Raw genomic sequence first — 134540 nt, forward strand, 5'->3', positions numbered from 1 at the left:
AGAGACTTCCTCAACACAACGGCATCGTGGTTTGTAAACCACAGAATCTGGTGATTGATGCCCAAAATAAAATCAGACTATCTCTTCCCCAATCTCCCCATAAAGCTGTTTTTTCAGTCATTTCCCACCAAGGAAAACAACCCAGTAATTTACTCGATTTATTTTCCAGTCCTTCCTATGAACCAGAGAAGAGGCCGTAGGAAGGGCTCATAGGGAGAGCACTGGCTTTGACACATCTGCTCTGCACCCAGAAGACAGGTGTGTCACCTTACCTGTGCACACACAGCCCAGTGCTGCTCTGCTGTGTTGTGCCAAGCCCCTGTGGCTACTGATAAACTCAGATAAGGAAAGTGGCTTTTCCTGCTGCTACAGCCATGCCATGCCCTGGCACCCACACCACTGTGGGCTCTAAAAAGGAGAGCACCTAACTGCAGCCCAGACCAGAAACCTGAGATCACAGCAGGCAGCATCAATGAAGTGTTGAGCACACTTATACCCTTGCCTGTCTGAGAAAGGAGTTAAAGCACCTCTTTCATGGGCACAAGCTAAAACCCACATAACATCGGATTTAAGCTGACTTTTTTCGAGCAGAACCATGTCTACAAATATCTGAATTTAAAAATGGCATACAAGTAGCCTTTTCAATGTCTTTGCTGCCTTCTCACTCATGCCTGCATTTTTGAAATCCAGGGAAAAAGCTTAATCATGTAGCTCAGGCAGTATAGGTACAAACTGGAACTCTGTATTTTAAAAACTGCCATAAATACATTATGCAGGTGTGTGAATAAGCACTCTTACAGAGCCATGATTGCTTATTAAGTTTTCCAAGGAGTTTATTTCTGCAGAAAGAGGGCAATACCTTCACCTCAGTCTCTGTTGGTCTTTAATTTCAGTAATCATTATAATCAGATTTATTTTTGATCTTTTTCTGATTTAGGTGACTAAGCAGCAGGTACATAGCGTGTATTGCTATTAACTAGAGTTCTGGAACCCTTTTTAAGACTATAACTTTTACACATAAAGTTAGAGCATACATTCTTTGTGGACAAGACCATCAAATGGGAAAATCTCCCTGTCATTTCCCTGGACCAGTGGCACCAGAAACCACTGCATTTTCTAAGCTGTTGTGAGTGAGGATTTTAATAATAGCTCTATTTAACTGAATTTCTGTTTTGTAGGAAATTCTGACATTTGGAAACTTGTTCTCATTCCAAACCAGAATGATTTTCAATGTCTTTGGAAATCATGAAAAGGTCTGGGCCATTTTAAAAAGCATCATTCCCCATTTCTAGGAAATCTTGTATTGCATAGTTAAAGTAATTTCAACGTCAAAGTGTCATTAACTTTTTGGTAATGCTTTTTCTATGCAAATTGCTGCTGAAAAGGGTAAACATCGTAGAGTCATGCTGAATGTCTTCTCTCTAACTTTCTTTTCTTATGGTCCCAGAGGGGAGCTGTGGTGTGTAGGGGAAAAGTGAGCATGGTAGAAGCTGCCGGTTTTCCTCCCACAAAATGTTTTAGCACAGAGCTGGAGAAGTGCTGGCTTTTCCCATGATAATAAGACACTTTTTTATTCTCTGCTACTAGCAAAGTGATGCTGTGCCACTGAAGCAGGTGTCACATGGGTTCAAAGCTCTTGAGGAGCAGGGGACGACGCTGGTGGAGGGAGGGAAATCACAGTCTGCAGTAACAGATCCCAGATACAGAAGTTGACAGTGAGAAATGAAGAGCACATAGGTATGACATCTCAAAGGAAGAAAGAAGCTCCTGTCACCAAAAAAAAAAAAAAAGAAAAGAAAAACCAAGCAACAACAACAAAAACAAACAAACAAACAAACAAGCAAAAAACAGAAAAAAAAAGGTAAAAAAGGAAAAAAAGGGTTTTAGTTAATGTTAGTTTGGGGACATTTCTTGGAAGTAGTAGATCGTTTCCTTCCTTTCAGGGAACCTGAGTATTTCCATTACTCTCTTACTGCAGGGGAAGAAGATGAATTGTCCAGAATTATTGTCACACCCCAAAGTGATGACTATTGAACTTGATCTTGTAGTCTCCTACAGAAACAGCCTCTCTCAGATATCTGTCCTCTTGTCAAGAACATGTTAAAAGCAGTGGCTGATTTCATCCTGATTCGGTGTTTCAAACGGAACAGAATTCCAGCAATTTTTGTAGAAGTGGGCAACCAGAGAGGAGGAGCGAACTGGGGTAACAGAAATTCTCAAGTTTACTCCTATAAATTCTGATCATTATTCTCATGCAACTCCTCATTCTCTTGTCTTGTTCTTCTTCAGCAGGGTGACTTTGCAAAGCACATTTGCTTCCAAATGAGGCAAAGCCATGAAAAGCAAAGAGTCTTTCAGTGAAGACTTCAAGAAAAGACTGTCAATCCCATCCTCTGTCCCCCTACACTGCCCCAGCGGCTGGACTGAAACTAGAAGGTGTTGTAAAGCAATTTATGATGGATGTTGAAAACACAGAAATTAGACTTTGGCATATCCTTTGTGGTGTCTCTGTATCTGATGTGGGCTGAGTGTGGAAAGAGGATCATGGCAGGTGAATGGAAGAAACTGCACAACAGCTCAGCTTCTATGTGTCATGCAAAGCAGAGTGGCTGCACAACCCCTCAGGGTATGGAGAGGACAGCAGGCATGTCTGACTGTTCTCCTCCATTACATCCCCCTCTGCCCACAGTGAGAGCTTCCCTTCTACTGACTTGCTGCCTCCAATGATATAAAACCCTGCTTCCTGTGCTCAAAACTGCTGAAGTGCTTTTTACTAGCCCTGATTTAACTATCTCTGTTTGCAGGTATATTTTTTTCCACAGCCAGCCCCCCTGTCCACATCTGCTTCTAACTGCAGAGTGGGGTGGCTTCTTGTGCTGAATTTGAAAACAGGTTAGCCTGTCACCTGCTTTTTTCATCTGAGACTTGGGTTTTAGACTCTTCTGATGTCAGGAATTAGCACCTTCCAGTACAGCATCCTCCATGGACACTTGCTTTCTTGTTTTCTCTATTCATCTTTAAATAAGCATGGCTGATAATTAATGCTAAAAGTGCATTTTTGCCTTGTTTTCAGTTCACCTGTACACAAAAAATTCAGTAATTTTTTCCAAAAAATTTTAATCTAATATCAAAAAATTACTCTTTAACATATTAGAATAAACCCAAGCATATCTCACACTGTAATCCACTTATGTTGGCATTTTTTTCTCTGTATTTTTTTTTCAGGTTTACCTGAAAAATTTTAAGTTCTTTTTTCTTGCACTTGTGCAACTAAGCCATGTCAGGCTCATGCCTTGAAAACTGGTACTGAAAGTATTGCTTTTTAAAGAGAACCCTCATTCATTTATCATGATGACATCTCATATTAACTAGTTAATGTATAAAGGCCTTTGGGCACTTATGAACCTGTCACTTCAGGAGATCTAAAATGCAGCAATAGCTTTTCAGGCAACCAAAGAAAAATTCACCAAGGGCAAAATTTAACATTATGCAACTGTTCCAAAAATATTCATTCTATACACGGAACAATACACTTTTTAGAAGTAAAAATCAAAACACACCGGAGAATTTACATAAGAAAGCCTGGCTGCTTTCTAGGCAGAATGTCAGTTCTGTATTGAATCCTTATCATTCTGAAGGTATCTTTCTTGCAATCAAAGAGCCCTGTAAAAAAAGTAGGAAAATATGCTTGTTAAATTTCTCAGGTGCTTTTTTAAGGTAATGTATATGTATGTTCAATTTATAGCAGAGCAATATATCATATGAATGGCTCTAACACTTTTATGATAATCTGAGTGATACCTTACTGAACAAGTAGTCCCACAGATTTTTAAGGGGTTTTGTGATACTTGAGTAAATTTTTTTATCTGAATGATTATTACTAGCCTGTAAACATAATAAATCAATTTTTGAATCTCATGTGAAGTTTGTCACTATCATTAGAAAAAATTCCTTCTGATACATTCAATATACAAATACAACAAAAGGTGTGAAAATATCCTTTGTCACCAAAGAAGGCACTTATATGGGGAAAAGGATGTATTGGAAAATTGTGATAAATTGTTTGAAAATATTCAAGTGAGATAGAAGCACAGAATGTCCAAAGGAAGATGAAAATCAGTGAAGGAAAAAAAATAAGCTAGAAGAGTGACCTGAGATGTGACCTGGCATCATCTCATGCCACGACCACCAAGTCCTGTTGTTAAATTATTTTTCTGACATGTACAAAGCATTTTGTCACTACTTTTTTTTTTTTTTAAAGAAAAATACTTATTTTGAACAAGTTTTCAGGTAACTGTGCAATAGCAGTGCATAGGAAATGAGCCTGTGACCTCCAAACCAGGTGACCCACAGGCAGGTTTGCAGCAGTTGCTCTGTGCTTCTGCTGTAATTTCTGTGCAGTCTCTGATACTTGTCCAGGTGCATGATAAAGAGTTCAGTATGGTATTACAAGTCAAATCAATTATTTAGTCTGTGTGAGTCTTGAATTCATTACCTTGTATCTCCACGGAGCACAGGGGTATGGCTACATAAATAAATTAGTGAGATAAGATAGGCTGTGCACTTAAAAACTGTCAGCTTGGTCCATGGAACTTGTCCACTTGCACACCTTTACTCTTGAAGAATACGAAGAGATTTGGCGTAACTTGCTTCTCAAAGTTAATGGTTGGACCTGGTGGTCTTAAGAATCTTTTCTAACCTAAATGAGTTTATGATTCTATGATTCAAAATGTGGGAACTACTTTGCAGGAGAGGTCCCAGGAGTGGTTACCGTGAGGCAGCTGACATGCTCTATATCCACAGTGGTCTTGATGTTTTTATAACCCCACAAGGACTCCCAAAATGTGGGAATGAGAACTGTACACTATTCTTACCCCAGTGAATGATGTTTTACTTGATTCACAGCTGTCCATCAAAGAACTGAATATTACTTAAGAGTAGAACATTTTCTGGCAAATACTCAGGTTATTCACAATTGACAATTTAAACTATAGCTGACACAGTTGAAAATTACATGTGAAGCTTATTTGATCAATTCCCTACCTAAAGACAGGACCAACAATACATTTATCATCCTTCACAGAAGTCTGCCTAACTTTTAAAATTACCTACAGTGCGGAAACTGTGTTTCTTTAAGAGTTTCTTTCCCTTTTCACTGCGAGTTGAAAATCCTTACAAGCCAGCATTGTAATTAGCAAGTTTTCCTGGTGTCTTTGTCCTATCTGCCACACATATGAATAATACAATCTGTTGTTCCCAACTCTGCCCACCCTATCACTCTTTTTATCTTTAGACCCTTGCACTTAATGAATTTCACACAATTTCATCCTAGTTTTGGATTATTGCATTTGTCAAGGTCATTATTAAGTTGTTATCCCCTCCTACAGCCTATGCACAGTCATTTCTAGCTTTGTATTATCTGCACTTTTAAAGGGCTTACTGAACATTCATCATCCAGATTATAAAGTGAAGCATTGTGCAGACTTCTGGAGAACCCTGCTCAACAAGTCTTTCCATTCTGTCAGCGAATCCAATTAATAACTCTGGAAATGAGTAGCCAAACTCTTTTTTAGCATTTTCATTTAGAACATTGAGAGTCTGTCCTAAGCCAAAATTAATAGACTTGAAAAACTTAGATATGTGGTTCCTTCTTTGTCTTTCCATCCACAAAGAGTGGTGATCCTGTTATACAAGGGAATTTTTTTATTAGGTAGAATAAAAAAGATTATACTTAACAACTCTGTGTTATATGCTCCTTGTTTCCTTGCTAAGAAAGAGTTGGCTAATCAATACCTTCTTTATAGCTCTTCTTTTTAAAGATAGACATGTTCTTTGGTTTTACAGAGTGTTTTGGTGCTATAGCTATTGCTGCTGAGTCTTACAAACATCACTAGTTGTTCTGAAATTCCAGCCAAATCCAGCCAACAGGATGTTGTTCTGTGCATTGGAGAATGAAGTGCTCAACTTCTGTGTTCCACTCAGCAGCTCAGTGAACGGGAACACTGAAAATTAATCTCTTCCTCTTGATTTACATTGAAGAACCTGGAAACACAAAACCTGCTCCTATTTGGATGTTGCCTTCTCTCTGCTGATGAGAAAGCATTACATAAGTGATAAGAAAAGCATTATTCATTTTCAAGATGATGCTGAGATCAAATTAAAAAGTAAAATCTCTTCTGCCCTTTCCAGGATGGTTCTTTCTGTGGCAATGTGCTCCTTTCCTGGCTATGATTAATTGCTTTTATTCATTAGTTACAGACTATTTTAGCACATTTCTTTCATACACACACAGACAAAAAGTCAGTCCCCCATCAGTATATTGACAAGAATCTAGTCCCCAGCTTACTGCCTTAACCTGTGGTAGAGCTGGAAACATGGAGGTAGGACGCTTCTAATCCCTGATTCTCACAGCCATCCACAGCTAAAAGTCAACTTAGATCCCCGGTGGGCTTTCTCTATAACGATCTATTAATACAGGGGTTTTTGTGTCTCTGCTCAGTGACTAGGCTTACATGGCACTCTTGTTCAGAAACTACAGACCATAAAACCAAGAGTTGATTGGGGCATATTTGGGTCACTTCAGAGGTCAGTCAATTTTGGCAACTGAATTCTCTGAGGGAAATCTAAATCTATTAAATAAGGGTCTCTTTTGCATTATTGTTAGTTCCAGCACTGTAACATAACAAAATGTCTGATCTTAAAACTTTTTTTGTTCCTTTAATTTAGTCAATCCATTATACTTTTGCCTTATTTATTCTTTTATATGTTTGTAATCAGACTAAGTCAAAAGACATTACTGCATTGCCCATGTCATTAAAATTCTTGTTAGTTTCTCAATTTTTCATCTTCCCTCCTCCATATGCCTCAACCTCTGAAACCCTCAAGTGGTTCCTTCAAGATATTTTGGTCCATATAGCCACCCTGCAATGCTACAAGTCTTTTGTTCTTTCATGGTATATCGTTTGATTTCCCCTGGGTTTGAGTGCTGAATGTACTTACCTTTGATCAGTCCCCTGGTCTGAACTGCATCAGAATTTCTCATAAAGCTGGTTCCTCTACATATGTTTTAAAATGCTGATTGCCCTCTCTCCAAGGGCTGTCTCACATGGCCCTCCTTACAGGTAGTCCTCTATCTTTACACTCTATCTTTACACTTTAGGGGCTATTTTATTGACAGAGCTGAATGAATGCACTGGGAAATACCACTAAACCCATCATATGGTCTAAAAGGTGTTGCATTCCAGTTTAACTCATGCTGGTTTGAAGGTGAATGAAAACAGAGGTCATTATACAACCAGACAGAAGGGCTCATAAGGCTTTGGGGACCAGTTTAATTTTAAAGGGTGTTTTAAATGTGTCTCGTGCAGATATTCTGTCTCTATAGACAGCACAAGCCTTTCAGACCTCCCTGGAGTTGTGTTCTGCTGCAGAAAAGCACAAGTCTCTTCCCACAGCTGAAGGTCATGAAAACAGGGTCTGCTCCTCTCAATGTCTTCCGTTATGGGTTGTGACTGTAATAACCTCACTTGCATCCCATGAATGCCTATGTATGATTATGCTACTTTAGATCATTCTTCTTCAAACAGAGGCCTTCAGCTGATATTTCATGGAATCACAGAATCCTAGAATGGTTTGGTTTGGAAGGGACCTTAAATATGACCTAGTCCCAATCCCCCTGCCGTGGGCAGGGACATCTTCCATTAGATCAAGCTGCTCAAAGCCCCAGCCAGCCTGGCCCTAAATACTTTCAGGAATGGGGTAGTGTAAAACTACTTTATGACTCAAGGCCCTCATTTATCTATCCAACCAATATGAGTATGTAAAGATTAAAAGATTACATTATTGCCTTCTATAAATACATTAAGGAGAGATGTGCAGCCCTTATAAGCAGTAAGTGGCAGTTGTGTGAAGGAAATACTATTTAAGCTGAAGGCAATGGAGGTATTAATGTGTTGATGAGGTCAATTATTGCGTTAATGGTTTTAAGTGTGACTGAGGAGTGACTTGCCCGCAGAAATACTGGAGACAGGAACCAAACTGGATTGCAAATGGAACCTGAGACACTTCTGAAGCTGTTTTTGTGGGGGTTTTTTGCAGTGGTCGGAAAACAGTTGTTTTGAGCAAGAATGTTTTTCCCAGGTTTGTGTTTTTCATTCCTGAATCCTTAGTGACATCAGAGACTGCAATGTATTCAGGAAACAATGGGGCAGTGCCCTACACTGCTGAAAGTTTGAATTTAGCTCAGGGTTGAGAAGGAGTCAATCTACATTTCTGGTGAACCTTTAAAGCCTTTTTCTTTCTGTGTTTCTACATTTTTCTCTTTACAAAAGAAAAATAAATAAAGTTTTTTAAGGGGACTGAGAATTTTTTCTCTGCTTTTTTCTCCCAAAAACAGGAGCTAGTTTTATGCAGTTTTTTGAGTTGGTGCCCTTTAAAGAATAGCATTGCAGGCAGGGGCAAGGGTTCCCTGGGTCAGGGAGGAGAAGTGATGGTAGATGTGGTGGTGTCATATGGCTGCCCACTTACATGCACTCCTAAACATGGGTTGTGCATGCTAATGGATCCTGATAGCAAAGGTTTAACCAGGCTGACCGGGATCCCTGAAGCTATTTTAGAGACACTGAGTGAAAAGGTAATATAATTTCCTGATATGCACTCATTTGATATTTTTTAAATTGGGTAAAATTCCAGTCAATCAGTTTTGAGGAAGGTGAGGTAATAAAGTTGGAAGATGTGGTTCTTAAACAGCAGGAACACAGATCTGACATTTCTACCATCTATGACAAGAGATTCTTCTCAGCCTGAGCTGAAACTAAAATAAGCATGTCTAAGAAGTAGTCAGATGTGTGTCTGTCTTTAAACTACCACAAAGTGAGTAAGATACAATTAGTAACTATTCTCCTACAGTTCCACAAGAGGTAAGTTCTTGCTGAAGAGCATAAAATATGATGTGATGTTATGATGCTACTGTGAACCTTGGATTATTTCAACAGAGAATTTATATGGCTGTTTTAGCAACCTCAGGATTGCAATAAAACAACTGTATTTCTGGGCCAGAAGAATCTCAAGAAAATTGGTCCTGTATCTTATTTCCTTTTTCTTAGGAGCCTAAGGAAGTGAATGACACCTCTTCAACCTTTTTTCTACTGAAGTTTCTGGAGGAATATTTTACTGGTGAACTTAGCAACTGGCATTTTCTGTCTCATATATGACAATGAATAAGTTTCTCATACTTCCAAAGTGTACCATCAGTCATGTGTAAATCAGAGATTAACTGCTCCAGTTTATTGTCATTCTTGCAATACGAAACTATTTTTGAAGCAGGAATCATCCTATTTTATTTTAGCTGCTGCTCATCTCTGTTACATTTGGGAAAACTTTATGAGAAATTGTATTTACTTCTTTGAGAGCAGTAGATAATTCCGTAATGGCTTGGCAAGTAAACAGCATTTCATTATTTCTGCACTTTGTGCCATTACATCACGTTAATCATCTTACAGAGGTCCAAATAATCATTAATTCAACACTGGAAAATAATATGTGCTGAAAGACTATTCCTTTTGAAATATCATGTCAGGTTATTATAAAGTGAAGAGAGTTCTGCATACAATGGGCCTGAGTTTCCAAACAGGACCAATTTTTTTAAGGACATTGTCTTTCAGATCTAAGGAAAGGTGGGGTTTTAAAACTAAGAATTGTCTAAGTTTTCCTTCAGATATCAATGATTTGTCAAAGGATTTGAAGTGTTGAACTTTTAAATAACCTGATCATTCATTTCATTTCTTGCTCTTTCATAAACGGTCCCCAGACTGTACCTTCTTTGTGGCTCGATCAACTTTGTCTCCCACCTGTGAATTGCTATTTTCATAGAGATTCATAGCTATAAAACTGTCCTGATACAGGGCTTAATGCCTTTGAAATTACATTTTTGTGTGAACAGATGTGCCTGAATAACATCCCTGGAAGTGGAGGACTTGGTATCTCAAGTATTAGTTTTCTCTTTGTCATTTTCCTTAACGAAATCCTCCAAGGAGTGACAAACTGAGAGATAAACAGCAATTAATAATTCACTGTGGCCAGAGGGAAGGAACAGGCGGTTGCACTTCGTTGCGCAGATCTAACAACTAACACACAGCTTGGACACAAAATTGAAGGAGTTGGTCACTGGCTGATTCTTCCTCAATTCAGCCTCAGTTTGGATAAAATGAATGTGGTAAGTATAAATGCATGTCTTCACAAGGCAGTGTAAAGAATAGTATTTCTGCAACCATTGCCTTATGAGTACAACATGGTGCATATTCTACAAGGAACATTGGTTTTCTACCTCACCAAAATGAGATTCTTTTAAATCATCTGCTGTGTAAAGAGAAAAAATCCCACTGTGAATTCCGGTCTGCTTCATGCCTTTTCTATCTTGTTGAGTCTCATTGTGTGTTTTTACATAGTAGCTCAAATTTATTTCATGGAGTTTGCCACAAGGGGAACAACTATTGCAATCATTTAGTTATTGTATATGTGCATAGTGTGTCTCTCTCATACCCAGGCTTTCTGCAGTCCCCACTAAGATTAACTTCCTTTCCTTGTCTGTGTCTTTGACCTTGCCTATTGAGGTTAAAGATGTGAACCTTCCTCTTCTCCTGGATGGACTAAAAACCCTTTTTTAAAGCATGGAGTCAAAATCCATCCAAAATGTTCTGCTTGAGTCCTATCACACCTAAAATTTTCTTTTCTGCCTTTCACATTAAAACCAGGTTTAGTGGTCATATATTCTAAGTCCTTCTGACCCACAACAGAAAATCATATTGGAACAAGAGAGACCTGCAGTGATTTTGCAGCAGGCTACTCTCCAGTTCAAGTGGTTTGCCTTGTCTTTCTTGCCTTAAGACTTATCAATGTAGTTTTCTTCTATTAATTTTTAAGGTCTCCTCTTGAACAAAGACAAAATTCTAGCATTCTTCATAGCTCCTCTGTAACAAGGAGTTCCACAGCTTTCTCTAGAATAGCTTCAGGTGATTTTCATCCTGCCATATGCTCTTTTCATTTGGTTTACTTTGTCTTTTTACATCCCTACTCTGTTTGCTTTTCCTCTCCTCTCTGAAATATATTTTCCTGCTGTATTTCTTCCTTAGTTCTGTCTTTTTAGTTTGTAGGTTACTGACCAATTTAATCAGTCCTCGCGCACAAACTATTTGCTTTTCCTTATCCTTTTTCCTTTCTTGAAATGAGCTATTTCCAGCTTGTTGTACACTGTAGAGATGCAAATCTTAGCCCCTTTTTTACTTTGACTTGGGAAACTGTATATGAAAAATATGTCTACATCTGAAAAAGGTGACTGATATTCTTTAACTATTCAGTCCACACTAAACTATAAGCTACATAGGCTGGGTACCAGATGCTAATTTTCCTTTTGAGTACACCTGCATTAAGTACTGAATAATAATAAGTGATTATGTAATTAATTTTTGAAAGTCACATCCATTATGCAGAGAGTTTTCCTAGAAAACAGGTAAACTAGTTAGTCATAGAGTTCCACAAAGGCAGAACCAGCTTGATTTCTTGTATATTAGCAGCATTTTAATATTCTGAACAATCAGGAGTGGGGTTTTTTTAAGCTAATGCATCTATTTCTGGTATTAATCTGGAATTAGGCAGGTGTTTAATGGCAAGAATTTAGCACTTTTGCCTTTTCACTGAAAGTCAGAAACATGCTGGGAAAGTGTAAAAAGATCAGCTTAGCTCAGATTTTTTGGCAGCAATTTTACGGTGAATTGCACCAGCTAGGGGCAAAGATTAAATTTCCACTAAATACAACATTTCTCACTTTTGGTGACACATGTTTTATATGTAAATATATATGTGTAGTAAGGACTATGTCATTTTCTGGGCTATTAATAGATTATTTTGAGGATTCTGAACTGACACTATTCAATATGTCCCTATATTTAGTAAACAATCTTTTTCTCTTTTTAAAATTTTGTTAATTTTTTTTCCATAAGCATGCTGTTTCTTGTTCCATACAGTTTTCCTTTTCCCTGAAAGCATGCATTATTTATTTGCCAAAATTCAACTTATCTTGCAATGTTCTGAATTACAGATACACTGGAAGGTTAGGTGAGCTGTCTCAAAGCACTGAGAGATCTCATCTATTCCCATCCTGCTTCAGGAAAAAGCTGTTCTCTGTTAGGGTAGTTTTGGTTAAAGTCTAGAGTCAGCATTCAGAATGTGTACATAACTGGAAAATATTGCTGATGACTCGAGCCTCAGGTGTCCCTGTGATACCACAAAGAAGAAAGGGTGGAAAATGCATATTTTCAGTCATAGGACAGCAATTTCAAGTAGTTCTGGTCTTTTTCAGAGATGAAGACATGAGGCCCTTTCAGGAGTCAGTGAGCAGTGAACAAATGTTACAATCAGGTTAACTTTAGGTGTTTGAGTAAGCAGGAGGGTCTATCAACCCCAAATTAGTTTGTCTATTGTGTTGGCTTTTTCTCACAATCTCTGAGACTCATGCGCCGTGAAAACTCCATGAAAACACCTTCATAAGGTGTACTAAGCCTTTAGGTGCTTTTTGGGTCTTGTTTGGGTTTCTTGTGTTCTATTTGGCCTATTTGGTTTCTGTGGGGACTTCTGTGGGTTTTTTGTGTGGTTTTGGGGGTTTTTGTTTTGTTTTGTTTGTGTTTTTTGTTTGGTTTTGGTTGGTTAGTTGGTTTTTTTGTTTGATTTTTGGTTTTTTGTGGGCTTGTGTGGTTTTTTTTATTTTTATTTTTATTTCTTATTTTTTTATTTGTACTCATTTCTGAGTAAGTAGTGAGAAATAAATTCTAAATTTACAGGTAAAGAAATATGCTGGGAATCAAATATTTTCAATGTCAAGGAAGTAAATTTGATCCTGTCTGAATTACCATTAATAAGCCACAAACTACTTCAGAACTTTTCTCAGGCTGTACAACACCAGGGAGGTGATGAGGTCTCTGCTGAAATTTGTTACGTAAATTCTGTGGAGTTTGGTGTGATAGGTATAATGAAAGTGCTTTAGGCTGGGATTTTTGTTGTAGAAGCATGCAGACTGCATATAAAAACCATAAGCCTCTCTCTAGTGAAGGGAGATTTTCAAAGAGGAAGAAAAAATAAATAAACAGACATGACAAGGTCATTTTGACATCTTGTAAAACTGCAGTTGGTCAGAAATTTCCGAACTTACTACACTATGGATAATGTCTTAAAACCCACAAAATCTCCGGGCTTTTGTCTTTGTAAATTTGCAGTAAATGACAGCAACTATAGCAGTTGCAAGTGTATATAATGATTCTTAAATATTTTTGAGATACAGTCATGTCACATTTCTTATTATTAAATTTTTTTTCTATCCTCAGTCCCTCTGCACCATTCATATCTCTCCTCCCATAAATGCTTCTCTACTATGTGGATTACTTTTGGTTCTTCTAGCTGTTTCTGCACCCTGGGTACCAAGGTTCTCTCTATTAATATAACAGTGATTTCTTCTGGTACTTCCTACTGCCTCTTAAGTGTCCACAGGAAAAGAATATAATTTCTATTTCATCTGAGAACACCATAACAAAAAGGACAGCAAAGGTCATCAAATCCCATCCCCTGCACCTGCAGGAATCCCAGCACTGGGAATGTAACTCAAAAGGATATGCTGAACATCCAGTCCCTCTGCCTCTGCTTTCTAGAGGGTGCAAAGGATTTTCAACATGTTACAACAACCCTCAGATACAAATCCCTGACCTATCTGACCAGTAGGCTTTAGTCCACAAAGTTGCAACCCCTAGACTGACAGGGAACAGTCATTTAATATATGTGGATAATGAAATTTGCTTTTTAGGGTAGGAAAACCTGACACTTATCATTTAAAAATCAATGGCAGCATGACCTCTTGGGCAGACCTGTGGATGGATTACACATTAGAGTTGATGACATTGATGACATTTAAATTCACTGTCCCACAACAGACAGCAGAAATCTGGCCACGCAAGTTATCCTAATGAGTATTTTGCCATCAAGCAACAGGAGGTTTTGCACCACTTGATGGTGGTAGGAGGGAGAGCTGCTCAGCTTTATACAGGAAAAGATAGGGAAGGGATTTTCCTGTGGTTTGGAGACTCTCCCTCTCGCCATGTATTGCTTTCAGCTTGTCTATTTGCTTCTTTTGGAATTGTCCCTAAACAGAAAGGAAGATTATATTTTGACTACAATTAGTACCACTTCATCCATTAATAAATCAATATTCTTAGCACTGTTTACAGCCTTGGCTATTTTTAAATTCTTTCAATGCCAATTTTACAGGCACATTGATTAAAAGTTGATTATAATCCATAAATATCTTTACCATTACTATAAACTAAAAAAAAAAAAAATAATAATGAAGTAAAACAAAGAACAACATTTAAAAATATTCATTACCTTCACCCAAAAAATGTATCTGTCAGTGATGGTGTTTGTTAGAAGAAATGTCAACCAGTGTGCAACTTTTGTCATGTTTTCCAGTGGTTTCTGCTAGAGCTTGGGAGGATGGTGCAAAGTGAGTAACAGACCATGAGCTTTTGCAAATGTGCCTCAGACTTCAAGCAGTATTGGTTAAGAGACATTATCCTGCTAAGGAAAATGTACAAATCAGAACCTGAGCCTTTGCACCTCATCGTTCTGGCCATTGCTTTCCTATTTTCTGAAAGTATACTGTGGTATTGCCTTATTTGTATTCATCTTTGTCCTTACTTCTCATCATAAAAATGGCTAGTTAATTCAGGTTTCTAGAAAAAGAGAACAAAATAGGTTGAAATTTAAAGATTTAATTTGGTAATGATGCTGTCAATGATATACAGGCTATACATGTCTGCATTTGTCATTTAAAATAATGTACCCCCCCCTTGCTTTAATGGACTCAGTAGCTGACACGTTCAGATTGCATTTCATTTATTGAATTCTTTTTGGTTCTACTTATTGCTTTAATTTCATCCTTCACCAACAGAAACACTCTAAAATTTGTTCTTCACATCTTTAAATTATTTTCCACCTTTTCTCATTACCATTGTAGTTCTCAAAATCTTCGTTTGCAGAACATACTGAGAAGCAAATATGAGTCTGACAGAAAAAGGCATCACTGGAGGAAAAGAGAATATTTTGTAACCTTTACTCGGATTGTCCCTCTTTATTGTATTGAGGATTAAACCTTTATAGCTGACTTCTCAATTCACTTATGATAGCATGAGCAAGTCTTCCTTTAACTGTGAAAATCTTTGGGTTCCTGGGACAGAGGTTTTAGTCTGAGATGCCTCATTATTTAGACATCCACATGTAGCTGCAGATGGTGTTTCATGAGTCAAATCCTGTGTTTCTAACATCATTGTCCCTGTCCTCTGAAGTCAGTGGGAGTTTTACATGGCTGAAGAAAGTGGTATGATGTAATTAGTTAAAAAAACCCACATTCCTGGTTTGAGTAAGAGATGGATTCCAAGGTAGCATGAGTTAAAGAACTGAATAATCATTCTGGAAAGACTGATCAGTGCTCCCTGGTTTTAGTGTGAAACAATAAACATTGAGTTATTTCCAATCTTTTAATGTTTGGATCAATTGTGCTTATACAGAATCATAGAATCATTAAGGTTGGAAAAGACCATTAAGACCATTGAGTCTAAACATTAACACAGCACTGCCAAGTTCACCATCAAACCATGTCCCTAAGCATCACATCTACAGACCTACCTCCAGGGATCATGACTTACTTCCTAGGTCCTCCTTATGGTGAAGAAATTTTCCTATCCAATCTGAACCTCCCCTGATACAACCTGAGGCCATTTCTTCTCATCCTGTCACTTGTTACCTGGGAGAAGAGACCAACCCCCACCTGGCTACAGTCTCCTTTCAAGGGGTAGTAGAGAGTGATAAAATCCCCTCCGAGCCTCCTCCAGGCTAAACAGCCCCAACTCTCTCAGCTGCTCCTCATCAGACTTTTGCTCCAGACCCTTCTCCAGCTCCATTGCCCTTCTCTGGACTCGCTTCAGGACCTCAGTGTTCTCCTTGTAGTGAGAGGCCCAAAACCAAAACCAGGATTTGAGTGTGACTTTACAAGTGGTAAGTACAGGGGGACAATCACTTTCCTGGTCCTGCTGACCACACTACTTCTGATCCAAGCCAGGTGCCATTGACCTTCTTGGCCACCAGGGCACACACTCTGGCTCATGTTCAGCTGCTGTCAACCGGCACCCCCAAGTTCTCTCACACCAGTCTAGATTCCAGTCACTCTGTCCCAAGCCTGTAGCATTGCACGGGATTATATATCTGGCTAAAGAGATTTACTAGGAAAATAAAATAATGTTTTTTCCTGGAAATCTAGTCCCCACTAAAGTTCTTAGGGACGGTTCAAGCATCTGTCAGATGTTGAACTATTTGCACTGAATGAGAGCAGAATCTACTAAGTTAATACCCTGAAAAAAAGGCTACAATTTCCAACAGGCAGTGAGAAACAATTTTCTTGAATTATGTCTTCACTAAAAGCCACTCTGGCCACTATCCTATGGTGACATTCCTGCTGACACAGAATTCCATCTGAAAGTGTCCCTGGGGTCTTAACCTGCAGGCCCAGCAACTGAGACAAGATTTCAACACTCCTGGGACCCAAAAACTTTCAAGCTCTATAAAGACACACAATGCCATTTAATAAAAACTCTGCCTGATTATTTTTCAGTGGTTTGTTTCAATGCAGGTATGCTTTTGTTTTGAGGAAATAAATTACTCTGTGAGAAGATTATTAAATGCAAAAACTGGAACCAACTAATTTTAATAGTAGAAGAGAGTTAGCCGCTCAGTCATTAAATGTTGCCCTGCCCTAGGTATGAATTTTGCATTTCTTTGCCTTTCAAGTAAAAAAGAGAAAATCCATTACAATGTCAGATTTGTTCATTCCTATTCAAACTTAAAGCCTGGAAGGACCATTGTGGTCACCTACTCTGATTTCCTGCATGAAAAAACAAAAATAAAATACAGGCAACAGAACATTATCACATAATTCCTGTTATCGAGCTCACAGACAGCAGAGACTTTATTTTTCAAAGAATAAGACGTAATCTTGATCCTAATATTAAAAGCTGAATGCATAAACTAGACTGAAAAAATGAAGACTTTTGTAAAGCCATATGAATAACTCATTACTTCCACCCTAAATTTTTCAACTTTGAAATGTTCATTTGCTCTGTCTATACATTATAACCTGTATATAAATGACACTTCTCATTGTGTCTGACAGCTGAAAAATGTTTTTTCAGGAGAAAAACTCTCCCCATTCTATTCCCAGATATTTTTTTTCTGCTGATTAAGAGGAAGAGAAGAGAAAGAAATTATTCTACTGTTGCTGATTTTTATTAGATTTTTCTTGCTTCGAAAAAAATATTCAACATATAATGCTCCATAAAACCTACAGGGACTGCTTGTTTCCATAAACATCTTGATGCTTCACTTGTCTTTGGTTATTAAACCTGGTGGTTAAATAGAAATGTGCATTGGATGGAGTGTAAACCCACAGTATCCCAGTACCTTACTTTTAAGCACCTATTCCACAGACTGCACCTTGAGCTAGGTAGGGAGCATCATTACATGTTTAGTTTGCATACATATATATCTAATACATATCTACATATATATCTATACACATATATATATACACACATATATTCCATACATATATATATATATATATAATTTACATTTCTTTTATATTGTCTACAGAAAACCCCTGTGTGGTCTGAAAACCCCACACAGCTGGTAAGAAGATGCCTGAAGTTAGATACTTTGAAAAACTGGTGATAGGAATGTCATTGAAATCCTTCATTTCTTCAAATCTTAGCTTGACTCAGGTCTTCAGCAGCCTGAAATCCATGCTGATCTCCCTACCATATGTTTAATAACCCCTGATGGTTATTTGAAAGAACTAAAGAAGGGTTGGGGGTTTTGTCTTTTTTTTTTCCTTAGGATGTCTTTTTTATTATCATCTATAGCTATCTAATGGTGATAACTCTTACAGAATATATGTATATTTATTGTCCTTCTTCAGTCGGAAGGAGAAACAAACTCACTGCTGCAGCCATTCAGAATGGCAATAGGAAATGTACAATTATGAGAATATTTCCCATCTCTCTATAAGTGCTGTGTCATAAAATTTTCTTGAGGGGAAAGAAGCGGAAAATGCCTTGATAATTTGCCTTCTGTATGAGTATTAGACACAAAGAGTCCTTAGTTTATGTTCTTCCAAGTTATTTACAAGGTGGGATTCTTACCTTTGTATCCAAAAACTCTTGAATGTGTTTTGAATCCAGGCCCACAGAACTGGTGTGTCTGCATCATGAGGAGACAGCAGTGCTCTTCCTCATCTTTTCCAAGTGAGTAGTCTCATTGTCCTCTTCACACTGTTGCTCAGTCCCAACAAAAAGCAGAGAAAAATATCAATTCAGAGCTCATCCTTCTTGGCATTCTGATTTTGGTGTATTATACTGTTAGTGGCTGGGTTTTAAAGAGAAAGCAGCTGCAGCCCAGTTCTAGCTGCTATTTCTGGTTGTGCTGGACATGCCCCATGCCTATGCAATGGGGTAGGAAACTGAGCTGCCACAGCACTCCATCTCTGCATGTTGGGGAGGATGAAAAGACAGCTTAGGTTCCATCCAGCAGCAGACAGATGCTCAGCAGAGATTTTGGGACATCATCTGTTTTGCAAATAAATACTTACCCTACTCTTCTGGATCACACAGCTCTTTTAGGACCAGAAAATTTATTTCTTTGAGTTTCTTGAGATACAAACCACTTTGTGTGACAGAAATCCCACAGCATAAGGAATTTCTATAGCTTTTTAAAAAAGGTTCAAAATATAGTAAAGCAACATTCCTTTACAATTTCGGTTGCCTCCAGCTTGTAAGGAAATGGTAAACTGATGTGTTCTCATTGCAGCCTTATCCAAGACACTAAATGAAAACAGAAGTGTTAATTTGTTCCTCTTCCCTTGAAATCTGAGTAAATCAGTGGACTTAATTTTTCTCTATAGAAATATGAGTCCATGTAGTACTAGATTAAGTGTTAAGAATGATAATAAGCTATTTGAGAAAACACAGCATGTGATGTGCAGCTACTGAGTGAAACTCTGAGGAGAAACATGAGAAAAATTAAAAATTGGTTGAAAGTCCACTTTGATGATAAATACATTAAACCTCTCCAATCAGCTGCTATACACCATCAACTTATCCTGTTGGCAAGCCAAAGGGAGGGTTGGCTTCCCTGCATGTTTATGCCAGATGGGTTCCTCAGATAATGTGGCATAGAAGCCCTGAGTGTCTCCAGGGCAAGTGTACATCTCTAACCCTGCTCTTCAACTGACTTGGTACATTAGAACCTGTAAGACACAAGAAACCAGAAGAAACTATGGAAACTAGTGGTTTTTTGGTTTTTTTTATATAAATTGGATTGAGTAATTTAAAAGTAGGCATGTTTGGCAGCACTGCTTGTCCTTGAGCTGGAGCCCACCAGTTTTTTATTGAGGGGCAGTGGACAGTGCACTTCTTTCTCCAAGACAAGGCTGAAATCACAATCAGGATTTCAATCCTGGCTTTCCCCTGCTACAAAAAAAAAACATTTTCCCCTATGGCCATCCAGGGTGGTGTCAGACACAAAAATAAAGAAAATTCAAAACCTTTCCTTGACTGCTACAATTTGGCACAGAGGAATGTCACTGTAACTGAATGTGCTTGGTGAGTACATCATGGTCTTGTGCCTTTAAAACATGCACTATTCAAACAATCATAATTTCTTCTAGTCAGTCTTTCATCATGAATTTTTTAAAATTTTCTTTCTATAGAGAGCGTGGGAGTTGTACAGAATAAATGGCAATGATTCTTGGGGCCCTGTGCACTACAAATGGGTGCTCCACATGCCATCTTGACAGGATGCCCATTGGTTTTAATTTTGTGTCTATAATAATCTTGAATTGGCTTCACTTAGTTTTGCAGTTTATTAAAGTGCACTGGAAAGCAGGAATTCATTTTTCACTGAAAAAGGTATTTGTGCCTCAAATACAAACAAATTCTGCTGAAGCTCATGCTTCTGCATGATGCAACCATGCCAAGCTCGTGCCAAGAAATCTTGCGTACGCCTGATCTCAACATGAGTCTCTCTGTCTGGCTGTTTTTGCTGTAAATAAAGTTACTCATTGGTGAACATCCCAGGAAAACTTGCTGTGCATACACACAGAGAATACAGATCCTCAGGAAAAAAGACAAAAAATAGGAGAGAAACAGGTGATGACCAGGATACACCAGACAAACTGAGTATAGAATAATAGAACTGGATTTTTTTTCATTCCAGGGCAATATCCAGTTCATTAGTAAACTGTAAAACTATATGAAAGAACCAAAAAGTACAATTTTATCAGAAAAATGAAACCAAAGAAACATCCTATTAATAGTTACAGGAGCAGTGCAATGTTCTCTTGGGTTAATAGATTGGCATATGTGTTGCTTGTGGATGTCAATGAACACTAGTATCTGGAAAAAAGGAAGCAGTCATACTTTATTGATTGTGAAGTATTTTTCTAACTTCAGCTGAAGACAGAGTTCACACATATAAGCCACTTCAGTGAAGTCAAATGAGCTGCTTGAATGCCTGGGGTCAAATACTGCTACCTTCAGGAGCAGCTTTCATTTTTCTGGGATTTACAGAAGACTCTAAAAGAATAAATCCCTGCTCATGATTGCCCGGTATTAAGAAGTCTTACTCAGGTTGATATTCAGCGTAGCTTAATTAGGAATATAGGCTGTGCAAGTAGGGAATGGGAAGAGTTCCTGCAGACCATGCTCCAGAGAACTCCATTTAATTGTGTAATGATTGCCTAACCTACGTGCGCTGAATATTCTCTCGGAGAAGACTGCCAGCCAGAGGGGTTGGGCTTGTCCAAAGTCAGGAGTTAAGAATACTGGCTTTGCCTCCATGACCTTTCATCTCAGCTCAGCACTGCTGCTGAGGACAGCTGAGTTTGGTGTGAAAGATGGGTTACGTGTCTTTTGTACTTTGAAGATATTATTGTTAATTTTGCTTATGTCTTGTCAGTATGGCCTTGTAGCCTCCATTTCTCTGTGTTTCTGTCCCACAATGTGCCACCAAACAAACACTATTTTTCAGACTCAAAATACAGATTTTGCATTCCATAAAATGAAGCTTAACTTCAACTGATGGGGTGACCGGAAAAAGCCCTTTTCCATTATCCTTTCATCATACAAACAATCTAGTTTGTGATAACTCAAATTTCACTCTAGATTATGAGCTGACAGTACACCAAGCAGCTTGTTGATTCTTCTCCCTGCCTACCAGTCAGATTCCTGCTAAGGGACATTAGCTCAACATTGGCTTGACTGATGGCATCCCATATGGGTTTTGCTTGCACTGGAAGATCACCCAAAGGTGATGTTTGGAAACCACTAAGGCTTCCTCAGTTTGGGTTTCTCTTTGAAGGTCCTCAACTCTGGTGGGAAGCCAGGTCATAGGAACCCAGTGGGCTTCTGAAAAGGTCTCTGGCCTACACAACAGCAGTTTCCCCTCCACCTTTGCTGATGCAGTCTCTGCATATTGAAATTTAAATTTTGATTTGCCACATGCAGCTGTCTCCCATTCATCCTCAGCAAGTGGGTGGACTTTGTTTCTCTATTCTGTGAATAGCAAAACTGCAATTAGGCACTGTATATTCCTATTACTCATAACTGTTCTTAGTAAAGCAGTCACCATTTTCTTTTTTTACTTCCCTGGTTTTATTTAAAAAAAAGTTTTACAGTTGGACTTAAACCTGACACTGATCACTGCTGCAAAAAAGAAATTAATTACCAAAAAAGACAAAAATATTACCTTGATTCAAAAAGCACCTCAGACAGGATCTCTGAGCTCTGGATTTAAGACCTGACTGCCCTTCTTTTCTTCATATACCCAAGCATGAGGAGCCCCTGATGAAGGGGCATCACAATCCAGCCAGTGGTGAGGCTTGTGAGCTAGTACCTCAGTTCTTCCCTCTTACTAAATTGTTACACTGACTAAAGTGCATTTGTGCAAATACATCTGGATCAGCAACACAGGCTTTGCAGTCAGAGCAGGCAGAAAGGCAGATACCTTAGGAGAAAGTAAAATCTTACATGGTCACAGCAAAACCCTTTATCGGTGTCTTTCACCTCAAACAAGCACTGGGATGCCATTGCATCTGCGGTGACATTTGAAGTTCTGTGAAGGTCTAATCAATACACCCAAAAAATGCCAGTGTTCAGGTTATAAAGAACAAATCGGAAAGATTCAAATAATGCTCTGTCATTCAGCTCAGTATTTTGTAAAGTGTTTGTGCTAATATGGAGCTGTGAGTTCTATTTAAAATTCATATAAGTGTGCATTTCAAGGTGACTGCACTTTTTATTCTGAAAACTTTTTCTACATTACTTCATTCAGCTCTATAAACACTTATGGAAAGCACACTCTAAAAATAAATTCCTTTTGCACTTCTCTCATTTAAATTGCTTTCAGGAAAATGCTGATATCAGGAAAGAGGCACCCACATCCATATGTTTACATTTATAGCAATTCTCAGTCACTTTTCTAATGTTAACTAGGAAATTATGTTATTTGAAAAACCTGTAATTACTAACAGAGCAGCAGTCTGTCTTCATATTCACTGCTCTTATTAATGTTTATGGCACCTGCAATATGGCACTCGGGGCCGAGGCACACGACTCAGACAGACAATACAAATAAAGAGAGACATGCTTTTCTCTCCAGGCAGCCTCAGGTCAGAGTGACCACCACTGAGATGTGTGTAGTGTGGGTGACAGGAGGTACCAAAGGATGAAAGGTGTGTTCCTGCTGCCAAAGCACACATTGTCTGCCTGCAGCAGATCTCCCCAGCTCAAGAACGTTTACCTTAACAGGATTAATGCCAAGGAGAAGTTACCTTCCTCCAGACACTTCTCAGGGGATATTTTTCCCAGTCATTCATGTTGACAATTGTGTCTACATGAGGTTAATTCACTCCAAATGGTCACTGGTGGAAGCTGTAAAGTGCCAGCTGATGCAACTCCTCAGGGTACAGGAAGAGGCTGGAGAATGGTGCTCTGCCGAGGCCTTGGTGGATGTGGGGAAGAAATGCAACAGTTTTGGCATTGGGAATTGAACTGGTGTAGTGCTGGAACAAACCACAAATCTTCATCTGTTTGGAAAATGCATTCTTGTCAATCAACTTTTTCTAGAAAAATGGTCTCACTCTTCTCAGAAAAAAAGAGAGCCTTTCATGAAACCGAGGTGCTTTCTACACAGAAATACATCTTCCAACATCTTTATCCTTCTCAAGCTAACTGTTAGTTGACTTTTTTATTGAAAGTTAACAGATGCCTTGTGCAGCTATGAATAAATCAGAGGTATATAGATCCTACAGGTCTCCTTACACAGTAGGTCCCACCTGGTCACACACCACTATGAGAGGTGCAGGGTCTCTGGTGCTCTGTGTGAGTAGCTGCTGCCATGGCAGGTTGCTGAAGTCTCTTTTTAGGGTCCACTGTGGTTTATATAACAGGTAAGAACCCCTTTGTGCACTTGAGAACCATCAGAGTTTGTGTGCCCAATAAAAATGTTTGTTGAAAATCAACAAGATGTTCAAGTTTGAAATGTAATTATACTGTTGGGGGGAAAAAGAAGTTGTTCTGATCACTGCTAACTCTGGAAATAATATTTAAAAGACATTTTGTATTGACTAGATGGTGTCTATTGTGTCTCAGTGAGTGATGGCTTTTTACAGTGCTACAGTGTAGCTTGTTCTTGCTGTACAGCTCATGAGTACATCAGAAATACAAGGTAGTCACCTAATTACAGAGCTGGTACAGTGTTATTAGTGATGCATGTCTCAAAATGGAGCCATAATTATGTATGAAGATCACTCCAAGAAATACTTAATTGCATCACTTATTGCTAACAACTTACATCTCCCAGCCTGCTGCTGAGTGATAACATCAGTTCCTCCCCACACACTCCTGGGTCTTATAAAGTGCTAAATCTCTGCCAGGACTGGGATTGAGGAAAAGAGTGTGTTTGTATCAAGGACTCAGATATAGCTCTTCAGAAAAATACATTTTGTCCAAAGCTGGGTGGGACTGTTAACTCGATTTTTATTGCTCCAAAAATGTCCTCTCAAAAGCAAAATTTCACCCAATGATTTTTGATATTCTTTGGGTTTTTTTCCTAGTTTTGAAATATCTCAGATATGAAGCGAGTTATAAGCCTCTGCAGTTATAAAATAGACCATACATTCTTAACAAGGGTTTTAAAAACTCTATGGAAATCTTATAAAATTTTGTATTCATAGTCACATATGGTTTACTGTAATTTCTTGGTGTAAATTTTTTTAAAAGAAACTAAAAAGGTCATATTTTTAATTTACAGTTTCTGTAGAATAGTCATGAACAAAAGAGATCCATACTTAATTTATCACATTTTGAAAAATACCCTCAGATTCTTAGTTCAAGTTTCAACTCTATGACGTGTATTAAGGTAGGCTATAAGACCTTTTGAGGCATTAATATAACCATATTTATAGAACAACTTGGGGCTGAATTCCATATCATTAACATACAGTTTGGTGGGGTTTTTTATTTAAAACTAAAACAGGTGAAAATAAATTAACAATTTGAGGGTTTTGTTAAATTTAAAACTTAAATAGGTAAAAATAAATTTATCTGGTATACAGCTTGTTTATACTTGTTCTTAAGAAATAAGAATTTTTGTGATTGAAGAGGAAAATATTGTATATACATGGACTGGAGCCTTTGCTTATTGCCTTTGGACCTGCTGTAAGGATGTCTTGTCTTACAGATTTCCTTCTGCTTGACTGTTTCCCTAATTTTTAATTCACATGTCTATGAATTAAATATAACACCCACTTTCTGGAAATTGGAAACTTCAGGAGTATTTTAGGATGTGTACCTATACAAAAGCATAAACACACATCTGTATTTACAACACAGATAGACATTCGCAATTAATCCCATAACCTCACTTCTCAGTTTGTTCTGGAAGCTAGACCATGTCTTTAAACAACAGCCTGGGGAGAGAAAACAAACAAATAGAACCTGGTGGCCATCCAGATGCCTTCTCAAAGAGTTTGAGCAGTGGGGAGAACCTCCCTGCACAGCTGACAAAATAGATGATCCGACAGTGAGAGCTGCATCCTTAGATCTTACATCTGGGAAAGTACTGTGGGTCCTGAGACCCCACATGCAGCAACCCAGTGTCTGTTCTGAGGGTAAAGGCATGGGTGGTATGGGGGAGCCCTGTGTTTTCTCCCAGACCGGACTCAGCAACCTGGAAAAGGAGATATTTCAACAAGCTTTTGCTGGCAATTAGCCTAAGCAGGGAAAAGGTGCCTCTAGCTTTTTACCAGATGTATTCATGAAAAAAGGTGGGGGAAATATTTGAATTTCATTTTAAAATGACTTAATGGCAACACAAAAAAATTATTTCTTCTAAACTACAGAGTTTTTTCTAATATAGTACCACTAGAAGTTAATTCACTTAAACCACTTTCAGGTTTGTGTGTCCCTGAAAATATGTTATGTCAAGGAGTGAAAAAAAATCAAAAGGGAAAATCTCTGCTAGAGTGAGGGAAGCAGAGGCTCCTCGACTCACACCACTCTACAGAGGTGAGCTTTTGTTGCACATCCGAGCCCCTATATATCAGTGGCCTAAGGAAAAAAAGTAGGTGATTGAGTGGAGCAGGGAGGAATTGCGCTATAAGGACAGGAACTGCACTATGAAAGAGCAGTCAAATGTATAAATCTGTGTGACTGTAAAGGACACTTCTCAGCATGATGTCATGGCCATGTGTTTCTTGGCATTTTCACAAGTGGGAAAGTGCTGCTTCCTGAACTGACAATTGATCTGCTTCCCACTGTTAATGTTAGCATGCTTGGGACTTTTCAGCTGACTTGGTGGCTTTCCAATTCATAAAAATGCTTTGATTACTTTATTATTTAATCTTGATTCTGTCACCTTTAGTCATCTTGAATCTATGATTCTATAATCTTACATGGTATCAATTTAATAAATAGGCTCATTATTCTCCTTCTGCCAACTTGCTCTTCATCTCCTTGGCTCTGGCTTTTCTTCCCTTATTACCCAAACCAGTTGCTTTGCCTCCTACACTCTGCCTGGCTACCTATTTCTTAAATTATGGTGAGACAAGCTCCTGCTTTCAATATCAGGGCCAGGCTTTACAACATCCCAGAGCATTTGCTAACGTCTGTCCCACACAGTAAGTCAAGTTTTGCCCAAAAGGCCTGGATGGAGGATGCTCTGAGAGCTGCAGTGCTGCCAGAGCAGGACTGGGGATACTCTGTGCTCAGGTGCTCTGTGGGCAGGAGGCAGGGCCAGCACCCTGCCAAAAAAGGTTTGATTCCTGTTTAAAGGCAAAGTCACTAGGCATGGAAAAAAGCACTTTTCAAAAGCAGTTAGGATGGTCATACTTGGAAGATATTCACATAGGGATCGTTACTTATTACTTCTTTCATCCTCTCTACCCACACATTTCCTGGCTCTGACAAAGTTCAGTTTCCTTCTCCAGACCAGGGAATGGAAGAACAAACCCAGAAAATACAAAGATTTTTTTTTAGCATATTCAAAACAATGCATATTCCCTACCCCTGGAATTTTACCTGATTTTTTTTTCTGAACGTTTTACATGTTTTCCTAAGGAAATGCTCTCATGCTACTTGTCTCTAATTTCCCATCTAATAAATTTAGTTTCAACTAAAAATAAAAGAGAAGTCTTGGCCATAGTTAAGATCTTACTAGTTCTATTAAAGAGAGTGAGGAGAGATAGTCTAAATTACTGTCTCCAGTGGGGAAAGATAGGCAGAAGGTCATCCTGTCATATGTTGTAGGTCAGCCAGCACAGCCATACTTCCCTGCATGGCTCGGAGAACAGCTGGGCTGCCTTACAGGCTTAGGCACAGCACCAGGCCCTCCAGCTGCTATGGATTTATATCCAACCACCTTGGGTGTTATCAAGAAAAACCCAAGAACTTTTAATATCAATAAATAGGAATAGAACAAAGTATTAAAATCTAGTGTAAGGAATAGAAAATTGGTAACAGTTTTGAGGGGGAAAATGTCAAGTTAGAGAAGCAGGAACATTTTAGCTGTTGATATTTATTTTCTCTGTGCTTATGCCCCTTTGCAAACAATTGTTTTTTAAAGACTGCTATTCTTGTTTTAAAGTATGCATGATTCTTGCCAATGTCTTTTAGCTGCTCTAAAACTTTCCATTTGTACGCGGCTACTAGAAACCAATGGTGCCAAAAGATGGTCAGACACAGAAGGTTGTGTTTATTATTACAGCAAGAGTAATAGATTTATAGAGAGAAATAAAAGTAGTAAAGACTTGAACTATAAAAAATTACAAATTTTCAGTGGAGGTAACACTTTCCTGGGTGGATGATCACAAGGAAGAAATGTACAAAGAATTACATAGGAGACTCCATATTTGTGAGGATTACATATATATCTAGGAGAACTTCAAAAACAATTTTCCTGGAGACCATGAAATATCTAAATAACAGTGACCACTAGTTGGGAAAAAGGTCAAGGATTCATGAGTAATTTAGATCAGACCATCAGCACTGAGTTGAGTGAATGCTGTTCGGTTCAGGTCTATGTGGTGTGCCATGAGTGCACCCCTGCTCTCACTGCCCATCACGTGCATGAAGTGGATGTCCAGGAGGCTCCACAAACACACAGTTTCTACACCTGTGCCCTTAAACATGTTACAGACAGAAAATTCTTTCTAATCCTAGCAGTGAGTTGACCCTGAAAGGGTCAGAGCCACAAAACCACAGTGTAGCATGGGAGGAGAGGCACAGGCTTCAAGGACATCACCAGTGCTCAGACAGCTGCAACAGCAGGAAACTTGTTAGGTGAAGATAACCAGAACCACCTCAGTGAGTAGGCACTTTTCATGCTGCACAGCAAGGCAAAACCCCAGTAACCTGCCTGGCAGTCTGACCCAAGGGGAAACTCCTGTTGCTGAAAGCTTAACTGGTTTGGAAAGGACTAATGAGCCAGACTCCTTGCCCAGTGCAATGTAGTATAAAACTTTCCAGGATCAGTATGAAAACCATTGTCAAGCGGTGTTTTGTCTAAGTTATCACTACTCTGTTCCCTTTTTTTGTTTATTTCTTCTGTTTCTCTCAGATGTGGTCATCTGCATTATTTTTGCAGGAAATAGTGTCTTCCTGTGCTTTGTTTACATTGCTGAAGCACACAGGTAAACTATTGACCCCGTGTTTCCGCTAAGATGTGCTTTTATCTATAATGCTGACTTGAATGGATACATTTGAGGAATTCTATCTTAAAAAGGTATCATAACAAAGTGTTTTACTGACATATCTCAAGTCCACTGATTTCTTGTGAATACTAACTCTGTCTATTACTTCCGGAGTTTTGTTGGTTTTAATCCCAACCTTGGGTCCATTCCTGTGAGAAGTTAAAACCCAGCATTTGAAAGTTTCACCAAAAAATTGTGGGGTTCTTTTTAGTTTGAGGGATACAGTAAAGAATGTGATCACAATGCGGACACAGCTTCAGAGCTGAAATACAAGGATTATTAAAGAGTGTTGAGGAACAAAACCGTGGAAAAATGCAATAAAATGTTGCTGTACTAAACACATATAAAATCCAGCAGCAATTAGCATATCAAACAGATATGGAACTTCCTGAAAATGGGGAGCACACAGCTTCTAATAATAGGTCATGAATATAAATGACCAAGGAACAAACATTTCACAAGGATAAATTGAGATTTCAAAATTTGTCTCCATTTTGATGAGTCTTGAAAGTAAATGTTATTATTTGTGATTTTTTTTTTTAAGAGAAGGTGGAGGAAGAGAATTTCACCTGTAGTGTCATTCAGGTCGGATCAGTGAGATATGAAATTAAACATTAAATGTAATCAGGCAGAAGAGAAGTCTAAATATCTCTCTTCCTTTTTATATGAGACCTCAATCCCAGCAGAGAAGGGAGAGGATGACTTTCTACCTGGGAAAGCTAAAGATAGAAAACCTTGATGACCCTTCTTGCTTGAAAATCTTGTCAAAACAGACACAACCCTGCCAACGATTTTGCTTTAGTGTATTGATATTTTCTAGTGGTCACAGAGTCACAGACTCACAGACTCACAGAATGTTTGAGGTGGAAAGCAACCTCTGTTCAAATAGGGCCAGCTAGAGCCAGTTGCCCAGGACCACGTCCAGATGGCATTTGACTGTCTCCAAAGATGGGGACTCCACAACCTCCCTGGACAACCTATGTCAGTGTTCACAATGTCACAATAAAAAAAAAAGTTTCATGATATTCAGAGGGAATCTCCCGTGTTTTGTTTCTGTGTATTGCCTCTTGTCTTGCTGTCACTGGGCACCACTGAGAAGATCTTGGCTCAATATTCCCAGCATCCTCCCTTCAGGTACTTATGTATATTGATACAGTTCCCTAAGCCACCTTCTCCTCAGGCTGAACAGTCCCAGGTCGCTCAGACTTTCCTCAAAGGAGAGGTGCTCCAGTCACTTTAACATCTTTGTGGCCCTTTGTTGGATTCTCTCTGGGCTGTCCACATCTCTCTTGCAGTAGGGAGCCCAGAACAGGACACAGAATTTCAGGTGTGGCCTCAGCAGAGCTGAGCAGAGGGGAAGGAATTTTGTCTTATGGAGCTCAGGATAAAATTTGCCCCCTTTGCAGCAGGGGCACTTTGATGGCTCATGTTCAATGTGGTGTTCATTAGGACCCACACATCTGCACCTGAATCTTTAAACACCATTATCATCTCCTCAATATCTTCTCTTCTAACCAAGACACTGTGAAACTGGGTACTGGTTAGCATTTGTGTCAAAACCTCTTTCTGCTGCTCTGGGAAGTTAAAGAGATAGAAAGTGATTACTTGTACCTTCATTTCAAGCACAACTTATTCATGCTGCAAGGGTGGTTCAAAGAGAACTTGGTGAAATTGTAAGTGAAGTCCATTACTTTAATTGCATGCTGATAATGAACCACTGCATGGAGGTAGTTATAGTAATTTTAAGAGCCAGAGTAGTTTAAAAAGTTGCTCTTGCAAAACTATCCTGCTAAACTATCTTCTTTTTAATCTCCTCTTGCAAGAACAGCAGCTGTTCTCAGCCAAGTAGTTGTGCCCTGTCAGAATTCTGACCTTACATGCACTCAGTTATCAGGGGATTATTTCATTATTTTTACCCGGTTTTAACCCATGCTGCTCAAAATTATCTGTGAAGCACAGTCCTGTGGAATTAGTGTGCAGTTTGCTTCATCTTCCCTGCAGGGACCACTGAAGTTACGACAATCTTTTCTAGTACTACTGATGAGAGACAAAAGCACCTTTGATGAGATTTTTTTTTTTCCAAACATGGACCCTTGTGATTACCTGTTTGCACAGCAGATGGAAAAAAAAAAAAAAATACATCAGGAATGGTTGCATTTCTTCCTGTGAGGATATGAAACATTATTATGAGTTGAAATGATTCCAGGATCCAGTGGACAGTCCATTTTCTTCTTCTAGCATAGCTGAGAAGTAACTGATAGGGAAAGGCTAGGAAGAATAACTTGCTTTGCAGACGTAGTTTCTTTTTTTGATGCAAGCATGTTTTTCAGCAAGTCACAACAGGACACCAATGGAAACTGGGTCCCTAAATGCCTTTGTAAATCAAAGTGAAACTGTAAGCGAAAGTTAATGGGTTCCATGCTTAAATATGCATGTCTCTGAAAATTTCCCTCACCAGCCATTCTAATATAAATATGTGAAGGGAAAACTGAGGATGTGGCATATTTAGAGTTCAGTAAAGCACTTGGCAGTGCATTTCATGAAATCTTACTGCTAAATTAATTCAGATTGGCTTGGATAGCAGCATACTCATGTGGGCTGGAAACTGCCTGGTAAATTGTAAACATGTGGCAGTGATAAAGAGTCTTCCTTCTACAGTGTTGACGATATGTGCCTAATGGCATATACTGTAGGGACTGCAACTAACCACATCTCATTGTATTATGAGTAAAAACATCTTCAATATTAGCTGGAAAGACAGACCCAAATCTGGAAAAAACTGAAATGTATATATAGCTCTCCAGAGGCTGATTAATCTTTTTGAAGTCTAGAGATCAGTAATCCCAAAAAAATTATAAATATAGGGCTAAGAGATTAGAAATGAAATTAATTTGGACAGGAAAAAACCTAAACAAAGCAAAAGAAAACAATAATTAAAACACCCAAGGAACCTAATAATAATTTTAAAAAATGCAGTGAGGGAAAAAAGACTAGAAAGGTGTAAAGATTTATTGACAATAATTAAGAAGTTCATTATACAAAATCTTGAAATATGATACAAGAAAAAAATGAACCAGCGACTTCAGAATGTGTATATAAAAAATATACAAAGTCATGATGTAATGGACTAATATTGTTATGATGTTAGCTACTAACTGTGCTGTCAGAATTATTTCACTACTATTGCTTGAAATCATCTTCTTTCTCCTGTGGAACATTAAAAATCAAACATCTCTTCTGTTGTATGGTGGTGGAACAGCAGTTTGGACAGTGAGGCTCTGAGCCAGCTCTTGCCATTGCAGAGATAGAAAGTAACAGAGATGCCTTTTCCCTCTAGCTCCTAGGTGGCTACATCCTTCCTAAGGACTGCAGTGCTCACATTACCCCAAACACATCCAAGGAAATTCAGAGAAGTAAAACAAACAAAGTGACCGGTTCTTGACTGCTGAAATGGCCAAACCTGCAGAATTTTCTGAAGAATAAGTATTAGATATTCTCCTCCTTTAAAATACTTAGAGACATTTTATTCCATTACATGCTCACTGAAATACAATGAAAAACCTAAGAGTAAAAATAAAGATTATTTTTATTTTTATAACCTATATATTTGAGAGTTTCCTCAGAATTCAAAATATGTATTTTGCAAACAGAAACAAAATCCCTGGACTAAGGAGCATGTTAATTAAGGGTCATTCTACAATCATTTCACTGTAGTTTTATGCTGACACAGCCTTAAGATATGTCAATTTTTCCATAAGAGACTCCCAAATGTTAAATCTTCAGCTTGTGGTAAATCTGGGTTCCTCTAAAGTGAAAGAGGAGTTATTTACAAAATACTGGATAAATAGATGGATTCCACTGATAACTGGTAACTGTGTAGCATGACATAAGAAAAGACATTTTATATATTTGAGCTCATTAATCTTATTTCACCATGTACAAAAACTTGTTACATCTTTGTCTTGGGAGTTCTATAGCAACTACAAAGGATGCAGCCTTTTACCATCAAAAAATTGTGTTAATGCTGGCAGATATTTCACTATAAACTTTACTGATAGGTATTGGAGATGCTTCTGCTTCCTTTTTAAAAGGGAGGAGAAATGTAGGTGTAATCTGATGTGAGGTCTTTCTGGTAGATGACTTCAAATGTTCTGTTTCTATTGTGATGAAAGGAATGCACCAAGTGGGTTCAAAACTCAGTTAATGAGAAATGCTATAGCCAATTCGGTATCTTGACCTATTATGGCCTTTTTCGTTAACTTCTAACTGTTTCTTTCCCCATCCTCCACCCAAATCTCAACCATCTGATGATAGGGTACAGTGCTTACCAGTTGGTATTTGGATATTCATATACAATTTCATAACAAACAAACCTCCAATGTATTCATCTTGACCAAATGGTTGTGAAGCAGTTTTGGAACTGAAATTTAATCTGAAAAAAAAAGCAAAAAAAGAGTGCCTAGATTGGTCTACTAATTAATGCAACATGCATTTATATAACAACACTATTAATTCTACTCGTTTTTTTCAGATATGTGGACAACAAGCACATGCCATGGCCAAATTATCAATTTGCTTTTAGTCTGGACTGGCAAGGCATAAATGGTTTTTGTTAATCATCATCCATTAATGCTTAGCCAGCTGAAAAGAACTCTGAACAGGACACCCCTTGCTTTGCAGCACTAATGCTATAAATTGAGTGTAATTAAAGGCAGTCAATGATGAAAAAACTATATGCTGGGATGCTGAAATTTATTCACAGTGTACCCCACTATATGCATTCTCAGAGGGAAAAAAGATTTAAAATTCTGATTTCTGGGGGTTTTTTTTCTGTTACTTGTATCATCCAAGGACACAGGAAAGTGCTAGCAAAAAAAAATTAAAAGGATAAATCAAACTGCAGAAAAATAATAAAAAAAAAACAAATAAGCAACTAAACCAAAACAGCAAAACCCTCAAACTGGACCACTTAAACATTATTTTTCTCAGTTACATAGATTCTTCTACCACATTCAACATTTTGGGTTTAAACATTTTTTCATCATTTTGTTTTCATGGAGGGTTTAGGTTGTTTTTTAGTTTAGTTTAGTTTTGTTTTTGTTTTTGTTTTGTTTTGTTTTTGCTATTTAAAACAAAGGAACATACTATCTGTTTAACCAGAAATGATGGTTTGTCTTTTTCTGTGGAGACCTGCTTGAAAAAATCAGGTACATGCTTAGTCACTCCAGTTTAATCTTCCTGAGTGCCTTTGGGAACCAGGAACCTGAGGCTTCAGCAGAGCTGCTGGGCTCAGCTCTGCCAGGAGGCTGCACAGCCAGCTGAACCAAGGAGAAGAAAAGGGAATGGCTACAGGCTGATCACCTGCCTGTGAGAGAGGGGGAAACACCACCCTTGGGTCTGCATATTGTTCTGCCACTACCTGAAATCATCAGGAATTTAATCAGATCCAAATAAAGAAAACTGGGTTTGTCCCAGTTTCAAGATGGGATGAAAATAAAATTTGATTAGGAAGCTTCCACATGCCTCCATCATCCCCTAAGATATCTGAAAAATGCTGGTCTTATAAAACAGTGCACACTGGTTTTTTGAGCAGAAACTCGTTTGAGTTTACAGGATTGCTCCTCACACCCTGCAGAAACATCCTGCATGTCACTTATATTCAGAAACATAATTCAGAAAATCTGAATGTAGAAATGGCCAGATTTCAATCATTACTTTAATAAAAGTTTTGTTTTCTTGTTTGGGGTTTTTCTGCAACAGCATAATAAGGTTGTCAGTTTTTATTTGTGAGCTAGTTATTATACAAGTCAATTTACAAAAAAGGCAATTTTAAGTTGAGAAATACTATCATATTATTATGTTTCTTAGAGAATACCATGGGAAATTGGGTCTGGTCTGCCATATATAATACTTTGATCAGGGACTTAGGAGATAACATAAGATCACTGACAAAAGCTTCATCTCAAAAAGAAAATGGAGACAATTAACAATAAAGAGGAGTGGTCTATGGCCCAGAGTGGTCCAGGTCAGTCAGCTAAATAAAAAGAAGTGTGCAGTATATGCTTTAAAATAGCCAGTGTAAAATCATACCTGTAGGGCCATTTAATTTATCTTATGTTGAAAAGAAGGACCCCTCTGAACTCAGGAAGTGAGTGCTGCACCATGAATTTCCACGTTACTTTCCAGCTGTGTCAGAAGCCACAGATGCAAACAAATGTTGTTTAATATAAACCTTCATCAAATAACAGATAATTTTGCTCTATAATCAGTGTGGTGGGTATTACCTGTGAGTGCATCTGGAAGGCAGTGCTTGATTGTGATTTCCCCATTAAAGACATGATGAACTGGAGAGGGCTCAAATTAAGTACTGGAAATTGGTGGACTTAATCTGTCCACTAAGAGTAGTAGAATTTAGATTACTGGCTCTTTAATCTGGTGGAGAAATGTATAAGACATCCCCAAGCTGAAGTTAATTCTGAACACATGCAGTTCAGATATGAGCCATACCTTTGCTAGCAGTGAGAGAAATGAGCCAGGACAAATATGGTAGGTCCCCTGCAACAGATTCCCTGCATAAGACTTTTTTTTGTCATCAAGTTTGAATCTTTATTCATGCTGTAGTACAAACAAGATAATTGCATACCCGTTTCTGAAAGAATGTCAAAATAAATTATCACAGCTGTTCCCTTTACTTGGTTTGATGATCTATAAATCCTCTTAATATACCTTGATTATTGATTTTTAACATTAGCTAATAAAAAACAAAACAACACAACTTTCAAGGCTATGAATAAACCTATTTAAAGTTAGCAGACACCTTGCTTTTGCATACAATTATACAATATAATTGGAAAGGAATAGCACATACATAATCTCAAAGAACACAGAGAATTTTACAAAATGAACTTAATAGCTGTTCCTGGGACATTTTTACTAGATATATCCATTCATAAACAATGAGAAATGCTGACTTGAATGAGCATGTTTGAGGAATTCTACCTTAAAAAGATATCAGACCTATGTGTTTTACTGACATATCTCAAGTCCACTGACTTCTCATGAAATTCAGTTTCATGTATACTTACTCTGTCAATGACTTTGGGGGTTTGCTGGTTTTAATCCCAGCCTTGGGTCCATTCGTGAGAGAAACTAAAGCCCAGCATCTGCAAGTTTCACAAAAAAAAATTGTGGGGTTCTTTTTAGCTTCTTTAGGTTCTTCACAGTAAAGAATGTGATAAAAATGAGGATGCAGTTTCAGAGAGAAAACACATAATGCTGAAATACAAGGGTTATTAAATAGTGTTGAGAAAAAATTCCATGGAAAAATGCAAGGACAGGTTGCTGTACTAAACAAATAAAAAATCTATTCATAATTAGCATATCAAACACATAAGGATCAGATATATTAGAAAAAGGCAGAATTTTTACCCTGGTTTACTCAGGCAGATCTAGGAATTAAATCCAAATTTTTCCTATCTTTGGCTTGCAACTTAATTAGCTCAACTAGTGAGCTCTTCCAAATCCTTGAACATTTTTTGTGGGGATTAAAGGCAGTTCTCAGATTATTTTTTACCTTTTTTTGAAACTGCTGTGTCAAAAATACAAGAAGCTGAGTGTGTATTGGAGTGGCAAGGAGAGTTCACTGTAGCTCTACACACTAATTTCCCAGAACAGCTCTGTGTATGACTACACATATGAGAACAGCATATTTTTACTTGCTTAACTCATAGCATGAAGCTGGATGATGACTACAAAGCTCTGTTTAGCTGTTTCCAAGACTACTGCTATGTTAATGAAAACAATTATCCGTGAAAGAGACAAAATTCTAAATGCCCTTAAGAGGCACAAAAATTATCTGAATTACAGAAAAAAAAAAATCAGAATTCAGAATAAATTATTAATTTGTAACACATTTCCAAAGAAATTGCAGAGGTTACAAAACTCGAGGGACCTCATCGGCATAAGGAGGAAAAAATGTTTTGAGAATAATTGATTTGCACTGGGCTCACAGGGTAAGAGTTAGGGTACTTCAGAGGAGGTGTGAGTGGTGAGGTGCAACAGAGCTTCAGCTGCAGGTAATCTCCCAGAGCCCTTGTGTGAGAAGGAGCTCGTGGCATTTCTTCTCTCCCTGCCTGAGAAAGACCTTCATTCCCATCTTCCTGCATGGGACCAAGGTCTGAGGAAGCAGCATGCAAAAACCCCTGCGTGGCAAACAAGCAGAAGTCCAGCCCAAGGGTCACTCAGCCTCTGCCGCCACAGACACTGGTCAGGGCAAGGTTACTCCATCTTATTGTTTGGGGCAAGAGAACCCTTCCTGCAGTCTGCCCCACAGATGGGCAAAGGCAGCTGTAGGAGGTGTAGGAGCAGCGGCTTTAGAAAGCCATTATTTCCACTTGTGCTTTGGTTCCCCATTCCTATGAATTTCTGAAGATCTTACTGACTTTGACAGCATTTATTTGTGGAGGGGCTCCCTGCAGGACTGGGGAAAAACTTGTCCCGTTTTCTCCAGATGAAAGCCCATCCCAGCTAAGGATAAGAGTGAGACTCAAGGAGGGGCATAAATATTTTACTTCTATGCTTCTGGAGGGAGACTGGGCCTGTCTTCCTGCATATTTGGAGGGGATGATTGGGGGCTACGTGTTATTATTGTTCCTAAGCAACTCATTTGCTGTGGGAACCCCTGCTATGCCAGTGCACAGAGTTTGCATTATACAGTGTCAATTTTGTCCTGGCAGTTTCTTGATTTTCTTTCCTTACCCTACTGAAAGAGGAGACTTTTGGTCTTGGTTTTTTTAATACACTCAGTGAAACACACAGCGAAAGGTGCATGATAATAGAGGCTCCAAGATAGCTGTGCACTCGTAGTAACTTGTGCTCACATTTAAAAGCCTTAGTCCCTGAGTGTTTCTATGAAAGCAGCATAGTGCAGGCCTATTTATTACCTGCCAATTCCATTTCTTAGAGTGGAGTTGCCTCTGAGCCAGAGTATTTTCTGCAAAAACATGTTCCTGCGGATGGATGTGGGGGCGGGTGGATGTGTGGGTAGGCAGGGTAAAAGGATGGGTGTGATGGGAGGACAGTGCCTAGATATTGCTGTAGAGAATATCCTGGCTATTTATTCCTCAAGGCAGATGGTGCCAGTTGATTACCCTCACCAATAGAGGCCGTACCTGTTAGTGAGGGTGTGAAGAAACATCTCTGCAGTGAGGGGCTGAGGAAAGGCAAACTAAGGTACTCAAGCAAGATCCTGCTGCAGAAAGATTAGTGTGTGAAGGTTAAAGGGCTGGGGCTGGGTGAAGTCTGTACAACACAGAGCTGTTAGCCTGAATTACAGGCACTGCTCTGCTGCACCTCCATGAGAAGGTAAGTTATGCCCACCCTGTCAGAAGGGATTTTCAGGGCCCAGAGGCACAGTGCCATAATGCCAGGGAAAATTGTCCTGCTGCAGCCGCTCTGGCCATGTGTGAGTTCAAACCGAGGTGACTTGTCCAGCCCAGCTTTCTCTGCTCTTTTGATTCAGCATCTGCTTAAACTGCTCCTGAGCTTAGGATAGAGCTCTCGTCCGTGTGCTTGTGCTCCTTCCTCTGCTCCTTCCTCCATCCCAAGGGCTTTGTGCACCTGTCCCTGAGCAGCTCAGCACTGATTCCTGGAAGATTAGCCCTTCCACTGCACAAGGTGGGGTTAATTTTTTCTTGATGTGCTTGCTGAGAGTGGTCTCTGTAATAAATAACTATAATCAAAATGGCCTCATCATAGAGGCTTCATACTGTTTCTACAGTCTTATGTTTGATTGCTTTCATTTCCACTGCGTTGGTTTTCCCAGTGGCTTTAAGAGACTTATCTTGGATTTGCACTGACTCAGGGAAAACAAAATCAAACCATCTTTGTAAGATGTGGGGGAGATTTTGAGCAAGTAAAGCAGGAAAAGGAGAATTTCAATAGTACAGCAAAAGAACACATGCTGGTTTTTCATGTGTTGGCTCCTGAAACTTCACTGCAACACTAAATAAATTGCCTCAGCAGTTTCTGAAAAATGCCATTTAATGTTTACTGGCCCCTGGAAGTGCTAAACATTGTCACATTTGTTGAAAATGCCAGTAAAAGGCTCCTGAGAATTTCATCCCCATGCCTGAAGCTTTGATAAGTTTTATAACAATCTGGTGTAGTACAGCATTTCTAGTAAGAACTACTGTGTTTGTGAGGCACTGAAAAATAGCAAAAAAATGCACTTTAATCTTTATTCCTGTCAAGTTAAAAATTTACTGATAAACCAAATCCTTAAAAAGAGACAAAACAGATGAAAATGGAAGGAGGCTATATGCGCTCCCATGTTCAGTAGGATTCCACTCACCATCTTATTTTTCTGCAGACTACAGAAGAATTGTACCTTCATAAAATATAAAATTCTGGTTATAGACCAAGTCCTGAATATTTAATTAAATCAGAAGTAACTCTATTGTAGAACCAGTCTGGGGAAAGAACTGACATAGTTTGGATATTTTGAAGAACTTGTACCTGAGTTATGAAAAACAGAGATTCAAGTACCTGTGCCACTTGCTTGAGGCAACAGTGCTCCTCTACTAATATTTCAGACTTGCATCATAGTTGTAAAGCTTCATGGTGTAAAAGCTAGTTAGTGTTTGCTTACTTCCTGACACAAACTTCACTGAAATCAATATATTTTGCTGCTCAGTAAAAAAAAAGAATAGCATATTTTTGCCTTCACACTTTTGCATTGTACTCTAGGAAAAAAAACTTAAACAAACAAGCCAGACAGCTTGATTCCAAAGCCAAATTTTGCAATCTAGAATTCTGTTTCTACCTGCTGCTTCATGTTGAAGAAGAGGAAGAAGACAAAATGAAATAGTGTGAGAAAGAGGAAGTGTTGACACACATCCATACATAACTATTTTTAGAGTTGTATGTCAACTGAAACTAGCTTGAGTTTCTGTGAATGTTTTTTTTCCTGTCATCTTCCAGTATTTGTGCACTTCCATTTCCATTAAGAATATCAAGAATAGACTCATAGAATCACTTAGGTTGGAAACGACCCTAAAGGTCATCGAGTCCAGCTGTTAACCCAGGACTGCCAAATCCCCACTATACCATGTCCCTCCATGTCACATCTACATTTAAAAGATATTTAGAGGTCTTTTAAATACCTCCAGGGATGATGTGTCAACCACATTCCTGGGAAGCCCATTTCAAAGCTTGACAACTCTTCTTGTGAAGAAATTATTCCTACTGTACAATCTAAATGAATTTGAGGCTGTTTCTTCTCATCCTGTTACTTGTTAGCTGGGAGAAAAGATTGATGCTCTACAACTTCTTTTCAGGTACTTGTAGAAAGTGATAAGGTTCTCCATGTGTCTCATTTCCCCAGGCTAAACAACCCCAGCTCCCTCAGCCACTGCTTATAAGATTTGTGTTCCAGACCCTTCACCAGCTCTGTTGCCCTCCATCTTCCAAAATAAAATATTGTCTTCTGGAATAATTTTGAGATCAGTTTTTGCAGACTGTAGGAATATGTCTAGTTTGCATAAAGAGAAATATGACTCTAAAGATTTTTGCAAGTGTAGACTTTTGATACAATCTGTTGAACTTTGAGATTCCTCATTACAGTACTTTGGCAATTTTGAAGCAACTTCAGTCTGCAGAACTGTGGCATGGTTGAGCTTCATATTTCTGCTCCAAATTTTTCCCCTGAAAAGTAGAGGCCTAGTGAAGGAATATGTGGGCTTTACACACGTGGAGTTTTCCTTCTTTCCATTTTAGGAAGATCTTTAGGACAAAGTTATTCCACAGGTGGTAAATGTGCCTACTGGAATTCTGCAACAGGAACAGTCTTTCAGAATTGTATTGTACTGATGAGTCAGGATTCACATCTTTTCTTTAGAGACTAACAGGATGTCACTTGTACATAATACTACTATCTGCTTGCTTATTTGTCTTATTTTTCCAGAAAGAATAAAATCTGTATTAGTGTAGTAGCCCTGCTTGTTCAAAGACACTATAGTTCAAATCCTAGTAAAATAGGCCTCTGAAAAGAAAGAGGCAATGAAAAAGAACAAAAGAATAATAATTTTAAAAAGTTGCTCTTGGGACTTGACAGACTCTGACTTCACTAAAGCTTCATTAGCTAAATGTAATGTGACAACAACACACCTGCAGCCACTGTGGTAGTGAGAAGATATTTCTCTGTGAGAAGATATTTCTCTATGCTTGTCAGGAACTATGAGTACCAGATATATTTACAGGACATACTGAAAAAAAAAATCTCATGGGTATTAACCAGTCTTACTCACTTTTGAAATGGGTCACATTTTAGCAAGTGCCCTAGAAGTGAAAAGCTTTTTTTGCAACATCTGTTCCATGAGTCATTCCATTTCCCCCATGTTGGTTAATATAATTTAATTTCCCTCTCATCACCTGTCATAAGAGAATCTGGGAAAAAGGGTTGCTTTTCTCTGTACTTGCAAATTAATTGATATAATTCGTTTGAGGTTTCCTTCTTTCATAGTGCTTTCTTAAAATTAGAACCAAATTAAATGTGTTCCTAGCCATTGCAGAATACATTGATTAGAGCTGAACTATGGGCAGTTGTGATCTACATTGAAATTTGCATGACACATCTCTCCTGGAATGAAACTAAAAAAGGAATTTGGATCTTACCCTATTCTTTTCCAATAAATACAGTCCATTCACCATTAAATCCAGTAAGTTGTGGTCAATATTTAGAACAGATCAGTGTGTACATTTTTGAATGATGCAGCTACTAGAGTAAAAGTCTCAAGTACTTACCTAATCTGTGTTAACTAAACAGTCTATGTTTATGACAGGATAATTATTGGCAAGAACATCTTTAGTTTTCCTTTTCTTAACTGTATTGCAGCAGTCTCCACAGTCCCCAGTTTCCACCTAGACATCATCCTTGATAAACACTGTAAGAACTTGGTTGTGAAAATATGTGTGTTAGGGTATGGCTGCTGTCAGCATTTGCAATGATAGAAGCATCTGTCTGCTTATCTATGAAAAAGTAACAGGAGTACATGTGTTTTCAGGGGCTAAGGAGGCACTGCCCACCTTTGCAAGCCCACCACAGCAAGTCTGAGCCTTCTGGTTTCACACAGGCTTCCAGCCTCATAAACTGAAGGTAAGACTGAAAGGTGTCTGGTGTGAAGTGTTATGGGGTTGCTGCCTGTAAATGGGAAAGGGTCAGCAGAGGAATCGCACCCCCCGGGAAGTTATGTGCATGTTTACCTTGTCACACTAACAAAGCTCCAAAAGCAAAAGGAGAAATCCAACAATGTCATCCCTACTGGGTTCTTTGACCAGAATATTGTTGCAGGGGACCATACAACGCACTGCACATGTGAAAAATCTGGATAATTTTTCTCCCATCTTTTTGCCACTTTTTATTTTCTTGTCTTATTTCAATGTATTCTTTCTGCATCAGTATTTAGAAACAATTCATTCTTCATTTGAAAAGGTTATATGAGAGAAATTGTAGAAGAGAGAGAGAAAGAAAGAGACAGAAGTTGTCCTCTGTCTGGATCCAAGAGGAAGCAGCTTCCCAGGTAGCTATCACAGTAAGGGAACAGCACATCTAGATTGTTTCTGTGATGATAGAAAATAGCATCTGCCCCTCCTGACACCACTACACAGGCAGCCTCTGATCCCAGATGGATAACATAAAAGCTCCATAACCTTGTGATACTGTGAAATGAAAGGTAGGTCATATATGGGTTCTGCCTAGTAGGAACTGTAAGAATTGCTGCTGTGAGAGAGCGGGAAATTGCAGAACCTTTGCTCTGTAAGGATACAGCCAGGTTCTTCCATGATGGTTCATTTCTTCCCAACCCTTCCCAAACAGTGTCAGCTCCCTGGTGATAGAAGTGCAACAATTGAACTCTGAGAAAACTGGTATTGTTATGCTTTTATAGATTTCTTTTCCCTCAAATGCTTGTACAAATATATATTGGATTTTTGTTCGTCAAGCATAAGCTCTGTCAAATGTATCTGTGCTGCTTTAACTTTGGAAATGACAGCTTTCTGATCAAAGAAAACATTCATTTTCTTTCCATCCTGAGGAATAGTATAGTACTGGTTTGCTTCCAAATAACACATCTCATGTCTTGTTGCTTTGCTCTTTCCTTAAGACATATCACTTACCATAGCAAGCTTTTCAATTAGGGCATGATCCAAAACTTTAACTACCCTTGGGGGAAAAAAGCCCAACAAAACCTACATTGCCTTCAGGCTCTTTCAGGCAGTTTTATGTACAGTTATTCGCACAGTGGTCACACTTGCGTGACAAGGCTACAATATATACAGCATTTCCTTAGGATATTAATAGTAATTTTGGATACTAGGAAAGCTACCTTTTCTTCTCCTTTTTCTTCATGTCAGTTCTGGCGATCAGCTGTGAAATGTGACAGTAATTAGACATGGCAGCTTTTTTCTGTACCAGTGTTTTGATTCACCAAAACTTACTCTGTCTTCTCTCTTTTTTTTTTTTTTCTTCCCAAATTAAAGACAAAGATTCATGGCATCTTTGGAAATTAGCCACGTGATCCACATTTCTGACAGCTGCAGAGGGGGAATTTCTGCTCTCTTTCATGACTGTCTTTTCAGCTTTTGCCAGAATGTGGTAACAGAAAGAACCTTTCTGACCACCACGCTATCGTGTTATCAGTGTGACTGCAAAATGGTAGAGACTTTAGTTTTCCACAGAGTGTGCCAGCATTGCCCTAATGTGGACACTTGCTCAATCAGCTGGTGAGTCCAAGCAGTCAAAGCAGAGTCTCTAACAAAGAAACATCCCTCATTGCCGGCCAGCGGCAATGGGATGGTAGTGTGAATGCCCAGAAGGCAACCATAGCAAGCGTGGTAGGGGGAAAGGGCAAGAAATCCCTCAGATGGACGGGGGGAAGCCTGCCAAGGGGAACAGACAGCAGATCTTAAACAGGTTTCGGGAACGCTGGATGCAGCCGCTGTGCTCAGGATGTGGCTGAGCACAGCGCAGGGATCAAACTACCACTAACTCATCTCCAGGTCTGATCCTTCCTGAGCTGCACACTAGCTGAAAGTTGGGCTTCCTGCCGCTCTCGCCTGCGATCCGGGAGTGGATCAGCCCGACGCCGCGATCCCTGGCTGAGCCTGTGCCTCGCAGCCGCTCGTCTGCGCATGAGTCGCTGCGGGAGGCTCCGCGGCTGGAGTATTTGAGGGGCTGGGCAGCGGGGGAAGATGCTCAGAGCCTGCGGAGGCCGCGCGCCCGGCGGAGCGGAGCGGCGGCGGGACATGGAGGGGGCGCGGGCTGCGGCGCGGGGCGGGCCGCGCTGCCCGGCCTGAGGGACAGCGGGGCGGCCGTCGGGCAGCGCCGCTTCAGCACCGCGGACAGCGCAGGGCGAGCCCCGCGCCTCCGGCCCCGCCGCGCCTCCGGTCCCGCTCCCCCGGCCGCTCTTCCCTGGGCCCCGGTCCCCGGGCGCCCCGGACCCCCTATCTCCCGCTCCGATTCTCGGGTACCCCCACCGCCCCCCTATCTCCCGATCCGGTGGCTGCGTGCCTCGGAGCCCCTACCCTCGGCTCCGGCCACGCTCCTGCCGGCCCCCGCTCCCCGCTTCCTGACCGCTGTCAGTGAGCCCCGGCCCCGCTGTCCCTGGCGGCCTCCCCGCTCTGCCCCGGCCGGCCGCCCAGCTCTGCTCCCCTCGCCCCTCTCTCCGCACCTTCGACTCCGCTCCCCGCCCCTGCCCTGCTCCCTGCGCCCCGCTGCCCCCAGCGCTGCCCCCGGCCCCTGCCCGGCCGCCGGCACCATGCGCGGGCGGCCGCGTTGGGCGGCAGGCGAGGCTGCGGTGCCGGCGCGGGTGCCCCCTTCCTCCTGCCCTCGCCCGCTCCAGGCGACCCGCTGAGAGATGGACTTGGCAGGCGTGCTGCTGGCGCTGCTCCTCGTGCTGGTGCTGGTGGTCTCTCTGCTCTCCAACCTCCTGGTGCTGCTATGCTTCGTCTACAGTACGGAGATCCGCAAGCAGGTCGCCGGGGTTTTCCTGGTGAACTTATCCTTCTGCAACCTGCTTCTCACCGTTCTGAACATGCCTTTTACCCTTCTGGGCATCCTGAGGAACCAGCAGCCCCTCGGGGGCTGCGTCTGCAAGGCGGTGGGTTTCCTGGAAACTTTCCTGACTTCCAACACGATGCTGAGCATGGCAGCACTCAGCATCGACAAATGGATTGCCGTGGTGTTCCCCCTAAGCTACACCAGCAAGATGCGGTATAAGGACGCTGTGATACTGATGGGCTATTCGTGGTTCCACTCCCTCACGTTCCCCTTGGTATCCCTGTTTTACTCATGGGTAGATTATAACAGCGTTTATGCCTCTTGCACCTTACACCTGAAGGAAGAGACGGAGCGGAGAAGGTTTACAGTGTTCACCATTGTCTTTCACTCCACCAGTTTCATGCTGTCTCTGGTGATCTTGTGTTTCACCTATTTAAAGGTGTTGAAAGTTGCCCGGTTCCACTGCAAGCGGATAGACATTATTACCATGCAGACTCTGGTTTTGCTGGTGGATATCCACCCCAGGTAATGCGTGCGCGTTCGGATTCACAGCCCCCGGTCACTCTCGGTAGTTACCCCGGGCGAGAACGATATCCCGCCCCTCCAGCGACCCTTCCCGCTGCCCCGGCCGCATGGCGAGCGCTTCTGCCTCTAATTTCAAACGCTGCTTACAGTGCCAGGAACGGTGGCTTGTGCATTTGTAGCCTTCTCTGTTCAAATGCTAATCGGGCTCTCCGGGTTATCCCACTTGCCTGAGCTCCCTTTAAGCGGGAGTGACTGCTTTGTTGAGCGCGATCGTCCGAGGCTCGGCGGGGCTGGGGCTACCCTCCTCCCCTCCGGGCTGCCCTCATCTCCCCGGGGGATTGCCTTCTTGTGCCCCGAGAGGCTGCCCTCCTCCCGTCAGGACTGCCTTCCTCTGCCCCGGGAGGCTGCCCTCCTCCCCTCGGGGCTGCCCTTCCCCCGCACCGGGCTGCCCTCCTCTCCCCAGGGGCTGCCTTCCTCTCCCTTTCCCTTCCCGGGCGCAGGGGCTCCCGGGCATTGAGAGGGTTCTTCCCCTTTCCCTTGGGCTCACGTCTCACCTCCTCCCTTCCTGCCTTAACACCCTTACTGCTCTTTTCCCTTCGTAGTGTGAAGCAGCGCTGTCTGAACGAGCAGAAACGGAGGAGGCAGCGGGCTACCAAGAAAATCAGTATTTTTATAGGGTCGTTCGTGATCTGTTTTGGTCCTTACATTATCACCAGGTTAGTATTCCCTGTCCGGGTGGGGGACTTAGCGGGACCATGATGTCCTGTGATGCGCAAGTGCCCGGGGGTCCTACAGCTAATTTTGGGGTGCCAGAACCGAACAGACCCTCGGGGCCGGTTTTGTGGGGCAGAGCACACACACACACACACGCAAACACACCCTGACACGCCGCTCCTGCCCGCACACCCAGTCCTAGGGCACAGCCCCGGCAGGACCTGGCTCTCTTTCCCTCATTGCAGCCGGGTCTGGGCGCCTCTGCCAAGAGCAAGTGGCTTTTAGGACAAGTACCAGGAATTAATTACCTGCCAGTGGGAGATAAAAGCAGTTTAAAAGACTTGACACCCTTCCTTATTAGCACAACCCTAGCAATAGAGAGGAAAACAGACAGACGTTCCTGATTAGCTTGGCTATTTTTTTTTTTTTTTAAGGCATACGGCCAAGCTTGCTGCTTTTGGAACCTGAGTTGATATAATTTAATTTGTCCAGGCTGATAATTTTTCTAATAAGAATTTTGTCTGGAAACATTAATGCCTGTAAATATATTGCTAATGGTGCAGCCCAGACTTGTGTTGAGGTGTCAAAGTTATCTCTGAGGAAAACCAATAATTAGACTCCTAAAATATATAGGAAACACGATATTCCTCAACTGGACAGAATTATAAGCATCCATCCTGGTGGTTTGCACCTTTTTAAGTGTCCATGCATCACTGTTGTTATGTATTTGTGTAGTCTTCATACAATAGATGATTATTTTTATTTTTAAATCTTGCATAAACCAGTGAGCTGGAAGTCAGTGTAACTGTACTGAATTGCAGCCCCCCAGGATTTAGCCTTTCATCTCTAAACTAAAATGGGCTACATCTTTCACAAGTGATTTTTAAAAAATATTTACCACTTCACAGTGTGTTCAAGACAACCTTGAAGAGTGCTGTCTTGTGTTGAGGAAGGTGCACTAGTGTGCAAAACACCCTGGTGAAGGCTTCTTCAAGGTTGTTACCAAGCTGCCAGTGTCTGCAGCCACACCAGCTCACAGAAACTGGCCAGCTTTAGTGCTCTGATCTTACAGAGTCACACACATATAGGCCATTAATGGTCAGTGTCACTGCCCTTTTCTGATAGGAGTAGGGGATAAGTTAAGGCCAGTGCACTAAACAGACAATATTTTTTTAGTTTTTAAAGTGACATTTTTTTCAGTTCCCATTTACAAAGGGATTCCTTCCTGGTTGCCTGGATAGCTACATCTTTTTTCTGCAGTTTGAAAGGATTATTACAAATATTAGCATTACATCACAGAGTTAAAAGGTTAATTTATCACTGTTCAGTACATTTTGAGTAATTTTCTATTCACTTTTGCCATAATTAGGATGTAATTATGTTGAGCAAAGTGGATTTTGCCATCTTCTTTCCATCTGAACCTTACCAAACTCAGCAAATTCCAAATGTGGCCACATTTTTCAGGATGGAGGTTATTTCTCATAAACTTCTAAAATAAAAGTTACTTCCTTCTTCAGACCTTGCATTTGGCAAATGTGAGGTGGTGCATTTTCTATGTGTGACAAACTGGTACCTACTGAATCACTACAGAGAAGGTTGAGGGCTGGTTTATGGAAATGTGTGTCAAGGTACAGCTTCTGTCTCAGTCACAAGGACTGAGCTGGTTCAGTGGCAGCAGAACAGGAAGTATTTGGGGAGCACATCCTAAAAGGCTCTGTGTCCCAAAGACAAGACAGTGCCAAGACAGCACTACACAAAAGGTGGTGATGGAGGTGAGCTTGGAGGACTTGCTGCCATGCCTGTTTCTCCATTCTTCCCTCATTCTGCTTTTTAGGGGGATGGCACTGAAGCAGTGTCTGGGGAAGCAATGTGAAAGCCATCCTCCCTGTTTTCCTGCTCTTGGCCTGGTGACTCAGGTTGCATTGTGTGCTCAGGATTTGCTCCTCACTTCAGAAATATGAATGAGATTAGGATCATTAGCAATATATTTGTCTGTTCTCTAAGAGACGACAGATGAATTTCATCTCTTTTGTAACAGCAGTAAAACCAAGAAAACTATACTAAGATGCGTTCAGATGGGTATTTCTAAGTCTGACTTGTTTTGGCCAGACCCTTTATTTTATTAAAATCTGTGCAATTTTTCTTCTGTTGGCTTCAGTGCAATTAAATTTGGATCCATAATGCCTTAATGGGAACATAGCAATACATCTATTTTCAAGACTGAAAAGTGTCTTAGTCTTCTTATTTAGAGTCTTTATAAAAACATCAATTGTGTAAATATCAATTATATTTTTCTTGTATTAGGATGATATGCAGGATGGGGTAAACCTAAGCAATCATGTAGCAAGTGTCATTTATTGTACATTTATTTGTCATATTTTGTGTCTTCCTGTTCTACCTATTTTGAATTCACTGGAACTTTTTCTGAGCAGCTTCAAACAGAAGTAATCTGGTATTTTAATGCACTTGCCATAGGAATAATTTAACTTTTAGTTATACAAATAAGAAATTTTCCTGTCTCTTGCTGTAATGTTCAGTCCAAATGATGGTAAATCAGCTTTTCTATGAGGAGGGATTGGAACAGCTTCAAAAGTCAACACCCTGCAAGTTGGAGTTCTGCATTTTGGAAAGAGGACAGAAGGTTCTTCACGCCTTGAGAAAGCTTCTTGATCTTACATCTTCAAACAATGATGTCTCAGAGTACAGAAAAGGGCTATTTTATCTCCCAGAACATTTTCTTTTCTTCTGGGATGAATAGAGCAAAGTAGGATACTCTTGCTCCTGCAAAAAGTTTTACAAAAGATATACAGAAAATAAAAATTCCTCACCCTGTTCTTTCTACCTTCCTGAAGGGTTTGCCCACTGCAGATGAGCTGGGCGAGACATTTGCTGGAACAGTCTGAAGGATTGCCCTCACTTTTGTGGAAAAGTTGTTTAACCTAGTTGCAGTTTCTGCCCCCATGATTAATACATCCCTCCCACCTGAGGTGCTGAGGCCACTAATCATCCGTGAAGCACAGACCAGGAGACACAGGTCTGGAGGCAGCTGACTGGTCATATAATGATGATAAAAGTGTTGTCTCCTTGTTTTCTTTGGCCAAACTAGCAGTCAGCTAAACGCACACAAAAACTTCCATGGCTAAGTAGTTGTAGGTGTGCTCCTTAACACAGTGGGGGATTGCAGCTGCCAGTCAGACCCCTCTGAGTTACTGCCAGGTTATTCTTCACACTGCAGTGGTCTCACGTGAATCAACTTTGCATCTGTGTTAATTCACCACAGTGGTGTAGTGAAGGTTCGCTGGTCTGTCTCTGAGGGGATGGATTCAGTGATCTAGACCGGGTTTCTGGAGTCATTTGAGATGCTGCATAGTATCCAGGTCCTTTACCTAGGCTGGCAGATATGCCACAGGACCTAAAGCAGATCTTCCAGGAGCAGCAGCCTGATGCCAGTGGGGTTAAGTCCAAATGTCTCAAGTGTCACGAGACAGCTCTACTCAGGCAGCTGAGGTCAGGGAGTCTGGGTGCCCCGAGTCTCATGTGTCTATCTCAACTTTGCTGTGGGAGAGAGGTAGTCATTTATGTCACCACAATTTTGACTTCTTACCAGAACAGCTCAGTAACTTCAGAAAGTGAGCAGTAAACTGCAGCACTCTCTTATCTCCGATGCACAGAAGCATTGCCACTGAAAACACTTTTTTCCTCTTTCCATAGAAGGAATTGATTTTTGCCTCCCAGTGGCCTTGCTAGGAAAGTTCTCTTTGCCCTTATTGAATGTGAGGAGTAAGTACATGGCCCTTCTCCTGCAGGGACTGTGTACTGTAAGAAATAAATGTTACTTGAATGTTTCGTGAAGCATGAGTTGAGCTCTGGGCTCAGTGTGAATATAACACTCAAGTGTTTCCATTTCTCTTTAATGTTTAACAGGTTGATAGAGCTCCTTCCTTTTGTTACCATAAATTACTACTGGGGAATTATAAGCAAGTGCCTCACCTACAGTAAGGCTGCATCAGATCCGTTTGTTTACTCACTTTTACGTCAACAGTACAAAAAAGTTCTGATCAACATCGTCAACAGGATACTTAAGAGGGACCTGTATCCATCATCGGGGTACAACAGTTCTCTCGACACTGAAAACGACTACTGCTTGCACAGAACAAACTGACAGCATGAAAGCATTCCCCTTCCAGGGAGACAGGTGTTTGCTGCTGCTGGAAAGCTGCCTTTCTCCTCTGATGCTGACAGTGGTGACAGTGTCTCCAGGGTGTGAAGGCTGCATTAATGTGACACATTTCATCGTGGACTTTCATAAAAGGCTCTTCCCTGGTCTGCAGCCAAGCACAATTCATGGCAAAGCCTTGTCCCCGCGTGAATAGAGTTGGCTTGAGGGGTTTTAAGAGAACCTTTCGAGGCTTTAGAGAAGCTTAGACAGCTCTTAATGTTTCATGTGTGAAGACTTGGTATGACTTGGAGCATTCCATATGAGACATGATATTCCCGTGTCTTCTGGGAGCACAGGAATCCCCACATTGGAAGGACAGGTTCAGAGTCCTCAGTGCTGCACGTGTAACTTGGCAGCCCAGGATCTGCTGTTAGTTTTGAACATAAAAAATAGGTCTTCTAATTGATTGATTTATTGTATTGGTGCCTCAAGTGAGTCAGCACTTTGAATCTGAGATTGCTATTATTATTATTATTATTTATTACTAGGCATCATGATTGTAACATAGCCTTTAGGAAGTGGTACATATATTTGATATGCCAGTATTCTATCAAGCATAACCAAAGTCCACATATCTGAGTTACTAATATTTAGCACTTCAGTGGTATGTGATTACAATAATTGCAGCAACAGTAACGAAGACATGTACGGAATTTAGTTAAATAGCACTGTAGTTCCATCACTGAGCTAGTAGTCCTATTCAAGCAAGCTTTTATTCAGAAAAAAAAATCAGTAGAAGTGACAGGTACCATTGTGTTTAAGATATATTACTTCAACTATCTGTTTTCAAAGAAAAGGCTAAAATATATTAAATCTTTTTTAAGGGATATATAATGTGTAAAATATTTAATGCATTGGCTATATATGGTGGATTGTCATAATACTGTACAATCTTTTCATTAATAATGATCAATTAATTTGGTGATTTTAACTGACAACAAGAGATGTGAGAAATATTATAACAGACCTGCTGCCAAATGCCCAGAAATATAAAGCTGCTTTGTTATTATATGTATTTTTCTCTTTTATTTCTTTTTAAATTTAAACAGGCTTTGGAAAAATGTGGGAATTATTTTTGAACAATATTCCTTTCATTATATAAGACATTTATTAAAATTAAAGAATTCTATGGCATTCACCAAACTACTATTTTCTAATTGAACACATAAAGGGAAAATTAAAGCGATTCTAAACTATATTTTAAGAAGAATAAAAAGAAAGATGACAGTAAAGTACTCTTATTTTTTATGTAACAATGGACTTGACCCTATAAAGCATTGAGAAGGCTATTTCTGGTCAAACTAAGCATATAAGCATGTGATTAGGCACAAATATGATTTTCTTTGAAGCTAACAGCTCTATTTCCATGCTGAAAATTAACCACACACTTAACCGTTTTGCAAAATCAGTGTTGAGCAGTCTGTACATTGAGAGGGTTTTTCCCACCATCCACAGTGAGGAAGGAGAGTGTCTTATTTAACCCCACTGAAGTCAAAGACAGATGATGCTGCCTAACAAATACAGTGTTTTCTTACCTCCTGCTTTTATCTCTGGGGCCTTTATGATGCTTTTTTTTTTTCCCCATGCAAGTACCTTAGGCCTCTGTGCTTTGCATCTATAGTTCTGCCTGTGTTTAAATTGAATGTACTATAATGGTTTTGTCTTCTTAGTAAAGTATTTGTACTCTCTTCAATTTTGTGTAAATACAGTATTTCAGAAAAAAAAAAAAAAGTTGTCTATGGAATCTTTTCAGTTTAACTCTCCTCCTGTCTCCCCATGCCTCCCCCTCTACCATGCCTCTAGAAAAACCTGATGTTTCAGTCTTTCATTTCAGCTGCACCATAAGGACCCGATAACTCTGGGGGGAGTGGGAGGGATGCTAAATTTTCAGTAATTTTTTAGTCAGTTTTGTGCCAAAAAGTTTTAATGGCCTACAGTAGCTGCCCATGAATAAACATGAGCTTAATGATACCTACAGTTGTTAGCTTACCCTTCGTTTCCTTAACAAAATGGTCCTCGCTTTGGGAAAGGAGTACGTTACAGGTAGTTACGTGTATTAAATTGCCACCTTCAAGACACACAAATGAAATTATGTGTTATTATTAGGGAAAATGGTAGAGGAGAAAAAAATAATAAACTTTAAAGCTATTACAGTAATAAACTTCTAGAACTAATAAGCTATAAGCCACATTTTAAAGGTATAAAACAGAACCTATTTAAAGTGCTACCTCTGCTATTAAGTTAATTAATGAAGGTTACATATGCCAGTTGAGGGTGTACACTTTACAATACCACTCAACCTCACTAAGCATTGAATATTTCTGGAAGTGCTCGGGTCTAGATGGGAAAAAAAATTGAGCCTGCACTAGGTGTTGCAGAACATCTTCTAGATTTCATTTTCACATGGAATTAGGAAGCCAAGGTCTACAGTGCTGCAGACCAGAAACTAAGGAAGGGCCAGGAGAGCTGTAGCACTCTCAGTCCTGATTTGCAATGAAGTTTAACAGCTTGTTTAGCATGACCAAAAGGCATCTCCCACTGTCAGTGTACAGGTAAATTTTTCCTTTCTCTCTTCTCACTCCCCATTCCCCACCAGAGAAGGACTTGCTCTACTTTTCTAAAAAAGCAGGAAACATTCAGTAAGAGGTCTCGCTTTTGTTCCCTTGGCTTCCTGACATAGGCAAAACCCATTAGGTTTGTGCTTCATTCAGCATGCTGTGGGTTATTCAGGGACAGGAGAAGCTAGGGGGAAACCACACTCAGCCCCCGTTGTTTTGGAATGCTGCAAAAAGTAGCCAAGGATTTAGTGCTACATATATCTTACACGATGGGCACATTCACCAGAGGTTGTGGATTCCCTCTTACTGACATTTTGACATTTTAGATAAAACAGGGGGTACACAGTCCTGGCAGTAGGGTTTAGTCTGGATCAGCAGATTTCCAACAAAGCTGAAGTGCTGTATCCAAAATGGCTTCTTGCCATTGACGCACTCTTGCCAACTCAAAGGTAGTGCTCTAGGAAACTTCATCCAGATTTCTTGCCCAAAGGCCTGGACTGCCTTTGCTAAGAGACAAGAGACTGGAAAATACTTGGCAGGTATTTTGTGGAGGTGGAAATGCCACAGGGGTCAGCAGGAACTGCCTGAGACTGTGATTTCCTTAGCAGGAGGTGCTGTCACCCACCTGTGGCTGCTGAGGAAAAAGGATGACAAGTTGTTAAAAGAGTGTGCAAGAGAAACATCATTTTCTCAGAGCAGTAGGGCCCCCAAATAGCTCCTGGGCTGTAGTTTTGCAGCTCCTGCTTGCAATTAAAATTCACAAAGTCGTCTGCTCTTCTCCAAAGTCGTATTTGTCTGCAGAGACTGGAGCTGAGAACTGCACCTTCCCTGGATGACATCCTCCAGCTAATGGCAGTCAGGGTATAAACTCTGAAGCACAGCAAACCTTTAATTAGTCTGTGCAATTAAGGAGACAGTAAACTTTAATTCTTAACACACATTCACCAAAATATTTCCAAGTCAGATGATTTGGATATTTTCAGGTGAGATCCAGGATGGCATTTTGAATCTGCCTTTTCAGAGGAAGAAATTGAGTCTGTGTGCCTCATTTCCTAGGTGAGTGCTCTGATATTTCTCAATAACAAAGAGGGGCACCTCTTCCAAAACAAAATAGATGCTGCTTTTTATTTTCTCAGGTAGGTTCTGAGACTGACAGGCTGAGTTTTTGAGGCAGTAAAGTCAAGGTATTGCTTAGACTACAGATTCCCAAAAGGTTTAGGTATGAGCTGGCTCCCAGCCTGCTAAATCCTGACAGGATGGATGTGCTTCACTACAAGTGCAAAAACAAAACTAGTTTTCTTGGATGAGATATTCAGTGTCTTTGAGCTTAGATGGCAGCTGAGCACTGAGGACCTTGAATTCTGTGAATTTTCTCTCCACAACTTCCTAACTGAAGAGCAGGCGTGTTATTCATCTGGGTAAATCAGCACCTAATAAACTTCTGCAAATAATCTGTGCAGCTCAGTGATTACTGAATACATATTTACCTTGTCTTAATGTGGGTAATGCTGATATTGAACTTAAACCTCAGAGCTAATTGCAATGTTAGGCTTATTAGATGGTTAAATATGTTTACAGTTGGAGTCTATGACCTCAAAAGTCATTTCCAACTTAAATGACTCTATGATTTTAAGTTAGAATCCAAGTTCCTGCAATGTTTGGGTATGACCAGAGAGTGATCATGCTCTGTACAACTGTGGGTTAAAATTTGAGCTCTTTGGTAAATTTAGCAGCATTGAGCCTTGTTGAAAAAATTACCTATAAGAAGATGTTCAAGCACCTTGATGTAAAATGCTTTAAAAAAAAAAAATCAAACCCAAAACACAAACTGAAGAGATCTAGTGTGAGTGGGAAGGTTTGACTACATCACCCAGAGGATGTATTTTCTGTTGTATTTGAGGTGTTTTTTTCCCCTCAAATTATACATGCACTTGTACACATGGAATGAACAAGCAACTGTGTGTCTGTCCCAAAAGCACATAGCACATTTCAGGATGGTGGAGAGCAAATTGCTTGTTCAGTCTAGTTCAGGAGGACACCTGGTTTGTGGGAGGTATTAATTACACAAGTAAATTAGAGGTTCTGCTTTTTATTTTTGGAAAGTAGTCCAATTAATATTTAATGGCTCAGCTGGAGGCACAGCAGAGATGACCTTAAGAAAGGTTGTAAATATATGAATATCTTTCAATACTAGAAACCTGGGGGAGCAAAATGTCACCTGGCACAGTTTATGCAGCCAGCTCCTTCTCTGAGCTGGAGTTGCTTTTCCCTGTGGCTTATGAATGGGAAACAGGCCAAATGACTGGTCCCATTCCTGCATATCCCTGATTCTTCTCCCCTTAATGTCAGATTTTGCGTGCCAGGACAGGAGGGTGTGTGATGCAAACTTGGTGCTTCTGCTCTTTTCTGTAAGTGAGCAATGCATGAACCATGAGCTGCTCCCAGCCAGGCTTCTCATACATTCTCTATGCAAATGAAACATATTGCAAAGCAGGTATGTTAGATGTCATAGGGTCCATATGGTTTTAAAGGTATTTTTGAGTGTTGAGAACTACAGATCATTCCAGTCCACTGACATTTTAACTAGATGCCTTAAAGTGTTATAAATCGTAACTGAAGCACCTTCATTTCAGTGTTCAATCCATTATCACAAGAGTGCAAATTGTTGAGCAGTCCACTGTGGACAGTAAAGATGCCAAGCAAAACCCAAAAACATCTCCTTTGGGACATAACCTGAGTTTTGTTGTGCATGTTTCATCCATCTCACTGCATCCTGCTGTTTTCACGTGTCACATACAGTTTTGTATCCAGCAAATTTGCAGCCAACTATCCAATATAAGTTTCCAGGTTTCCTTTCCTTCACCAAATGGATTGAAATCTTCAAACGCTTTCCAAGAAAACTCCTCATGCCTAACACTAGAGTAGTTTTACTTAACCCACTTTCCCAATTTGACTTTTTTTCCAACCAAGGCGTAGCACTCAAATTGTACTTCAATGAAGCCTGACCATAAGTGGCAGACTCATTACCACCTTCTTTTATAATTCCTGCCCTTACATATCCAACCACTCTGTTCTCTTTGCTTGCAGCTGTCAGTTTCAGAATGTCTTCTGAAACCCAATAAATTGCTCAGTGCACTTGCTCCATGGCATGGGACTGGAGATTGGGTTTGTGTGCTTTGTGTGTGTGCCTCCATGGAAATATTTAAACAAGTTTTAGGTTTCTTATTTGTCCTTTATCATGGGAGAACAAAATGGTGATTGGTGACATATGACCTTTGTGTTATAAAAGACTGCTGATCACTCCTTGCAGATTCATAGCTCAGACTGGCTTTCAGCTTGAAATCTGGCTTTTCAGCTAATCAGACCCTTATTGTTATCATTGCTAATGAAGCCTGCTTTAGGAATTTAAAATATCTTTTGGGCTTCTCACACAGTAGCCTGAATACTTCATTATGCTTTTATTCTTAATACGTTGCTGGAAGCCAGATAAGTACTAGAACTGCTATTCTCAGGAGACCTGAGGCACAGGCAGATAAAGACCACACAGCCAGGAAAGAATGAAATTGTATGAATCATGGTTTAGAAGATACCTAGGAATGGAAGACAAGTAACATCATCCTGAATCTATCTGTTGATCTTTTGCTCAAAGTTTCTCAGGCATTTAAAAATGTGCTTCTCATAATGGTTAGGCATACCTTGGAGTTGACAGTGGAGCTGAATTTTTGGGAGAAAGATATTTAGGACACAAGAATAGGATGCTGTCCTCCTCTCATCCTGAGGAGCTTGCAGTGCCAGCACCATGCAAAAAAAGGAGTTGCAGACACTCTTTACTCATAAAAAAAAGCTTCATGTGTTGAAGTCACGACTCCCTTTTGCACTTTTCTAGATGGAGCTTCAGTGGTTCTCTCTGGGTGTGACAACTCAGGTTGGAGTCTCCTTGGAGAACACCACCTTGGCCAGGCTGGAATTTTGGTAGAAATTTGAGATACTGTGTATGAGAGAGAGCAGGCTCCATGTACAGGATGGTGAAGTTGAGGGGGTGGGGCATTTATCACAAAGGAGGGATGATGCCTCTGCCTCTCTTATGAGGGCTGCTTATATCTCATCTGTGTATTACATCACACTCATTTTGTTAGTGGGCAGAGAATAAGTTTCCTGAATCAGAAAATAAGTCCAGGAAATGATCCTGACTTTACTGACTTCAGGTGGATGAGGTAAATCAAGATTTTACTCAAAGGTTTTCATCAGTAGAGTCCAAGTCTAAATTTGCAAAAATCTTTTGAGAAGGTCATGTAAGATCAGCTCAGTTATGAAGTCTGCACACTGAATTAATCACGTTAAAGAAAAAAAATTGATTCTTGTGTATCCTAGCAAACCACCTTAACAGTACTGAATGGAAATGTAATCTAAGGTGTACATTTTTCTTCAAGTGACAACAAAGATATCAGGCAGACTGAACATGCAGATGGTGTGGCTGTTGAGGAGCCTGCTCTCCAGCGCTCTGACTGTCGCTTACACCTCTGAGCCCTTTTCGCCCTGAGCTTTCCCATGCCTCTGTGCACACTTCTGCTGCCCTCTCTCTGATGGATACCCGTGGCTTGCTGAGCATCTGCAATCACTCCAGCCAACCAAATGTGGCACTTGTAAGCTCCTTTCTTCCAGACCCAGAGGAACACAGCCACAGTGGTTCTGAAAAGCTATTCAAACCCAGGGTATGTTCCTTCCTTCTTAAACCCTCTGTTTATTCTTATTATTCTTAAATTACCTCCTACTCAATTATTTTCTTCTCTGGCCTTAGAGCTGAACAGAGACATGAGAAGCATTTGCTCCTGGCATTTCTGCCAGCCTGTCCTCCCTCTGCTGGAAGCTCAGTCAGTTCCCATGCTTCTTCCACCTTCATCAGCTTGTAAAGTTTCTACCTGCCCTCTGGTTCCTCATGTCAGCTGAAAGTCAAGCTGTTCAGACCCTTCTTTCCTTGATGCATTCCCTTGGGCTATTGTGATGGTATTCTCACATTTTCTTTTTTTTTTCCCCCTGTGGTTTTGGTTTTCTGTGGGGTTTCTTTGTTGTCTTTAATCAGTTTTCCACCGACAGCCTTTTCAGTTTTTAATTTTGTGCAGCTGAGCAGGATTGCAGACTGCAAATTAAACAAACGAGGAAGAAAGCTGTGCCCCTCACTTTTTTTTGCTCAACAAAGAAAGCTGGTAAAGGAATAAAACCGAGAATCTTACTGAATCTTCTTTGTCCCTTGGGATTACTGCCTAGCAATTTCTACAGTCAGTGGCACATAGAGAGTAATAATATGACTACTGTCACATTCTCACTTTCAGATAAAATTACCAGATATCCATTTATGGCTGAATCAAGGTATTCAGCATGAATTCCTCATAAAAATAAAATTCTTACTGTTAGAGCTTCCATAAAACTTCCCACCTACTGTCCTAATAAGCATAATGAAGGGAAGATTGGATGGAAATGCAACCTACCCCATGTGGATGCATAGTGGGTTTCTCCAGGCTCTTCCTGCAATGGCTAAATGTCTGTAATTGCCCTGGCACTTCAGAACCTCTGTATCCAAATCTGATTCTCTCAGGTTCAGCCATTGAGTGTCAGCCGCCTTTTGATTTTCAGTTGATTTTCATATCATGATATGAACCTGCAAAAAACCCAGGTAAATGGGACCAGGACCTTTAGCTTTGTCATTTCCCCTACCACCATGGCATTGATTTGATAAGCCCTGAGGGTGGCTGTTCTTTGGCAACTGGAAGCTGAAGAGGACCAACATTAGGTGGAGTGTGTAAATAGTTTACTCTGACATCCTGGCGTCCTCACAGAGGTTGGACATGCCTTCTGGTACCATGAAGTTTACTTTAATGAGAAAGAAGGGGTGATTCAAGCTCTTTCTAACACAATAATCTGAAGAGAAATGGAAAAACTCAGGAATTTCTCTGGATATCTGTTCTCCAAAGTTGTCCTGCTGAGCAGGGGTTTAAAGGAAGGTCCTGACTAACAAAAATTTTGACAAGTAAAGTTAATCTTTTTTGGTTGAGACACTAGTACTTTTTTGTTCCCTAATGACAGTAAAAGGTAACTCAGTGATATGAACAGTTGAGGGAAGTTAGAAAAATGCAAATTCCCAGTTTTCATAGGGATCTCAGTGTCACAGTATCTCCAGTTACTAGTGGTATGATTAGAATGACAAATGACAGCTTTGGAGCTGCTAAAGGTCCTGAAGCCTTGTGGGCTGAAGAAATCTCTCCCATAGAGTTCAGTTTGATATGTGGATGATAAGGCATTTCTCATACCTGTTCAAAATTTAGCAGTTCTGGATCAGCTCTTTAACCAGGGAAACATCATGATATCAGTACCACTAGATTACACTGGCAGAGGTTATATTCCAGAATTCTGGCTTTTTAGAAAAGCAGAGAGGAGAATTTGACTAATTGATGGAGCTGCTCCCAGAATTTAGCCCGTGACTGGTATTGTTCCCACAGTTTAGCCTGTGGCTAGTAATTAAGACCTTATAGCTTCTTTTACTCTCCCTACTGCCCTGTGCTGGTTCTCTTGACCCCTTATAACTATGTCTTGGCCTGTTCTATTCAACTCATTTTTTCAGACCCCTGAATATCAAATTAGTCATTATTTGGCCAAGAAAAAAACATATTCAACAGATCAAATTATTTCTCATGATGAGTCAATGCTTAAGTCCCCATCCAATTTGTTACCTCTCTGCAAATCCTTTCCAATTATTTAATGCTTTTCCTGAAATGGAAACACTCATGCTTCTAATGTCATTGAATGCACAATAGCCTGACTGAAGGATGGCACATAGCAGTGCTTGCAGGACTCTGTAGCTCTCCAGTGAGCCCTGGGACAGGCCACAAGGCAGCCCTGGAACAGTGACACAGCACCACCACCCTCCCCTCCCCACAAAGGACTTTGTGCAACTTACATTTGAAATAGAAATCTGTGTCTGGAAACTGATGAGTTTCTTACAAATAACTTAGGGAGCCAGGATGCTGCATGTGGGGCTGGCATGAGCTATGGCAATGTAGACATTGGTAAAGCTGGGAGAACAACACTGGGGTCAGCAGGCTGTTTGTGATGCCTCTGTGGGGCTGGGTATGGTGCTGCTGAAAATCCTGGCAGCGTGGGATCCTGCGTGACCTCAAGGACGGCCTCCAACTTGGTCTCTGCCCCTTTGCTGTCTCTATCCAGTACCTTTGCTGATTGTGGGCAATTGAGCACATCTTTAATCTGAGCATGATGAGTGGAGCATGCCTGAGTACCACAGGCTAGAGATATTGTTTTCCAAGGATTTTCTGGGAAAAAAACCGATGGTTTTATATTTGTTCTCTAGTTTCCACTGGTAGATACCTTGATACACTGATAGATGTTTTGTAAATTCTTTGAATAAATGCCGAAAATAAAATTTGAACTAGAAGTCCTTACCTTTTAAAAGACTCTCTGTTTATTTTTATAGGCTGTGTCACTTTAAATTAGAGTTGGAACCTTGATATAGAAAACAAATATGAAGACACAAATATTATCATAGCACAGATACTTAGTGTGGTGTAGATTCTCAGTATACTGCTATGTAATTTTAAAGTGCTTAAATAGCTTTAAAAACATTATATTTTGACTAATAACATTTTGCTCTTGGTTTTAAGTCAGACTTGTGTCTCAGAAGTGTATTACTGAAAGTGAAGTTAAAATCCTCAGAGCTGTTATGCTAGTATCATCTGAAATGGATACCAGTTCTTGCTATCTGAGCTGAACTCTCAGTTTCCTGGGGAGCGCCAGCCTTGGAGGGCTTTATTTTCCTTTGGAAAGTACCAAGGAGCTGCTTTAAAAGCATCGGGGTCTCTTAAGTATTTCCCCCATCAGGTATCTACGAACTAAAGCACTCCAAATCACTTTTTCAAAATGCTTCCCAGCACCTCTGTGAATGTGAAAAGCAAGCCCTAGAGAACTTCTTTTGAATGTTTTGGCATTAATGTTCTGTGAGACAGGGAGAAGAGATGAAGTGAAATGAGTCTCAAAATAGGACTGTCAAGTTCTTTTCTGGTAGAACTTACATTAATTTTTAATACTCCATCTGTGATCAGAAGAAAAGAAAGACCTTTAGTTCTCAGCACAGATCTTTTTTGAGCACACATTTTTCCTTGTAGCTGTTATATATTCAGTTCTATGATTCACTAACATATTTGTATTATTTTTCTTGCTTTATGGGAGTCAGGCAGGGTCACCTTTGGGCCTCGTCTTGAACTAAAACTGCAAAATGCATCACCAGTAACCCCTCAGCAGTAATCCTGCTTTGCTACTTTACATGTGGGAGTAATAAGAGGCAGCCTTTGAGAGGATAACAAGGTCCTTATGTCAGCTCTATCTTTTTAATGATTAAATTTAAATAATATTGTGTGCTTATAGCAGGATCTGATGATCAGTGCATGTTATTTTGCACATGTTCTCCTGGATAAAGAATCATATTTATTACTGTTGTCCCTTTGTGGTCTCATTCTACCATGTGGTGCCAGGTTCCCTTCCAGTCTTTTGTATCATTTGTGCCTTTGATCATGGCAGAATTTTAACTAGATATCATTTTCTCCTGTCATCAAAAGAAACTTTCTGAGTGGCTTCATTTCTTACTGATTAACTCAAACAAGCACAGAGACCACATGAAGGGTAGGCTGAAAGGAAGGCATGTATTCAGTTGAATCTTTTGGGGATGGTGGGGCCTTCTCCCATTTTAATTGTGTTCTTCTGCATTATGATAGGATCAGTTCAGTGAATCACCTGGAAGTGGTATAAGTAACTAATTTTGTGGGTCATTGACTTAGTTAATCTGTGAGAAGTCAGAAGATTAAAACAGAATTTAATTATCACTGACAGTACTTGTATTGAATTTAAATAATTTAAATATTTTTCGAGAGCTGCATTTTTTAACATGTATTATATTAAATCAGGGAGGAAAGGAGTATCTGTGACTGTAATGTTAAGTGGGGGAAGTAAACCCACCCAGTCATTGTTTGCTTTTGTTTCCAGCTTATGAGAAAAAACTGGGGGAAAGAAATTGGCAAAACATGTCAAAAAAAAAAAAGAAAAAAAGAAAATAAAGAAAATAAAGACCAATTTTGAAGCCACTGCAGGAAATTTAATGTTTTCAGTATGGTGAAACTGGTTCACTCTGAGGAAGTTTTATTCTTTCTCCCTTAGTGAGTTGGTACAATTATGTACTTGATCAATAATGATGATAAATAACTGGTAGAGGCTACAGGGAATTTTTGAAGTATTTGAGACATGTAGGCAGTTGCAGTCCATGATCCATTCTAGGTTAAACTTTTAGGGTACAGTGTAAGAAGACAGGAAAACTTGTTGTTGTGGTCTTTTTCTTTACGATCTCTCAATCAAATTTCCAGCACTCAATGTTTATGTGTGGCAGTTTCTAAAGTGAGGTTAATCCTGGGGGTCATAAGGGGAACAAACTGAAAGTTGAGATAAAAGGCACTGCTGAAAAAACTTTCTCAGAGTGAGAAAGTTTAAAGCTCCCCAAGCATAATGGAGACGGTCCCAGAAGGCACAGAGAAACATCCCAAAATATCTGCTTAAGTGCAGAGCTCAGAATAGTCTGCGTATCTTTAGAGTAAATTAGCCATCTCTCTTATCCACATGCATGTTAATTTGAATTAGAAATATTTGTTTGGAGAACAAATCTGTTTTCCTTTTATAACTTAGCAGCTAGAAGCTGAAAGAGAAGCCCTTGTGGGCCTTTTTCAGTTCTCTGCTGTTACATGAAGCTCAATCCGTTCATAGGGAGACAAGGTCTTGCAAAGGCAGGTAGAATAAGGTTGGATTTTTTAAAATATTGCTATTGCTATTGCTATTGCTTTGCAGGAAGTTGCTGATTTAGTCCCTGTCTGTCCTGAGAGCAGCTCCTCCTCTCTGCCCTGTTTTGCAGAAACTGAAAGAGGGAGAAAAAAAAAAAAAACCGCAGAATGGGGATTGGCTACTGCTGTGCAAATAAAAATATCTCCTGGATTAATTTAAACTCCTGTAAAATCCTAAACCCACACCTGCTGACTTTGTACTGGAGCAGATGTAATGTGCAGCCAAACACTTTCTGCCAGCTTCACTAGCACCTAGTAGGGGAGAGAATAACAAGCATGAAGTAGCACTTTCATCTGGTCTCTGTCTGTTTGCCCTTCAGAAAAGTTATCTAGACAGCACTGCTTCTGTTTATTGTTCAACCTCCTCTCAGCAGAGTCAAAACAAAAAAGAACCATGTAATGAAAACTCATCTAAATCTAAGATACTCCTCTGCTAAATTTCTCTTACATTAGTAAGAATCATGAGAATGCAAGCAAGTTAAATGTACTGTATTTAATCCCACTTTGAGTACCTGCCAAGGACATAAACCATTTTTGGTATTTAGTCCTGTCTGACTAGGGATTGCTGCTGTACTGTGGACTGTAGGCTAACAGAAAGGTCAGATCAGGAAAAACATAGCAACAACAGCTAGCGAAATTATCTACCTTTATTGCAGTGATTCAAATGCAAATGATGGAGCTCAGGTGATGTTGTTACATCTGCTTAACACTCTGGGATTCACTAGTTCATTTTAAAGATTCTTTTAGAACTGGGGTAAAAATATCATATTTAACCCTAAGCCAGAACTTGTTGTGAACCCCCTGGGACAACTAGAAGATTTACTAAAACCCAGAAGTTAAAACAGAGATGTTGAGAAATCCCTCTATTCCCAACCATCCCTTCCCTAGTTGCTTTTAATGCTTTTATGTTTGGTCATGCAGCTGTGCAGTTCCTGGTAGTTCCATTTGATATAGTTAGTTGATAACAAACAACAAAAATATGGGAAGGGCAAGTGATATACACAAACTGCTTATGATGGGCTGAAAAAGAGCCAGAGAAGTTAGAAATGCTGGGTGGCTGGAAATATCATATAAGTGGGAAGAGCACTATCTGAACTACTGTTCCCTCAGAAAGGGGAACAGGGGAACCCAGAGGTGACAGACATCCCAAACCTTCACAGAAAGACACACTGTAAAGTCTGGGATCAAATCCCTTGGAAAGGAAGAGAAGAACAGGCAATCTAAGCTCAAAGTGAAATAACCCTTCCAGATCTTCTGTCTTCCATACCTTAAGGCATGCAAGCATGGAAACATTTATAGGTAGTAGTGACAAACTGATAAATTTACCTTTGTTCTTAATTACCTGGATGTCGTTCTTAGGCCCCCATCTATCCTACTTCTGCTATAAATTTTTTATCCTGGTACCCAATAGACATCCTGATTGAATGTAAAAAGTCTGTGAAAGCTGAGGAACAAAGAAGCTTGGAGCTTGTCAGCTACTGACAGCTTTATTTAGTTGGTGCAGTGGAGCTTGTGAAGGATATGATGTTTGTGGGTGTCATCCAGGCGATGAGGACATGTGCAAGTTCAGACAGAAATGAGGGTGAGTCCCGTGGTGACAAGCACACACACATGATGCCAGAAGAGCTGGTTTGCCACCAGCACTCACATAAGTGTCAGTACAGAGAGCTCAGTCCTGCTGTCCCTCTATGGCTGTTCAGGATGGAGGTGCACTGGTGAAAACACACATGCTCCTACTCTGGGTTCACAGGTATGCTCACACTCATAGATTCCTCCAACATCAGCACAAGCTGTCAGGTCATGCCCCTAGGCCCTTTTCCCAGCCACTGATTCACACCTTGAGTCTTTTCAGATAAGTCCTCTCCTACTTGCCTGCTAACCCGGACTGAAGTTTGTTAGCACATGCATGGACGCAGGGTTATATTCACTTGGGAAATGTAAACACATCCAGGTCCTCCAGAGGCTGACACCTAGACTTTGCAGCTTACATCTTAGTCTCTCAGGTTGCTGGCATTTTGACCTTCCAACACACATGCCTAGGTCAGAGAGGGAGATTGCATAGTAGGAGAAAAAGTTAAGGATTGAATATGAAAGCAGACTGGATTGCAGTGATCAGGCACAGGACTCAGACAGACGAGTGTACAGCCTGGCAACTTACATGCATGCAGCCATTCCTTTTAATCCCCTCCTCTGATTTTCCTAATCTTAGGCCTCCCTGATCCACACTGGTTATTCTCTTTGCTCCTTCCCCTTAGCAGGTTTTGCATGGTCTGAAGTCACTTCTAATACCCAATAATACTGAAGTTAACCACATTTTATGTTTCTAATCAGTGACAAATTTCAGCCTGACCCTCCTCAAGGCTGGGCCCAAGCTGTTGCTTTAATGGTCCATCAGGCACTGACCAACATGTTCTACTTCCTGCTAATGTCTCCTTCATCACTTGCTAGTTAATTCCTGAGTGTCTGTGGGGTTAATTTATCACTTTCCTTGTTACTTATTTATTCTGTTGAATAGTCCTTACACTGCCTCCATTTGAGTCTGTTGAAGTTGATAAAAAGGCCCAAAGGCTGATTGAACTGGGCAGGGGGGTGGCCGTGTGGGGGTCTGGAAACTGATGCATGGACAAGCCACAAGTAATGTTAGGTAGATACAATCATCTTGAGAACAAGAAATTACATAATGTGTGCCACAATATTTTAATTCAGGGAAACAAATGAACATTCCCAAATGACACCAAATCAGTATTCCCAGTGGGATGGGACTTTGTCTCATTAGTATTTGAGACTAAGTATGAGGCACAGTATGGATGTGGAGTATCACAGTGCTAATAGCACTGGTGAAAGCAGGTGACAGTGGTTTGAAAAATGTTTTGGGGGATCCTGGTAAAGGAGGCTTACATTTGCTGGTGTTTTAAAATACATGGTCCCAATGTATTTGGGGCATCTACACTGGCACTGGTGGCTGAAGTGCAGTGGAGGGAAGGAGGCACTCACAAGGACATCATGCCTAGGCTGGAGGGTAGGAAACTGACAGAAAATACAGGCAGAAAAACATGCCAACAAAAAAAAAAAAAAAAGAGAAGGGAAAAGCTGTCAGGACTATAGATAGTACAGGATTAGTTCTGCAGCAGAGCTCACCTCCACAAGCAACAGAAACAGGGGTGTATGCAACAGAATCTCACCCTACACTCTCAAGGGCTGCAGAAAACTGCAGTAAAGACATGAGCATTTCCAGGGGCTGAAGGTTGGCTTCTGTTTGCAGGTATAACCTCTGCTGCCTTTTGTTGTTGCAAAAAATCACTTTGTTTAGTTCTGGGCAGCTTCTTTTTTCCCTTTAACACAAAATGCACAGCCCAGGCACACAGCAAGCCTGGGGCTTGGACATACCCTCAGCCATACCTGAGCACATCAGTGTGGCAGATTGGTATTCAGAGCAGGCAGCTGCTGGGGAGCTGGGCAGAAGGTGAAGTATTCCTGCCCTTGGAGGCCACACTTCCAGTGCTGTGTTGGTACTTTTTTTTCCTCAAAAGTCCAGCCATACTGCTCTGTGATCAGGACAAAAATTAAGGCAGGTAGATAGTACTCTTGTCCTTGGAAGTTTTTTCTTTGACATCTGAAATGTTTTGGTACTGTTTACTCCCAGAACAGACTTTTCAGTCTCCAGATCTAGAAGGAAACCCTGGAGAAAAAAAGCCAACCTGCCTTGCAGAGCCTGGAAGCAGAGGACCTACTTGACTGCTGCGCTTCCCAATGCATCTCTTCCAAATAAGATGAGACATCAATTGCTTTTTGAGACATAGACGGCTTTCTTCTGCCCTGTGAGCCTCTTTAGTGGTTTCCCTATGGGGGGGTTAATTGATTACATTACCATATAGCACCATAACTCCCTACTGATCTCTGATACTGATCAGCAGGAGCCAGCATGCTCCGCCTGCAAGGACAGATTCTGTGCTCTCATGTGTAAGCAGGTATCTGTTCTCAAAGGAGCATGCACTGCCTGAAAAGATAGGATGCTTTAGTCTGTTTTGATCTAGGCTTCTGAGGAAAAATTCCCTTTTTTCTATGATATGGGATGTTTTTTGATGTGCAAGTAAGAAATGAGGAATTTGCATCTTACCTAAGGCAAGCTTTTCCACCATACCTGTTGCACAGAAATAAAAACAAACAATGCATATTTCTCTAAAATATACAGAAAAAGCCCCACCAAAACCAACCAAACAAGAAAATTAAAATATCAATTTACTATCAACTTAATATAGATTTACCATCTGGTTTAAACCTTATAACACTGTCCTGGAGTCTTATCTACACATTTGTGAAGTTACTCTTTTTTAAGAATAGAGAGAAAATACTGGAATCCCTCCAAGTTTGCTTCTGTAAACTCCGTCTTATCTTAAGTAAAATGCCCAGGAGGTGCATGCTGAGGGGGATCCTGGTGGCTATTCTGTGGGTTCCCATTCCCTCTGTGCTGGAGGGGATGCAGCTCAGAGTCTCTTCACTGTCATGTTATGTTTTAAACTTGCAGTTAAGTATGTGGTGAAATACCACAGTTCGGGAGGAAAGTTGCTTTCTGTTGTTTACTTTTCTCTGTGTCTTCCCTCTGCTCTCTCCAGGCAGTTCTCTTGGCTTCAGGGAGACATGCTTCATGAATGTCCCTTGTCCTTTAGAAAAACTGCTGAGTGCAGACCAAAGGGACCCGAGGCTGAGGAGCAGCAGGGCACAACCCTGTGGGAACCCCCATTGCTGAAACTGTTTATGAAATTGTAAACCAGGCTGCAAGAGGGAGACGGTCTGGAGGCAGAGGGGAGGGGGAGCTCATTCCTCCTCCCTCTCTGTCTCAAAGCCTTTTGCTTTCCAAGCTCAAATGCAACTGAAATCTGACGCCTGGACTGCACACACTGTGAGACGTGGGCATGCCCTTGCAGTGCACTGATTTCCTCTGCAACTTGGAGAGCCAGAGCCGCGCTGAGGCTCAGGAGAGGAGTCACTCCATCAGGCAGTGAGTGCCACATCACTGTGCTGCCTGTGCAAGGGGCTCCAGCATGGTCCTGACACTCCTGCTCCTCCTAGGTGGGCTGCTTAGGGCCGCCAAGCCAGCACCCCGCTGTGAAACCACCCAGGAGACCCTAGGTAAGGCTAATCACCCCAAAAGTCCTCCTTCTTCTCTTCTTCCTTCTCCTGGAGATAACTAAAGAGTTCCAGCTTCAAGGAGAGGGAGGCAGGAGCTGTCACTCTCCCCTAGAGATGAGGGGGATCAACTCTTTGGAAATCTGCGTATGGCTGGTGATGAAACTGGGGTTGTGCTTGGGAAGTATGGATGCGAAGGTGGGAGGTGTGTGGCTCTGCAACAGAAAAACAAGGCTGTGATGTAAGGGAGCATAATGATTCCCCATCACTGTCTTTAAGGCTGTCATAGAGGTGTCTTTCTGTCAATCTGTGGAGTTGACAGTTGTTAGGACCCCCGTCACTGTTATTGGGAATGTAGAAGGTTTGCCTCATCTCTGGCATTGCCTTCTAGGAATGTAGTAGTCAGATTGCAAGAAGGTGAACTTTTGACCTTCTGTATATTTTTCTGCTTAAGAAAAAAAGCTTTTCCTTTTAGCTTTAGGTCATTTATTTCAAGTCCAAAGTATGAGATTTATTAGGATCTGACAGCTGTAGGGTGTGTTTTAGCTTGCTATAAGCAATATGGAATTTGTATGAGTTGATTGGCTGGAAAAGCAGATCTACCCTTTAGAATAAAGGTTAGATAGGAACATGCTGCTAAATTAATTGAAAGTTTTGATTCAGTAACCAGTTGACTGATAACATATATTAAAAGTTGCTTTTGAAAATACATGGGGTTTTTTTATCAAGTGTGCTTAATTAAAATTTCGTTTATGTGGGGACAGTGGAGACATGAATTCGGTGTAGTGACAAGGTCTATTCCAGGAAAACTATTTTCAGAGAGTTTAAACTTAAAATGAGTCAGAAAAATATTTATTTTATGGGATTACAGGAAGAGATAAGTTAACCTGAAACTGACCTTAATGTTCCCCAAGGAAATTCAACTATATTTCAGTGCTTAAATATAAGCCATAGACTGTCACTGGCATTGAACTGCTACACAATACAGTCCATGTGCCATGTACTGCATATAATTTGAGAGTGCTGTTCCCACGAACATCAAAGTGAGGTCTACCACAGCCTAAAGGGATTTTATTTTTGGATAAAGCTGCACAAAGAGAAGTGTTGTAGACTATTTACAGCCAATTACAGGAAGAGGCTGCGTGGTTTGCAGCACGACCTTTCTCTGTGAGGTATGATTCTGCTCCAGTTCCAGCTGCTCAAAGTCTTGCCATGGGACATTAATCCTAGCAACCACAAATGTATGGATCATTGAGGGGTGACTCTGAGAGTGTTTTGTGTGTGTTGGCAGCTGTGGTGTCTTTAGGGCAGGGCTTTCAGAAAGGCAGGTGAGTATGCTGCTAGAGGAATGGCTAGAGGCAGGGAAAGGGAGCTGTCAATGTCACCACATTGTGTGCCACGTAGGGGACACACTTCACACTGGAGGGCTGCTGGAGCAGGCGATAAAGTAGCAGCTTGGACATTGAGAGACCTGATGGGTTTCTCAAGGGCCTTTCTTTTCTAACGGGGGGATAAGGTCATGTCAGGCCACATGAAAAGAGAGGGTCCTGCGCTGACGCACGTGTTCACAAATGGACCTTGCAGGGTTCTCCTCTCAGCGTTCAGGGCATAGGCTATATCTTCAGCTGTAGCAGTGGGGTTTTCTCCCCTGTTTTTGGTTCCCTTGGGTAGGTCGTGCTGTATCCCAGTGGTCAGACCTGTAGCGCCCTGCAAGAGGAGACCAGCCTGGAGCTGGTTTTACAGAAGAGAACAGCATGAACCAGTGCCACCGTCTGACTCCCAGCAAGACTGGAGCTGCTTTCTGCAGGCTTCCTGGTGGTATTTGTTCTGCAGTGACTCATTTTGCTTTTTTTTTTAAATAAGAAAACAAAATAAAACATGGTTTACAATACCAAGATCCTTTGAAAATGCTTTGTGCTTTTCTGTTAAGAAAAATACGGAAATGATTACTGTCATCCAGCTCCACAGTATGACACAGGCGTCATAGACTGTGTGGTGAGCTGTTTGGGCAGCAGCTGGGAGCCGTGGCACTGACGGAGGGCCCTTCTCCCTAGCTGTGTCCTGTATCCCTGGGGGGGCAGTAAGCTGCTGTCTCTCTCAGTGATGTTACATGGTCCCATGTGAGTGAGGCAGCACTTTCAGACCCTGATGAGTTTAACTGGCCTCTTAGCCTATAGCTTGGGTGAGAAAAAATACAGTTTAGCATGTTTCCTCTGAGAGATGGCCGAACTTTTCAGAGGGAGCTAATAAACCAGGTTCCTGTTTATTCAAGTGGTGCATCTCTACTGCTGACTGATGTAGTCCAGCGGTAATTAGTTAAAGGAAGTGCTTTATAATGATTGACAACCCATAGAACTAAAAACCCAGAGAAGCAGATCGAAGTCATATGTCTTCAAATAAGTGACTTTTCTTGCAGCTGGGGACAACTCTACAACTGTGATGCCACCAGGGCTAGGCTAAGGATGAATCATAGAATGGTTTGGGTTGGAAAGGGCCTTAAAGATTATTTCATTCCAACCCCCTGCCATGGACAAGGACACCTTCCACTAGATGAGGTTGCTCCAAGCCCTATCCAGCCTGGCCTTGAACACTTCCACGAATGGGGCATAACAGCGATAAAACCTTTATCAACAGTGATCCTAACAGCAGTTAAGCCTTTCCTTTCCCGATCACTGGCATTCAGGGAGCGCTTTATTGGGGAATTCCGGGTAGGGCTACACCAGTGCTCCAGTGGGCTTGCGAACCCCCGGGGCTTGCCGGGTGCGCGGGGAGGGGACGCCGCAGGTCCGCCCTGGCCGCGGGCGGCTCCGGGCTGCGGCCACCGCCGCCACCGTCCGGGGCCGCGCCGCCGCCTGTGGTGCCACCGTGTGGCTCCTCGGCTCGCACACACGGCTGCGGGGAGGCACCGACCCGGCCGGCCTCGCGCTCAGCAGGGATGCCCGAGCCTTTTGCCACTCTCCCGAGCCCTGCCCGAGCGTTTGAAGGATGGTCCGGGCACGCGGCACAGCCTGTCAGATGACAGAACCGTGGAATTGTTACGGTTGGAAAAGACCGCTATGATCTTTGAGTTCAACCGTGAACCCGGCACCACTGTGTTCAGCGCCAAACCAGGTCCTTAGGCAGCACATCTACACGTCTTTTAAATCCTTCCAGGGATGGTGACTCAACCAGATCCCTGGGCAGCCTGTTCCAATGCTTGACAACCTTTTTGTGAAGAAATCTTTCCTAGTATCCAACTTAAACCTCTCCTAGACCAACCTGAGGCCATTTCTTCTCATCCTTTTACTTGTTACCTGGGAGAAGAGACTGACCCCCACCTCACTGTAACCCCCCTTCAGGTAAGGATAGAAAAAGAGAAGGTCCCCCTGAGCCTCCCATTCTCTAGGCAGGAGACCAGAGGCGTGGAGCTGTTTAACCTGAAGCTGTGGAGGTAGGAGAGCAGCCAGAGTGCTGGTTGGCACACCTGTCACTTGTGGGTCTCCTCCTCTTCCAAGCACCTTGTTGTTTTCATCATTTTGGCTCTCTCTTGAGACAGGCATTGCCCCATCCTGAAGATCTCTGGCCTTAGTCACTGGAGATGAGAGGGAGTGGGGAGGTACAAGGAAGAGAGATGAAGAGTGAAAAACCACCAGGGTAGGAGGCAGGGGACAGTTACAGTATTTCTTCTGGAGCCAAGAACAGATTCTGTGACACTGACTCCTCTCTGAGCTATGGCTTTAAGTAAGACTGATTGTCTTGTGGAAAGTCAGATTGACAGAAAAAGTGTGTTCACATGTAGATGTTATACCTTTTCCGTCTCCTTCTCTGCAGCTCCAAACTCCAAAATGTTCCATGGTTTTTGCTAAGTGAAGGGGGAAAAAAGGGAAAAGCTATTTCCTTCCATGACCTTCACAATGGCTCTGGCTTCATGGGACCTGAGCAAATTTGTTCACCTGCTGTGGGTGTTTCTCATGCTGACTTCCTGGTGAAACCTGTGCATACACAGAGGCAGAGCCTCTCCAGCTGCTGCTGCTCCTGTGCTCCTGTGATTGCAGTGAGCGACCTGGCAGTGGGCTGGGGTCTGCTCCCTGCCCCAGGGGGGTGGTCCCTCATCTTGCTGTGGCTAGCACAGGCAGGTGCTGACATGGAGCATGACCACAGGACTGTGCTGCCACGTGTGGGAAAGCCCAAGCTGCAGGAATCTCACTGGCTGGACCCGAGATGGATGTGTCCAAGTTGTGTCAAAACAAAAAAATGCAGGATTAGGATCTATATCATGCTCACTCACAAGATGAGAAATTCCTGCTCTTTGTGAAGCCAGTTGTCATCACTGAAACATGTGAGCTCTGCTGAATTCCTGCCAGGGGCTCTAGGATTTCTACATATTATTATTTTAGCAACGCTGACCTTCAGCCCCATTTAAAATGAGAAATGGGATCAGAAACAGACAATATATGGGCAAATATAACAGACAAAATATGGGCAAAGTAAGTTTATATTGAAAATAAAATACACAGGTATCTCCTTATACTGCTGAAATGATTTATGCATGATTTTAATCAGAAGGCAAAGTTTTCTTTAGAATACTTGTACAGACATCTTTAAAGTGTGGGGGTGTGAATACGTAGAAGTTAAAACTTGAACAAAACCCCACTGCTCTTAGTCACAGCTAGGCTTTTAGCAAGACTTAGTAACACTAATGGTTGATCCCCTGTAACATTTCTAGACATTACCTCTCCCTTCACACAGTCACAGTGTTTGAGGATGCTGGCTGGCTGATAGCTCCCATGGTCCCCTTTGGGTTGCTGATGCCATGTGAGGCCATCCCCTTCTCAAGCCTGGACCAAATGCTGGATAAATGTCATGTGTTACTGCTTGATGCAGGGAGGTACCATGCAGAAGTCACTTATCACGTTGTGAGCATAGTGTTTGAGGCTGGTGGGACATGTCCTGGTCTCTTTGCTGGGCTTTTATGAACCATGGCTTTTATGACTGGAGAATTCCTCTTTGGACAGAATCACCCTTCCTGGATGCAGCTGTCACAGATCAGTGGAGTTTAGGGACTTAGGGTTACTGTGTCCACTTGAGAAATAAAACTGAAGTTTCAATCCCTTAATTTATCCTGTTGTCACTCCAGTGATATAATTGGCACCTAATTTTTAGGGTTATAATAGGATAAACTTATCTAGGAGACAATATGAGATTAAGGCACAGATTTAAGTCAAGGTTATTAAATTGTCAGTCTTTTGTAACATAAAAATACCACATTTGTTTGTAACTCAGCTACTTACAGAATAATCAGACATGATGTTAGTTATAACAGTTCTCATGTATCTAAACTAAAGAAAAGACAGAGTTGTTCTAGGGGGATGGATATACTGTTTAAAGAGGATGGGATGATGTTTCGGCAAATGTTTTGGAAAGACTGGGGCAGAAAAGACCCCTCGATTATTCAGACATGATCCTCCATCCCATAACATTCAAGACAGTTTGGCTTACTTAAAAGAAAGCTTCTGACTGTGGTAGGTTGTTGGCCAAAGCACTTGGAGAGTACCACATCCTTAGACAGTGGGAACTGAGCGATAAAGAATATATGGTCACAAAGTAAAGCTATGGAGGCATTGCAGATTCAGATTACCTGGTTAATAAGTATTTTCATCCTTCTCCAGGCAACCTGGCAAAAAAATTGATCCTTTAGATGATTGTTGTAGGGATTTCCTGACTATTCTGCCTTCTCACCCCAGCTGTTTTTTAACACCATCATGCCCCAGATATGAGCTGATTTCTTCCTCCTTCACTGACCAGACACTGAGAGATGATCTCCACATGTCTCCAGATCATCCTGGTGCACAGGAAATGCTTGTTCAGCTACAGCCCAGTCACACATGCAGCTCACTAAGCCTTCAGTCAATTGACAACTGCTGGTCCGCTTTGTTATCATCATCTTTGTTGCATTTTTTTTCCCAGTGGGTAATTTTTCCCTCGCAACTTGGAAAAGATCTCAGCTGAGGCCAGAAAAATGCATTTAATAGGTTTTGTTTAGGGAATTATGTTTATGTTCAGGATTTTCAGCTCCTGAAGGACTCCTTGGAGTAGCACTTACCAGCCAGAGACACAGCTGGGGTGACACCCGTCTCTAGAGGCACCAAAGCAGTGGTGGGGGACAGACAGACAGATAGGGATACTCTTCATCATTTCTTTTAGGCACCTACAACTGCAGACATGTTTAAGTTGCATCTGAACAACTAGAAACAAGGGAAGATTACTGGTGCCCACTAAGCCTGTCTTTGTGCCCTTGCTGTGTGACAGGTCTTGGTGTGCATCTGCTCAGATTCTGACCTGTGGTCCACAGGCTGTGAGCTTACATCATCCATGGAAAAGCTTCAACACCTTCTCACTGGCCCCAGAGAAGTCCTGAGAGAGAAACAGTCCAGAAAAACAGCCTCGAAAGAGCTGACTGCAGTGGCAATGCTGAGGGAACACCTTCAATAATTCAATAAAAATGTGTGTGTAACCCAATGCCGGGCAGCAGGTGGGTTAGAAAGAAGGGTGATTGGCAATGAACATTGGCTTGCATCTTCCTGCTGTGATCTTGCTCTGCAAAGTGAAGGCAGATGAGGCATTAATCTCTTTCAGGAGCAGGGTTAAAGGAGGGCTGCACAGTGCTCCTGGGCACTGCTTCTGCCTGTTGCAAACACATCCCTCCCCCAGGCAGTTACTGCAATTGCTGGAGGGTTGATAACAGATATTCAGTCCTCTACTCACAAAAGCTTTGATGTACCCAGAAAATGGAGTTAACCACATAGCTGCTTTTTGCAAGCACTCCTCTCTCCTCCAGTTTTTCTGGAATTTTTCTCTGTGGCTGGGAATCTTCTCCACTTTTGCCCCTGCATGTACGCCTTAGGTGTGTAGCTGCCGTCTCTTCTGGGCTTTCTGCTCAATCATTCTCCCCCTTTTTGAGCTACTCAGCTCTCTCATTATTCTGTCACTAGTCACCCTTACATCTCCACTCCTCCCACACCCTCCTCCTGATGATTCTGATCCATTTTAGAGTTATATAATGGATCTTGTCCTGCCCTTGTCCTTGCGCTGTAGTTAGGAGCTGGCTCTGAAGCAGGCTGTGCTTTGCCATTTGAAGGTGCTGCTCCAGTGTTTTACAAAATGGTACAGCTCAGCAGTGTTTGTATCTTGCTACTAAGTTTTGTCTCTTTAGTGACAAAGGCAGAACACCACTGAAAGATTAACTTGATGAACCATGTAGAACAGCCAGAACAGTAATAGTAATGTGATAAGGAACTGAAATGCTTTGCTTGGAAAAATGGAGGTTTTGACTATAAACAGACTAAAATGAATAAATATGTTCTTCTAGTTTAAAAAAGTATTTTAAGAAGCCCAGAGAACTGGGAGGGAGTGTGCTGGTCAGGACAGATCAAAATAGATGAGATAATTTATATTATAAAGACCAGCACACCCCTTACCAATCTGCCTCACTGAATGATTTAGATATTTTAGATTTAAGACTGGCCCTTGGGCTTATTCCAGATCATCAATTGCATGAATCTCCTGTTGGTTTTGCTCTTGAAAAGGCAACTGGCAAGTCCATGGTACTGGAAGTTGCTGTTGAGCTCTGTTGTCTTGGTTAGGGTTAATCACAGCAGCTTGCTTCCTTTGGTGCTGAATCATCAAGGGGAAAAAATGTAAGCTTGGCAGTAAAATATGTATGTGCTGCATTGTAGATTTTCAAGCTTGCCTTTGCAAATTAAAACCAGAAGTGTATTTTATAGAGAGAGCTCAGAAAGCTTGAAATGGCTTTTCTCCTCTTCAATAAGTTATTTTACCCATAATCTTAAATAGAAGCTGTGCTACTGAAAGGACTTTTGTAGCTCTGTTGGAATAGCTGGAGTACAAAAATAAACATAAAAAACTGAAAAGGCTGTTCTGGGTCAGGAAGAAAAAGGCCTCTCTGTACCAGCCTGTCAGTGGATGGGACTTTGAGAGGTGGTGACACTGTCTTCTTTTGAGCCCAGGGAAGATTTTGCACAAAAAATTTGAAAAATTTTAGATTCTTCCAAGCACAGAAGAAGCAGCGACTGAAGCCTGCCAAGTGAATTGGGAGACCTGAGAAACTCTGTGTAGCATCGCCTGTCATTTCTCTTATGAAAATGAGGAAGGGAGTGGCTGAACTCTTCTGGCATTGCCAGAGCTTAGAGAAAACGAGCTGTTACGGGTGGGGATGGGGATTTTCTGATGATTTCTGTGTGCAGAGACCCAGGCCAGTAGGTGCAAGGTTGCAGGAACAGAGCATAAAGCTGCAGCCTGGGAGCTGGTCTTGGAGAGTTTCCTGATGCTGGCTCTCTAGGCAGGCAGGCTCTGGCCCAGCTACATGTATCCACACTTATTTATATAAGCACAAATACTGCAGAATTATCCTTGGCCCCTGCAGAGCTGCACCCTCCAAAAAATATGTAAGCACTGGCGTTGGGAAATGTTGGGAAAGTCAAAACACCACATCAGCACACATACACATTTAAGGCTGGCTATAAAGCAAGGTTTGGCATAAACCAGACCTTTTCTCTCTTGCTTTCATGTATATTGACTCCCAGTAACCTGACATCTCAAGCTGCTTCACTCCTGGGTGTTTACAAGACAGAACTGTGGGTGATATATGGGTCACAGGAGAGCTGGCATGATGGGGAGAGGTGGCCTCTTACAGCAGAAAAAGTTGCATAGGTATCTCTAGTAAGGAGAGACCGAGAGAAAATGCCATGGTATGCTGCAAAAGTGTGAGGCTTAGATCTAATTTTAGCTTAGATCTAGATTTAGGTTTAGATCCAGGTTCAGGGCCCTGGACCAAGGAGCCGCTTTTGCTCATCAGTAAGGGAGTCTTGGTAGCTTTGAGTTTGTAAGGGGCATCCTGGGTTAGAAGTAGTGGAAAAGCTTTCTCTACTATGCAGGGGTGTTGCAGAATCACCCGTGCTTATCACATACTGAGATCAGTTGCCATGGAAAAGACTTACATGGATTTGGTTCCTCATCTAAAAAATAGATTTGTCCTCTTCAGTCAGCATCCTTGTTAATGAGTAACAGCCATGTTGCTTAATAGATTTCCTCTCCCTATATAGATATGGTAAAATATCGAAGTGTAGACAGCAGGTAGCACAGTCTGAAACCAGAGCTGTCTTTCCCTCTCCTGTGCTAACATCTCCTCCTACTCATGAAAGGAGTCAGTCCTCAGGTGAACCCAGGGACAGCACATGACTTAGCAGAATTTCACGTCTCTTCTATCAGCTGTCCATTGCCTCCCAATGCCTCTCCTGGCCAGCTGGGCAGAAAGAGGCATCTGCTGAACGCAGCAAGTCTGCTGCTGCTCGGAGAGCTGGAGAAGGGAGAGGCAGCACCACGTCTAGACCCCGCCTGCTGCATTTTCCCTTTGGTTTCCTCTGCTTGTTCCAGCGTGTTGCCAGAACACCTTTTTGTTCCAGCTGAATAAGCAGAATTCTGAGATGGCCTGTGCCACATCTCGCTGACTGATGGCTATAGCAGTCCTGCACAGCAAAAGCAGTCAGGGAGACTGTGTGTGCCTCAGTTTTGTTATTTGATCATTGGATGTTGGAGATATAAACAAAAAGGACAATTGCAGCTTGGTCCTGGAGCCAGCAGAGGGGAAAACACCTCTTACCTTTGAGGAAATGTGAGCAGTTGTAGAAAGACCATTCATACTCCCCAAACGCCCCATGAACAATTCTGCCCAGCACACACAACCCTCTAGTCTAAAATAATAGCTAAAATACATTCATTTTTTTTGCTCAGAAGAGGGAAAAAAAGGTGTCAAACATTTCTAATCCACCCCTCACAGTAACAAAGGGGATTCATTGCTACTGACCCTGGTGATAGAGATAGTGTCACTCTCCTCATTGAGACGTGGATAAACTCAATCCAGTTCTCTTCACACTACCTTTTCCCCTCTGTAAGAAACATTTGGCTGACTCCAGACTTGTGTCCAAGGTCTCTCAAATGTGGGTGTGATAGTGTTAGTATATAAAACTATCCAGATTCAGGAGGTAGTGACATCCAATTTTATCAGCAGGATTAATTGCTGGAGCTGTTACTAACAAGAGATCATTTCTTTCTCTCTCCCAGCTAGCACTGTACAAAATGCTACTCCTTGATTATCCCCAGATGTAACTCTACATGCAGTATCTGGCTGAGATGAAGCTTTTTTAGAAATGCCTTGACCTTAATAACTAACTCACGGAGGGGATTGTGCCTAGCTAGGGGAAACATTGAAATCCTATAATGGAAGGCACTGTTGATGAACCAGGTATTATTTAATGCAATTAGCATAATTTACTGAGCCAGGAAAAGAAGTTTGTGTGGATATAATTTTTTCTAGCTTGCTGCTAAACAGAACTTGTTGGTGTTGGGGATGGGCTGTTTCTGCTAGTTCTGATGCCTCATTTATTTTATGAGGTAATGTGGCTCAATTGCAATCCATAATATAGAACCAGACTAATTTCCAGTTAAATGTCCCCCTCCAAGATAAAATCCCAGGGCTAATTTGGTTCTCATTACAATGACTTTATTTTGGCTAAAGAATGATCCACTCACTAGCAACACATATGCAGATGATTACATTTAAACAAATATGCCAGGAGTAGAAGTTTAAACTCTCTTTAGAAGGAAAGAAAGAAAGCATAATGAATTTGGTCTTGTGAGGACAAACGCTCAATTTACTGAGCAAGAAGCTAAATGCCCACAGTGAGAGCAAGAAGAAATAACAAGAGAAGAGATCCCCAATAAATGACAAGGGAAGTGAACCTGGTGGTGTTCAGACTTGCATAGAGTGATTTAGCTCCTATGAGGCATTGGTGAAACCAACTCCAATACCTTGGTAGAAATATATTTCTTTAGTTGCCAGTATTGGAGAAGGACAATATAAATTCATTGGCTACAGGAGCAAAGGAAGCATTTCCTGGGTCATCAAACCACGTTCCTTCAAAACCAAGAGAGCATCATTTATTTGACCTAGTAAACAGAAAGCAGAGGAGATCCAATTGCTCTTGCAAACACAGTGTGAGAGAATGCACCAGGGAATGCAGAGAGGTACTTAAGCTAAAGGACAATGTTGGCACAACAGTGGATATAAACTGGCCACAAATACTTTTAAACAGGAAATTAAAAGGCAATTTCTAGCCATTAGAGGAGTGATCTTTTGGAAAAGCTTTCCTATGAGAGTAGTTGGGGAGGAAAATAACTAGTTTTAAGATTATTATTGAAAGTGTGATAAAATGCAATTGCTAGAGATACAATGAAGTAGGATGAGGAAGAAATAAAGTCCTCTCATATCTCCCAAAGGCTGAATTGCTTTAAAGGAAAGGTATCCACAACATTATATGGGACAAATAGATCTTTTAGGGGAGATCGATCAGACACTTTGATCCGTACAGAAGGACTCATATGGACATTTAGACTAAACCAGATTTAAAAAGACCTAGGTTTTGATTAGTGAAATTTCCTAGGTGCCTAACTGTGTGTGAATGAGGATGAATGGGATTTCTCAACTCAGCCTATTCTGTGATTCTGTAATATGTGCCTGCTGGGAATATGTGCTTGTTCCTGGTATGTCTGGACCTCAGGACACAGAGCTGCAGTGGCCTCTCTGGGGATATCAGATCAGACAATACCTAACACAAGGGAGGAACCATGTATACCCACCCTGTAACAATTTTTCTTTTCCTCTTTATTTACAGGTCAATGCCAAACTGTACAGAAAGGTATGAAGTGTCTTTCCTCGCTGTTTGTGGAGAACCTCAAAACTATAAGTATTTCTTCATTATTTCCTGACAAGTATTCTTATGTTGGTGCTATAGTGGGTTCTCTTACAAGAGAAATGTGCTCTTTCACACAGTGTAGTATTTTGCTACTGTGACAACAGTATTTGTTACCAGCCAGAGTCATTACCAAGAAAAGGATGCTCAAATGTAGACACATTAATATAACAGCCAGTAATTTTATGAAGAGATGTCTTTCTATTACTCTTTTTCACCTCTAAGTGGGTTGAAGGTATTACCAACATTTTCCTAAGATCTCTGAACCTGATTTCCTTAAATTTATTGGGTTTATGAGAACATACATGTAATCATATTTATGGGTCTGCTTGCCTGTGAGTGAAGCACCAGAATGACTTTTCATCTCTTTGGGCAATTTCAATCAAACTTCACAGTGGGTCTGTAGTTTCAGAGATATTAAACTCTACAAATTTTGTGGGGCCAAGCAGAGAAAAGAGATAACTTAGTGATATGTTCCCCACTAAAGAAAAATCCTCACACCTACTCAGGGAATCCATATGAAAAGGCAAGGACAGGGGAGAGAGCGATATCACAAATACACTTTTATTCAGGAATCTGAGTTTTTCTCACCAGCAAATTCCCACCTTTCTCTTAGAAATTCTCTGGTCAAATTCCTAAACTCAAATTATATCTCCAGAACGAAGTGTGCTTCTCATCATCTTTCTATAAGTGGTTTTAAATATGCAATTCAGTTTGCAAACTGTTTCCAGCCTACCTGAGAACTAAAAAAATAAGTTCATTGGACATGGTATTTGTTATGTTGTCTTTGAATTATTCAGAATGTCAGTGAAGAAAGTTATTTTTTTCTATGTTCATCTCCTTTTCATAGCAAAATGCGTGGATATTGCCCTGAGTTCTTGTACTGATGTTGCCTATACTCAAATGGTGTATCCTAACTTTCTGGATCAGAAGTCTCGAGAAGTGATTGAGTACAGCTCTGAGTACCTGCTCATCAGTGTGCTGCACAACTTGCTCCAGGGGGAATGCAACCCCGACCTGAGGCTCCTGGGCTGCTCAGTGCTGGCCCCACAGTGTGAAAAGGACAAAGTCATAAAGCCCTGCAGGCACGTCTGTGAAAACCTCAAAAAAAATTGCCTCCCTGCCTTTGATGCAATAGACATGGCCTGGCCCTACTTCTTAGACTGTGACCGCTTCTTTGCTGGGGAGGAAGAGGGGTGCTTTGACCCGCTGGCAAAGCTGCGAGGTGAGCAAGGAAACTGCTGGCACAGCTTGTCTGCGTGGGGAGGGTCTCATCTCACTCAGCTTGACATGTCTATGGCACAAAACCTCTTCGCTTGTCATCTCAGCCTGTTGTCTTTGTAGAGACCTGTAACGTGTCATTAATTCTGTTCCACCTATTTTAAACAATTAAACCGTGCTCAAGAACTAGCTATTTCTCTCTCTCATTTAAAAAGAGCATCAAGACAAGCAGCTCAGGGCAAGATGTTTGGATGCATTTAGATAAGCCCTGTCTTGCGTGATAGCTGTCTATATATTTGAAATCTTTTATTTAAAAACTGAAACTTTAGTGAACTCATAAATCTGTGACTGCCTGTCAAATTTAACAGCTGATTAAAATATTCTCATTAATGATTGTCACAGATTTTTGTTTGGATGAAGAAGATCCAGATAGCTGAAGACAGATAAATCTCATTAAAAAAAACCCAAAACACAAAATTCAAAGGGAAAAATCTGTACAATTTGTTACTAAAATGAGCTAGTATGTCAAAGGCCAAATTATAGCTGCAAATTGCACAAATATTTGTTAGTGTGCATATGCATTAGTAGGATTTTGCAAATAAAACATGCCACAATAAACAGTGTAGGATGTACTACATACATTTAAGGTTTTGATTACAGCTTTATTTTCTATAATTCTTCTACTTATAAAGATATTTTGCAAAAAAGTGCAGGCTTTCATACAGTCCTCTGAGCACTATGGTTTTAAACACTGTGTTATGATTTTTCATTGCAGGAGAAGTAGATGCTGAGGAAGATGTGCCTTCAGACTTGCCAGCAACTTTTATTCAGTTCAAACACCATTCGTATTCCCAAATGGTGAGCACGCTGAAGAAGACTGCTTCTAAGTGCTCCCACATTGCAACAACTTACAGCATAGGGCGCAGTTTTGAAGGGAAGGATCTTTTTGTGATTGAGTTTTCAACCAAGCCTGGACACCACGAACTGCGTGAGTTATATCAGTGCTGATCAGGTTGTTTGAGGAGAGACCAGATTATCCAAGTGAAAACAGGCCCTTCTACTGGGACATCTTTTAAACTGTAAAAAGCATGATTCAACAACATTTCTCCTCCCTTGTGTTCCTGAAATACAGTGATAGTTAATGATTCCTTGCAGCAGTTACAACCCAGTAGCAATTTCTTACTGTTATGAGCTCTGTCATGACCACGCTTGGTAATCCTGTTCCTTGTAGGACTGTGTATTTGGTTGCAGTGATGTGGCTGTTATTTATTTGTGCCCAAGGTACAAATCTGGGATACTTTTCTGTTACTGACTTGCCCTCTCTATCATCTACCACTTCCTCACTGTCCTTCTGAGAAGGCCTCACATACAGAAGGAGATTGTCACTAAAAAGGGATGATCCAGCACAGAAAACAATCCTCATGTGCAGAGAATGAGCAGAGGTTCATGTCAGTGCTGTACCTGTCAGTGTAACAGGTGGATAATACCAGGAATTATGTTATCAAAGCACCTGAATAGATGCTATTATACTATATATAGGTGCTAATATATACATCAGGATGTGAGTCCTCACAAATTTTCTTCAGAGGGGAATGGTGCAAATCTCTCTTTTGTAGTTTCATCACTAAGACAGCAAGGGCCTGATTTTTAAGTGGTTTGAATTCTTCAAAAAGCAGATAATTTTCTAGGGCAGTATTAGGTATTATTTTGCAGTTACCAGCTTCCAGCTCAAAAAATTGTACCTGACTAGATATGGTGGATTGCTGTGGCCACTGCTGAGAGCCTCAGGTTGTTTCTCATCAGAAGAGCCCCAGCATCAGCACAGCCTCAGCAGTGTGGCAGAACTGAACGATATCTGACTTAATACTTTATTGAGATTATGATCTCAGATCATGCGGCTGTGTCCTCTGTGTGCTGTGCTGCAGGGGAGTCAGAGAGGACAGCAAAGACTGGTAGCTTTGTTTACTTTCAGCTGTGCTGCCTTGCATGATCTAGAGGTATTTTGAGGTGCCTTTAAACTTAATCAGGTCCCAGCAGATGTCATTAACAGAGCAAAGATCTACATTACATTTTCCTGGCCTATCATCCTTCCTCTCTCTTTCAAAGAAAATAAGTTGCAGGTGTCTTTTTAAGCTTGTACTCCTTTTGCCAGGAAAACACGAAGCCTATGAATCAGGATTTTAAACGAAAACTCTGATATGACATGATAAAAGATGCTAGTGTAACACATTTCCTAGCATTTTTCTCTAAATCTGTTGCTTCATGCTGCTCAGGACAACATAAAAGGAGGTGGAAATAGCTCCAGATTTGGAGATTTTGCCAGCCCGAGCAAGTGGCACAATTGATCTGTGCCAGGCCCCCTCCAGTATCCAGTGCTCGAGGCTGGCCAGGATCAAAGGCAAAGATGAAGGAATAGACAGGAAAGGGTGTTTCCAAAGTGCACCTATTTTCTATTTTCCATTAGTCTCTAAGGAAGGATGGAAACTGACTGAATAACTGCAGGGAACTGTGAAGTTATGTGTTTCTAATAGACTTATTCCAGGGCTATTTAGCCTGAAAGCCCCTTTTTATGCATAACCCAACTTCTTATCCAAATAAAGGGGTAATATATTACACATCTGCAGGACGTTTCTAGGGCCCATGAAAAAAATAAGGCATTGAAGCCACCCAAGGTAGGTCAGTGTGCCAGGGCTGTAATTTGTTCCTTCCCAGCCATGGCTTGATGTTTTTGTTTTCATCATCCTTTGCTCACAGGTAATGATGACTCTAGCAAAAGCTCAGACCAATGATTGCCTCTTATGGTTTGGAATCCTGATAGTTTGGACTTAACTTTATTTCACACTATTTAAACTGTTGCTGAACTGATGTTTAGCAGAGGGAAGTTCACCTGGAACTGCTGTGCTATTTGCAGGAACGTGTGGAGGAAATTAGTGTAAATAAAACTTTGACTCATCAGTGAGAAACTTGGGTTAGACTGATTTTGGAAGCCACTCAGGTATAATCAAATTAAAGCATCTCATTGCTTCATGTTCCACAGTCAAGCCAGAATTTAAGTACATTGGCAACATGCACGGAAATGAGGTTGTGGGGAAGGAACTACTGATATACCTCGCACAGTATCTGTGTTCAGAGTATCTTCTGGGGAACCCTCGCATCCAGACCTTGATAAATAACACCAGAATTCATCTCCTGCCTTCACTCAATCCTGATGGGTATGAACTGGCTGCAGAAGAGGTAAAAATTTTATTATAGGGAGATGTTCAGGCCTTCATGTTTCTACAATTCCCCATGGGTAAGAGCAAACTGGGAGGGGAGTGTCATGTAAAAGAGGGAACATTAATAATTGACTGCCAGAATCCCAGGTGTGGCTGGTGGTGCATTGCTTTCCAAAGATGATGTGAACAGAACTAAGAGGAAATCAGAGCCATGTTTGTCATTTTTGCTGCCTGCATGTGATGATGTGGGAATGACTGTGTTACTTTTTCACACACTTACCACTCTCTGCTATCTGTTCTAGAACAAAATGCCTACTGACTCACTCTAATGGCTTACACTGTTTTATAAAGAAATGCAGTTTAATACCATGTGCTAGATGTTCCTCCTCTTTTAAAACTGTAGGTATAATGAAATGTGAATATTTTCTGTACTGTCAAAGTTTCATAATGGATGGCAGTTTTCAGAGATCAGCCCATGTCTGAGGGAGACCTCTGAAAACAGAGGTTCTATTACTTGTCACCTGACATTCTTCTTTTCCCCTCACTGTTTTCTTTACCACCACAAGCATGAAACTAGACCTTTCTTCCTCTGTGTTTCTCGTGTGGTGATCTCTGTCCGTTGTATGAGTCTGGGGTTATTGCACTTTGCCTCATGCTGTCTTGGGGCATCAGCTGTATTTTCTTTTTTTCCTCCCCTAACCCACTCTGCATGCTGCTCTGAGCAACAGGCTCCTGTGTTCCTCTTATGAGTCACATCACTGGTGAGTGAAACACTTCCTGAATGCTAGTTAGTGCATTAATATTCCTGGAGACAAAATGTGATTAATTAATAAGTGTGGGTTTTTAACAGTACAGACATTTTCAGTTTACTTCTTTTAAAACTTCCCTTTGATTAATCAATTTCCACAAAGTGCTATTTTGAGACAGGGACCTATTCTGAAGTTGGCTTCTGTGTTACAAAACAGGGGGCTGGTTACAATGGATGGGTCATCGGACGACAGACAGCTCAGAATTTGGATCTGAATAGAAATTTCCCAGATTTGACATCTGAGGCTTACAGAAGAGCTGGGATTCGTGGGGCCCGTCTGGACCACATCCCCATTCCACAGTCCTACTGGTGGGGTAAGGTATGAATTACACAATTTATAAATCATATATACTACAGAGCAGCTCGGGAACAAAGAGACTGAGATTGCTTGTTCCGAAGTTATTTGCTTGTAACCAGATTTTATAAGTAAGACTGAAGTGGACAAGCTCAGAATTGGCATGAAAACATGGTGTAGGTCTGGCCAAAGAGACAGGTGTCACAAATCACTTGGAAAATTTGTAGATAATTTGAACTTTGCTGTTTTAGATTAAGAATAATGACTGTTACAAGGGAGTCACAAGTGTGTAATGATTCATCATTAGTGCTTTAAACTGTAGTGAATGTTAAAGACTTTATGGATTTGGTTGTCATTGCACCAAGCTCTGCACAGGTTTGATGCAATAGGAGTTTCTGCCATGGAAAATGTACAAAGGCTGCATGTAAAGTTGTGCAGTGTAATCTTCCAGTAAAAGAGGATGTTTACAAATCACTGTAACCATATAGAGCAGTGGAAACAGCCTGTCAAGCTGCAGTGCTGCTGGAAGGGAGAGTTGCTGCTGCCAGGTGGGAGCAGGATGGAGGCAGCACTACAGGGCTTCACACCCATCCCCACTAAGCTCTGTGTAAAGTTATATCAGGAATGCAGAGCTCAGCCCTACCTGTGTTGCTGGCAGCCCAGCAGCTCCCGGCACCAACAACTCTCAGGGGAACTTAGTTGCCCTTGAAAGAAGAATCACAGGAAGCTAAATCAGTAGTTCAGATATTGGGAGCTCTGCTTTCCTCTGCTTTTAAGCTCATTTTAATCTAATTCAATATTTGTTGCTGGCACAAAGCCTCAGACAGGTAGGGAACAGGATTGTTTCAGTATCTGGTATTAGCAGAAGATTTGAGAGATCATACTTCAGTTTCTTACTCTGATGCAGGTGGTCTTATATAAAGACAGGTCTAAATCCCAAAGGCATCCCTGATGCTGCCCCAGTGTTCTGGTACCCCATTTCACAGTAGTAAAATCTAGATGAAAGCCCCTCACTTCCTCAGGATAATGTACATATGAAGGTGGAAGGCTGTGAGAGGCTCAGTAATGCACAGTGTATTAGAACACTAATTTCTGCCATAACTAAGCTTGAGTAGTCTATTCTATTTTATGCATGTAATCACAGATCCCAACTCATGGCACTGAATTTCTGCATGATTATAAGGTCACAAGCTTAAAAGTTTTCAACTTTTGACTGAATAATAACAGATAACAGTGAGCTGGTAAATGCAAGTACAGAGGCTCAGAAGGGGAGAAAAGGTTGAGAGCTGTGGAGCAGAGCCTGAGGCCAAATGAAAATAGCTGGGAAAAAAGGGGATTTTAGGAGAAATTCAGAGAGACTTTGATTCACCCCTTTGGTGAGTTTCCCTAGTTGGATGCCAGGTGCCCACCAAAGCCACTCTATCACTCCCCTCCTCAGCTGGACAGGGGACAGGAAAAAAAACTAAAAAGTGGATGAAGGTAAAGACAGGGAGAGATTGGTCACCAATTACGATCAGAAGAAAAACAGAATCGACTTGGGGAAATGATTTATATCTCTTTTATTTATTATGAATCAAATCAGAGTAGAGTAGTGAGAAATCTTAAAAACACTTTCCCTCCACCTCTGCCTTCTTCCCAGGCTTAACTTTGCACCAGAATTCTATATCTGCTTCGCCCCGTGGTACAGGGGGACCAGGGGGACCCTGGAAATGGGGGATGTGGTCAGTTCATCACACATTATTTCTGGTGCTCCTTCCACCTGAGAGGGAGAGCTCCTCAGACTCTTCCCCTGCTCCAACATGGGAAGGAAAGGATGGAGATCTCCCTCCAGCCATGTGCTCACTCTCTCTGTGTCTCCAGAGGTGCAGGGTTGAGGATCCAGGCAACACTGAGGAAGGACAAACATGTCTTAGACCAACTTTTTTGCCAGTGCAAACTGTGATCTTTTCTCACACTGTGCAGCCCAGAGTCCCTGTAACTGGGTTTCTTGGCTCTAACCTCCTCCCTCTCCAAGTCCTGCTTCTGCCCTGGTTCTTCTGCTGCTCTGTGAGATGCTCAGTGGCAGGCAGCCACTTGCAGGAAGTCATTTTTATAACCATGTATTTAGCTTTCTTAAACACTGTGTAACATCACAGTAGTTTATAGAGAGATGGGTGGAGACAGCCTAACATTGCTCTCACAGCTACCACCACAGCTCTGTCCCAGCAGCAGCGTGCTGGTCACCATGGGGTTGTCTGTCACCAGACAACCAGGGAACCTGGTTGTCTGTCACCAGAAGGGACCAGGGAACCTTGGCACACAACCACCCCCTGCCTGAGCTCTGCCTCAGTGGGTGCAGTCCTGGGGTTACAAACACATCCCTTCTCCTGCAAATCTTTCCTTGTTTTTAAAGAAGAAATAAGGGAGCCATGCAAGGAATCACTCCTCAGAGCACCAAAGCTTGGGGAACTTCTAGGTGTTCTCCTGGCCCCAAAGCTGGTCCTCACATAAACAACACCCAAAGTATCTCCAAATCCATATGCTCTAGAGAATAAATGAGGGAACCAGTGTGCCTGTGGCCTCAGTGGCACCACAAAATCTCCTTGCTGACTGTAGTTGCCTACGCTTCACAAACCTAGCAGTAAGTGGTGTCACAACTTTGTGTCTCCTTTGCTGGTGGTACCACAGGACTGTCAAATCAGCTCTCCCATAATGAGCCTCAGTTTTGTCAGGAAGATGAACCCATGCCTCTTACAGTAGTGCTTTGCGCATGCAGGAGCATTAGGTTGAACGTTTCAACACCAGTCTCTCAGCTTTCATTTACTTAACAGTGTTTGTTACCTACCTGATTGAAGTAATTACCTGAGTGTGGCAGGGCACTGTATAAAGATCAGGAAACAGAAAGTGAGCTCTCAGCCAGAGCTCCTGCTCTCCAAAAGCCTGGCTTTATATAGCATGTTTTGTTCCCCACTATTATGAATTACTGTAATAAGTGGTCTGAGGGCTCAGACAGACTTCAGGCTTCATCTGAAATAAAGTCAGTTCAATTTGCTTGATTCAAACAGAATTTGGAATTCTATGCCAGTGGAGGCTGGCATAATCTTTAGGAAAATTTGGCTGCTTTTAAAAAGGAAAAAAGAGATCTTTGAAAGCTGTGGAGACAGTGACTAATTGCAGTATAATCAACAGAAATGAGATTCCGGTTTAAAAAGGGTAGTGGCCTTTCTTTGTACTCATGCAGAAATAATTTAGCTGTTTTCTAATTGTGCTCTGAATTGTTCTTGTGAGATGGGTACTTTAAAATTGATCTCATCTAACTTAAAAGCAAAATCCTGCTGAAAAAAAAAAATCAAACCCCACAAAACCCACATTAAAGGAAAAGTCAAAGGCCAGAGTGACGTAGATAACATCTGCTGTCATCCAGTGGAGCTGAACCAGGATGTGCACATTTCAAAGCCTTAATCACTGATGTCACTGAAATGTTATTAGGATAAAAATAGTGACATTGAAACTCCTGGTTTTCCACAACATTCACTTCAGTAAGACACTGGCTCTGTGAGACAGCACTGTCTAGGGGCTTATGCAGGTATCTACTTAGCCAGTTGGCTGATCAGGATGAAGGACTGAAATTAGGAGCTCTCAAATAAAACTCTGCATTTTACTTTTGTCCACTGAATTGCAGAAGCAACTTAAAAATCTCATCAAGGCCCAAGGCTGTTTGAAAGCTGGGCTGATGCTGTGTTAGGCATGGCCTCTCTGGCTGGGGAGAAAGAGTTGGGGCAGCCGCAGCAGGGCAGGGAGCTGATGGGATTTTGGGACAGCATCCACCTCAGGAGTGCTGGTCCTATGGACTTGGAGGGTGCGAGCTTGTTCCAGGTGCTCAGCCACCCTGAGAACACCCCAAATCCATGGGACAGGGAGTGACACTTGCAGCCTCTTACAAGCTATCTGGGGTCTTCTCTTCAGAAGAGATGGGGTCAAAGGATGAACTTCCAGGGCCCTGGTCAGAGTGGCTGGTGCAGTCCCAAGCACTACCGGGATAAAGATCATCATGGGATCATCCCAGGACACTGTACAAATGTCAGAAATACAAGTGCTTTGGTGCAGATAGCATTCTTTGGACACTGCCATATTCCTTATCAGGAAGCCTGAGAGCTGCTTTCTTCTCTCACTTCTGTGTTGTGAGTGGGTGTGTGAGACTGCAAAAAGTCCTTTCCATTTGGAATGTTCTTTATCTGCCTTTGAAAAACTTTTTTTCATGTCATGCCCTTCCCTGAAACTTTGTGTTTAATCTTCCCTATAATGTGAAAAAACTCTGATTAGGTTTCTGGTGTGCAAAGTGCATTCTGTGTGTTCCTTAATTGATCAGACTTTACCTGTTATATCCCATTTTTTAAGTTGCCTCTTTAAAATGCCGGAGTTGAAAGGGTTGTGACACAGAGATTCAGAGGCTACCACTAGGCTGATAGACAAAATGAACCTGTCCTGTTTCTCCTGGGGATCAGTGGCACAAACTGGCTTGTGTTCATATGCTAATCACAAACTACTGATTTAATGATTCACCTTGCAGCAGTGAGAGAGTCAGGGTCCCATTTTTTCCCTAGTACAAGGTACAGCCTTTCACACTTGCAGTGGCTAAAGGCACTAGTTCAGATCAATAGCTACAGAAGGGCATTTTAAGTAAAACTGAAAATTAGAAGGACTCAGTTAATAACTATGGCATCTATAGGGAGGTGGTCTCCTGCTTAGGTCAGGAATAGACAGGGAAATATCTTCTTAAATCATCACAGGTAAAACTATGTTTGGACATGGCTTTTTCCTTGGCTTTCTGCCTCATTGATGGAGCTATAATACATCCATGGTGCACCTTTGCTTCACAGTGTTTCTCTCTGCTCCACACCTGGGTTTGTGGATCCCCAAAGGTTTTTTTAACAATAGCAGATTAGGGACTGATCCAAAGACAACAGGAATTACTATTGTTGAAACACAAATGTGTTGTTCTTTAGGGGTTTTATTCGGTTGGTTTGGTTGAGTTTTCTTGTCTGTTTGTTCTGGATGTTTTTTTCCCTGCACACTGTTAGTCACTAGGCACTCTGCAGCCCTGGCTGCCTGGTTTCCTGACAGCTGATGGAGTCAAAACAAAGGGTGATAAGCAATTCCTAAGGCAGCCCTAAATAGATGCTGGACTAAGTTCATCATAGCAGATCTTTCTCATTTTTATAAAACCTGCATATCTGCAGTTGTGCAGAGTCCGGATGAGCAGCCTCTGCCCTCCTCAGATTTTCGCCAGGTAACTTCCCCCAGGTAACTTCCCCCAGCTGCAAAGAAAAGAACCGCAACTCTCCAGGGGCACTGGCTTGAGTCTGGGCTTGCAGGGACCGGCCACCAGATGACACTGTTATCCCTAAGAATGAACTAACACCGGACCAGGTCCCAGAAATTACTCCTCGGAAACGGGGTGAAGGAGCCTCCTGCATGCCGGGTGCCTGAACATCTCTTGGAGTCCAGTGCCTCCTCCCTTGGCTGCTGTTACTGAGGAGGGACTGTCAAAAACCCCTAAATTTGGCGACTTATCAGCCACAGTTCACTGCAGGTAAACTGCAGGCATTGCTATGCTTTATGTGCATTAGTTTTCATTTATTTGCAGATTATCTTCGACCAAAGGATAGCAAATGCATTTTCAACAAGTGATGAGAATTTCAAATTTATCCCCCTATTCCAGTGTATCCATTCAAAGTCAATCCTCCTGATTCAGAAATTAAATTAGATAGGGAGTTTGGTAAAGTAGTGATAAAATGTCACAAGTTTTCCAGCCTGAAGTACTGCCATCATCATCTGAAAATGTCACTGTAATGAAAAGTTTTTTCTTCTGTCAAATTTTCTGTTTCTTTTTTTGTTCCAGTTTTTCCACAGTGAACAATGTGTATCATCTATTCCCTGGAGCAAACTGACTTTCTCCCCCCAGTAACTTTTGGGCTGGAAGAGCCAAAGAGCCTCAATATTCTCCTTTTGACATAGTCCCTTCTCCACCGGGTTTCATCCTGCCCAGGATCAAATCTCTTTTTGGAACTGCATGGCTAGTCACAGCTTTTTTTTTTTCTCCTGGATTTCAGGTGGCCCCTGAGACAAAAGCTGTCATGAAGTGGTTGAGATCTATCCCATTTGTGCTCTCTGCTAGCCTCCATGGGGGTGAGCTGGTTGTGACCTATCCTTATGACTATTCAATGCATCCTATGGAAGAAAAAATGTTCTCCCCTACGCCTGATGAGAAGGTAATATTGTTTCCGCAGGGTGAGCATATTGGTTCAATTTGTGGAACTATGGAAATATTTTCTTTAAATAAATAACAAACTTTGACTAGTTTAGATCATGTACGTGTGTATATGTATGCGTGTATGTATTAAATATGTAATAAATCAAAATTTTATATACATAATGCAAGTCTATATACATATATATAACATGAGATCACCTCATTTGGGTAGAGCTGATGCTAATAATGCCAAGGTCAAGTCCTCAAACCCCACAGGGGCCTTTCACTTAAGAGCTGGACTTGATCCTTGTGGATTCCTTCCAACTCAGAATATTATGCAACTCTGATTTATACACTTACTTAATGTACTTTAAAATACAGGAATTGCTTACACACTGTCAGCTTGGTCTGGAAAGATTTACCCATCTTCTGTGAGGCCAAACATGGTTTCATAAAGCACAGATTAGGAAAACCCTGGCTTTTAATTTTTAAAGGGAGTAGGCTGTGATATTTTTACCAGTGGTTTCCAGAAGAGAAGGAACCAGCAGTGTTATTTTCCCTTGGAATCCGTGAGGAGTGGGGGGAAAAAAGTCTCGTTGCCATATGGTGGCAGCCTTGTAACATTTATTCCAGGTCAGATGAATGGGAATGGTTTCCCCCTCTCGTCCCTGGAAAGTTCCTCATTTGGGACTCACTGTAAATCTTCTGTGAAATTTTTTGCCATCTTTCTTATTTCCCTTTGGTTTCCTCAATCTCGTATTCATTGCCGACATGCCCAGCAGGAGAACAGCTAGCTTTTCAGCCTTCTAGTGTGTGCTAAAAATGTCTGTGGCCTCTCAAGAAAAGTAGTTCTTTATATAAACAAAGAGCAGTTCAAAATAGTCAGAAGTTGATCTTTGACTTGAAGCATCCTTTATCTTTGAGCATATCTCTTAGCTGACGTCTTTTGAAGTGACAGTTCTCACTAACACATATTAAATATTTAAAGATTTACGACTGTTAAACATTTTCTGTATCAATCCATTTCTTCTGAGCTGTACAATGCCTACTGACTTATGTGTGTATGAAAATGATTTAGCAGTAAATTTAACCAGGCACTGCACAGTAAAAAGCCTGTGTTAGAAATATCTGGTGGGTGCTAATGCAAGCTGCAGGACCTCTTGCTGAGGACTGGGGAAATCATAAAATTGTGCATTTACATCCCGCTGCCTGAGCTAGGGCTGTCCTATGCATAGGTGGTGAAAGAATATTGCCATGTGTGCTTTATCAAGCACTTCACCCCTGGAATGGAAGTACAGCAGTGCCTCCATCATCTCCACTCGGGGACGTGTATTTTGAGTGAAAGGATGCAGCCACATGGACAAAGGGCTCAATCCCAGTGCAGTGCACAGTTGGACAAACCCTAATGGCACTCCTGGCTTGCAACAGAGTAAGACAAGGAACCTCATATAGGTGGCTGCTGCATAATCAGTGACTGCAAAGTCTGGGAAGTTGGCTACAAACCTGGAAGTTTAGAACATAAAAGGGAGGGCTGGGGATGTCCTCAGTGAAGAACCGATTTTTCAAATGACTCAGCACAGGAACCTTAACAGCCCTATCAGTATCACTTCAGATTTTGCACAGAAAGTTATAAAACCTGTACCTGTGAAGTGACCTGCATTTAAGTAATCTGATCTACAGCTGCTGCTGTCAGGGAACCTGCATCCCAAAATACAGCACTTTGGTTTAGCTGCCATACACTGGCCATAACCCTTGCTCTGAAAGCTGACCTGCCACGTTTGCTGTGCAAGGGGAAACTTGCAGCCTAGGGTGAAATGCTAGAGAGTAGATAATAGCCAGATATTAAAAAATCAAATTCTGTGAAATATATTCCAACCAGCAGTTTGAAAATGCATCTCTTTGCTGCCACATCCATCATGGTGCATGTGTGGAAGCACGAGGATCCTCTTTCCTCTGCTCCAAGACACTGCAGATTTCAAGTTTCTTTTTGGCCTGCACCACAGCCTGGGCCAGTACCTGCTGAGAGCAAGGAGTCTCAAAACTGGACCATGTCCTTGCACTCACATTCTTGCATCTGGTTCAGCCCACCTAATTAAAATCTTTCCCATATTTTGGGGTTTGTGGAGATGGATGTTTTAACGCTTTGTGTTACACAAGAAGCTGAATTGATGCCTCTGCTCACTAGAGCAGAAAGGCCCACACCAAGTCAAATTCATTCCCTTTGATGAGTTGAAACACTCCCTTCCCTCCCCCTGAAAAGCACAACCTGTGATGGTCAGTGGTGCAAAAGTGCTGGCCAAGGTAACAGCACTAACCTCACTTTACTGAATGAAACAACACACTGCCAAAGTCACAAGGATTCTGCTGCGGTTTTCCCCTTTTATTTCCCCACTATATTACACCTAAATATCTACCTAAATATCTAAGTTTCCTTGACATCCATGACTTGTCATACATTGGCTTCTAAGTGATAACAAATGTATTGTTATCCAGGAACTTTTAAATTTTTTTAAGTGTAACTTTTTGTTTTTCTTTTTTAATAGATTTCACTTGCTTTTGGAATTCTCACTTTCTCTTCTCCCTACCACTTGTCTTCTTTCACTTGCACTAGTGGCCAGGCAAAAGCCTTATGCCTCTTGGTGTGAAACAAGAGGAGACTTGGTCACTGGAAATAGGACATCTGCAGATGTCTCTGTAAAAGGTGAGGAACATACTCCTTACTCACATAGGCACCTTCTAAATATTATATCAAATACCTTCCACGGAGGGTTCAGAACTGGAACCCAGATTCCTGTAGGAATTAAAGATATTGAGCCTGGCACTAAACTATTGGCAGTTAAAGTTCCACTTAACATATTTAATTAACATCTATTTCTTTCAGCAGACCTTTGAAGGACACTTAATTTTCTGGTCTGGACAATAATTAGATACATAGAAACTTAAGGGAGCTGCAAAAGAATTTTATATTAAGTCTGGATTTTTAGTGTCTGGTCATCAGAAGTATTTAGTAAAGTGTCTTTACACTTATATTAAACTCTCTTTCCATCTTTCCTTGGTCATCTACCTGATTCCATAATCGGCTCAGCCATGTGATTATTAGAAACAATCAGAAATATTAACTGGTGTTGTGTGCTTGATCATATTAGTCTCTATCCTTGATGACAACATCTAGGATAAAGTTTTAGGATCACTTCTAAAACTAGGATTTTAGCCACCCAACTTCTTGCACATGTTTTCTTAAGCAATATGGAATGAAACTCATGATCATGAATAGTCGGATCAAGTAGCATCTGATAACTGCTGTCATTTAAATGTTGAAATCTGAAAGTATAGCCTTTGCAGATGAAGTTCAAACAAACAAAAAGGAGAGGCAGGATTTTTGTACGAAGTTGAAATAACCATTGGAGAAGAAGAACAGGAACATGATTCAAATAAATGGTTTCTTCAGACAACTGCTCTTTCTTCTGTCTTCACTACGTGTTCTGCCACTGTTCCTTTCTGCATGGTGACTGCTCTGCTCTTCATCAGTATCAACACTCTTTGGAAATCAGGGGTGACATCCTACATCACCACATCCTATCCTCCACTTTTTAGGAATGGTTTCTGCCCCACAAAGAAGCAACTGTCTCTGAGATCAAACTGGCAGGTTTTCCTGTGTGAGTGATAAGTAAAAAGCAAATTGACACTGTCTGTTTTAAACAGCAGCATTCAATGTGAATATTTAGTTGGGCTGAAAGTAATACAGGTATTTTTTAAGCGGTAAAAATATCAAAAGCTAAAGCAAAACCTAAAGGACGCCTAAATTTCAACTTTAAAACCTGGGCTCCTGCCCCAGGTGGTAGATTGAAGCCACGTATCAAAAAATCCACTGGTATTTAATATGTTGTCTCTGGCTAAATATATTGGATTGCAGAGAAGGACCCTAGAGGAGAAGACAAATGAAAACTTCCTTGCAGAGCAGTTTATCACCTCCCTCAGTCTCAAGGACACAGGGTGTCTCATAATCTGGGCTCACAACAGCAATAGTTAATAGCAGCAATGGCAAGGTTTTCAGTTTGTAAAAGCAAATGTATTTCAATCCTGTTTGTTGCAGGTGTTCAAAATGCTGGCTAAAGCCTACGCAGATGCACACCCCGTCATCTCGGACCGCTCCGAACTGCGCTGTGGTGGGAACTTTGTAAAACGTGGAGGTATTATAAATGGCGCTGAGTGGTACAGCTTCACTGGAGGTAAAACCACTTTACCATCATATCAAGTGAGGTAAAACCTCTACGTGACCTTTATAAGACACCAGGGTTTGAACAAAATAATTTTATTAATTTCAGTTTGCTTAAGGTCCTACCCCTGCAAAACATAATTTGTAGGGGATTTAAGTAGTAAAATGTAACGTGTATGCTGGAAACATGTATATGCAGATAACATGGGATGAATTCAACCCCAATGTGACCTGAGAAAAGTTAACAGGTTATGCAAGGCTCAATTTTTTTATAGCATATATAGCATATAATATCATTTTCATTTTCAAATCTGACATGTAGAAACAAAGGTTTAATGCTATGCTCTCAATCCTTAGCAGCATGAGTCTGAATCCATCTTGTAGACTATGCAAGTGCTGCTTTTTCATCTGTTTAAATTAATTCTTTTTTCAGGAAAAACTACAACAGAGACAAACATCCAATTCATTTGTTCTTCCATTACTAATTTGATTTCCCCAGTAATAGTACTTTGTTTTCTTTAGGATTCCTTCAATGCTGGCATGGATAAAATATCAGTGTTCATAAATTTTCAGCAGTGCTTCAGTTCTGTTTTCCAATAGGACTCAGCTGGATCCCCAAATAATTATGCTGAAACTAGACATTTGGAATGCTTTGGGGCATGCATGAGAATTAGGTTTAGCTATCATTGGCTTACATTCTTCCCAAAATTATATCCAATGTCTTTTGTACAGAAACAGTTTTGAACACAATAATGGCAAAAGGACATTTCTGTTCTGGTGACCCTTGGTAATCACTTCTGATACAGCCAATTATACAATTACTGTGATTAACCAATCTTTATTGCTCTGTTGCTACTTCTTGGCCAGGTGAATAATAATGTAAAATTATGCTTTTTTGCCTGAAAGAAGTGTCATTGTCATTAGTTAATTTATAGTTGAAACAAGTGGTAGAATTCTGAATTTGTTGAATACTTTTTATGTATCAGCAAGCACTCTACAGTATAATAACCCACACCCACAGGGATGGGATTCAGCTGACTGCAGCAGCAAAGCTCCAGTTAAAGGCTACATGGCCTGTTCATGAGCTCTCCTTTTTTCTTTTTAAACCTATAGGTATGGCAGATTTTAATTACCTTCACACAAATTGCTTTGAAGTTACCGTGGAGGTAGGATGTGAAAAGTTTCCTTTGGAGGAAGAACTGTTTACAATCTGGCATGAAAACAAGGGTTCCCTGCTGAATTACATGGAAATGGTACTGCTCTCTTTTTACAGACCTTTGTGCTTACAGTTTTCCTTTTTCATTCTTTTCCAAAATTCATTTCTTTGCTGTTTTCCTGGTTAGCTGTCAAGATAATGCTAAATCAATCACCACACTCCACCGGGGACCCCAGTGCCTCAGTTTGTCTAGCAGGACACACAGGTAGTATTTTGCCTATGCTGGAGAAGGGATTGAGACTGAGGACTGCAAAGGCCTTGAAAATAGTGAGAAAGGGAATTATCTATGAATACTTTGGGCAGTATTATTCATCAGCTGTCCAAAATTTAACACTAGAGAAAACCCTAGTATTCAGAAAAGTATGAATCAACATTCCTCTTGAAGACTAAAGCAAAAAACTCTGTTCTCCAGAGAGCTTCCTGAAATTTTCCTTTCCATATTCCATGTTTGTGTCCCAAACCCTACTGTCCCACAGCAAGAGATTTAGATTCAGTTAAAATCTTGATAGAAATGGCATTTACACACTTTTCATCTTGATTTCTTTATGAAAGTAGTTATTAAATATCTGAAGCCAAATCTTCTAAAGGAAGAACTGTATGTCTCTGAGCATTAAAACATGCCACTTAAATGTCATTTTTAATAATAAGTTCAGCAAAAACAAATACCTCACTGACAATAAGTAAGTGAAACAGAAACAGAAGTTGCTCATCTTTCTCTCAGCCATTAGTAGATTAGTTTTCTGTCATGCCTTATTTTGATAGAGTACGCAGTACTTTAAAATTGTTAGGAGTGTTTTTATGGCCTTTCTAAGCAACCTCTTGCTACTTGTGGTAAGTATTATCTATCAATAAAGTCTACAGTACAGGCCACCAAACTCATTTCGTTTTACAGCTGTCTGATGAAAATGAGTTTTAGTGAATCCAAATGGAGCTGGGTTAAATCCATATATATTACAATTGAAGTCTTCAAGATGTAAAGATTTTACAGTGTGAGACACTGTAGAAGTCTGTGCTGGAAAAGCTTTTTGAGTAAATGCAGGACAGTAAGCAAAACAACTTTGCAGATAAGGATGACTGAATTACCCCCGATAAGGATTAAGTCTGCCACAACCAATTCAAACTTTTCTTATTCTGATATATACCAGGCTGTTTGGTGTGTGTACAAATCTACTTGGCTTAACGCACAGAAGTAAAATTCATTCTCCTAAATGCTGATCTCTTCTCCCCATCAGAAATAAAATCAGAACACTCTGCCAAACTCATGTGGCACTGACTTGAGGAAAAATGAAAAATAGTACATTTACTAAAGCAAACCAAAGGAACATTGTTAAAGAAATTTCACTTTTGTCATTTTTATCCCATCATGTTGTAATTGCAAAATTATTATTGAAGTTGGATGAGGTCATACTACTTTGAGTATGCCTACACTGTAAATTAAATTTGAGTCTGAGATGACTCTTCTGACCAGATTTACTCTCTATCCATATGATAAATCCTCAAGTTCATGCTGAAAAGAAAATTGCAGTGCTTCATTATAAGGGATAGTTTTCAAATCCTTATATTGAGTTGTTCCTAAACCTTCCAGTGAATAGCTTCACTCAGTATGGAATGGCTGCTTAACGAGAGCAGTGACAACACAGCCTCACCTTAAATTAAAAAGTGCTTTCACTAGACTAGACTTTTTTATCAAGCTTTGTATTATCAATTACTGTATAGTTGGATATTTTAATGGTTATTTTTAAACATCTTTATATTCCAACAGAAAAGCAAATATGTTGTTTTGATGCTTTGAGGTTTTTATCCATTCTTCTTTTGTGACAAGGCTACTGGGGAAGGGAAATTGAGAGGAAGAGAAAAGAAGAGGTGGGGAAGTGAAGAACAACTCAAGTTGGTTATAGCTGTTCAGAGGAAAAACAAAAATGGAATTATTTTTCACTTAAAGAAGTCATAGAGATTTTCCAATATAAAATATATTAATTTTGGGACACTTTAAAAAGAGAACCTTAAGAGGCTTAATGTTTAAATACTTGGAATTGTTTTTTCTGTTTAATTTTATTTTATTTGACTTCCAATATAGCTGCTCGTGCACCTCCTTATATGACAGAATTCACATTGCTTTTCAGTTTGTCACCAAGCACATTTCTCAGCAGCTCAAGCAGCTCAGTTCTGTGCTTGTAGAGAAGGGAAAATGGCTGTCATACACACTGCTGTCATTCTGACAGGCAGTGAAGTGTAGGCAGTAGAGTGATGATAAGTCACAAGTACCTGAGCTGATGCCTTCTCGCTGTGTACAGAGCATTGGATTGGTTTTGAAAGGCTTAACTTTTCATTTCTTTGTGGTTCTGTGTCTAGGGCAGACATTCAGAAACAGTCCTTAAACACTGTGGTCAGATCATGAGGTGCCAGTGATTTGTACAGAGAAGGGTCTCTCAGTGCAGAGGCACATGCCTAGCCGAAAAAAGCTCTGGTTCCATTATCCCTTTCCCTCAGCCCCCTTGGAACTCCCTAAACAGGGAATGTGATCTGAGGGGGCATTAGCACCTGAGAGCCTCTATAATGGGTTGAACTTTTTGAAAGTTGTTTCTTCTCTACAAAGGTTTCCTTGTGATGAGGAGGTGGTACTGTAGTAAGTGACTCCCATCTAACTTTTCTTTGCTCTGCCAGGTTCATCGGGGGATAAAAGGAATTGTGTCCGATAAGTTTGGCAACCCAATAAAAAATGCTCGTATTTCAGTCAGGGGCATTCAACATGATATCACCACAGGTAATATTTTTAGTTTAAGATTCTTCCTTGGGCAGAGTGAAAGTCCTGTGAGCTGAACCTGCAAAAGTATTGTCATGTTTGATAGAAATGGCACCTTAATGGAGAACTGAAGGCTCAGGTGGGGGTTTTCTTCTAGAAAAACAAGAGAGAAGACATCCCAAGATGGCTGCTCAGTCTGTCATGTCTGGGATGACAGAGGTCTTGATGTGAAAAATTCCACCTGGAACAGTCTTCTGTCCACCAAAGCCAAAGTTGGGGGAATATGGCAACAGCTCTGCTCAGGAGCTGTAACTCAGCATGTGGAGGAGTGGAGCCCTGATGGAATAAGTTAGTTGAAATATTGTGAACATGAGTTGTAGATAGTACAGTCGGATCCTCTCTGATTTTCACATCTAGAATAATTGCAGTAATTGAAGGGTCTGCAATCTTCCTTGTTTATTTGGAAACACATAAATATGTGCAATTTTTGGACAATAATTACTAGAGCATTGAATTATGTCCACTTTATACCTGTCACCAACTGATAAACATGTATTGAGGTGTATGCAACTATTACTTTTCACAGTCATAAAGTTCTGAGCTCTTAGGCTGTCACTTAAATTAATGCTTTCTTTTTATTATTGATTTCAGTGAGAACCGGGTAGGCCACAGAAGCGCAAAATAGAAGACATGAATGGTTACATTTTGCTCTAATGATTGTTGTTGAATCAATTTGGAAAGCCAGAATGGCTTATAATGTAGTGGATGTTTTCCAGCTTTCAAAAAAACTAGCAGTAGAGGGGATACAATAGTGGAGATGATGCAGATTTTTGAGGCTGGTGGGAGACTCTGGCATGAATTATGGTCTATTTCAAACTTCTTCCCAGACAATGGCTTCCCATTGGCAGTGGACCTTTAAAGGATTAAGAATTAAATAAAAATATGTTTACACTGTAGGAGACTATTTGTTCTGAGTTAGGTGGAGTTAAAAATGTCATATGGTTAAAAAGTTTTTTGATTTTAGTGTTAAAAAGAACTAAGAAATTCCACAAAAAAATAGTATTAATGTGACACTAACTGAGCTAAGAGACTTGCCATTCAAAATAAAGGAAATATAAAATGAGGAATAAATTTTTCTGTTTTAAAGCTCCCTAATTTTGCCTGCAAGGTCTAACCTTCAGCTGGAGGAAATTTACACTCATTTTACACTAATGGCAATTTATACCAGCTGCAGCTCCAACTCCATAGTCTTACATGCTAGAATGTCTGCAAAGTAATTGAAAGTAATTTAATAAAAAGAGGGATTTCTTAGCTCCTTAGACGTGCTAAATATATAAATATATTGCAGCCTGGATTCTGATTTCACTTTCTTAAGTTTCACATAGTTTTAAATTAATTTCTTTGGGAGTTATTCCTTGTACCTTTGGGAAAAGCAGCATAAAGGAAACTTCTCTTCCCTGTGACGCAGGAATAGCAGTTACCGATATTTCGTATGCGAATTTTTCTCCATTAGCTCCCAAGGGCCACGTTTTCACAGGTGACGTCTCTTTTTGTCATCTAGAGTTTGCATTCAAACATTTTTCAAAATCTGAGATCCTTCCGTGGCCCACCCTGTAGCTGCTTGTGCCAGGGGTGGGTGTCCATGGGTGTGTGTGTACCTACCGAGTCTGTGAGGCTAAAAACTGAGCTCAGTTTTGTCGTGCCTGTCCCTTTCCTAAGCTGCTGATGGCGACTACTGGCGACTCCTGCCTCCAGGGACGTACATCATCAGCGCCCAGGCGCCGGGGTACAGCCGGGTGATGAAGAGGGTCACCATCCCTGCCAGGATGAAACAGGCCGGGCGAGTGGATTTCGTGTTGCGGCCTGTCGAGGCCTGGCCCAACAAGCTCCTCCGCCGCTCCATGGAGGACGCGTACGACCCTTACGACCCCCTGGAACTTTTTGACCCTCACGCCCAGCACGGGCAGCCCGAGGCTCGAGGTGGGTCCGCATCAGGCAGGGAGAAGCCCTGGTGGTGGTCATACTTCAGCTCTCTAGACCTGCACAAACCTCTGTGGCTGCTCAAGCAGCGCTGAGGGACATTGCCATGCTCTGCTCTGCTCAGCTCACTCCCGTGCCCTTCTGCTCCATTCCAGACACCCTCACAGCTGTTGGCAATATTTAAATGTTTCATTTGAAAATATAATGTTAATTCAAGCACGCTTACTTCTTTTGTTTTGTCTTCACACACAACTGAGTATATTCAAGTGGGTTTTTAAGTATTAAAAACAACGGTGCACATCCCTTCAAAGGCCAGATTTTATGCAGTTTTTTTTCTTGGTAATGCTCTGTACTTTTGCCCATGTAGTTAATCATCACATTCATTATTTATTAGGTTCTAAGTACCTGCAGGAAAATATTCCTGATCCTTTAATGCATTTTTGTACACATTTTAATACATTAATGATTACATACCAAAAACAACTTTCAGAAACACTCAGAAAACTCTTTTATTTTCCCTTTTTACATTAACATATTAAGTTCATTACCTCTTCTAATAACAGCTCAAAATGTAGGTGGTTTTTTAAAAAAATTAAATATTTTTATAAATTTAAAAATAGGCTTTTAATGTATTTTAGCAAAATACTGGAAAATGCCTTTACTGCTAGAAATACACACATCCTATAAATGTGTGTGTAGACATAGAAAAATACATGAGATAATTCACGAGGAATTTAGGCTAAAGTGTGAGATATTACATTAAAATTGTTGACAGCATGCACTGTTCTGAGCCTGTGTACTCTTTAATGAAACTTGTAGGCATCAAAGAAATCACAAACTTCTTTTCAAGATAGCTGGGTAAAGCTCAGTTAATACTGGTCTTGCAAGATGCTGTCCTCTCTCAGATATCAGATGCAGTGTATTTTTAAGGCAATATATATAAAAAAAGTCCTTGATTTTGATGAAACACATGGGCCCACACTTTCTTTTGGCTTGAACTGTTAATGAACTCTCTATATAGGCTGTATTTTCCCCTCTAAATGCCACAGTGTGTGAATAGTGGGATTGTTGGAGCTGATATACTTTCTGCAGGAGCTGCTGGATTAGCTGTGTGGATTGCCCTATGATTTCTAAAAACTTTTTTGCTCATCTTCAGTAAAGCAGCCTCCATTGTGTGAACCCCTTTGTCCACATGCACGTATCTCATTCTGTAGTTTCCTAAGACCCAAGAGATGAATGATCTTAATTCTGCAGCCAGAGGCTGCACGTGGCTAAGTACCTTATTCCCAGTCGTAATCTGATTGAAGTTAGGAGTCTGTTATTCATGTGCTTGGATGTCTGCAGGACTGGAGACTATGTTAAAATGAAAGAAAATTATTTCAGAGCATTAACAAAAAGTAATAATATGGGAGTGAATGTACTGCATGCACATGGATAAGTGTTCCTTGCCCAGGCTTGCCAAGTTAAAGGAACTCTGAATCCTAAATATGCCAAAGAAAATTGAGCAGGAGATACACCTCCAGACTTTATTTCCAGTAATAGGTATTACTACTGTTTTCTGTGGTCATTTTTTTCAAAGCCAGCTTCCTGTGAAAACAGTGGTGAAGCTAACAAAATCAGAACAAAATGCCAAATTGATGACTATTAGCTGCACTTTTTAAGTACATAATGTGTTGCATACTTAAATGTTTTCTCTAAGTATTTCCTAGATTCTCCTAGGGTTATTTAGAATTTTTTTCAAGTAATCTCAGTAAACCCAAGCCTGCTGAAATACAAAACAGAATGACTGTGCAGAAAATCCACTTCTTTCTTGCAGTCCTGAGTTGAAATAGCAGATTAGAGTCAAGATTTGGGAAATATGATTTACTGAGTAAAGATTTCTTATGTTTGAGACAGTTCAAAAAAAGTAGTTTGCTGTACAACTGTACCATTTATGTGAAAATGGTATGAGAGAGCAAGAATAGCCTCCCTCCCTACCTCAGTTACAAAAAGAGGTGTCCAGCAGAGAAAAAGTTAAGATCAGAACCTTCTCCAGGTTCACACTCAATAGCCTGTATAGAAGGGATGTATTAAACTTCATTATAGTAACTGCGAAGCTCTTGGGAAAAGGTGTTCTTCAGTATTCTGGAACTATTTAATCTTTTTCATAAGAGGAATTCTTCAATTTTCAGTTAGCTTGGAGGCAGAAAACACTGGCAGAATGACTACAGTGGCTCCCAAAAATCCGTTTGACTTTAGATGAGATTTAGGAGATATTTATTGGCTCTTCCAGAAAAAAAAGGAAAGAAGCAAAGAAGGAAAGAAAGAGAAAGAGAAATAAAGAAGGAAAGAAAGAAAGAAAGAAAGAAAGAAAGAAAGAAAGAAAGAAAGAAAGAAAGAAAGAAAGAAAGAAAGAAAAGGAAAGAAGGAAGGAAAGAAAGAAAAGGAAAGAAAGAACTGGTCAAAGCCAGCCAAATAACAATGCAACCAAAATTAATATCACCATCCCATTTTTATTTGAGATTATTATAGACTTAGTTCTATACATATATATGTGAGAGAAAGCATCAGCTTGGATGTGTATCCTGAACTGAATTACATAAATCTTCTCCAAAATTTATTTAAATCAAGCAATGTGTGCTTAATATCAGACAGTTTTGTTTAAAAAAAAAAAGAGACGTAACCCAAAATAACCCACCCCACAACTATAATATGGTTCAAAGGATTTTGAAGTGGTGGTGAAATTTAAGCAGCTGTAGGCAGCTCTGTAACTAATATATGAAATGAACACAGTGATCAGCTCTCTCATGCACCTCTCTGGAAGATGTGAATATACAGTTTAATGGAACATAAAGTTAGGAGCATATTAAATACTTTTTAAATAGAAAGAGGGATTAAAATGCTTCTATGAAACATGGCCTCCTACAAGTGAAGTGCAAGTAACATAGGAAAGAAGTGGGAAATATCCAAAGTTCTCTGGCAGTCTCTATCATGCTTAAACCCTGCCTTAGAGACTGGACTTGGCCTTTTTCCAGTGCTACTTTGGATCATGACAGGTCCAGCAGCCAGACGGTGCTGTCAGGAATTATAGTGTGTGTTCATCAGACTCCCTCTCCTTTTAAGTCAGAGTCTACATAATTTTTTTCAATTACCTTCCAACCACATATTGAACAGTATTGATGTATGTTTTTGCAACATCCTCCTTAATAATTAATTTCCCAGTCTCCATATTTATTTCAGAGGGATCTTCTCCGCCATGGAGACAAACTTTTCTGCACAATCACACTTATAAATGTTTTGACCTGCCAGCTTTCCAGACCTCATTGCTCTGCCAGCAATTAATCTTCCCAACAAGTCAAAGCATGCAAATCTAGCTAACAGCATTAAAAGCATGAAGAGCAAAGAGAAAGCTCTGCTTATGTCATATGTGCAATTTCTCTTTCATTCACATGCCCAAAAAAAGCCAAGAACACATTAAAAAAAGAGGATCAGCAGTTAAATTACAATCTGCATGCATGAGTTATACAAAAGAAGATTTGGGTCTGTTCGTTCCATTCATAAAAACATTTTAGATCAAAAATAGCAATAATAAAGGCATAAAAGTTTGCAGCTGTTTACATCTTCGAATCCTGTAACAAAATTTTCTTCTAGTCTCAGGCCACTCACATATAGGAAGGAACATTTTTATTTTCCTAAAGACAGAAAAGAAGAGAAAGGTGTCCTAAGCTAACTGCTGAGAACAGAACTTTAAGTGTCAAAATCACCGAGTAATAGAAGCCCTTCCTGCTATCGTTTTTCACATTGTTTATGCAGGTTTTCTCCCTTTCATGCCTCGGTTTAGCAGCTAAAGGGAAGCACTCCAAAACAGTATTGCAGGCTGTTCTGGAGTACTGTGAACGAGCTGTCAATCAGAGTTTGCCAAGCCTGTGCCATTTCTTTGTGTCCGTCACTCTAGTGTTGCTCTGCAATTCAAAAACATGCCGGAGATGTCTTTAGTGGTTACAAAAGCAGCCATCAAAGTGAAACAAGTCTGTGTGTCTCTGAGGTGATGCTTGCAGGCAGGCTGGGAGATCTCTGTGATGGGTGGGCATTCACCCCGCAGCAGTGAAGCACTGGAGATTCAACCTTTAGGAGACAAGGAACATTAGGGATCGCAGTTGTTCGAGTGTCTTGGATGGAAATGTGAGCTGAAGCTGATACACCTCTTTACAAAGCTCCTGTCAGAGGTACTCTCATGCTGTTTTCCTTCACGGTAAGATCTGCCTTTTGAAGCTTCCACAGAGTAAAAGGAGTGGATGGGGAGGTTGCACTATACTTCCCCTGCTGTCTTTGTCTTTATAGCATCTTGGAGGAGAGATCCCCTTTGACATTTGCCTTTTCTGACATTGTGTATTCTCAAATTGTGTTGGAAAAGGGTGTCACATTGACCTTCTTGGTGGGGCAGCCAGACCTCTGTGAGGAGGTGTTCTGCCTCCAGACATCCCTCATGCTTAGGGGACACTACAAGTTCTTCTCTCTTTGGTGTTCTTTTTGATTCTGGGTCCAGGTCTGCTTACATCAGAGAGTGAGAGCCTGGAAAGAGAGGTGGGGTGGGGAAGGTGTTTTGAGTTTAGTTTTCTTTCTCACTATGCTAATCCATTTTTGATTAGCAATAAAATCTTCACCAAGTGAAGTCTGCTTTTCCTACAATAAGTGGGTTTTGAATTTCCCTAAACATCAGGGCCTTCAATAAAAAGATATTGTAATGAAGAGGACAAATTTTTTTGCCTATTTCATAAGCAGATGTGAGATATCTCCAAAGGTGTTGCTGGCAGTCCTATCAGCAAAGGCTGCTGAAAAAGCTAAGAGATTCTTTTGCAGGAGGTGATGATATAACTTTATGAAGTAAATCCATATAATGAGGATTATCTGACATGAATAGTTTTATTATAGTTTTATCATCCCTTCTCATCAGCCTTTCTTACAAGAACTAAGTTGGCACAGACTTGTTACCCAGGCTGGCTTATTTTGACCATAAGAAGTCTGGACAGGTCATCAGTAGACAAGGGACACGGTGGGCTTTTGAGGGCAGGAGGGTGCTGGGGACTTTTGCTGGCACAACTGCCACCCAAGGGAAGGGAAAAAACTAGCCCAAGTACTAACATAACTATTTCCCTCGGGCAAGAAGACAAAATGCACTTCTGAGATTATATGACTGTTCACGGGTAAATTCTTGCTGGACTAACTGCAAATTGTACCCTTGACTGAGACAGTCAGAGCAGCAGAGAGGAATGCAGGAAGTTCTGGTCTGGATCAGACCAGTGGCCAGGCCACCTCCATGCTGTGTTCCCTGAGGCTGGCAACTAATCGTCCCCAGACAGGTGGCACAAGGCATGGCCACGGAGCCTCTGCCTTTACATGGGATTTTTATGGACATTAGAAACTTCAGGCAGACAAAGCTTGTGTGATGTAGCTGCATTTGGTTTACATTTCCAGCGCTGCAAAGTGCTACTGAACAAAGCCACTTTCCCCAAGCAAAGATGTTTAAATTGAGCTGGTAGATCACAAGCTCTTCTTGTAGAATAAAGCCACTGGTTGTGTCTGTGTCAACTGAACAAATACAATAGCCTCTTGCCAGCTCTGGGATGTCATCATGTCCTGCACCAGGGCTGGGGTAGCACTGAGGCGGGTCTCCAGGGGTCTCTGCCTCCCTGTGCCCATGATGCAAGCTCTCCTGGGTCTTTAAGAAATGCCATGAGCCTTTATTAACCCACAATATGGTTTACTCTTTTTCTCACTTGCACAGACATTCCTCTGAATGAAATCTAAATTGGAAAAGGGTTTTTATATTTATTAAATTTAAAATGTCACAAACCAGGACTTCAAAAATCAGAATGTTCATTTGGAACATCTCTTAATTTATACTCACACATTTGTACATTTATATATACACACACACGTGCACGTGCCCATACATGGAGACATATTTTTATAGAATGCACATATAAACAATAATGGATTATTAGTTACGTCATATACTACTTGGTCATATATACTTATTATTTTGTATTGCAATGAGAAAGATATTCAGGCCATTAGGAATAAAAAGGTAATATTTTCTTTATTTAATTTGGTTATTATTTCTGAAGACTTAGTAAATATGCCTTGTTTCAAATCAAATAACATATTCAAAATTCATCTTCAAAAGCAGATGAGTCACAAAACCTAAGGTATTTTTCTTCATTAATTTTTTATCAGCTAAATTGAATGAAACATTGATGTCACCGAAATATGAATATGTAAGTTTTCTGCCAAAAATCAGCACTAGTACATTAATGTAAGTGATTTAGTTAGTTCTTATATTTTTATTAATGTGAAATATCAGACTTAAGCAGTTCACAAGGTACAAGCCTTCAGTAACAGAATCACTAATGAAATAAAAGGCAAGATCTGAGCAAGTTAAAACAGCAGTAAGGCTTAGTGGTTAGGGCTACCAGGACGCAAACAAAGGAGAGGCATGACAGCTAAAACAACGTTGTTTTGTGACTAATGCAGTGCTCAAGGCAACTCTTCTGCCCTCCAGTAGGTAACCAGGAAATGAGAAGTTTTTCTGACAAAATTTTTATTTTTTCACTGATGTTAAGAAATGAATGGAGAACAGAGAAACTTACCTAAAAAACTGAATGCAGACCCATCAGTCTCTAGGAAATAAACCACTGCAGTCAATTGAAATCACTAACTTAAAACATTTGTCCCATTTGTGTAGAGGTCCCAAGAAACACCATTTCTCACCAGAAGGCCATTTCATTTTAGGCAAAAGAATTGGACAAATTCAAGTTCTAAAATTTTAGAGCCCTTGCTCAGCTACTCCAATTTGTGCATCAAAAGTATGCAGGATACTTTTCTTCTGGTGTTAATAATGCTCACTTAAATGTCTACTTGTCTGCTCGCTCAAAAGCATCCATCATGGCATGCTCAGGGGTACAGCTCCTATTTCATTCTCTGCTGGGATTCACAAATTGGATTTCCCTCCTACTACCTCCCCTGAAAGGCTTGGTCCAGGCAGCACTCATGTTGCTCATCCAAAAGACTGCAGTAGCCGTGTCAACTTGCATTTAAAACCCAGCTACAGAAGGCAGAGCCTTCAATAGCCCTCAGTTTAAAATACAGCCGATACAGCCTCAGCTCTTCCCTCCATAAAAAGTGCTTTGGACCCATGTATTCCCTCCAACTGGGCTATTTTCTAGTGATTAGGTCATTCTGGGTGAGCTACTTGATATTTCTTATGTTGATTTTTTTTTAATAATCATAGTACCAGAGAATCACAGAATGGTTTGGGTTGGACAGGACCTTAAAGATCATCTTGTCAAACCCCCCTGCCATGGGCAGAGACACCTTCCACTAGCACAGGTTCCTCCAAAGCCCTATCCAACCTGGCCTTGAACACTTCAATTTCTAAAGTTTAAAAAAAATCTATAAAATAATTAAAAAGACAGAACACTCTGCCATAGTTATTTTCCCTGTTTTCAAGAGCTGTTCACCACTATTAAAGTGTGTTAAATACATTTATCAGACTGGACATGTGAAGAGGCCTGTGAAGTACCTCAACTCACTAGACTAATGTAAATATACACAATCAAGATTTTAGCTCTAAGCTCAGTTTGTAGTTGATACAGGTAATGATGCATTATCTTAGATGTAAATATTTTCATACCAGCTCTAGTCAGGTCCTAAGTTTCTGACATAGGGGCAATTTTTGGCACAATTCTTGGCACACACAGAAACTTGTGTTTAGCTAAATAGAGAAATTTACTGACAAAATTGATAAATCTCTAGTCTTTAAACATACCAAGGTGAATTTTGAGGATCTCATCCCTTAAAGGATACTAAAATTCTACCCAGGGCCATTTCAAGTCCTTTTTACATTAGTTTATCATGTAGAAATATATGTTTATTCATAAAACTTCTACCAAAACCCTGTTGCCAGTATGATGTTTGCATGCACTGATAAGACGGCAGAGCTCCACCTAATTTATGTTTAATCAAAAAAAGAAGAGACTAGACCTAAGTGTCTGTGACTTACAACAATATTTTTTGACTGGCACTTAGTCTGAATGCAGAAGATTTTACAAATCAAGAAGCATGTTTTCAAATGTCTCGTGAAGACCCTAAAGAACTGTTTGGAAAAGCATTTGACAGGTAGAAATGTTCAGAAGACACAGGGAAGGAGCCATAAAGAACAATATTTTCATTGCGTTACTTATGTTTGTACAATCAAGTTTTCTTTTAGCAAAGGTACAGTGGCCGCTGTTTTTGTAGCTATTCTTTGACAAGTTCCTGAAGATGCTTAGCTTTCTTCACACAAATATGGTCACTGTAGGCTGAAAAATCAAATAGATAAGTGCATCCATTAGATACAGGGACAATAATCTGACCTGAAATATCTGCTCTGTAGAAGATCTTAGGCTTTAAGTTTGTGTGCACAATCACGAACACCTACATAATTTTCTACATAATCCGGGTGTCCAGTTTCAAGTGTATCTCATTACTGCTTGTATATAGTTAAAGTAAGAGGAGAGACTTCTTAAAGGTAACACCACCCACACTTTCTCTCAGGCAGGTCCACACTGCTTGGCAGTGCTTTCCCTGCTTCTTCTCCCTCCACCCTCCTCTTATTCAGACTCTGCCCACTTCAGTGGTGGGAAACAACAGCAGCATAATATGGTACACTCATTCCTCTGAAAGATCTGGCTGCTCAGGAATTTCTCAGAAATTCTCCATTATGGGAAGAAATGCAGTAAAGGATACTGGTGGAAATCTTGTGATCTTATATAGAGACATACAGTTTTAATGAATAAAAAACAGTGTCTCCTTTAAAATAATCCCTCAAAGATATTATGCAGCAGTGGATGTCTACATGAGGTATTTAATGCCAATTTTCACGTTAAACTCTTGTCAAGTACTTTGCTCCAATTGTACCCCAATGGAGTGATTTTCATAGTTTGCAGATATTTTAATGTTCTTAGCTTTATTAAGATGATGTTTTAATTTACTACCTAAATAAAACTAAGCCCCACTACTCAGACTAGGGACAGCTTTCAGAAACTGTGGTGCAGAAATCTCTCTGGCGGGAACTGGCCATTTGCCCCTCACTGAATGTCAGTTTGAATGCTTTCTTAAGTAGGAATGGGCTATTGGATTTTGGCAAAAGATGGACATGAAGCAGATCTGGCATCTTCGCCCCTAGACTGTGAGAAAGCTTTCAGGCTACACTAGACAGTGTGATAACCTTAAGTCTTATATTTCTTTAAAGACACATCTTGAGTAAAGATCAAGGACTCTTCTGCTTTCCTCCTGCTGCTGCTAATATCCATTCAGCTCTTCTGCTGCCACAAAATTGAGAAACTTGTGGCATGTCAAAAAGTGAGGGGGAACAAAAACTTTGAAGAATTTAATGCAGCTTTGCTAGACAATTTCCAGTGTCCACATGTACTTGGGCTTAAAGGTAATTTGGGTAATTTATCACCACTCAGCATATTAGTGTGGAGTATAGCTGTACCATTAAATACATCCTCCACCCTTAACCATGACTGATAATCTACTTGAATGGGGACATAAATGCAGAGATTTGAAGCTGGCATAGCACAAGACAGTTTTCTTCTATTTAATCCATGCTAAAAATGCAAAAGGGTGGTGCAGGCATGCTCTTGACAGTTTGGTTTATAAAAATAAATGTTGTGGCTAAGTGGGTGGGAAATACAATGAGGAGCTGAGGACCAAATGGAAAATGTCTCCTTATTGAGGAATGCTTTTGTAATCTTGATTTTCTATGTGCAAAGCTAACCTTGCAGTGTGCAGACTGAGAGAAGAGGCCACACAACCCTTTGGAGCATATGGGAGTAGTCATTATGTGGACTCAGGAGTATTTGCTAAGATGCCCTAATAATCGAATGGAGTAGCTAAGCTGCCTTGTCTAGCTGGAGAAGATTGGCTTCTTATGCCAATTACAGGAACAACACTGAACAGATTTCTTATTGTAGTAACTTGGATTCAAATTCCTCCACCCTTCAGCACTTTATGCATTTCATTTCTCTGTAGACAATTCCACACAGATAAACTCTGGAATATTAAAAAAAAAAAAAAAATTGTACACATGTTCCTGGTGCTTTTCAAGTATCTGACTGTCTACATCAACACTGACCTTGGAGTGGTGGGCCAAGATGTTGGCTCAGTTCTTATTTCCTTAGACAGCGGTGGTGAGATTGGGATGTCTACCCTGGCTCAAAGTTGTTGGATGTGTTACACCAGAAAAGGCATCCAAATGTGAATGCTCTTGGTTTAACTAGCAACTTCAGTAGGAATAAGCCAGCAGAGAGTCTGCTCAAAAGATTTGTAGGGAAAAAACACCTTCCAGAAGCAACTACACCCCACCATGACTACACAACCACCCCTGATCTTCCCTGTCTTTAAAAGTGACATAGCTCTAAATATGAAGTATGGTTCAAATGAGGTTTCCTTTGAAATTGCTATCTTCTTTAAGTAAATGTAAATGTAAAATGTAAAATGACTCCCAGATCAGCGTGAGTGAAGCAAATATCCTGGTGGCAACAGAAAGTTGTAGCAGCACAGAGGAGCAGTGGTGTGTACACATAAATCTGTGAGCATAGGAACCAAGGATGCCTGGTGTCCTATTGATTTGTGACTCAAGGTAGAGTTTCCAAGAAGATCCCCCATGTCCAAGCAGGCCTAAACTTACTGTAAAGTCACCTTCTCAGTAGGAGCCTTAGCAGGACTTCTTTCTTTTGAGATCTTTCTCCATCTCTCAAATTTTAATTGACCAAAAGTCAAGTGGCAAGTAGAAATAATTGCATGAGCACATAAGCACACAAATTCCAACAAATCCATGTGTATCAAGGACTTTTACAGCAGATACCACCTGAATACTCTTGCAAATGCAAACACATCTGCCCCAGAGCACTGTTATGGAGTGCTGCTCCCTCCTGGGCACAAGGGTGCTCAGTTGCAGGGAATCTAAAATCCATCTAGAAGTGATGAATCATGATCCTTAAACTTCATTGTCACTGTTACAAATTAAAAGTCAGAATGATCTCCTTCACTTTACAAGCAGTGATAAATGCAGTAGAAGCCACTTAATTAGTCTATGATAAATTGCATGCCCAATTAATTGTGATGATTGCCTAGGGGACAAAACCCAACTCGAGGCAGTCTGATGACTCCACAGTAATGGCACATTTAGTGAATGGTGGAGAGTCTCTTTCCATGCCCTTTCTGCAGCTGTTGGAAGCGGAATCTCAACAGTTAACTGCCAGGGATGTATTTCCTTGCACTAGCTTTGCCCCAATTTGACCTTTTCCTCATTTTATTCTGGTTAAATGAATCAATATTATCTTAATACAGTGTTTCCTTTTGTCCTCCCAGCAGCAGTGCATGGCTATACTGCAGATTTAAAGTGCAATCAATGAAACATTAAATGAGTGCAATGGGATTCCTCATCCCTCAGAGCAGTAGGTGGGAACCAGGAGGAAAGACATTAAAGGTGAAGGAGTTACCTGGGTGTTAAATCAGTGCTGATCTGAAAGTCGTGCTTCAGAAATTTGTGTACAGAGCCCGGGAAGCATGACCATGACAAACAGGCTTGTACCTGTTTGAGCAAAAATGTAGTTTTAAAGTGTTTGTGCTAAACTGATGACAAAGACCATGCAGACATTGCTGTGAGTTTTGGAACAGTAAATGACTTCACAGGGCAGAGTCAGGTCCCAAATGTGCCATCTGCCTAGCTGTGGTTTGTTTATTTTATACAGGATTGAGTGTGGGGCCCATCTTGGTTCCTTTTACTTCATCATGTTATGATAACCACATAATTAATGTTTTTAGTACTTAGCAGATAAATGAGATGAAAAAAGAGAGAAATATCTGATGCTCAGAAACTCTTCTCAAGTGCTCAGTAGAAGCCCAGATTTATTCTATGATATTTAATCTATAATTTTTTAATATATAATATTCAGAATTAACTTACAGTAATAGTAAAGTTTGTTTGTGAACCTTTTCTGGGATGTTAATGCATGGGTGAAACAAACCTTTTTGGCTTTTTTTTCCCCTCCCACATTTTTTTTCCTCACAGACGTTAATTTCCGGAACTTCCCAAAATTTCATCAGGAGGTAGAATAAAGTGGCACATTTCAATAAAGGCAAAAATATTTCACTTTATTTTGGGAGCTGAAGAATCTCCTGGAAATCTCATGAAAAGTGTGTTTAGAAAATATATCTGGTTTATTTCAGACCTTCTACTCCTGCAAGCATCTGAATGCTTATACTCTTTGCCCCTTATTTCTTATACAAATGTGGAGTTTATACTTTTGCCCCTTCTTATTTGGAAAGTTAACCTCTCCACAAATGGAACTAGAGTTTGAGCAGAAACATATGGAGAAAATACGTGTTGTTCTTCTGGTTCCGTGAAAAGTTATGAAGTGGAGGTGAAGAATGTGAGCTTAGTGGGGGAAGAGGAGGTCAATGAGAAATTTGTCCCTGTTTCAAATATTTTCCCATCACAGAGTAGATTGGGCAACGTTCTTCCTAGGTCAGGATCAAGGAGCTGTGTCTCCAGTGATTTGACTTTAGCCTCTCTCGGGATGGATTTCTGGCGGGAATTCTCATATTTCTTAGTGGTGTTTTAAATTGCAAATGTTCAGATAAAGAACACCATACATTCACAAAAAAAACCAGCTCTACAGACTTCTGTAGCAATGAACAAAGCTGATATCTGCTATTAAGAAAGTTCTTTACAAGAATAATTTTGAAGTGGCATTATGCATAATTAATGGGGACAGATCTGATGGTGAAGCAAACTACATTTGGCAGAAAGAACATTTATTAAAAATGTCATTAAAGAATTTAGGCTGTATGCTACCAAGTATTTTGTAACTCCCTTCACTGACTTCTTGGCCTCTTTATTTCTTTCATGTCTGGTAAGTAGCTTGAGGTGGTTGATGAGCATTGGAACTGAGGAAGGTTTGTTGGGTTTGACACATAAGAAGGAAGCTGTAACCCAGTCCATGCCTCATTTTGTGCATTTAGAGCTTTCCCAAGGCTTCTCTTTCATGTAGATTTTATGGAGTCAAAAAGAAGTGGGGGTTTTACCATAACTGATTCCTCAGTGGAGGTAAATTTACACTTTTTTTTTTAATAATGAGTGCCTATTTCCAAAATTTACAAAATTTAAAATTTCTTCCAACCTATCCCTGACAAATTTACATCAATAGAAGTGGATAAATTTTGCTAAAATCTTCCAATAAATGATAAAGAAAAATAGAAAGTAAAATAGGCTGTAATATTCACTTAGAATGACGAGACCCATTTCTTAGAAACACCACCTTTGAAAGGGGAAGCCATGTGGGATATATTTCATCAAATACTGCATTCAATGTCATCTTTGGGAAAAAGTGTAACTTAACTGCTGTGTCTCTTCTATTTGAAATGCTGAGGCAGTGAAATAAAATAGTTACCTTTGAAATGAAATGCAGCCTCAAAGGCTGGTTTACTAGGACAAAAAGTTACTGCCCAGGGGATCCTTGGCACAGACTGGAATAATTGGAAGTATAAGTCCTGCTTATATATAGCTCATTTTTATTTAAAAATAGGTAAGGGGATCCTATTGTCCTTTCAAAATTTACTGATATCACAACACAATGTAAGTACCTAGGGATTTTTTCTGCCATACCAATGAATGTTGGTTATAAATAAATAGCCCCACAGAAGCTCCACCTCTGGAAAAGAAAATGAGGAAGTATTTCAAATTAGGGGAATATTTACCTCCAGCACCTGAAATCAAACAGGTGGAAGTCAAAAAAAAAGTGTGTGTATATATATGAAAATGGGACGTTTTCCCACCACATTTTTGCTATCCACTGGATATTTGATGGCTCTGCAAGCCTGGCACTGAGTTCTCTACTCAGTGAATTTAGGACAAGAACCTGTAAAGGCTACATGGTCTGAAGATGGACGTGGATTATGACCTGGCATTCATGATCCATAGATTCTATGACCTGAATTGCTAAAGGTAAGGAAATTTTAATCATGGATTTTCCCAACTCCTTAGGGAGTGACGAAGGCACAAAATATTTCCTTCAACAGCTCAGTGGTTTTCCCAGGTGGAAGAAGTGCCTCCTTCTCCTTGTGGCTTACAAGCAGTCCTTTTCTTACAGGTAGGTCCCTCTTTTTTCAGTTTTACTGGGATTTGGTGTTGGCCTTATCTGAACCCTCCCTGGGGCTGACTGAAGCTGCTGCATTGAGCACTACCCTGTTCTCAGGGAGGCTTCACAGGGATATGAAGGAGTGGGTGAAACATGTCTGAAAGTCTTCCTGAAGAAGGGTTTAGTTTGATCTACTTTTCATGGAAGTACTTAAATATCTGTTATGCCAGACGGAGAGATAAGGAAGATGGCATTGCTCAAGTAAGGACAGTCCAGCTGGGACCTGCTCCAGGGGCTGTCCACCTTTGCTGGGGAAGCCTAGTTACTGGTAGGTGTCTGCTGGGAAATGACACCTGTAGAGGCCAGGCTGATGTTCTCCACCTTCCAAGCAGGACTACCAGACCCTCACCCCCATGAGAGCGGCTTTGGGAGGTTGGCAGGAGCAGAACTCATGGGGCATTAGACATGTTGACAGAATGTAAATGTTTGCAGTGGCAGATGAAAAGAGGGTGGTGGTTTTGAAGAGTGAAATTTGAGCAAATGCACTCCAACCCTCCAGTCTATTCAGGGATTTAAATCCCTCTGTGGATATTGGCCTATATAGAAAGCCACTGGACTGTGCTTTTACATAAGATCCTAAGTGACTTTGTAAGCCTTCAAGCACTTCCAAATCCTCCACTTTTGACAACAGTGCTCTTTGTACTGAAAATTTAGTGTATAAAGCCATATCATATACTGGGATTTAAATGTACTCAGGAAAGTTCCACATAATGGCATCTTAATGCCCAGACAAATGCAAAATTAATATACTGGAAATCTCCAGCAGCAGTAAGAGTAAAAGCAGTACAATTTTTTAATGTCTTGTTGGGGTTTTTTTAATAACAAGCTCTACTTCTGAGACAGCAGAGGAAAATCTTCTCAAGCTGTAAGCTCAGCGTCCCCAGAGTGAATAGGGTTCAATGTAGCATGGATAATTTGTTTGCTTTGCAATTATTTTCCGTCAGTGGAGACAAATTGATTTGTACAATAAAATTGACGGTCACTGCAAGGCAGCTGGCTTTCTAAACTGTAAAAGAATTTGACTAGGTTAAGTGAGTACCAAATTTTTGGAGTACTGGGAAGTCCTTTCGTACTGGTAAAACTTGCAACAATTTTAGGGCTTGCCAGTGATTGCTATGTGAAATTCAATATCAGAGAATGCCAGAAGAGTTATTCTTAGTACCACTGTGAGCAGGCCCTTTGCCAGTTTATTAGCAGCCTGCTTTGGAAATTATTTCCACCAAAACAGAAATCAAAATGCAGTAAAAGAAACTGATAGTAGAACAGATGAATTGGTAGAAAGGAAATAGCAATAACAGCCTCCAAGCTGCCTTCTTATTTATTAAGGGGAAATGAGATATTTATGATCCAGAGTCAGGGATGCTTGACAACAATAGAGTTTCTAGCAGAGAAAAACAAGTAACAAAGCCATATCTGGAAAATTGGAGCATGATCAGACAGTGAGGTGTAAATGCTGCTAGTGGAAATATAGAAGAAATAACCAATATGTTCTGCAACTAGAATACTTGGATGTTTGTCCAAATAAAATTATTTAAATCTCATTAAAAATAAACAGCTATTGACATCCATTCTTTCACTTTTCTTTTTAAAAAACAAAGTCTTGGTTTGGCATCTCAAAAGGCCTGGCAAAATTTTAGCGCATGCATGATCAAATGTTAAGTGTGATTAGGAATGCTGTAGTACCTGGTAGCAGCCTGAAATAAGGCTTTGATTCCACTTTTCACAACACTGGGCTAATCAGGACATTCTGTCATATTCAATTTAAAAGCTGGATATGCCCCAGAAAAATGTTGGACCAAAAAGCTCAGCAAATAGCTCCGGTTAAACTTCACTTGGATGTTTCAAGTGTTAAACCTCATTGCAGACATCAGGATTAGATTAGTGATACTGTCAGTTCTGCAAAAGTCCAAGATCAGCACTAAGTAAAATAGAAGTTTGCTAAGACAGGCTAGTTTCTCTTTGCCCAAATTAAAAGGACCTGGGAAAAGTTGATACTGTACAGTTCAAGGACGTTTGATTGGGCTCAATACATAAGGTAAACAAAGCACTCCAAGCCCCGACCAAAGTGCAGTTCTGGAGGCCAGTGGCATGATCTTGAGGTGTGAGAATAAAAGTTTTGAGGAAGAAGGTCACATGTTTGAAGGTCCAGACAATCAGGCTTTGGCTTGACCTCTCTGCCTATCTGGGAGCAGCTCCCCCCAGCTACTCATGTGAGCGGGGTTCAGAGGTTACCAATTACTTAGGGAGGCTGAGAAAGTTGTATGGAGCTGCTCTCAGCTGCCATTTCACATTAGCTTCAGGCCACTTGCAGGTAGGCTGTGGCTCTTAATGCTTCACTGCCAGTCACAGATGTTTTTCAGCTCTCAGTCACTGTGGCAGTGACAAACCATCTCCCTGTCCCGTCAAGCAGCACTTGGTACCTGCCCTGTGGCACAGCTCCCCCGCCCCACACATTTGTGCATCACAAAGCTGCACCCCCACCACATGGAGGTTGTTTTAATTGCTTAACTGCTGACCAGGTAATATTTTTCTGCCCTTTTTTAGATTTTTCTCTTTTTTTTTTTTTCCCTCCCTGAATATTTCAGACCCATCAGTAGAAATGAGTGAAATGCTTTAATTGGTTACAGATATCAAGATGATTAGAGTAATTTGTGGCAACTTTTTCTTACAAATCTTAAAATAATGTATGTGTCTTCACACACTTCACTACTAACAAATTAAGCAAGGGTGACTTACAACCTTATGGTAGCAGAAGTATAGAAAAATACCTTCAGTAGAAGTCTTGCAAATATAGTAAAAATTCTGAATCTTATACAAAAGCTCTTAATTTAAGAGCTTGTTTTCAATTTCCAACTTTAGAAGTTAGAATTACCCTTAGAAATTAACTGAGGGTGGATAGATTGTGTGAAATGTGCTCCCTGGGGGAGTTCTGCCTTCTTAGGCTGCTCTCTTAGACAGTGACAAACAGGATATTGAACTACCCAGGACTCTGGTTTGATCCAGTATGGAAAGTCCTATTCTTTCCACTTCGCAAACAGGATTTGGGAGCTTGGAGTTTTTGCTTCGTGGAAGTCACAAACTTGAGAATGATCACACTTCCCTAATGCAAGGCATATTTTCAGTCTATAAACAAGCCAGTTTCCTTTCAGAAATGAGTCTGGGTTTTATTATACATCCTTTAACTTTCCCTGGAAAATGAGTACACTTGTGTTTGGAAATATTCACATAAGTGAAGAAATTTTCTAGGAAATTAAGTGAGCCACTTTGAGTATGCATTGAAAGGCAAGAGCAGTCCTCCCTTAGTTTGTGAATGTCCTATTTCACACACACTGCCATCACATATATTTATAGTTGCTGTGGGTTTGTTTGGGGAGTTTTTTCTATGGGTGGTTTGTTGGTTTTGATTTGGGTTTTTTGGGTTTTTTTGGGGTTGTTTTTTTTTTTTGGTAGCTGGTTTTGTTTGCTTGTCTGGTTTTTTTTAATTCAAAAAACTCGCAAAACATAAATGAGATTATTTTAGCTTTGATTTACACTCACTTTCTTCTTCTCTTACTCTTACCAGTTAATTTACCTCTGGGTGAAAGGTGGTGTCTGTTAAATGTTTCACAAAGTAAATACGTGGTGCTCGTAACTTCCTCTGTGTCTTGTACTGCTAAGTGCTTACTGGAAGTCTGCTTTCCCTGGAGTAAACAGGCAAGAATAAGGACTGGGACTTTCAATATCTGGACAATAGGGTTGGAATATCCCGGTCACATGGCATGTCATGCTACACAGCACAGACATTGACATATCTGGATAAACACTTGCTACATCCTAGGTTTTTTCAAAGCATCTTGACTCTGACTCATGTCACTATAGAGACTCCTATTTAATACAAAGATGCATTACAGATGTTCCAATTTTTTTCCTTTTTGGCATTTTTGTTGCCACTTACCATGTGAGGCCGAATAGGGCAGCAATTATTTTTCATTTCATTTCATTTCATTTTCTACTCAAAAAAATTCTACTATCAAGAAAACTTTAACTGGTTAATCTTTTTGAGAATTTAATGCTGTCAATGTGAGTTTAATAAGAGAAGTGAATTTATAACTTGATATAAATTGAATTGTCATCTGTTACCTAATCTGTGGCTGGGCAAATTCAACTACTTTCACAGAAGAAAAAAAAGCAAATCCCCAAGCATAGACAATACTCAGAAAGGTAAGGTTATGATATTCAATTGAGTTTTTAGGGGTGCCAGGTTTATAATTGTCCAATTTGCAGTATCTGTAGCCGTTGAGTAGTATAATGTAATAGATATCTTCAACAGGATTATTGATAAGAGAGGAAGGAAATGTAAGGATTACGTTTGCAGTGTTTTGACCCCATTTTGTTCAGATTTGTCCCTCTTCAGACTCATTTTTTGGTTTCAATCCCAACTACCAAAAGGCACTTCAAAATCTTGCATAGATTTCAGGAAGACTGCTTGGAATGTGAGGGAGTAGAATAGCTGGGAAAAGATTCCTGGAAAAACAGGGCTTGCAGAGGAGATTTCACAGCTCGTTGCTCACTTGGGTTAAAGTCAGAGCAGGCAGATTGCTGCAGAGAACGAGGATGGGGAAGAATTGGCTGAAGATAAGGAAGAAAAGACTGGAGGATTGGATGGAGGAGGAAGAAATCTATAGGAAGAAAAGAGAAAGTATAAGAAAATTGAGATGTGTTTTCAAGGAGCACAGCCCCTAAAATATAAAAACAAGTAGAAATCCAATTTAAATGTTTGACAATAGACAGAAGACATTATTTCTACCTGTTTTACATTTAACCTATGTCAAACAAAACATTTGTTCCATTATATATCCTCTTATGCATGAACCAAATATTGAATGCAATACTCCTGTAAAATATATTTAATGTAGGGATATTTTTTAGTTCTTTATTAAAGTTATTTCATATAAAAGAGAGAAACTTAAACCCAGGTTTTCATGAGTAGTATTTGGAAAACCAAAGCAAAACAAGGAAACAAAACAACAATGTGACATCCCAAATGCTTTAATGTATAAGTTTAACACCACCACCATTAACTTAAGGGAAAACCCCTTTATGCCCTGTGTGAAATTCAGCGTGTTTTTAAGAATATACTTCAAAGGAATGTGTATTGCAGAGAGAAATATTTCTAGGAGAAATGTCAGGAGTATCAGTTAGAGGAAGATTTGGAAATTTAGACATATATAGGTGACATATATAGGATTTCATGAATGTAGCTACTTAGTAATGAAAAAAGCCTGAATATACAAGGAGTTTTTAAACTCTCAGATGTAAATGTAAATATTAGATCCAGTTTGGAGGTCTTACAGAGATCCTGCAGTGATGTTCTGGATGGCTGAAGAAAAGCCATAGAGTCCAGGGAGAACAGGGTTTTTAAAAACTTACTTTTTATCAGTGAAAATTAAATGAATGAGCAATGTCAACAGATATATTATTCTTTTAATTATTACTTATTAATACTATTTTTGAAATATACATATTGACATGTCTACTGTACCCCTTCTTTTCATCAACATCCTCACCATGTCAGCTGATTCTGCTTAAGCTAATTCAAAGAAAAAAAAAATAATCACAGTGGGCAAATCACAGCCAAAAAGGTCAAAGGCTGTTTCTGTGGTACAGACCCCTGTCTTGGATGGGCAGCTGAATGGTGTTGGGAGAGTCAAAGAAATTTTTATTTGATTTATCAGGGTGAGGAATTTGGATAGCATCAAGCATTAGATCAAATGAAGTCTTTGAAATATTAGCTCTACCAAATTTGTTGCACTTCACTGAGATATGCTGATAGCAGCCAGCCCACATAAGATTGCATTTCAGTACAGAGTGGCTCATTTTAAAATACCCCAGTGAACCACAGGAAGAGAGCAGCAGGGAAAGTGAAGAAAAGTTGAGCAGACTGAAGCTCTCATCTAACTTTATGTCACGTGTAGATGGGGTGAGAAAAGGTGCCATGCGCACTCTGGGCTTTTCAGTCACACTGGTGCACAGAAAACATGACAGACTATAACATCCACTACAAATCTGAAGGTCAATGCACAAATAATTTCATAAAAACTTTCAGCTCTTGGACAACATCACATAGATCTGATTTCTGTTATTTCTCAGGAACTTTATGGTGACAGAAAAGCTTATTAAAAGCAATAAATAGATGCAAAATAGAGCACATTTCCATCACGAGATCTGAAACCAAGACATTTAGGTTCAGTTCCCAAGTCTGCTGTAATACTGAATAAATTACAGCTAAGTAAATGTCTCAGATCCTCACCTATCCAAGTGACTAATGCTCCCTCACCTGCTGCCTTTTTCGTCAAATGACTTTTAACTAAAATAGTTTTGTCTACTGTCAGATCTTTAGCAGCAGGGTTCTATCTAAATGCAATGCTATACTACATAAAATAAATTTTAAAGGATCAATATCTTAATTTGCTTTTTCTCTGTTTTGAACATATATAAAAATAAAGTGCTACCCTGGTAATTGATTTGATTTGTAGTTCTTCCACTACATGCACCACCCTAAAGAAAGGTTAAGAATCATTCAGGTGAAAAGTACTCCTTCTCACAATGAAAAATATAAACTTATTTAAAGCAGTCATAGAAGTACATTTTTTCCTTGACTAAATTTATATTTCATCAAAGTATTCACTGTTTTGTTAAAAGGGCATTTTGAAAGAGGTGGGGGCTGTTTTCAGCAAGAATCTTGCTTCCTTTTGCCATGTGCAGTCTATATCTAGTGCTTCAAGCAGTTTTTATTGTTGTTTTTGTTGGTTTTCTCTGGTAGTAACCAGGTAAGCAGAACCAGACCTGTGATGACAGTAATATGTTACAGTGGGTACAGCAAAAGGAGGGAAAGACTCATAAAGAAGGGAAAGGGGAAGTGGGCAGATGCGGCCAAATTGCTCTTTTCTAGAGTATTCCCAGGTCCAGAACAGTGTAATGGGATACATTCCAGCATATTTTAACTCCTTCCTTGGCAGGAAAAAACCATTTACATATAGACTTGTGGTTTCTACCTGCACAAAATATGTAACCAGCTTCAGCAGCCTCAGCACAGACCTGTGGATGTCAGTAGTAACACACAGGGTTTAAGAGCACTTTTTTTCTGAAAGTTTGCTCTCCTCTGGTGCAACTGCTTATACCTGTGCAATCATTTCACTTTTCCTCTATTTTTTCTACCTTGACCACTTTTTCCTACCCTATTCTCCTCTGCATTATCATTCCTTGCTCCTCATTCATGTTTTCTGCCAGCTGTGACCTAGATTGAATTCAGAGGATCAGATGGGTTGGAATGGTCAGATTACTTTGGAGAGGCAAAGATGAAGGTTTAGACTGGAAAATCTAGCTTTGTTCAGTTTTAATAGCAGTTATTGCTCCAGCTCTGCCATTTGGAGAGGCTACTGTCTGCAGCTGCATGTCAGGGACATCTTTCTGAATATCACCATCCTCCCAGTGCCAACTGAGCATCTGGTGTTAGCACTGCATCTTCTTCCAGAGGTAGGAAGCCAAGCCTACAAAATTGGCCAGGAAACCCTTTTTCAGCATATAGCAGCCATGGCTTTCTCTGCCTCTGTAATTCTCCAGCAGGTTCCCCCTGCAGCTCAGTCTGGCTTTTGGCTTCCCCCAGTACTCCTCAACAGCCACCCCCTGCCTCGCTCTCCTCCTGATGGCAGTGGTTATGCCCTATAGAAGAGATTTTTAAGGATTATCCTCTACCCCTGCTGGCTAGGCCAGACAGGAGGGCAATTGCTGGGAGTAGCTGTCTCCTTCCCAGCTGATGCATTGTACTTGCTCTCTCTTTTATGTGTGCTGGCATGACTTGCAACGTGTTACTTCACTTGCAGTCGTAACTAAGGCTAATAAAATGCTATTATGGTTAATTATATTCACTGGTGAGGCACTTAAACTTTACATGAAATGGCATCCCAGTCGGCTTCAGGTTTCATAACACATGGCAGTTGGAATGGCAAGGTTTTAAAAACCATGTAATTTCATTAGAGTAACAAGACAAGCACTTGAGTAATTTTTTTATTACATGCTTAATGGTGTTGCCATATGGATGGCCTGTAAACAAGCAAACAAAGGACACCCGATGGAAGGCTAGATGATGTAAGGGACACATACATCTGGCAGAGGATATCCCAGCATGCTTCAAGCATTTGCAGTTTTAATAAGCACTTCTCAGCACCTTGTGCTTATGAAAAGGTGCAGTGAGGTGGTGTTCATTCATGCCCATTTGCAGAACTGATTTTTATTTAATTTTTTTTTTTAAAGAGGTGTGTGAGGCTATTATAAATTCTCTTCAGGCTATTGGAATGTCCTGCTGTATACCAGGGAACTTTTCTCTCTGTTGACTAAAAGGCACTTACTTATTCCATGCTGGCCTCAATGGTACTAACTTCTCAGCTAGCTCCACAGTTTTGTGGAGATTACCTTTCTCACCTTTGGGTACCTTAGAAAATTACTTCGGGACACCATGTTTATAATGAAATGCCCTGATGTTGACTTACTGTCATTAGTTTGAGCCTAGTTAAGAGTATTTTTTTATGAAATGCAAAACAATGTTGCAATGTTTTATGTGCATGCAGATGACAGAAGATAAAACCATGTTTACCTACAAGATCAAATCAGGGAGATCTATTTCCCTCTCCATCCAGATGCATAGGTGTGGGTGCTCCCAGAGCACCAGGCAGTTTGGTCGTACACATTTCAGAGAGCATTTACAGGAAACACTCTTCAGTTTATGGTGTGTACAAACTTCTGCCTGTCTTTACCTGGGGTTTATCAGAGGGTTTATGCACGATCACATTTTATCTCTTTTCAGTTTTTATTCATCAGATTATTGGACCTCAGTTTGGAAGATAGTTCTGAACTTCTGGGCTAATAACTTTTCTCAGTATTTTGGAAATAATGACTGTGTCTTTGGCAAACTGGATGTTTGACAGCAATTCTGGAAGATCTTTACCTGTAAAAAAGTGATCGGCTTCTCCGGGTCTCATAAAGTCAGTTGCAACTATCAGACAAAATGTCTCTGTTCTCCAGAACATACAGCTCATATTAAAATGCATTTAAAAATATATTTTACAGAAGGCAGCCTGCTACTGACTTTGTAATGGGATGCATTACATGTGATGATAAATAACCAAGACAAAGTGTTAATCTCCAACATGGCATGACTCCATCACACAGTCTTGATTCTTTGGATATATCGTAATAAAACACTGTTCTGGTGAAATTTATATCAGTTTTCCAATCCAACCTGTTAAACACTTCTTGCCATCAGAGTTCTGAGTGGATCCAAACAAGTCTGTGAATCAGGACTGCTTGACAGATATGCACAGAAAACAAGGAGAGGAATTAATAGGATAATTAAATCCTGTGGATAGGATTGCATCCGTAGGGCGTATGGAAGCAAAGGGTTAAGCAAATACTATGTGCAGTGGAGGAAAGCTGTAGGTGTCCTCCCTAAGGTAGGGAGGTAGATACAAAATAGGCAGATAGCAGGTTACTGGTGTGAACTTAGCAGAAGGACAGGAAAAACAGACTGAAGGGAAAAGGGAAGGAAAAGCCCTTCCCCTGCCAGCACAATGGAAGAGGTGAGGGTGGGAAGGACCAAGAGCAGCAGAAAAATTATGGACAGCTTGGAGACCTTGGAAGCACTGAGCTGGTCATCAGCAGATGAAGTTGTGGTGAATCATCACAAAGTATGAAATGGTGTTCGTTGTAGAATAAAGGAAAGCCTTTTAGTTTCCCTAAGCTATATTTTGTCCTTTTAGTGGGTGAATTCAGGGCTCATTAAAGGGCAAAACCAGTAAAAACAACCTGAGGAACACAAAATGTGAGCAGACGTTATATAGTCTCTTGTGCGTCGTTTTGTCCCGTCTGCCACGTCTGACGTGACCTATGGTAAGAACAACTCTGAACTTTCACTTCTCTGCTCCTTCCTCTGTTCCTAACCACAGACTGCAGCAGTTTGGGATTGTGTGATGACTTTGTGATGTTGACAACTGGAGACCAAGATTAAAGTGCTAAATGCTTTTTAATAACAACCAAACATAAGAGGCAAAGTGTCTAGAGGCAACCTAAATTGCCAACTCTGCTTTTAAAAATATAATTTGCTAAAAAAAATCCATAATTTATATATCTATTTTATTTTAAAACATGTATTTAAAACAAAAAAAGTACTAAATCTTGGCAGAGGTTTTTGGCTAAAATGCAGGAAATATATTATGAACAGATTTTTACAGTATTTTTCCATGTTATTTTTGCTATATACTCCAGACCTATGCAATATATAAAATAATATATTTCCCCTTTATGTATGGAAAATAGTCATCAACTTTATGGTTTTATTAAAGCCAGAGAAGAAAGAAATTTCCTGTGTAGTTCATGATAATAGTTCCAAGTGAAGAAACAGTTGTGTCTTGATATTGTGAAGGCGGCATTGCCCAAGAGTGACAAAATTAATGAGTTGATCCTTCAGATACTCCTTCGTATTTTCAAAATATTTTCTAGTTACTTCGTTTCCAAAGACCATTTTAACAGCTCCAAAGCAAATTTCCAAGCAAAGGTGGGTACTTCTTAAATTCTTTCCTTACATTCCACTGCAATATAACACCAATTTTTAAAGTGGGTTTAGAAATCAGTGGGTATAGGTTTCTGAAGAAGAACAAGGAGTAAGCGTGGAGCACAGGATATTTTTGGACGTTTTGTGTCTGAGAAGCATTCAAGTTTGTGGATGCTTTCTTTTTCTGTCCTAGTGCATTCTGTGCTGCCACATTTCAGGCGCATAGGGACCATCACATGCATGCGTGCTGACAGCAATATCTCCATTTCACAAATAAACCATAAAAGGAAGTAAAAAGAGTAAAGTTTCTCTCCTAACCCACATAGAGGGCAAATGATAGAGGCCAGACAAGGATAATAAAAGTGCATGATTGACAGCTGACACTATGCCAGTGAAAATTTCCCTTAGGATATTGTTTTGATAATCTTTGCCGATTTAATACTTTATGGAACTGGAGATTTTTTTTGTCTGAATGGATATTTTTTGAGGGGTGGGGGTTGCACTTGTCAATTGCACATCAAAATAGGGTGGATAGACAGAGAAGTGAAATGTAAACAACAGCTCCAGGTTTGTTTTTGTCTTTGGGCTGTTGGGGGATATTTTTGAACATGAAGGTTAACAGGGCACAGTAATGGACTTCATCACTTCTTAAGGACATTTGGCCAATGTTCCAATACAACTTATCTGACTGCAGTGTTATTACCTGGATTTGTATCCTATAGTCAAAAAAGTCTTTTCTGAAGTTTGTAAGGCAGCACAATGTGCTTACCTCTTGATGATATTTAAAGACTACACATTTGCTTAGAAATTTTTATATAATTTTCCAGTCACAAGTCCATCATTTCCATCTGCTCGGTCACTGCCTGTTTTATACACCCACAGAGCTTTTGTGAGCATGTCCTGATGTCCATGCCACCTGAGACACTGCACACAAACAGTGAGTGTCCTGATAATGCTGGGATGACCAGTCCATGGGGCTTTACATGAGTTCGGTGTCCTCAGGCTCCCCCGGCCCAGCCATCATGATTTCCTCACCAATGGCACTGCTTTCTTGGAGCAGCAGCAGCTGCCCAGACTCAGGGTCCTTGTCCTCATCTGTCTTCTGGCCATCCCTTTAGCTTATCACAGATTTATGACTTGCAAGGTGGGTGAAATTTTCAAGTTTTGTCTTGTTTGCAGTTAAGCTGAGCCTGCAATACACCAAAGAATGAAGCATAAACAAAACAAATTTCTCCTGCAGAATTTTGTGGATATGACTCCAAATACACTAAAGAGAGATATGTTGAGTTAGTTGATGCCCTTTGTAGAAACATAATCGGTTTTCCTTCCGGAATCTGAATGTCAAATGTTGGGGTTTTTTTTACTTCAATGGCTCCATACAGAATGTTTTTGTTTTGCAAGTAAAATGTAATGCTCACCTTGCAAAGATAGATCTGAACATTAAGATACATTTTTTTCCACAATACTAATATCAGAAAAGGGGGCTCTACAGGCAAAACAATTTAACCAGTGTAACTCCACTAATTTCAGCTCATACCTTCTGTGGCGCAGATGTCCACTGTGTTTGGTAGGATAACACTTTTGTTATGGATTGGAATTCACTAAAAAGTTCTGTAGATGATGATTTGTAAAGTATTTCACTTTTTTCTACTGAAAAAGCTTTAGAGGAGGAAAGGGTGGATGCAGATCTTTCTGCCTGTGGATCTATCAGGGACTACCTTGAGCACTCTTGGACTTGAGCCCACCTCTGGTCTACCTACACCAAAGCTGTAGTGGGGCTAAATAGGGTGAGGTCAGCTTCACTCTGAATTGTACCACTTTGGTCTCAGTATTTTGATACCACAAGGGGCGTCTGATAAGAAATAAAATCAAATAAACTGCTTTTAATGTTTATAGATATAATGAATCTCAGAGGATGAGTGCCTTTTGAGTTTCTTCATGAAAACAATGTGCTATTCAAAGAATGGTAAAAAATTACACTCCACAGTTTCACATCAGGTTAATTTATCACAAAGGGTTTTTGGCTTGGTCAGATGAGATGGGTGTAGGTGCTTGAATACATTGCAGACACGTAGCCTTGGAGACTAATCCTTTAAAAATACATCCAAGTTGCCTTTCATACAGGCATGTTCCCTCTGAATGCAATGAGATTGCACTGACACATCTGTGACCTGGTGGTTACTTTCACATAAAATATGATCTGGGTAGACTCTGAGTAATTCACTGGGCTCTAAAGAAGGGTGTATGAAGTTTTCTTCTGTCTAAAGTACACCATGTACAATTTTGCTACTGATATGCTATTGGATGTCTCATATCATTGTAAATAAAATGTTTCCTTTTATGCTCTTAGCCCTTTCTGTCTGCCCTATGCCCATTTCTTTGCGCCTGGGGATGACCCTGTGTCATTTTCCTTTACTTCCTTTATGTAAAGGCAAATAATAATACTTGTCAATTTATTTGTGGTTTTCTCAGCTGCATAGCTAATGCTCTTCTGCTTGATAGGATGTCTTTGCTTTCTGTAATTACATTTCTGCTTATGCCCTTGAGGAAGAACATCTGCTGCTTCCCACTCGTGAGTTACACTTCATCCTCTCATTTCCTTGGTGTTATTCTGCTCCACAATGATATGGTGGTCCCTGATGCCCTCTGCAGAAATTTTCCTTGGTGTTCTGTAGAAGGTTCTCAGTCATCCTCCTCACTGCCCCCTTTCTTCATCAGCCTGTTGTGCTGTTGTCCTCAATATGAGTGATGCATTTGCTTCTCTGATTCAGCTGTGAGGGGAAGGGCAGAGGTGTGCAGGGAGTTCCTACAACAATCTGCCTCAGCTGGGAATGAATGTGCAGCAGAAGCCCAAGGACAACACTCTGCAATGCCCTCACCAAAACCAGCAGTGTCGGCTGTCAGGATCAGGAAATGTGACCACCCAGTTAGAACAGAAGATAAGAAGAGCAGGAAAAACCCCACCTTCTCTTTTTGGACATTTAGCAGTGAAATTCTGCCAACTTGGCATAATTTTCCCACCATATTTGTTGCCTTTGTTGTTTGCTGTTGCATGTAAATCAGCTGAATGATCTTTTTTTATTCCTTTGTTCTCACACATTTATAATTTTCTCTCAAAGTGATTTCTTGATATTAACGTGAAAACATATTGTGTAGCAGAAAAATTTTGAGGCTTAAAATACGTATTTTTTTGAATAGTCAAAACGAACTGTTTGGAATCTTTAACATTTTTGTACTGTTTTTTCTTGCATAATACCTATTTTTATACATAATGCAACATGCCCTTGAACACCTGGTGTGACTCTTGGGTATGGTTCTGTGCAGGACCAGGAGTTGGACTTGATGATCCTTGTGGGCCCCTTCCAACTCACCATATTCTGTAATTCTGTGGTTTTCCTTAATAATTAATACATATTTTTACATGGCCAGAATTGAAGAGGTCATTTCTCATGGCCAAAGGGAAACCAAGGGAAAGACCAAAAGCGATAGAGCCTCATACATGTATTCTTGACTCTGTCAGACAAGCTCACGCTGCACAGAACTGGCTGAAGGATGGTCTGCACAAAAAGGTGCTGCCATCCCTTGGCAACCCTGCCAGTGCTGAGGTCAGTGAAGTGAAAGGCCAGTCCTAGTTTATGGAAGAGGTCAGCTTCCCAGATTTCCAGGGATTTCTTTCTTCCCTGGTTCATCAGTTTGGTACAGTAATTTTTGAAATAATATTGTGGCAGTACTGCAATAAAAACCGGGATATTTTTGCATTGAGTTCAGCTGGCAGAAATGTGAACTAGGTATGAACACACAAGTGAATAGCTTCCAGTGCCAAGGGTAACTTTTATTGCAAATATTTGTGCAGAACTGGAAGAATAAGGAAGTGTTCTATATTGAATATATAAATAGATTGGTGCAGCAGCCATCTGACTGTGTGTTGCAGGATTAGAAGGACTGTGTGGTATTGGGTATTTTCCTTTTTTCTAGAAGAGGATTCACATGGCGTTTTATAAAGGATGACATCCTTTTGGGGGGAAAAAAACCCCAACCATGACATTTTATTTTTAATAATAGGGGGATAAGCCTTAACATGACAGAGAGTGGGGGGGACATGAGGGTGACCTGAGCAAGGTAATATGGAAAAATTGTGTTTTATCTGAGGTGCACTTGGTGCTAACATAGATGTTAAGGGAACAGCAGTTAACTGTAAAGGATCCCACTGGATATGAGACTGGTCAAGTCCATAGAAGAGCCATGTGAGAAGATGGACAAAACCAAGAACAGTGAGGATTCCTTGAGACAAATGATGAAAATTACAGATTTAGCCAAGTACAATACGGGAAATAGATGAGAATTCCATAGAGGAGATTCATAGTACAGGGGGAGATGGGCCTGTGAGCAACATGTGCAGTGCTTCACTGCCATGAAAATGCAGCTCTCTGCATGGGAGTGGATAACCCAGTACAGACCCTTGAAAAAAAGAACAAGTAAGAAAACTATCCATGAAAGGCAATCCTGAGATTGGCTTCACTCTTCATCCTTTGCATTGCTAAAAAAACAGTCCAACAAAAATGAATCTTTTTATAAAGACAAAAGACAAAATAGAAAATGGCTCTTTTGAGAGCAGAGAAACATCTCTTGTTCATCTCACACAAAAGGTGACAAACGTATCAGTACTGATATTCATGTTCCAGGAGGAAAGGAAATTAAAAGGTAGGAAATGTTGCAAAAACCAAAGACTAAGTGCTGGGACTTGTTGCTATAATTACAGAAGTGTCATCAGCCAACCTGACAGCACCAAATAAATAAACAAATATTAGAGATGAAGAGAAATGAACTGGGAAGAAAAAACATGGTTGAGGCATCAAAGTAGTTAAGTAAAGGAAAACTGGACAAGAACAGGAACTGGGGGGTTAAGGGTGGGAAAATCAAAGGGTGATGAAGAAATGTAAAGGAAACAGAAGGGAATAAGCATACCAAATGAAACAAAAGGGGAGAAAAAAAATAGAACAAAAATCAGATCTATAAACATGGTTTAAAATTATCAGTGGCTTGCTACAGTGGTAACAACATTGTCTGGAAGCTTTGCTCTCATTGAAGTGAGGAATGGTGATGGTGGGGTTGGATATCTGGGGGAGTGACAGTGGCACTGCGCGATGTGGGCACTAACGGGATCACCAGCATCTGATGGCATCCAACGATTCTGCTGTGTGCAAGAGGGGACAAGGTCTCTCCTTCCTCCTCTGCATCCTTGCTCCTCCCCTTTTGGGAGGGGATGGAGGGGATACTCACGGAGAAAAAGATCATTTTTCATGCACATGCACATACTACACACATGCTCAGTTTCTTGGAGTAGCTTGTACTGCTTTCTTAAGGGAGGCATGGGAAAAGATGCAAGCTTAAATAGATCTGGGTTTTTTTCAGAGGAGGAGGAAAGAGGGACAAGGGACAGGCAAGTGCTGACATCTGGAGAGTGGTAACAGCTGTGAAGGCCTCAGGGCTGGGACTTTTGTTTCTGACCTTAGGGAGAAACCGGAGAGTACTGACCACATGGAGTGGTTGCAAGGAAGAGTGAGGGCAGAGGGGAGACAGAAGTGGCGGCCCCTTATTTTTGTATCCTGGAGCCTTAGTAATATATCTCTGTAAAGAGGCCAGTGTATGTTCATATGAGAAGTTACTCCATTCTGTCTGAAGTCATGTTAAAAATAACTCTCTTTGGGCCTTGGGGCATTCACTATAATGAAGTTTAAAGGATAAATGCTATTAAATGTCTGAATAATGTTGCTAACATAGCTTGTCTTCCTGATCATTTTGTTAAACTGCAGTAACATACAATCATGTCACCATTAATACTTCCTGCATGTGCAGGAAAGAAGAATACAAAGAGTATGAAATATCAATTGATTTTAGGATGGTGTGTTTTATATTGAAGCCAGATGGATTACTTATTCTCTCATATGGTTGGTGGTGGGTACTGGAAACCTCACACATTTTTATTGTTGAAACAGAGTGCAAACTATTCAGAACGATACACCTACATCTGTATCGTATTATACTCCATGCCTGGCTGCCATCATTTTATGGACTCAATATCTGTCCAACCATTATTTTTATTGGGTCTCATAACTCCATAGTTGATCCACCTGTAGAGCCTGTGAGTTATCAAGTTAGAGTCTTTTGCCATTGTCATGTGTCCAGTTTTCGAATTGGAGTGGTTTCCAACTGGACTACAAAGAACCAGAACTGCTATTCTTAGAGAGATTTTTATTTTAATGACACCCATTCCTATTTATCATTGCAGTCTGCTGGAAAAAAAGTCTAATTTCCAACAAAGTGGGTTATTTTTTTGGACGGGAAAAGGGAATATGTACATTCTTCATCTCCTTTTTATTATTATATAATTGTTCCCACACTTGATGGTTGTTTATTGCTATCACATTAAAAAGCAGGAATAGTTGTCCAATTTCTGGGTTGTAAAATCTCCCTGGCACGCTTATGAGGCTCACTTAGACAGTGTAAGATTATTCAAAGAGCAAGGGCAGCTAGAATCCAAATTCTCCTTTGAAGATAAACAGCCATCTCTCAGTACATTCTGGGCAAGGCCCTATTGCCACAGCCTTTGCTCACTCTGATTAGCACTGACCTGAACAATACCACTTTTTCTTGGTCTTCTCTATCATGTATGTCCCTCTCCATTTTTTTTTTTTTAGCATCTGTCTACACCCTCTTTCCAAATGTCTACCTTCCCCTGACATACCAGTTTTTATTTCACAGTAGGTACATCTTCATGTAGCATTTCTATCTACTGGTTCTTTCCCGATATACCCCCTAGCTAATATCTCTGACTTCTGCCTGCCCTCTTTTCTTCCTCAGCCTAGTGTCCCACCCTCAAGTATCTCTTTCTCTGAAGCTGTCATTGCATCTCCAAAACTTGCTTCCAGTTCCAGACATATTCAAGACCTCAGCTGAGCCCAGGCTACAGCACTCCCAGGTTCCTCCCATTGCTCTCTGGGGCACATGATGGACAGGTCCACAGCAACTCCATGACCCTCGGATGTGCTGATGGTGCCACAAAACATACTGGCTGTATGACAGTGGACAGTCTGATCTACAAGGTGTCCCAACACCAGGAAAGCCCCAGGCCATGAGAATCCTCGGTTCTCCATACGAGCACCATGAGCTGTTAGGAAAGGCCACTCCTCACTGGTCTGCTCTTTTCTGCTGCCATGCTTATCACGTGGCTCTCTACCCCAAGCTCTGCCAAAGTAGTTGGCAAAGTGTGGCTCCCTCAATACCATGTCACTTCCTATATGGAAAAGTGTAAGCTGACCTTTAGATGCTGCAGAAATCTCACAGGTTGCAACATGGCTTGTATTTTCAGCCACCAAAATGAAAGCCTGACTCATTTTAAATTAATGACTCTGTTCTAGTTTCTGTATTCAGCTGATTTCACAAGTGTTTACAAACCAGCTTCTAAAGTCCAAAATATTTTGGCAATTTTATGGACTAGAAGTACAAGTCTTGGGTTTTCAGTGAAGCCTATGGGACTAGAACTTTTACTAGGACTTTATGAGATCTAACTGAGCAGGTTCTGTGAACCACCACTGTGTTATTAGGCTTATTACGTTGTTTCTAACGTGCCTTGCAGCCTTTGCAATCTAGGAAAGAAACATCTGGTCAATGAAGACTTCCATTTGTGTCTATTTTGGTAACTACTTTAAGCAACTAAATCGAAAAATACATATATATAACGTAATGAAAACAAAAGTATGTAACATTAAAATAATTTGAGGCCAAATTAGTCACAAAACTGTAAAATATTACAATTATTACAAGCAGCAATGACTCTAAGATTTTACCCAGAAGTAGGGAAGAGAATAAACCTTATTCTTCTACTACTCCCCAATAATAGACCATTATCCATACAGTGAAAATATCTATGTTATTCCCTAAACAGACACAGATTTATTTTGCCCATGAGCTCATTCTGATTCAAAGATGATTCATTCTACCATTAAAGGACTAGGCCCCATTAATTGTAGTCTGCTTCTTACTTATTTTGGGGTTTTTTTAAAGACCTGGGCTTTGTCTTTTGCCAACAGAACCAAATAGCTTCAGGTATGGCACTGACTGGTTAGCCAGAGAGGCTGAGAACACACTGAGAAGCATTCATACTTGCTCATCATACACATGGAAAGTGTCCTGTCACCACTGCAGACATGTTCCAGACAAAAGCCTGAAACAGTAGAGCATTGAGTGATACCAATATTAATATTTAAATGGATAGTCTCCCATCATGAAAGGCAGACTGAGCAGTTGTCGATTTTTTTCTCTCATTAGCAAGGAATTATATTAAATGGTAGTGGGAACAGTGACTTACATTTTGGAACTAGGTGGAATTAAATGCAGATGGATAAAGCAGGTGAAAAAAGTCCTTGAAATGCCTGTTTCACTGCCATAGGTTAGCAAGCATAGTCCCGGAAGGGACGTCCTTGCTAAGGGGTGCTTACAGTTTCCTCTGGGAACTGA

The 134540-nt window shown here is 40.5% G+C and overlaps 2 protein-coding genes and 1 long non-coding RNA gene across 3 annotated transcripts; 2 read left to right on the top strand and 1 right to left on the bottom strand.

The window, feature by feature from the left end:
* The first annotated feature begins 44203 nt into the window (after positions 1-44203).
* Positions 44204-50916, top strand: GPR78 (G protein-coupled receptor 78). Its single transcript, XM_042053603.1, has 3 exons — positions 44204-44972; positions 45575-45688; positions 49611-50916. The coding sequence occupies exons 1-3, from the start codon at positions 44305-44307 to the stop codon at positions 49846-49848; spliced, it is 1020 nt and encodes a 339-aa protein (XP_041909537.1). The 5' UTR covers positions 44204-44304; the 3' UTR covers positions 49849-50916.
* An 11134-nt stretch (positions 50917-62050) lies between these two features.
* Positions 62051-81935, bottom strand: LOC121676718. Its single transcript, XR_006020564.1, has 3 exons — positions 81850-81935; positions 74796-74798; positions 62051-62064 (listed from the first exon to the last, which is right to left on the bottom strand). It is a non-coding gene; the product is annotated as an uncharacterized LOC121676718 (long non-coding RNA).
* CPZ (carboxypeptidase Z) lies at positions 67158-101525 on the top strand. Its single transcript, XM_042053595.1, has 11 exons — positions 67158-67480; positions 79207-79230; positions 80135-80509; positions 81281-81493; positions 83543-83739; positions 84686-84847; positions 90916-91074; positions 95149-95284; positions 96385-96524; positions 99152-99251; positions 100950-101525. Exons 1-11 carry the CDS (start codon positions 67393-67395, stop codon positions 101303-101305), a joined length of 1950 nt encoding a protein of 649 aa, XP_041909529.1. The 5' UTR covers positions 67158-67392; the 3' UTR covers positions 101306-101525.
* Positions 101526-134540: the final 33015 nt, after the last annotated feature.

The sequence above is a fragment of the Corvus kubaryi genome, unplaced genomic scaffold (assembly GCF_017639235.1).
Source record: "Corvus kubaryi isolate FWS band 111438036 unplaced genomic scaffold, C.kubaryi_AGA036_p1.0 split1-131, whole genome shotgun sequence".
NCBI classification, from domain to species: Eukaryota; Metazoa; Chordata; class Aves; order Passeriformes; family Corvidae; genus Corvus; species Corvus kubaryi.

What these genes read in the sequence shown, in the direction of transcription:
- GPR78 (XM_042053603.1), top strand. Translation starts at nt 44,305, where the DNA reads ATGGACTTGGCAGGCGTGCTGCTGGCGCTGCTCCTCGTGCTGGTGCTG. An exon ending in CTGGTGGATATCCACCCCAG is followed by an intron (nt 44,973 to 45,574) that starts GTAATGCGTGCG and finishes TTCCCTTCGTAG; the next exon opens with TGTGAAGCAGCGCTGTCTGA. An exon ending in GGTCCTTACATTATCACCAG is followed by an intron (nt 45,689 to 49,610) that starts GTTAGTATTCCC and finishes AATGTTTAACAG; the next exon opens with GTTGATAGAGCTCCTTCCTT.
- CPZ (XM_042053595.1), top strand. Translation starts at nt 67,393, where the DNA reads ATGGTCCTGACACTCCTGCTCCTCCTAGGTGGGCTGCTTAGGGCCGCC. An exon ending in CCCCTACGCCTGATGAGAAG is followed by an intron (nt 91,075 to 95,148) that starts GTAATATTGTTT and finishes TGTTTGTTGCAG; the next exon opens with GTGTTCAAAATGCTGGCTAA. An exon ending in TCAACATGATATCACCACAG is followed by an intron (nt 99,252 to 100,949) that starts GTAATATTTTTA and finishes CCCTTTCCTAAG; the next exon opens with CTGCTGATGGCGACTACTGG.